Here is a 144,179-nt window from a genome sequence, read left to right as displayed (position 1 = left end):
TGAATATTCAGCAGCATTACTGCAGTCTTCCATGTCACATCCTTCAGAAATCATTCTGAAATGTTCATTTGGAGCTCAAAAATTTATTTCATATTACTTTTCAATATTAAAAAACAGCTTTGAAAAACTTTTTTTTTTCAGAATTCTTGGATGAATAGAAGTTGAAAAGAGCAGCATTTATTTGAAATATATATATATACTTTTAACATTATAAATGTCTTTACTGTCACTTTTTTATCAATTTTATGCTTCATTGCTGAAAGTAAAAAAGAAAATGTACAAAATATATTCATTTTAAAACTTTAAAATTATATATTATATTTGTATTACTTTAAATGAAAGGGATACTCCACCCCAAAATGAAAATTTTGTCAATATTCACTTACCCCCATGTCGTTACTGATGACAAAGAACAGCATACGCTCTTTGTGTCCTTCGGATGCTCTTCAAAATGGCGCTACGCTGACAAACAGAGACAGAGAGGAGACGAATTGAAGAATAAAATCGTTATTTTTATTTTCTTTGCGTACAAAAAGTGTTCTCATCGCTTCATAAATTCAGATTGAACCACTGATGGACTATTCTGATGATGCTTTTCATACTTTTATGGACCTTGACAGTGTAATTTACTATGCAGTCAATGGGACAGTCACAAGTCTCCCAGTTTTCACACTGTAAAAATATCGGAAGGGCAAAAATATTTAAGTTGAGCTAATTTTATTGCTTGGTCTTAGTTGAGAGGATATATTATATTAAGTCTACACAAATACATTTGAAAAACACTGAATGAATGGTTATTTTCAAATCCAATCAACAATTAGCAATGCTAATGTTGACTAAACTAATAATAAGTAAATATTGACAAAATTTCATTTTGGGGTGGAGTATCCCTTTAAGAGCTTGATATTAATTCTTAAAATATAATCATTTACCACATTTATGTATCAAGGGTGGACATGGCTTCAAATGCTATCCAATGGAATAACACTAACTTATCAATTCTTTTGTCAGTTCATTTGTTTAAATATGGTGAGACTGCCAACATAATTGACATCAAGGTAGAGACACACATCAGTGAACAAACTAATATAAATTAAAATTCCATTTCAAATTATACTTTTGTATTCCTATAGCTGCAGTTTCTTGCCACATTTAAAAAGAAAACATGTCTAGGGATTATAACACTGAAAGGTGTGTATGGCCAGCTTGATTATGAACGTCTGTGTTTGTTGATAGCTAAAAGCATCCGTATTCTTAATAAGCCTGTAAGGTACAAGCCTATACCCTGAACTATCTAGCTAAATGAACAATCTTTAACCAACAGAATTGCTTTTGTCCTTCAGGATATGACTGAATTCCTGCAGGTAATCTGTCGTCTAATATGTGTTTCAAAGAGAGAGACTCATCCTGTTACCTGACTGGCTAAGTTAAGCCCTATGTGTTGTCTTCCATCAAGCCAATCATCTCAATAACCAGCTCTGGCACAAGTACAAATGCACACACACACCTGTCTTCACATTATGTGCTTTATTGTCTGTCAGTTACAATCAGTTCCCAAGACATGCTGCACATTTAAAGGGCCTGCTACTCTTGATCAACGTGACATATGGAACATGGCAGCCCAATGCTTTTTTGTTTTACACATGATGTGGCTTTCGAAAACCTTTGTACCATGCGTTATCCATGCATCTCACCTGCCTATGACGCACACTTTCTAAGTGCCCTTGACCGCGCTAGCCACTTTTCACATTTCACAGTAAATTAGAGCATGTTGCACTTTTAAATGTGTGAACAACAAGTCCTGCACAGAACATCTCTGGAAGACTGAAGTGGAAAAGCATAGATTGTTTATGTCATCCTCTGACTGCCTCATGCATACAAAAGCAATGCAAGCGGGAAAATCACCTCTGCTCAATTTTCATTCTCGTTCATTTTGTTTACTGATACGAAGCGAAAAAATAAAAGACATAAATCTCACGCCTCTGAGGTAATTTTCATCACTGAAGTCAGTGGTCCACATTATCTGATGTTACTGTCAACAACAGCCTGGAGCGTGACACTTGCATTCTGCATATGATTTACAATGTAATATGACCAAGATAAAACCTAAAGAATAAAAAGGGGCCATCAGCATCCACGAAAATTATTATGGAATACATTACCCCCCCCCTAAAAAACACGAGGGCTTATAGTAACAACCAAGCCACATGCTATGTGTGAAATGAAAATAAGACAAGCTGACCGCAGCTGTGTCTGTTTTTAATCCGTTCCTAATGAGCCAAATGCTGTCCAGCATTAGCCTTTTGCTGATATATCGTCCCTCTTTTACCTCTTAGAAGCCTTATTAGCTAATCAGGACCCTCTTTATTTAATAAAAGTGCTATAGTTTTGTCCAGGCCACACTAATCAGCATTATTGTCAAAAGCCCCTCGACCTCAATAAGAATGAGTTTGGACAGAATAAACAGGCCTATATGATAAACTATATGAAGTATTGAGACAAAAAGGCTCATTTAAAGAACAATGTGTGACCGATTGAATCTCCAGAGGGTTGTTGGGATTGCCAGAGCCCAGGTGTAAAGGGAAAATGGGCTCTTTCTGCTCTCATCATTTTTCAAAGTAAGGCAGCCGTCACAGCTGCACCGTGAATCAGAAGTGATATTTCCATTGGAAATGGGGAGCTTAGCACTCTGGCGTGACGGAGGAGTGTGTGGCAGTGCAAAATATTTTGGGCCACAATAATCTTTCCAGTTTATTTTCGTTTTCACTTTGTATGTTAGGGGTGGAGTGTTTCAATTAACGGCGGATGGAAGGAGGATATAAGGAAGTTAGTCTTACCCAGGGATGGGGTGTTGCGTCAGCAGTAAGGTTTGCTGTGTGCGAGGGACTTCTAAGTGGAAAGACGGCCGCTTCTGGAACTGTTGCTTTCGCCGAATGATATCTGGTGCGTCGCGGAGGTCAACGTGACTTTTTAGGCTTTGCACTTCAAGATTATCTGGTTTTAAGGCTGTTCTGAAGACGGGTTCCGGCTGCTTATGTAGTACTCCTGAAAAGAAGTTTATAAAAGTGAATAAAGAAAGAAATGAAGAGCGCTGCAGTAATGACTTCTTTCGTTGCGTATTTACTCTGAATCAATAAGAGCATATGCATATAACAAAAGCTCAACACATTACAGCACCAACACATTACAGTATCACTTTTTTCCAGTAATGACTGAATGTAAACATGAGTGACTTCAAACACTTTCCTTAAGAATAGAGGAAATAAGAAAATACGATCAACAGGCTATTTAACAAACTCTCTATACAGTTTACATGCTCTAGTCTCAACTGACACAGTGACATTCAAAAGACGTTTTTTTTATAGAAACAGGATAAGATATTCAAAATGTGTTTTTTTTTAAATTACCTAATGTGCCAGTTTACGATACCTCACAAGTATGAAACAACATCCTTAACTTTTATACACACAAATGGAATCGACATACTGACCATTGATAACATACAACGGCCATCGTGCTAATCGCGAGACATCCATGCTAACATGTGCTCAGGCCTGCTAAACTCGTGACACACTATCAGTAACGTACAGTAAAACGAACTGCTTTCAACACACATGTAAATCATCAATATCATATTACACAGCGTTTATATTTAAACGGAAAGGTGTTTTGTGCATCTTGTTTTATGTTTACCTGAAAAGAAGTTTATAAAAGTGAATAAAGAAAGAAATGAAGAGCGCTGCAGTAATGACTTCTTTCGTTGCGTATTTACTCTGAATGAAGCTCATCACGGCCGCGTCACCTACTGAAAGCGTGCAATGACGTCATGACGCAGGTATGCCAAGTGAAAATAATTAATTCAATAAATGCACATAACACCTTTTAAAAACAGCCAATGTAACACTATTTAGCAATATTAGAAAAATATCAATTTTATAAAACGGATTCAAAGAAAATGAACCACATAAACATAACTGGTGTTCACATTTTCAATACATCACACTCTCCCCTATAGGAAAAGATGTCGTCCCGACATCTACCAATGGTATAAGACATTCTGAATGTTTTCTGTTACACAACTTTTTGTCCTTTTACACACACTCATGCCACAGTGACATATCACATCTTTTTTTCACATTTGTATACTCAGTCACCTTTCCCTATATATACTGCAAGTTCACATTTACCAACAGTCCTTGTCTATTGATTATAGTCCTTCTCGACTATACACATTCAAGTTCAGGGGGGGGGTTTCATGCAGTGTCCAAGAGGAAAAAAAACCACGAAAGTCCATTTCAACTCACAAAAATGCTTAAATCCCAGGCCGATGCCATATAAAAATAAAAAATAAAAAAACTACACAAGATGTAACTCAAAGTCTCTGCAGAAATGTTTCAAAACCATTTTTCCAAAGTGTTCACTCAGGTTATTTATATATATATATATATATATATATATATATATATATATATATATATATATTTAGGCCTTACAAAAGTCTATGTCCCGTAGGCCTGGAAACAGTCCAGTTTGTGTAAGTGTATGCAAAAGTTAATTGTTTTGCCCTTTCACAGTCCGTCAGAATAGTTAGAGCATATGTGTGTGCAACAGTTCATTGTCTTCCACCAGTTCTTTCCCAATAGGATAATTAAATTGTTTTATTGTAATTTTCGTTTCAGTTCAAACTTAATAGACAAAAGATGGTCTCGGGTAAGGAAACACCATTGGCATCCAAGGCATAAATGTAGGTGTCCACATGTTAGGAAGGTGTGGGTCATACCCAGGACCATTTATTTGCACTTTGTAACAGGTGGGAGTCCCTAGGCTGTCATACGTAAACTGTTTTGGTGGTCGTCGTTGCCTCCCTGAGTACTGGTATTCTCTTCGTACCTCGACAGGTTCGCCACTTGACTCCATTTCCTCTGCTTCTTTCACAGGTAAGTTTTCACATGCACCGAGCTCATTTTCTATTTGATTTCCAAGCAGGTCAGATCTGTGCTCCTTCACAGGTACATGAGCAGGTGTGGAAACAACTTGTTCTGCCTCAGCGAAAGGTAATGGTTCTAATTCAAGCTGTAATAATGGAGAATTATCCGATATATTCTGATGAGCAGACAACTCAGGGGAAGTAGGTGGTATTGTTGCTCCCTCTTGTCTCTGATCATCACTACTTCGCTGTTTTCCAAACTGGCAAGGCTCGAATGGTACATAATACTCAGAGTCACTTTCACTTTCCAACTCACTTTCTTCCATTCTGTTTGCAGGTACACTGGAGTTCTCTTGTGGCTGTCTCCGTTTTGCTTTGGACTTCGGCATTGGATCGACTTCGAGAGGTAAGTGATCACACGGCATCAACAGGTTTCGATGCAATACTCGTGACCTCCCCTTTCCTTGTTCAGGCTTTATCTCATAAATCGGCACATCCTCTGCAACTCTGCGTACAACAACATGAATTTGCTCTTCCCAAAAGTTTCGAAGTTTGCCTGGTCCTCCCCTCGGGGTCAGGTTTCTTACCAGGACTCGACTTCCTGAATCAAGGTCGGTATATCTCACTTTCTGATCATAATTTCTTTTATTACGCTCACTTGCCTTTTTCACATGCTCTCTAGCAATCTCCTGTGCTTCTTGCATCCCTCGTTTCCATGTCTCCAGGTACTCGCTCTTGTTCATAGGCAGGCTGCCTGTGCCAAGCCCGAAGAGCACATCAATGGGAAGCCTTGGAGAACGACCAAACAAGAGGTGAAATGGAGAGAAACCAGTCACTTCACTTTTTGTACAATTGTAAGCATAGATCAACTTGTTCAACGAGTCTTTCCAATTTGATTTCTGCTTTTCAGTGAGAGTTTTCAACATTTGTAACAATGTGCGATTAAATCTCTCCACCTGCCCATTCCCTTGGGGGTGGTAGGGAGTAGTCCTCGATCCAGTGATCCCACTGTACTTCTGCAGTTGTCCAAACAGCTGATTTTCGAACTCTCCCCCTTGATCATGGTGTACTCTCAACGGGAATCCAAACTTAAGGGCAAAGTCATTAAAGAGTTTGTCGGCAACAGTTTTGCCGGATTTTGACGTTGTCGCATATGCCTGTGCGAATCTCGTGAAATGATCTACTATTACAAGGATATATTCGTATCCTCCTGTACATCTTTCCAGGTGAAGGAAGTCTACAGACACAAGCTCGAATGGGTAAGTTGTTGTGATTGGCTTAAGGGGTGCTCTTGTCTCTCGGCACGGTTTCTTCTGCTTCACACAGGAGCAGGTCCGCAACACATAATGCTCAATGTCTCGCTGCATGTGGGGCCAAAAGAAGCGGTCTCTAACCAAACTTGTGGTCCGATCAACACCTTGGTGCCCCATCTTGTCATGCAATTCCTCAAGTGCAATTTTTCTGAATTCTGCTGGCAATACGAGCTGAGTTCTCTGTGCTGTTTTCCTTCGCAGAATACCATCCTCATCCAGCATCAACTTATTCCACCCTCTCATCATCCCTTTGGCTGCTGAACCCACAGATTTCAACTGCTTTGAAGAAGGTTTTACTCCAGACTGTAAGTGATGAATAATGAACTGTATGTCCCTGTCTCCTCTTTGAGCTCTTATGATCTCTTCCTTCGGCAGGGGCCTTGCTGATGTTATACTGGTCTCTGCACATGTTGGTGAATTCTGACAAGCTATAGCGAGGGACCACGGTATACCTGACTCAAGCTGGACCTCTACCATCTGTATCATAGCCCCTATAGAATCCGATGAAAGCTCCACTGTGTACTCTGGTATGTTTTTTTCTGAGAGTATTGTCAGTCTGGATAATGCATCGGCATCAATGTTTTCCTTTCCAGGCCGATATCGAATAGTAAAGTGGAAATCAGCGAGCTCCGCGACCCAACGGCATCCTGTTGCATTCAGCTTGGCAGATGTCAAAACATAGGTAAGGGGATTATTGTCGCTGTACACTGTAAAGGTTGGTGCATAGTACAGATAATCCCTGAACTTCTCCGTGATAGCCCATTTGAGAGCCAGGAACTCCAATTTTCCACTGTGCAAGTGGTAATTCTGTTCTGCTGTTGTCAATGTCCTTGATCCATAAGCGATCACTCTCAATTTTCCCTCTTGATGTTGATACAGGACAGCCCCCAGTCCCAGGTTTGACGCGTCAGTGTGCAGCACAAAGGCCTTTGTAAAATCTGGGAACCCGAGCACAGGTGGCTTGACAAGACAATCAATCAGTTCTTCGAGCGTTTCCTGATGTTGCACCGTCCACTCAATCAGCTGACTTGATGAAGCCACATGACTCTTGAGGTAAGTCCCTCTTCTCCCTTTAGCTTTTGTTTGTACGTTTTTATTGTCATTTTTCAACAGGCCATACAAGGGGCATGCAATCCTTGAGAAGTCTTTAATGTAAGGGCGGTAGTAACTTAACAAGCCTAAGATCTTTCTCAGCTCCCCTACTGTGGTGGGTCTCTTGTCCTTCAGCGCGGTCACTGCTACAGTGTCTGCTGGATCCATCCTGCTCCCTTCTTTTGACACAATTCTTCCCAAGTAACGGACCTCCTCCCTGAACAGCTCACATTTCTTGGGTTTCAATTTCACCCCGTGTGACCGCAACCGCTGTAAGACTTTTCTTACTGCCTCAACATGCTCGTCAAATGATTTTGTGAAGACCAGGATGTCATCCAGGTAAGGGACACAAATGTCATCTCGTAGTCCTTCCAAACATCCTTCCATGAATTGCTGGAATGCAGCCGGAGCATTCATGAGCCCAAAGGGAATACGGATCCATTCATATAACCCCCATGGGGTACTAAAAGCTGTTAACGGCCGGCTTTCTGGTGTCACAAAACCCTGATGGTACGCCTTCCCTTGGTCTAACATAGAGAACAATCGATTTCCTCCCAAGCCATCCAGTATATCCTGCACCCTTGGAATCGGTTGGCGATCAGGCACTGTCTTCCGATTGAGGTCCCTGTAATCAATACACAATCTCAGACTGCCATCTTTTTTTCTGACACAAACAATTGGGGATGAGTAAGGCGAATGAGATTTTCTGATCCACCCCTGGGCGATCAAGTCATGAAGATAGTCTTTCATTTCTTGATACAATGGCTTTGGAACAGATGTATACATCCGCACAACAGGTGTCTGATCTGTTAAACTGATGCTCAACTGTAGGTCTTTGACACACCCAATGTCCTCATCTGATTTTGAGAAGGAATGACGTTCGTCTCGCAGCATTTGTCTAACTTTCTGCTGTTGTTCCACAGACAAATGACTCACATCCACAGGTGGGTCCCACACACCTTCACTGTTAGCCTCACACTCACTTGCTGGCTTCACACTTTCCTTAACACAGGCCGTCGTTACGCAAAATGGTTCTGTTGCTGGTAGCACTGATTTTATTGTTTGTACTGTCCCAAGCTCAGTCTTTCCCACCAGGAGGATGTCATGGTCGGTCACATTCTGGACACTGATTTGGATCACCGGTCGGCTGCCCTTTTTCAAAGTCAAGAGTGTTTCAAGGGGTTCCAGTCCGTCAGGGTACTGTGAATTGGGAGATGGTTCAAACAACATGACACTATCCTGCTTCGTACATGGTGCTTTTACTTGACACTTGACTTGCACGATAGCATGTTTTGGCACATTGACATGGTTTTTCGTCACCTTAACACAATACTCGCTTGCACCCTCAGCGGTCACCAAGTTAATGAATGTTCGGATTTTACTTCTCCTCAAACTGGGAAAGGCGCTCCTAACAGTCTTGTTCAAGAGGCCTTTACTCCTGTCACACTGCCCACTTGCTCCACTCTGTTTCATTACCTGCTCAATTACGTTGTATCCAATGATCGGCTTGGACAACTGCTGTCCTTTTAGGACAAGCACAGGAATGACTAACTCTTTCATTTTGTTTGCAGGAGGAGCCAAATTGAACGTGATTTCAACCCATCCTTCATAGGGCATGCTGGAACCGTTAGCTGCAACAAGATTTAAGTTGTCTGTGGCCTCGGTCACTTCGGAAACATCTCGTACCCTTACTCCAGGTATGTACTGATCTTTCCATCTTCGATCTACAATGCACACTTGGGATCCTGTGTCCCACAATGCCTCTGTTTTGTGTCCATTCAGATAACATGTTACTAAGCACTGTTTACCGACCAGAGAAGTCACAGGCGAATGTTTGTTGACTTGACACTCAGAAATTAAATTACACTCAAAGGGGATGATCCCTTGCTGTGATTCAACACTTTCACTTTCTGGATGTGGAGGGGACAATTTCATTTGCTGGGTTACTCCCTGTCCCGCGGTGGCAACCCGTTCCCGTTTAACTGAACTCTACCCTGTGACCGGGCTCCTCTCTCTTTGCAACCTGCCAGAAAATGTTCATTGCTGCCACAGCGGTAACAATGGGTGCACAGTTCAGTCGATCTCGCCTGCTGACAATGAAAGCACTGTCTTGGCCTTGAGGGGCGGGGCTGTCGGTACAGCTGGAAGTATTGTGGCTGTGGAGTTGTTGGGTATGGCTGTGACTCCGTGTGAAACTGTTGTGGATAGAACCCTTGAGCTACGTAATGAGAGGATGGGGTTGGTTGGACATACTGCGCTGGCACTGAACTCACTCTTCGTTGATATAGTTGGGGTGTGAAATGAGGCGCTTGAAATGGATACTGCTGCTGTTCACTTCCATTTTGACTTGTCCCCCAGACCTGGTTTTGTGGCACCTGATTCCCTTCCGAGAAGGACTGATGGGCTGCTCTTAGAGGTGAGACATCACTGTTGACAACAGCGCATTGTTGCTGCAGAGGTGAGGGTTGCTGCATTGATTCCTTTATCTGCATGACTTCTTCACTTAAACTTTTCAACTGTGATATCAAATCAAGTTTTGGCTGCTTTTGCTTGTTTTTTTGACTGCGGGGTCGGTTCACTCAGCTGAGTGACATTCACACTGGCACTTCGTTCACCCTTTCTTTTGCTCTGTCTTTCAGCCTCGTGGGAGCATGCTACATTCACCTTTTCCAACAGTGTTTCGTCTGTGACTGTGGGGTCTGTCAGGTACGGTTGGAGATCACCCTGGATACGGTCATTTTGTAGACCTGTTAACACAGTGTGAAGAAACATATTCTGTACAAGTGCTGGGTCATACTTCAAACCTGACTCGTCCTCTTGTGATGCAAAGAGAATCTTCTGCCTCAAGTCCAGCACACGTATGAGGAAACTTTGGGGTGTTTCTTTTGAACGTTGTGATTCTGCAGTCAGTTGTTTATATAACTCCGTTGCATTCTTTTCTTGGTAATGGGAACGAAGGATTCGTCTTAACATCGGTAGAGTCAAATCTGTCTTTCCTTCCAAGTAGCTACGTAACTGAAGGCCTGGTGTAATGGCTCGAATAACTGCATCGACGATTTCTTGTTCTTGGTAACTCTTATTCAGTCCGCTTTCAATTTGACGGGCCAGACTCGAAAAGGTTAATCTATCTCTTTGGCCAGGCTCCCCGATAAAACCTGAAATCTTAAACTCCCGGTGCCAAACAGCTGGTATCATTTGTCCCTGTGGGTGCAGTGATGAGTTAACTGCTACACCCTCTGCTGATGCAGGTGCTGAACTGGTGCTCTGTGGAACAGGCAAATTTGCTTGCGCAGAGGGGAGTGAATCGGTTGAGTGTTTAATTTCCCCGATTTGTGTCTGGGCTGGATTTTGCTCATTCACATCCACATTAGTTAACATCATTTCGCTCAATTTCTCATTTATGTTTAGTAGTTCTGCCATGCCTCCATCCTCAAGCTCCTCCAGATCCTTTCGTAGCAGATAACTACTTAAAAGACTGACTAGGGAAAGGCGTGTGACATTTGCTTCTATATGAATTTTAAGGAATTGGCCCAGTTCAATTAATTTTCCTCTGGGCAATGTACACAGTCTCTCACCGATCTCTTCCTGAAGGCTGTGTAACGCATCCATCTTTACTGCAGTGTTTCACAATTTCGCATGGGACCTTTGACTTATCTGACTTGAATCAGTTGCTTCTGGCGGGTGCTGTATCCCACGTGCACGCTCCGTTCAATCAGCTTTGCCTGGTCACTTTACTCAACTGCTCCACATCTGGGTAGATAAGAGATGGATGTCAATGGGCATTCCTGGCGATAACGAGGGATGACCCGTCTGACATCAATCCCAGCGGTGCCTCCAAAATTGTAGTACTCCTGAAAAGAAGTTTATAAAAGTGAATAAAGAAAGAAATGAAGAGCGCTGCAGTAATGACTTCTTTCGTTGCGTATTTACTCTGAATCAATAAGAGCATATGCATATAACAAAAGCTCAACACATTACAGCACCAACACATTACAGTATCACTTTTTTCCAGTAATGACTGAATGTAAACATGAGTGACTTCAAACACTTTCCTTAAGAATAGAGGAAATAAGAAAATACGATCAACAGGCTATTTAACAAACTCTCTATACAGTTTACATGCTCTAGTCTCAACTGACACAGTGACATTCAAAAGACGTTTTTTTTATAGAAACAGGATAAGATATTCAAAATGTGTTTTTTTTTAAATTACCTAATGTGCCAGTTTACGATACCTCACAAGTATGAAACAACATCCTTAACTTTTATACACACAAATGGAATCGACATACTGACCATTGATAACATACAACGGCCATCGTGCTAATCGCGAGACATCCATGCTAACATGTGCTCAGGCCTGCTAAACTCGTGACACACTATCAGTAACGTACAGTAAAACGAACTGCTTTCAACACACATGTAAATCATCAATATCATATTACACAGCGTTTATATTTAAACGGAAAGGTGTTTTGTGCATCTTGTTTTATGTTTACCTGAAAAGAAGTTTATAAAAGTGAATAAAGAAAGAAATGAAGAGCGCTGCAGTAATGACTTCTTTCGTTGCGTATTTACTCTGAATGAAGCTCATCACGGCCGCGTCACCTACTGAAAGCGTGCAATGACGTCATGACGCAGGTATGCCAAGTGAAAATAATTAATTCAATAAATGCACATAACACCTTTTAAAAACAGCCAATGTAACACTATTTAGCAATATTAGAAAAATATCAATTTTATAAAACGGATTCAAAGAAAATGAACCACATAAACATAACTGGTGTTCACATTTTCAATACATCACACTTATTCACCTGTCCTGGTGTCTGATGAAACCGAAATACACTCTCCAGCTTACCTCATGACCCAACAAACTATTACAACAAGACGTCTACCCGACGTGCAGATGAAGTCTAAATTGCGTCGGTCGGTCCAGGACCATATCTGGACGTCTACACGACGTGCAAATCCAGTACGGTTCTGGACGTCTAACTACGACGTCCCTTGGACGTAGATATATGAGGTTCAAAATTCGAACGTCTCGTGAAGGGTATTCTTGGACGTCTGTAGAACGAGCCAAACAGGTTTAGGAAATCGACATAACTTTTTATACAAAAACACAACAAAGCGATCCTATAATTTCAGATTGAAATATCACATGTAGCCTACATTTATGAAACATTTATGTGTTAAAATAATGTCATATTTAAATGTTTCAAAACATAGGCCTAATTAATGTGACCATATAAAATCTTAGATGGATTTACTTATTTGAGTGGTATTTTTCATTAGGGCATTGACAGAAACAGCAGCTTACATCTTTGTGTGATTTAATTAGATCCATAAATTAAATTAAATAGATTTAAAATAAAATAGATTAAAGTTCAATAGATTTAAAGAGGTCAATAGATTTAAGTGTGAATAGATTTAACAAATATTTAATAGTAGCCTATATACTTATTAAATTATCATCATTTATATTGTAATAATATTATATAATATTTAATAATAGATATTAAATAAATAGTTAATTTTAATTAAATATAGATCTATTTAAACGTGCGTGATGAGGGGCGTTAACGTCGTGACGTAAACGTGACGGCGCAAGCAACTGCGAAGACGGAAAATATTAATTCTATTACAAAAGACTGAAGATATAACCACCGCGATAGGCCCTTTATGTAATTTACTTAATTCTACATTGAGGACATTTTATAAAACCTACTGAGATACCTGACCAACGAACAACCTTCACAACGCGACGGAGCTACTTGGAAATTCAAACCGTAAACGGTCATCTGACAAACCGACTGGTGCTGAGCCAAAGGCAAGCATTATAAATGTACTTTTATTCGTCGTTTTATCAATCTTATGTTAAATTTAACTTCAAATTTATATTTCCAATTATATATTTGGATTAGAAAGATTATATATTTTCAAATTTACCTTTTTGTAATTGTACATATCTGGTTAATTCTTAGGTAAATGTTGATTTTAGTAGTTTAAATTCGTCACTAAAACACTTCACTGTAACGTTTCTTGATCCAATAAACAAACAGCTTTGTAACAAACAAAAATAAAATGGTTTTATTCTACTTTTCTAGTTTTATTCGTAATCTACACACTCTACTGGTAAGTGTGACACTACTGGCACGTGTGACACTACTGGCACCTACAGGTTAGTTCTAGTATTGACAAATACATTCTATCACTACATTAACAATAATGTAAGATTTAAAAACTTTAAAATATTTTTTAAAAACATGCTTTGAAACGATTCACTAAAGACTACAAATTAGTCTGGCAATATTTTCTGATTATATGTTCACCCCAGAGGCCAAAATAAGAATTGTGAAGTTATTTTTGTATTTATAATAATTGTTTATATTTTAATTGTGTTTCAGGGCAGTTCGGGAAGACGGAGAGATGTTGTGATGACCAGACAGTTCCACCTGCCACACCAGAATCTCTGCTGTATATGGAGGCCTGTCCACTAGCACAGGGGTTTTCCTACATTTTGGAGCCAGGGACCCCTTGCAGACAAGATTTGTCAAGGACACCCTCATAATTACAACATATTTTAAGGTTAAAGTTATTGTGGGTGGGAGTATAATAAACATAATAGGATTGTTTTATTAATTGATTGTTTTAAATGGTCCTCATTTTATATGATTTAATAATACAGCACAATATAGGCCTAATTTACCATATTTTCCGGAAAGTTGCACCAGGTCAGGAAAAAACACACACAGGTTGCATCGTTGTATAAGACACATTTTACTAATACTTTCAGAAATAATGTAAATGCTGATAAATAAAACAAACGTTAAGAAACTTAAACATTATAAACACTGTAAACATGTATTTTATTTTCCCTCACTTCCAATCGTTTAAATTCAATACTATTCAAAACAGAACAAAAATTATATAGGCATATGTATTCTAGTGCCATTAGTTACAAGCAGTATTTATTTTGTAAAATAAAGAAAACCAACAAAATGCACTTGCCATCTCGGTTTCTGTGAACCTCATCCTGAAAAGAAGAAAACTCAGTGGTACTGTCTACTTGTCACATAGACATGAGAACTATATTTATAGAAACCTTTTAAGTGCCCGCTTTTAAGTGTTTACATTTTGGCTTATGCTTTTTGACATTAAATGCATTATATACGTTTCTTTGGAATAATACAGCACATCTCAGAAGATTAAAAAACACCACTTGTAGTCTGGAAAATATGGTATAAATTATTTTGCGGACCCTTTGGCTTTGGTCTTGAACCCCAGTTTGAAAACCCTTGAACTATAGCATAATGTGTTCTTCTCATTATTGTGCATGCAGATATTGTTTTGGGCACATGAACAGTTGACTATTGCATGAATAAAGAATACCATCTTTAAGAATGTTATGTTAATTGCAGTTGAAATAACAAAAAGGAGACAGGTGAACATAATGTATGGACCCAACTTAACTAAATTGTTTGTTATGTGTTAATTGTTATCCACTGTATACCCACATGAAAAGATACTATAGTAATTTATAGTAAATAATATTGTGTTTTAAACCATACTATAGTAAAGTAATTTAATTAATTTGTTGTCGCAATTCTATAGTTTTTGTGGTAATATAACAACAATAGTAATATAAACAAATTACTTTACCCAAAACTGTACTAAGTTTTCTACAACTATAATATATATAGTATATTATACTACAATACACTGAAGTTTACTGTAGTAAAAACTAAAGTATACTACAGCATTTTTTACAGTTTATCAGTTCACTATAGTTAATAATACAGTATGCTGTAGCATTCATTACCAAAGTGTTGTAAATACTATAATATACAGTATAATACACTTTAGTATAGTATTTACTATAAATTACTATAGTATTTTTTCATGTCGGTTAAGTTTCTTATGTTTTCATGGTTTTTGTACAAACACAGTGTCTTTAAGTTAATTTACAAGAACAAATAGAAATTACATTGAAATAAATATCAGATTTAATTGAATGCAGCCTAAGAGTGATTATTTTGTTCAGAAACAGTATAAACGACGTCTAAATGAGACTGCAGTTAACCTTATAAGACGTCGAAAATACGTCCACAATGACCACATTTGAACTAAATCTTAACCTTCTATAGACGTCCTGAAGACGTCATAAAAAGACATCATAAAAACTTTCATTCTGGCTCTTCAGGGGACGTCATTTCAACGTCCGACAAAGACGTTGAAAAGACGTAGTTTGGACGTACTTTTGCTCAGTGGGGACCGTGAACTTGGTCAGTATCTCGAAGCCGCCATTATACATACTCATTTACTCACTATAACATACACGCACTCGCATAAGTCATTCCCGCACATTCAGTGTGTGTGTTTTTTTTTTTTCCATGATTGTCAATTGTGGTTTTAAGATTGTGGTTTGATGTTATTCCTTAATTGTGAAATGAACAAAATGCTTATTTAATATTTAATTGTTTTTTTTTTCTCTTTCCTTTCCCAATGGACAATTTATGAATGATTGTCGACGTGAATCTGCCGTGGAGGAAACATGAATAGTGTGACGCAATTACTACACGGATTCCGCACTTGAATTCACCCAAAGTGATATATATACATATACATAGGCCTACACACTTTGTTTTTGTGTATTTTTGATTGTTTTCTCTTGTTCCTTATTTTTCAAACACGTTTTTCCCAAGGACATTGTGGAATAAATTTTCCCTTTGTGAAACAGTTTTTCTTCGACTATTTTTGTGATTTAATTTTGTAACAGGTGGTTTATTTCGGCTATCTTGGGTTAACTTAATTTTGTCAGGATAAATGTTGGCTGGTGCCCGAAAAAAACTTTCTTTATCAGACTTTATATTAGTGTGGCCACCACCATTACAAGTGTTGCAGGTGGACAAGTGAGATGGCATGAAGTAGCCTGTAACCATCCTGAAGAGAGACACTGCATTCTGGGCAGGGCAAACCGCATCAATCTGGCTGAGCTGGGTGCCATCATACCATGAGAATAGGTGCTTTTGAGGATCCCAATGAAAGTCAAGCAGTTTTTTTTTCAACTGGAAAAACTTGGCTATGTTGACATTTCTACAAAATTATATAATGTTGTTTTTTGCACATTTCGCAACACCTTCAAAGTTAAAGGGATAGTTCGTCCTAAAATGAAAATACTGTTAACTTACCAACCCTCAATTTGACGGTAACTATTGACTTCCATAGTGTCTTTCCATACTATGGAAGTCAATGGCTACCATCAACTGTTTGCTTACCAACATTCTTTAAAATATCATCTTTTGTGTTTAGCAGAAGGAAAAACTCATGCAGGTTTCGGAACAAGTGGATGGTGAGTAAACAATGACAGAATTTTAATTTCTAGGTGAACTGTCCCTTTAAATGTCCAGTGAATGATGTTAAAATCACATTACATTTTATCTGAAAAAGATGAAAGTGAATGACTATTTTATTATGTCTTTGCACATTTGGGGACACTTTCAGAGTGAAATGACCAGTGATTGGTGTTTAAAAGCATTCAGTTTCATTAAAAAAACATGACTGGCAACATTTTACTACGTTGGTTGTAGTATGCATTGCAGCACCTTCAAAGTTAAGTCTAATGAGTGTATTGTGGTTGAAATAACGCATCACATATTGTGCAATAAAGCCTACCCTTAATCGATAGTGTTAACAAGAGCAAACATGAGATAAAAAAAATATATTTGTTGAGGCAGCCATGCTGTTTTAGTTTGCTTCAAATTTGAGCTCTTTTGTCAATACTGACTGATGTTTCACAGGACTCATACCCACGCGTTCTGCATTGTAAGTTAGCAAGCAAGTGTGCTATGTCTGAAAAGCAATAATTATGGAATTTATGTGATGCAAATATGAAAATGTGTTAGGTGCTCTAGATAAGTGTTTTAAGATCCTATAGTAGTATTGTGCAAGGATTTATGAGAAAATAAATCTATAATAATGAATATTAGGGCATTGTAATCATTTATGTGAAAAGAATTAAATGTTGGTGTTTTACTGCCACTCATGATCATTTCAGCTGGAAACTGAAGTGAATTGTGTCTATATAGATTTTGCAAAAATTTAGGTAGAGGCATTTTTTTTTTTATTGAGCCTGTGTATATTTTTATTTTAAGAAAATGGTTCTGAATGACAAAATAACTGCAATTTAATGGCACAGTGTGCTTATGCATAGCAATGTACCTATGCTATACACACAAGCCCTCTAGTATCTTTTGTTCATTGTAGTGTGCGGCGTAGAATTCCAGTTTTATGCCATTTGGCAGAGGGTCTTTGGGGAAATGAAAGATTTTTTTCCAATGTAATCACGCTAATGGTTTCCAAGTCTGGAGTCTGTGCAAACTCTGGCATGGCTTCATGCTTTTAAACACGGCAGGCGGACGAGCACTGCCTAGATTAACATTTCATTTTTCACGGTGCCAATCAACTCCGGTAAACAGAGCCACTCGCTTTTCAAACCTCGGGCAGATATATCTCACCAGACTGTGATCCATGAAAAGGATACTAATAGTAGCAAACAGTCAAGATGAAGTCCTCCTCTGATGGCCTCCCACTGCTAGGTACAGACCCCATCATTCCCTTTTCAGAACCCAATGCATTCTTGACAGCTGAATGGATGCTTCCCAGAAGGAAAATTGGATTGATTCCAAAAATGAAATGCAAGGAGTGTAAGGCAGCAGCAAGAGATTCTGTAAAAAAAATAAAATAAATTGATTAAAAACAATTTTTAGAAAAAAAAAATAAAAAGGTCCTCCAGTGAAGATGTCACTAAAGGTCAAAGTTCATTTAAAAAATGTTCCGCCATCCCAAGCTGACATTTCACTAAATGCATGTATTTTAGATGCTTTTGGCAAAGCCCCGTGTAACCTTTACTCTTGTTGATCATCCAAACGTCAACTGTATACACCGAAGAACGAGAGTAAACATGATGGGGCAGACATTTTCCCTGATGACTCCCAACTGCAAAAAAAAGCTGATTGTTTGTTTGATTCTTAGCTACACTCCTCAGAGAGACCCAATGATTTAAATCCCCTTTTTTCACTCTCAGGAACATCTATTTGAAATTGAATTGAAGTGTTTAAAGTTGTGATTTGAGAAGGATCAGACGTTGAGCACACTCTTGTCTATTCGAGTTATTTGGAAACATTTGATGAAAATCCCATCCTCATCCTGTGGATTGTGCTCAGTGAAGCTGTGGAAAGACAGGATTGTCAGAGACATGACAGTAGTGCGAGTACATTTGGCAAGTGAAATATTCACAAAGCTCTGTGTGTGTGCTGAAAATTAACTTATAATCGGAAGATTATATAGCATAGAGTTATAATACATAAATGCAGCATAGTCTCGCATATTTGTCTGATATGTATCTGCTCATTCATCTGCAAGCATTTTTGTGCTGATCTTAGGAAAAACATGAAAAATGCTAATGCAATCAACTCGATCTAGCAGCATTACACAATATCTGGAGGGTATCAGCTGTGCTTTTTCATGTGAAACCTCAGGGCAACTGTGTCCAACCTATGAATAAAATAATTGTCTTATAATTGCATAAATACATTAATAATAAAGGAAAACAAGCATGGTGCAACATTATTTTGCATGCTACTAAATAAACAATGGAAAAGTTGTTTTGCAACCATGCTTGAAGTAATTTGCATAAATGAAAATAAAACCCACTGCTCCAAATCAATTCTTAAGGGCGTTTATACCAACTTTCCATTATATCCTCGCCGCCTCCGGTCTTCGAGATCTCCACCCGGAACCGCTTCGCTCCCCTCCGCTGTGATCGTTAGCTGAAGGTAAAGTGCACACTCACGGTTTCCCCGGTGCTCGTGTTCTCGATGTCTCTGTGCAGATACCCGCGATCCTGAAGGGCGACGAGAGCATCGGTGCTGCACGCGGGGGTTAATGACACCAAGCTGCAGCAGACGGAGACACTGAAAAGGGACTTCAGGAGCCTGATCGAGACGGTACGCAGCACATCGCCCGCGACGACGATCATCGTGTCAGGACCGCTTCCCACGTATCGACAAGGACACGAAAGGTTCAGTAGACTGTTTGCTTTAAACGAATGGTTATTGTCATGGTGTAAAGAACAGAAACTGCTCTTTGTTAATAATTGGAATCTTTTCTGGGAGCGTCCTAGGCTTTTTCGTGCTGATGGCCTGCACCCCAGCAGAGACGGAGCGGAACTCCTGTCGGACAACATCTCCAGGACGCTACGCTCCATCTGACTAGTAAGTAGGGTTGCCACCTGTCCCGGTTTTACCGGGATTGTCCTTCTTTTTAATAACCTGTCCCGGGAAATGTATCCACTTTACGCCCCATAGCATAATCCCACCCTTGACACTGATTGACAGGTTTCCATGTAAGGTATCGGAAATGGAAATACAAAGGGAATTGCGATTCCATTTGAGTTTTGGCTGGCTACATACACGACACTGAGAAAGTGAAAAAGCAGATAATTGAAATTGCTATTTAAATATGACTGGGTCAATACTCGTATGATATGGGAAACACAGATGCAAACGGACTTTGCATTTCCATTTTAAATTTGGCAGTCACTGTGCGTTCGCTTAAACGAAAATGCAAACGGTAATGCGCGATTTGCATTTGCGTTTGGATTGTCACATTTTATTGAGTCCACAAATTGAAAACGCAATTGCAAATACAATTTGCAATTCCGTTTGAATAATGTCTGGAATATCATTCCATAGTTATGTCCTCTAAAGTAAAAAATCTGGTTGTTATATTAGACAGCTACGGAAGCGTATTGCATTCACTTGAGGAAAAAAAATCTACTCTGTTTTTCTGAATTAATGACTTAATTATCTCTAATTCTGAGATAATTAAGTCATTAATTCAGAAAAACAGAGCAAAAACTTGTTTTTTCATTAAAAATTATCTCGTAATTCTGAGATAATTAACTCGTTAATTCAGAAAAATAGAGCAAAAACTTTTTTTTCATGAAAAATTATCTCGTAATTCTGAGATAATTAACTCGTTAATTCAGAAAAATAGAGCAAAAACTTTTTTTTTCATGAAAAATTATCTCGTAATTCTGAGATAATTAACTCGTTAATTCAGAAAAACAGAGTAGATTTTTTTTCCTCAAGTGAATGCAATACGCTTCCGTAGACAGCAACTTGTCCTTTGAAAATCATATTTCTCATGTTACAAAAACAGCATTCGTCCATCTTAGAAACATTGCCAAGCTTCGAAACATGCTACCTGTTTCTGATGCAGAAAAGCTAGTTCATGCATTCATGACCTCTAGACTGGACTATTGTAATGCACTGCTAGGTGGTTGTCCTTCATCTTCAATAAACAAGCTACAGATAGTCCAAAATGCAGCGGCTAGAGTTCTTACCAGGTCAAGAAAATATGGTCATAATACCCCAATTTTACAGTCTCTGCACTGGCTACCTATTAAGTTCCGTATCATTTACAAAATATTATTACTTGCCTATAAGGCCCTAAATGGTTTAGCTCCTGCGTACCTAACTTGTCTTCTACGACGCTACAATCCAACCCGCTCCCTAAGGTCGCAAAACTCTGGACTTTTGGTAGTACCTAGGATGGCAAAGTCCACTAAAGGAGGTAGAGCTTTTTCACATTTGGCTCCCAAACTCTGGAATAGCCTTCCTGATAACGTTCAGTGTTCAGATACACTTTCTCTGTTTAAATCTCGATTAAAGACACATCTCTTTAGCCAAGCATTCACATAATGCATCTTATAATCTTGTACTGCAGTTATATCTGATCAAATGTACATTATTATTATTCTTTAGCTTGGGTTGAACAAATCATTTTTGCTTAGATGGAACAGCAGCTACGCTAATTATGTCTCTATTTGTTTCTCTGTTTCTGTCACAGGATTAATATCCCATGGTAACTAGGAATAACAGAAGCTTCAGTCTGGATCAACCCTTAAATGATCGGAGATGACCGACCACCTGAGAAAAGATGATGCCAACCCCTCAGAGGACCTCAGAGGATGCCAAAGCTCAGACAACATACAGAATTACCTAATTTTTCCATAAATTAAATATATTAAGGTTCAGCAATATATAAATATATTGTGGAAACTTAATTTCCTGTAGAGCTGCGTTGCAACGATTCGTATTGGAAAAAGTGCTATATAGATAAACTTGAACTTGATAGATCAAAGAAACGAGCAGAGTGAGCATTCTGCAAAGCATCTTCTTTTTCATTCAAGTGGAGAAAGTCACACATGTTTGGAATGGCGTGTGAGTGAATAAATGAGAACATTTTCATTCTGAGTGAACTATCCGCTTAATAGTGACATTTGTAAAGGAACCATCCTCTTATGGTCTATCAGCTCATGCACTTTTGTCTCATTCTCATCAGTGAGAGGTTCAACACATCTTCAGTGGAATTACACTGGGATTTGAGAGTCCATAGTGGCATCATCAGGATAATGCCTGCCTCTCTTGTGTCTCTTCCTTTTTATCACGCTCTCACTCTCTCTCTTAAAATTCATGCTTTGTATGCTCAGCTGCACTCACGAGTCACGACAACAATCCATCAATCACTGGCAGTTGTAATTAAAAACATAATCATAATCTTCTGGATGGGTTCCTGAGTAGCAGTCGCATTTCGATGTTCAAATCAAACCCAAACATTCCGATATTAGGGGTAAAATATGTATAGAGAAACTATATACATTTCTAAATTAAATCTGTTTTATTGATAATTAACAAGTACATTTAATTCTAAATAGAAAATTATACTCAACATGAGTTCTCATGGCAGGTTTGAAATGCATTCGGATATCTACTTGCACTCAAGCACACAAACTGTAGCACAGAAAATCGATTACCGGGAATAGGCAGTGAAAAGGATAGCAGTTCACAGCTGTCTAAAATGCTAAAGAGTTGAGCTGAGAAGTGAACGGCGTAGTAGGCCAAAACACTGACAAAAATGGAACTAGAAAAGAAAGGAACAGAGGAAAGAAGAGTAAAGACTTTTGGCAGGTTTCCTGGTCCATCTTCAGAGTGTCAGCAAGATCAGACTTTGGAAATATACACAGATGATATCATAAGGGGCACAAGATATTGATTTTTCTCTTCATGGACATTTATGAGATTTGATGTTTGCACCTACACTAAGGCTGTAATCCCATCTGGCTTTCACAGAAAAGCAACTGACATTTCAGAAAAAGCATGAAACGCCTTGCACGCATAATTCTAGCTTTAATGACTCCCACGTGCAAGGCAAAAAGCAATGTGGCATTGTTATAATTGAACTTTGAATATAAGTAACTCTACCCTGGTGTTCAATTAGTGAACGATCATGAGGGACAGTCATGTTGATGAAGAGAATGGAACTGACCACTAATTAGTGTCACAAGATTAAAACGCAGGTTATTTCAAACTATTGTACCAAAGGTGTAATTATTGTACCATGTTCAAGGTGTTTTTTCCAGGCAGTTCCATAAATAATACAATTGGACTGATTCAAAAGAGCATGAATAGTATGATACAGAAAGAAAATGACGCAAGAATTCCACGGGTTTTATATATACACACACACATATACACGGGAAAAAAAAAAAAAAAAAAAAAGTATTTGATACACTGCCGATTTTTCAAGTTTTCCTACTTACAAAGAATGGAGAGATCTGGAATTTTCATTGTAGGTACACCTCAACTGTGAGACAGAATCTTTAAATAAAAATCCCGAAAATCACATTGTATGATTTTTAAATAACTTCCATTTTATTGCATGAAATAAGTATTTGATACAACAGAAAAATAGAACTTAATATTTGGTACAGAAACCCGTGTTTACAATTACAGAGCTCAGATGTTTCCTGTAGTTCTTAACCAGGTTTGCACACACTGCAGCAGGGATTTTGGCCCACTCCTCCATACAGGTCTTCTCCAGATCTTTCAGGTTTTGGGGCTGTCGCTGGGCAACACAGAGTTTCAGCTCCCTCCATAGATTTTCTATTGGGTTCAGGTCTGGAGACTGGCTAGGCCACTCCAGGACCTTGAAATGCTTCTTACGGAGCCACTCCTTAGTTGCCCTTGCTGTGTGTTTGGAGTCATTGTCATGCTGGAAGACCCAGCCACGACCCATCTTCAATGCTCTTACTGAGGGAAGGAGGTTGTTGCCCAAAATCTTGAGATACGTGGCCCCGTCCATCCTCTCCTCAATAAGGTGCAGTCATCCTGTCCCCTTTGCAGAAAAGCACCCCCAAAGCATGATGTTTCCACCCCCATGCGTCACGGTTGGGATGGTGTTCTTGGGATCGTACTCATCCTTCTTCCTCCAAACATGGCGAGTGGAGTTTATACCAAAAAGTTATATTTTGGTCTCATCTGACCACATGACCTTCTCCCATGCCTCCTCTGGATCATCCAGATGGTCTTTGGCAAACTTCAGATGGGCCTGGACATGTGCTGGCTTGAGCAGGGGGACCTTGCGCGCGCTGCAAGATTTTTATCCATGATGGCGTAGTGTTACTAATGGTAACTGTTAAGACTGTGGTCCCAGCTCTCTTCAGGTCATTGACCAGGTCCTCACGTGTAGTTCTAGACTGATCCCTCACCTTTCTCAGGATCATTGATACTCCACGAGCCGAGATCTTGCATGGAACCCCAGTCCAAGGGAGATTGACAGCCATCTTGAATTTCTTCCATTTTAGAATAATTGTGCCAACAGTTGGTGCCTTCTCACCAAGCTGTTTGCGTATTGTCCTGTAGAACATCCCAGCCTTGCGCAGGTCTACAATTTTGTCCCTAGTGTCCTTAGACAGCTCTTTGGTCTTGCCCATAGTGGAGAGGTTGGAGTCTGATTGATTGAGTGTGTGAACAGGTGTCTTTTATACAGGTAATAAGTTCAAACAGGTGCAATTAATACAGGTAATGAGTGGAGGATAGGAGGGCTTCTTAAAGACAAACTAACAGGTTTGCGAGAGCCAGAATTCTTGCTTGTTGGTAGGTGATCAAATACTTATTTCATGCAATAAAATAGAAGTTCATTATTTAAAAATCATACAATGTGATTTTCTGGATTTTTTTTTTTTTTTTTTAGATTCTGTCTCACAGTTGAGGTGTACCTACGATGAAAATTACAGATCTCTCCATTCTTTGTAAGTGGGAAAACTTGAAAATCGGTAGTGTATCAAATACTTATTTGCCCCACTGTATATATGAGATTGATTTCCCCACGCAGTTTTCACAATGGTTTAAATTTGGTCACCAACAGAAAGCTGCTTGGTTTGAACTGAAAGTGATTGAAAGTAGGCCGTGCGTAATATATTGCTACACTATTAAGACTATTGACAATTGTTTGCCTGTAAAGTTTCACCTAACACTCTCAAAAATAAAGGTTCTTAACTGGTAAAAATGGTTCCACAAAGAATCTTTACCATCCATGGAACCTTTCCATTCCCCAAAAGGTTCTTTATAGTGGACAGTGCAAAAAAAACATTGGTTCTTTTAAGAATTTTCTTTTACTTTTCTCAATACTCAAGCTATGAACTCCACAAGTTTGTATAAAAACTGGATGATAATGTTCTCCACAATGATTTGAGATGATCCAAAGAGTATATTGTGCTTAAATGATGAGTCTGTATGAGTTCACGTGCAATGTCACAAATGTGCTTATTTGATAACCTCAAAATAGAGCAGAATCTGAAATATCTCGTCTTTAATTTTTTTTAAATCCTTAAACTGTTTGTTGTCCCTCAGGTTTATGAGATTTTGTTCTTATACGTGTAGTTCCCACTATATATAGAAGATTCCTTGTCCTGCTGTCTTTTTTTTCCAACTTGAAAATGCTTGCCAGCACTCTAATGCATCTCTCTAATAAAGAATAAAAGCTTTCTGTAGGGTCAGAAACAATCATTCCAGTGTGCATGGAGCCTTGTCCAAGTACTGCATGTCCATATGTGTACTAAATTATTATATCAGGAATCCATCATAATAATTCCGTTCAGGAAGACAGGTTTTTATGTCTGCAGTATTGAATGAATTGGAAGTCCTGTGGGCAGTGTTAAGTTTATGGCCGGCACGAGTGATGGATTATGACAGACATATAGGCCTACTGAAAAAAAAAAAAAACCTTTCTGATGAATTGCATTTACAAACCATATTCAGGAAAGATGCATTTTTAAAAATGCCACAAAACACACACAGTATCACAACAGTGACAACAGAAGGTCACCTGTATGTGGGGAAACATGTAATGTGCCAGCATTTTATTTCATTGCTTATTTTGCAGTTCTCTGTTGGCCTTGTGTGCTTTGGCAGGCATTTGAGACACATTTTTGTACTGAATTATTCTCAAACATAAAATCGTTCAAACTGAGCAGACATACAGACTTAAAAAGGGCTGGCGGACCAGTGAAAATGATTAACTTACAGACTCCAGCACAGTCACATTGAAAACCATCTCGGAACATTAATACAAGATTGCCATCTAATGTTCATAGCAGGAAAAAGACAGCAGCATCTAAACCGGACAAGACGTACTTAAGAATAGAGATGCTAATGAAGCTTATCAATAAGTCTCATTTGCATTTTCGCGGTTAGTGTTTAACTCCCCTAAATATAGAAAAGCAAAGATGTATCATTCATAAGCTATGGCTAAGCCACTGCGGATAAAGGTACCTGCTATTCAAACAGCCAATGAAGTGTAAAAACTGCTTTAGATCTGTAGGATTATCCCATCATTTCATTAGGATTACAGACCAGTATGAGAGCAAATTGCTTGCAGTTCCAAAGACCGGCTGAGTAAAGAAACGCATATAATGAGATTGAGGTTTCTTGTTCCTCTGAGGCTCAGTTCTGTCTTTTCTATTATCTTCCACTGTTTGAATCTCTAAAGTGATTCTATGAGGAACACTCTTGTAAAGTTATGATTTCCTTTATTAATTGACTTTAGAGATTGGCTATGTAATGGGGTCACATAACACTCTGAGCTTGTATCAATTATAGCAGCATAGTGTCCCTTATGTAACAAGATCCAACTCAGTATTCAACGTTCTTACTTTATTTACCACAGTTAGACTGTAGATTCTATAAAAATTTTCAATTATATTTTATGTTTTCAATTTAATTTTAATACAAGTTTTAGCAAACGTGTTGCATGTTTTTTAGTGTTGTTTTGTTTATTATATATTTTTTATTCATTTTTACTTCAGTTTTAGTTTGTTATTTTAATACATCATCTTAAACCCAGTTAAAATGAGAAATGTATCTTAAATAAAAATTTTTTTAACATTTATTTATTTATTTTGACGTTATCAAAGATTTTTTATGGTTTTACTGAGGTTTTTCTTCAGTGAGGAAAAAATGCATTCAGTTCTTTGCAATATTTTTATGCTACCACAAAATCCAATTTTGATTATACCATTCGACTGCAGAAATACTTCAAATGTACTAACAAGATTATATATTTAACCTATCGAAAAGCATAAACAATGAAGCACAGGCAAACTTTCCGAGAATAAAAAGTTCATCTCTGAATAAGTCTAAAGCAGTGGTCTGATGCACAGATCCCTACACAAGAAAATTCAAAAACCCAAAAAATAAATAATAAATAGCTGTGCTATGATGTTAGTAAATCAGTTTCAATAATTTGGCGATACATTTATTTTTGGGTGAATTATTTAAGTATTTTAGCCAAAAATTTAATTATTCCTAGTTTATCACATGCATAATATCTATTAGTTCAGTTGCATATTTATTTCCTCCCCTGAAGGACACCAAAGAATGCGATTAAACTGCTTCAGAAGGAGTATTTCACTGTGAATCTTATTGGTAATGACTGATTATTAATGTTCCAAGCCAAAGTATAATGTGAAGTTTAATGCAGCATGTTTAATGAAAAGATGTGTTTGCATTGATGAAGGGAGTTCAGGCTGTGCCCTGTGTTAATGGTTTAGATTAGGGAGTATGCCAGCGTCTATCTATCAGGGGCATGTTTCTGGTGCATTTAAAGTGCTGCAGATGTAAGAGTTTCACCACCTTTTTAGGAAATAACACCTCAGGAATGTAGAATGACCAATTTTTTTCTTTCTAATGGAGATGTCACACCTGATTACCATTTTAAAAGGCCTGTTTTTATGTCTGTTCCCTTTAATCGCAAGCACATTTCTCCAAAACTTTTCAATCTGATTACCATAGTCACATAATTGCAAATAAATTTAAATAATTTGGCTTTAGTTCACATGACTCAGGGATCTCATGCAAGATGTTCTTTAGTGAAACCCTGGTGGGATTAATGGCTAATGCTGGTTTAATTGTAGTTAATATTTTTAGCAGCATAATACTTATTGGTCTTCCAGTTTTGGCTCATGCTGAAATATAGTTTTTATTGTCTTAAGAAACTTCTCCCATCTTGGATCAATTTGTTATGTCCGTATTAAGTTTATTAACATTGAACTGAATTGGCCAATTCAATATTTTTTTAAATAAACTGTCACACAACTTGAGGCCATGACTGGATAAATGTCATATTTGAAGACACACAGATGAAATACTTTTTTAAAGTAGTTTCTTTTATAAAAAAAAAAAAAATTAAATAAAAAAAATTAACATTGACTTTCATTATTTCATTTGTTTAGCCTACTGGTAAGGCTATGGCGCTAATGGTAAACAAATGATGACTATAAAATGTACATTGTATATAAAATATACAGCAGATATACTAGCCCAGTTAGGCCTATTCTAAAGTTATAACAACTGCTTTTTAATAGGATTCCTAGAGTATATTGTAATATCTAGTGAGGTGCCCTCCAACGGAAGGCATTACTGCACGCCTGCAGCGTGGAGCCCCAGTAAAGGAGCGTCTCCCACTTCCTTCATGCGCATGCGTGCGGTCGCTCATTGTGTTCGCAAAGATGGCGTTGAGTAAAACATTTGGACAAAAACCAATGAAATTTCAACTCGAGCAAGATGGGGATTTTTATATGATAGGTTCAGAGGTATGTTTTCTGTCTCACAGAGAATTACGCGTATGTTTACATCTGATATGCGTTTATGCATTAATTATATTAACACTATAATATCATCTTCGACTTCTCTTTGTTGGTTGTTGTTGCAGCCTGTGAGAGATGCTCTTATCTCCATATCGACGTAATAAATGAATGATTAAATGATCGATGGAGCTTGCGAGCATCACCGTTCGTCTGTAAAGTGAAGCACTGATCTATAAAAGTCAGATTTAAAGTGCTATTTTCTAATCGGGACAAACAAGTTGGCAGATAATGTTATATTATTGCACTTTGTCATTTAAATGTACCATAAACATGTTAAATGGATAGTTCACACAGAAAATAAAATTTCTGTCATCATTTACCCATTCTCGTGTTGTTCCTATGGTATTGTTTCTTTCATTGTAACACAAAAGGAGATGACAGCCTCAGTCTCCATCCACTTTCATTGCATCTGGTTTCACAGTGAAAGTGAATGGTGACCGAGATCAGTATGCTTAACATCTCCATTTATATACCACAGGGAAAAAAAAGATTCATAATAGGTTTGAACAACATGATAGTATATAAATGACTGAAAAATGATTTTGACTTAAACATGAGGCACCACTACCAAGTAGATATCACCATCATTTCCTGGTTGATTATTCACAGTACATTTAAGACATTTGTTGTTTTTGTTTTTTTGTTTAGCTAGGTTCAAAGTTCTTGTTTCATTAGCATTAACAGTTTTCACAATGCTTTTTTCATTACATAAATCAGAAAATGCTGTCAACAGCAAGAAAAAAATCTTACCAGTTAAATAATATATGAACAAACCTCTCTGTAAAAACCTTCAGAATAAATAAAAAAATCTAAAGAAAACTACCTTTATGGATATGTGTTGAAATTGATACGTGCAAATACATGAAGTGTAATAAAATAAACACTTAAATATGTATTTTGAATGTTTTCTTTCCCCTAGTCCAGGGGTGTCAAACTCAGTTCCTGGAGAGCCTTGTATAGTTTAGTTCCAACCCTGCTCCACCACACAAACCATGTCTTTTTCAAATAAGCCTTAATGGCTTGATTAGCCAGATCAGGTTTGTTTAATTAGATTTGCATCTAAACTGTGCAGGGATGTGGCCCTCCAGGAACTGAGTTCAACACCCCTGCACTAGCCTGACAAAAAAAACGCTTTTTAAGCTAAACTAAAAAAAAAAATCTCCCAAGTGTCCAGGGCATAGAAAAAAGAAAAAAAAAAAACATGGTTTTAAGATTTTATTTTTAATTTTGCTTAATCTTGCTCTTTAGGTTGGAAACTACCTGCGTATGTTCAGAGGCTCTCTGTATAAGCGGTACCCGTCACTATGGAGACGTCTCGCATCTGTGGAGGAGAGGAAAAAGATAGTAGCATCATCACATGGTAAGTGATTCCTTTCCTTTTAAATGGTCTTAGGTCCAGAAATCACCCGTAACCTACCTCATAGTCCCCTAGTCCTGCTTCTGGACAGCAGTTTGTGCAGAGTTCTTTTTGTGTTAGATCACGGTTACACACATTTAGCCACCAGTGTGACCCTGCTGAAGGCGTCTGAATGTGAGGAGATCTTCGAGGGGAATGATGAGAAGTACAAGGCAGTGTCCATCAGCACAGAGCCTCCGGCATACCTCAGGTAAGGAGACCGGTGATTTGCATTGATGTTATATATAAGTCTAAATGTAAAAAAAGAAAATTATAAAAATATAATAAGTACAGCACAATGTACTGGGGTTGTTCTTATTACATATATGGACACTTCCAAGCAGTTTTGTGAATGGAAAATGGCCTTTGTTTTTCATATAATTTTTTGAGCAGTTTATTCTATATAATCGCCTGATCTAAATTATTTAAATTAGATATGTTTTCCATTTAATTCAAGGACTATTTGAGGTTTATTTATTTTTTTTTTAATTTATTTTTTTGCCAATGTGAAGCTATTTGCGTACTATGTATGTAGCCTAAAAAGATTCTTTTGGAGTTTTTGTAACTCTGTATGTGAATTTAGGGAGCAAAAGGCGAAGAGAAACAGTCAATGGGTGCCCACCCTGCCCAACAGCTCCCACCACCTGGACGCAGTGCCTTGTTCCACCACCATCAACAGAAACCGAATGGGACGTGACAAAAAAAGGACCTTTCCATTATGGTGAGATGAGTAATGAGAGTTTGATAAGTTCTCCCTCTTTTCATCCATGTTTATTAGCTTTAAAAATACACACTACCATTCAAAAGTGTGAGGTGCGTAGGTTTTTTTAAGAAATTAATAAAGACATTAAATTTATAAAAATTTGTATTTCACATTGATAATGTATATTTGTATTAAGCTGCACAACTGTTTTCAACATAATAAGAAATAATAATAAGAAATGAACCAAATCAGCATATTAAAAATGAATGATCATGTGACACTGAAGACTAAAATATTGGCTGCTGAAAATGAAGCTTTGGCATGCCAAAAATAAATTACATTTTAAATTTTATTAAAATATATAACTATTATTTAAAAAAAGGTAAATTATTTTTATTTTAAATTATTATTACTCTATCAAATAAATGCAGCCTTCTGTTGATCATAAGAGACTTCTTTTAAAAAGTATTACCGACCTCAAACTTTTCTTTGGTAATTTTTGATCTAAATGTTGATAAAAATTAAGTTTTAACAGTCTTTACAATCTTTCTCTTTCTCAGTGTTTTACCCCCTGTCTAAATGCAATTAAGAAATGTACACATTTAGGCCACGGTTGATTACAACGGTTGATTGTTATCAGGGCAATATCAAACCAGAGGATGTTTATTACGGAACAAAATCACTTTTCCGCTACATACTTCCCATGACTGGGTTGTTTTGGTTCAGAGGATGACGCAATAGTCCAAAACACTGGCTTGTTTTCGGGTTATGTTCAGGTTATGTTGTTTATTGCTGACAGAATCTTTTCTGATTATGTTATGAAAAGCAAATACTCTTGATAGGCTCACTTTTCTCTAGACATGATGAAGTTCCTTCTTCCTGACCTCCTACACAAGTAGATAACCTGGTGCTCAGAAAGTCCCCATTTTAAGACAAACAAAAATCAGCCAGATGCATTTGTGGTTTTAGGTCCTCAATTGACCCTACATCATCTTATGCCAAGTGGACGTCCACCTTGGATATTTAGCTAAATGTAATGATACTTGCAATATTGTCAACATTTCCTTCTGAAGGCTTTGGTAAATGTCAGTGATTGGCTTTAATGAGACACTTCAGACTGGAATGCCGCCAACCAGGTGTTGGTTTCAAGCACTGCTCCAGTGTGTTCAAAACAACTTCATTCTGCTGTCATTACTTACAAAACAAGCATTTTAAATCCCTCACATAATCGCATATTATGTAGGTTGTTAAATATCGGGCATTTGTTGTGTCAGAAAAGGGCAGGGCATGAAGGAAAAATGTAGGCCGTTGTTCAGAATGTGCAGTTTAACACCACATGGTGCAAATGAACGATTGTGTGTTTATGGGTCTCTGCTTTTCTTCAATGCGTAGTTTTGATGACCACGACCCTGCAGTGATCCACGAAAATGCTTCCCAGGCAGAGGTCCTGGTACCTATCCGCCTTGACATGGAGATTGATGGGCAGAAGCTCAGAGATGCCTTCACCTGGAACATGAATGGTAAGGTGGAAAAAATAGAGAAAATTTGTTGTTCACTTGAGGTATTTCAGAAAACTCCATAATGCATAAGAAAAGTAAAGACATATAAGACTTGTTTGTGCTAAACACATTTAAGCACAGAAGTGTTACTCTGCTTATGAATCTCCAGAGAAACTTATGACGCCAGAGATGTTTGCTGAGATCCTGTGTGATGACCTGGACTTGAATCCTCTTACCTTCGTCCCTGCCATCGCCTCAGCCATTAGACAGCAGATCGAGTCTTACCCTACCGACAGCATTCTGGATGAGCAGACGGACCAGAGAGTCATCATTAAGGTGTGTTTAACAATGGTATCCAAAAGCAAAGAAGGGTTCTTTTTGATCATTTTGGATTTAGATTTCTTTAGCTTGACATTTAATGTCAAGGCCTGATTAATGTGTCTGGAAAATGGTCTTTTTATCTTGAAAACTGTTGTAATGCTTGTGATTAATTCTGTTGCTGGCCTGCATTGTGCTTTCAGCTAAACATTCACGTGGGGAACATCTCTCTGGTGGACCAGTTCGAATGGGACATGTCAGAGAAAGAGAACTCGCCAGAAACGTTCGCTTTGAAGCTGTGCTCTGAGCTGGGACTCGGAGGAGAGTTTGTCACCACCATCGCCTACAGCATCCGCGGACAGCTCAGCTGGCATCAGAGGACGTACGCCTTCAGGTGGGCAACACGCATGCACTTCCAATTATGGCCAGTGGGTTAATGCTCAAACATCAGTGTGAGTTTCGGGTAGAAAATCAATAAAAAATCCATGTGCCTTGGGATTTTAGTTAATAGGATTCTCTAACAGTCCATTCTAATGCGGTAGTCTGCAATGATTGCTGACATGCTTGCAATGATTTAAACGTGCTGACATGATCTCCAAACTCATTTATAAACAGTTCGGTGGGCGTAAAGGAAGACTTGCTGTGGTTTTGTCTCTCTGTGGTTTACTGTTGAGACATGATTTGTTCTTTGGTATTTATAGATACCGCCACCTCACTGTCATAAGGCATAGAATGAATTATTTCCCTAGCCTGTAATATTGACTTGGAATTTACCCAATAATCAGTAGGTATTTTGTAAACAGACTAAAAACCTCTTCACACCAGAGGAATTGAAAAAATATGAAGCTATACATTCCTTAACAATGATCCAGCTTCTTTGAGTGTAGGCTGAATTTTTTCCACTTGCCACAAAAACTGTCTGACCAGTGAGAAAGACGCTTATGGGTTTTGTGTTGAGGATAGATTTCTAATCACTGTCAAGCTAGAAACTACTATGATAAAACCCATAGCAGCAACAAACAAGTGGAGTGAAAAGAAGTGATATGGCGTTTTCAGTTGCTGAAAAAAAATTGCTTATGGAAGGGAACAGAGGTTCATATTTATTAAAACATTTTTGAAAGTAGTAGTAATAATAATTATAATATCTGAGATGTCTTTCAAAAAAATCTTATTGACCCGACCCCACATTTTTGAACAGTAGTGTATATCTCATATGTATATATGTTGGTGTTCTTGCATTTGATGTTTATGTTGATATCTGTGTTTGTGCTGTACTTGTTTTGTTTGTCCTATATCTTTATCCTGTGTCTGTAGAGATGTCAGCAGCCTGATTCCATGATTAACTGTGTTCTAAACTTGTATCAAGTGGAGTTTCCATTTATTGTGTGGTCATATATACACTCATAAATACACACGCCATGTCTTGTTTACGCCACTAAATTGAGACCATCTTTAATGAGGTCTGGCCAATACACTGGTTCTTTACAATCTCATTTATATGTCCGACAATAAGCAGACAACTGTTCAAGCATTGTGACTTCTCTTATTGTTCCTTGAAGTGGTTTTATGTGCATTTTTCATCAGTTGGTTATAAAATAACTTTAACTCTATACAGTTATTTTTTCTCCCTGCAGTACAGTCCACATTGATTTCCTTTTCCTCCATAATTCAGTTGCTTTTTTCGTGCATGGCTTGCAACCCTACTTTTGCCTTTCAAGGGTCGGGATTTGTGGGGCATAACAAATGATCATGCTGCCATTGTCAGTAGATCATAGGTGAAAGTGGTGCTTTGTGGTTCATTTAGAACTATTAAAATGTTACAACTTCTTTGCTGCTTGTTTTTGCTTTGCTATAACCTTCTAATGGTTTGCTTCTCCCACTGTCTGTTCCAATAGGTCTGATTTCAGGTCAATATGCTTCAAAATTTCTTGATCTTCTCTCCCTCTTACCCCCCACGTTTCATTCCCTGGGAAGCTGAGTACTTTCATCTTTTCTTATTTTTTATATCTTTGCAGGACTTCTGTTTGACCCTTGCATGTGCTGCCACAGCATGGCTTTTATTTTTATATGATTGTTAGAAGTAAATCATGTTAATATAGAAATAGTTTTTAACAAAAGTTTAAAAGATATCTTAGATTTCATTCATCACCTTTGTGCCTCAGTGGTCATCAGTGAAGCATCATTGGGATTCCATGATGTTTATGCAATGCGGTCCACTTCTGACTCCATATGGCTCATTTCTTGTAGTGAGAACCCATTACCAACAGTGGAGATTGCCATTCGGAACACAGGTGATGCCGATCAGTGGTGCCCTCTGCTGGAGACCCTGACAGATGCGGAGATGGAGAAGAAAATCAGAGATCAGGACAGAAACACAAGGTGAGAAAGATGCTCAAATTAGACTTCACCTGTTAGACAGCATTTTATTTATTTAATTCATATTTAATAAAAAAAAAAAAATGTTTTTTGGTACGTTTATAATTTATTCCCTGTTTCTTGGCATGAATAATATTTATAATTAATTCATTTGTAGTACTATTAGTATTACACATAAATAATATTGCTTTCCTTTATTTCACAGGCGTATGCGAAGACTTGCCAACACCGCCCCTGCCTGGTAAAGACAGGACGTTATTGATTCTGTCACTCAATAAGCTCACAGTCTCTCAAAGGGCCTCAGGGTTGCTGGAGGCCTTTGCACAGATCCACACAGCTCTAGATAACATTCCTCCAGCCTTCTGACCTCCTCAACCCACACAGCATTACACACTTTCTTAATACCAGGCCTTTAAACTCTGATCTGGCATCAGCCAGGCTTTACAGTGTTCACGGGGGCTGTTCGGACGTCTTAGTAGAATGCCTGTCATTGCCGTTTCTCTGGTCTCCAGTTATAGAGACCTCTGTATAGTCTGGTTGTAAGAACAGGATGTTGAGAACGTTTGATTGAGTATTGTGTTTTACGTTAAAGTTGCTAATGCGAACTATGAACTTGACTTGCTTTTTTAAAATAAAGACAATGGTAAATTTTATGCCTGTGGTTCTGGTTTTTTATATAACTGTTGTTGTTTTTTTCTTTTATTGCACTTTGAGTCATGTCAATTCCATGCTTAAAAGCTGTGGGAAGTTGGAACTACAAATTGAAATTGGTTTATTCTTGTATGCTTAAAAATAACAATGTTTTTAATATCTGTCTCAGAAGTCATTTATGCTTGAATGTTCATTTGCGGTCTCGTTCTGTGCATTAGCTCATCAGCTGGGTCTAAAATCTGTTCTCCTAACCACATACGTCATGCACAATGAACCGCTTGCTTCAGTTTACAAAGCGTTCTTTTGAAATGTGAGATGATGTGTCTTTAATGTGTATGGAAACTGGAAGCAGTTCAATCAAAACCCAGAAAGCCTTCATTAGCCGATGCCTGTGATAGATTATGCATTCCCACATGCAATTGGTGGTTCTATAAACCGTAATGGAAATACAGTAGAGTTCCAATCCCGTTGACATTTGTTGTACTGAAATTCTTTTGTTCTCTAAAAGGACATCCGGGTATTCCTATTGCAGTGCATGATGAAAGAACATCGATAAACTTTTCAAACATATATTGAATAGGATACTTTATTCAATTTATTCTTTGTTCACTGCATATTTGTTAGCTATAGAATAGATGTAAATGGATCATACAGGTGTATCATGTGTGGCTCCATCCATAGAACTTTGGAAAGCTATATTATATAAGCTATATAAGTTTTCTTTCCCTTATAATAATGTGTTTTATTCTTGCACTTGACCACTAAAACCAAAGTACAAAATTCCATGTGACAGAATTGTAAAAAATATTTAAAAAAATGACTAATGACGGAAATGACTAACTTATTATTATAGGCCACTGAAGTAACTTACTCGTGCTTGGAAACCACAATGAAAAGGACAGCTTCTTATCATTAGCCACACTTAATAACAGTTCACTGAATGTTCTGTAAGTAAACAAACTAATAAAATGTGCCGCGCTAAGTAAATGCAATTAATTGAAAGAAATGTTATTTTTCTCTTATGTACAAAGTTTAAAGCCAAGATAACAGAAGGTGAAACTACATTTCTTCTCGAAAGTTCCAAACACAGGCAAGTAAACAAACTCCCTCAGGACAGTGTTGCCAGCTTAGCAATTTTGTTGCTAAATTTAGCAATTCTTCAGTCTACCCTAGCAACTTCTTCTTCCAAAAGCACCTTGCAACAAATTTAGCTATTTTTTTTATTTATTTGGCGACTTTTAGCAACTTTTGATAAGTGACTCAAACGATAAAAACAGGGCCGGCGCTCCGCACACGCACATCACGCACTGCGCGTAGGGCACCAAGTGCTTGGGGGGGGCACCAAAAAATCTGGGTCGTGAAAATATCATCACAATATAGGCTACTAGTATAAATAACAAATAAAATATTTCTAGCATGTTAATATACAAAAGCAATACAAAAGTAATATAGGCCTAGACCAAATTAGTCGAGAAAAAGGTGAATCTCTGTGCCAGTCTCCCTCTGGTGCCCCCCCTTCCCCACCTCCCAGTGGTCTGTTCAATTATGCTTCAATCAATTTCAAATTTGGCCGACACCGACCTCAGACATGGCCTCGAAAAGGCACCAAGAGTCGGGGGCGGAAAAAAGAAGAGACAGCGGGATGATGCTCCCGCGTCGCTTGCAGGTAAGACAATGTTTTAAATAAAAATGTTAGTTTTGTGCGTGTAGTATGCATGTCCAGGGGCGTCGGCGCGTCCGCGTCGCTAGTAGTGCAAAAGATCCGGGGCTTTAGCCCTGCATGTTGAGTCTTTTATTTTAACGGGGTCCGGGGGTTTCTCCCCCGGGAAATTTTGAAACTTGGGCTGTTAAAGATGCAGTTTGTTTGAGAAGGAAAGGAAGGCCAATCGTTGGGGTCCTCATCGTCATATTTGAATGACAAATAAAGCTAATTTTCCCCCTAGGTAGGCTATACGTTACAGATGTGTGTGCATATAGCTATTAGTGCAGAACGTTCCCTATTGTAATTTCTTCGCTTCAATATAATGCCTATCTGCCTCTTGGTAAGGTGAACTTTAGAAAAACCCTGCAACTGAACGTGATGTGATTTTGCCAAATTAGACCGCTTAGATAAAGTTTTTTCGTTGTTGTTCTATGCGGTCATTTTCAAGAGGTTCGGCCAAGGGCGACATCTGTTGGTGAAACTGAAATTAGAAAAAAAAAACCCACAATCTCAGTGTTTGTATATTTTCATATTCACAGAGTTGTCAAATTATTAGGGCTGGGAAAAGATTAATCTCGATTAATCGCATCCAAAATAAAAGTTTGTGTCTACATGATATATGTGCGTGTACTGTGTATAATTATTTTGTATATAGAAATTATATATACAAAATAATTATACAAAATTATATATACAAAATAATTATACAAATTTTTTTTTTCAAAGCTCAAACTCATCAAAACGTACCTGCGTTCATCAATGGGGCAGGAACGTTTAAGTGGTCTGGCTGTCATCAGCATCAATGGGGACGTGGCTCAGAAACTGTCATATGATGACCTGATAGCTGATTTTGCAGCTAGGAAATGTAGGCGTGTGCCTCTGTAGGGCCTCTGACAACTGATGGTAGTGAAAATGTTTAATATAGTTCTATAGAATAGCAGAATGGTCTCTTTATAGAGATGTGGTCCCTCTGTTGAGTAAATTCTACTGTGCAGTTATGTATGGTTATTTGCAGTTTAAAATGTGCACTTTAAAATTCATACTTCATAAAATTCATACACTTATACTGTTATTTGCACTTTAAACTTTTTTTGCACTTTTAACTTTCTGTGTTTACATTGTTCTGTTCCAATTATTTATTTGCAGCAGTTATTTTGGAAGTAAAGAGAACCTAACTAAGAAATTCTGAATGGTAGTTATTTCTTTGGTGGTGGTGGGGGGGGCACCGCCAAGCGTTTGTGCTTAGGGCACCCAAATGGCTAGCGCCGGCCCTGGATAAAAAGGCACACATTTTCCATCTAAATTAGACAAAAAGAGGAAACCAAAGATGCCTAGCAGTACACATCATGTGCAGTCACCTGCTATTTGCAATTGTTCAATTTAATAATACTAATTGAATAATTGTTTATTTATGATAGGCTACGCATTGTTAGTATCTTGTAGCCTACCTGCGATTGTTGATTAGTTAGTACACTGTAAGAAAAATATCTAGAAAAATGGAAAAGGTAGGCCTTCTAGTAATTTTCCAGGAACATTTCCGTTATCCATTATCCGTTGTAACCCGAAAACACAAAATACAATGCGTAATTTAAAATGCAAGGTAAAAAACCTTTGAAGAATCAATACCGATTTTTTTTTTCATGTTAACAGTAGATTGAGCCCTACTTTTACATATTTTTCTTAGAGCGTAGCATACTAACCACTAATACACTGCTTAAAACAATAATGGTTCAGAATGTGTAGTTTTAACTAGTTTACTAGCTAATAAAAAAAGCTTAAATTTTTTAAAAATGTAAAAAAGTGTTCAATAATTTAATGTATTTAAAAAGAGTTATTTATAATGTAATATTATATTATGCATCTATTATTTTACGAACAAATCTAAATGAACAAGTAACATTTGATGCAGTGACAATTTTGCACTGTGATTACGTTATGACGGCATTGCGCAATGACATCACAATGTCATTTAGCAACTTTTAGCAAAAAATCAACCTTCCTTTAGCAACTTCCCCTGAAAATTAGTTGGCAACACTGCCTCAGGAATGCACCTTACATGCGAAGGTAAAGCTTTTAGTGGCGCAAAAAATTGTGAATCGTTAAGTTCAAAATGTTCAAATGTGAATTAATGACGAGATGATAGCCTATAATTTGCTTGATTGTTATATTTCGTTATATATTATTTGTTAGTTTTTTTATGTTATGTTTTTTGTCGCTGTTACAGTATTACTGAAGAAATTACACTTTGCTACAATGTAAAGTAGTGACTCAACACAGCCATTAATGTCTAAACGGCTGGCCACAAAAGTGAGTACACCCCTAAATGAAAATGGCCCAATTAGCCATTTTCTCTCCCCGGTGTTATATGACTCGTTAGTGTTACAAGGTCTCAGGTGTAAATGGGGAGCAGGTGTGTTAAATTTGGTGTTATCGCTCTCACTCTCTCATACTTGTCACTGGAAGTTCAACATGGCACCTCATGGCAAAGAATTCTGAGGATCTGAAAAAAAGAATTGTTGCTCTACATAAAGATGGTGTAGACTGTAAGAAGATTGCCAAGACTCTGAAACTGAGCTGCAGCACGGTGGCCAAGACCATACTGCGGGGTCAGCCTGTCAGTGCTCAGACCATACCCACATACTGCATCAAATTGGTCTGCATGGCTGTCGTCCCAGAAGAAAGCCTAATCTAAAGATGATGCACAAGAAAGCCTGCAAACAGTTTGCTGAAGACAAGCAGACTAAGGACATGGATTACTGGAACCATGTCTTGTGGTCTGATGAGACCAAGATAAACTAATTTGGCTCAGATGGTATTAAGCGTGTGTGGTGGTAACCAGGTGAGAAGTACAAAGACAAGTGTGCCTTGCCTACAGTCAAGCATGGTAGTGGGAGTGTCATGGTCTAGGGCTGCATGAGTGCTTCCGGCACTGGGGAGCTACAGTTCATTGAGGGAACTATGAATGCCAACATGTACTGTGACATACTGAAGCAGAGACCGGGCCGCAGGGCAGTTTTCCAACATGATAACGACCACTGCCTTGCTAAAGAAGCTGAGGGTAAAAGTGATGGACTGGCCAAGCATCTCTCCAGACCTAAACCCTATTGAGCATCCGTGGGGCATCCTCAAACGGAAGGTGGAGGAGCGCAAGGTCTCTAACATCCACCAGCTCCATGATGTCGTCATGGAGGAGTGGAAGAGGACTCCAGTGGCAACCTGTGAAGCTCTGGTGAACTCCATGCCCAAGAGGGTTAAGGCAATGTTGGAAAATAATGGTGGCCACACAAAATATTGACACTTTGGGCCCAATTGGACATTTTCACTTAGGGGTGTACTCACTTTTGTGGCCAGCGGTTTAGACATTAATGGCTGTGTGTTGAGTTATTTTGAGGGGACAGCAAATTTACACAGTTATACAAGCTGTACACTCACTACTTTACATTGTAGCAAAGTGTCATTTCTTCAGTAATACTGTAACAGCGACATAAAAAACATAACATAAAAAAACTAACAAATAATATATAACGAAATAACAATCAAGCAAATTATAGGCTATCATCGTCTCATCATTAATTCACATTTGAACATTTTGAACTTAACGATTCACAAGTTATACAAGCTGTACACTCACTACTTTACATTGTATCAAAGTGTCATTTCTTCAGTGTTGTCACATGAAAAGATATAATAAAATATTTACAAAAATGTGAGGGGTGTACTCACTTCTGTGAGATACTGTATATCAAGATCAACATATGAGACGGTATTCCCTGCACCCTTCACTTCAAGTGCACTTCAGAGTGAGTAGGGCACAGTGGTGTTCACTTTAAATGAAATTAGTCCAGAGAGAGTCGAAATTTTAACTTTTTAATTACACCTGTGATCTATTGTTCAATCTACAACTGTGGGTGTATTTATGGCTCTGTACAGGGGAAAAACAAACTCTTCTACAGTTCAAGCACTTCTGTAAGAGCAAATGATGTTTGACAGATAAATATGAAATCTGATTTACATCTTAATAGTCTTTCAAAGAAACATAAAATTACTGTCCCATCTTTCACCATCTGTTTGTCATCCCTCGGAAAACAATTTGAACATTACAGTCTTATGAAGATCAGCTATCAGCCTAAGGGACATTATTGTCAGTGCTTGAATAACAAACTGGAAATCTGACTCTCTGCTTACTTTTAATCAGATCATGTTTCAGACTAATCAAGACCAGTCATGATTTTGAAAAATGACAGAGGTTTTATTCTGCACCAACCGTTAAAAGCCACATGTTTTTAGTCGTACAGTTCTCTGTGATATATAGAAAATAGGTCAAGATACAAACAATCTGCTTTTTGGTTTAATGAGAGAACTATTGCAGAGGTCGATCGGGTCAGGTGTGTGCGCATGCTTGTGGTTAAACCAGTGCAGACTTGCTTTACCCCGAAGGCGAACGTCTTTCTTCAAGTTCAAAATGTAGACGTGTTTTACAGCGTACTCTTAGAAGTGGTACACGTGTATTCGTAACAACAGCACTTTAAGACGTCTGGTACAGCGTCTGCCATCGGTGGCTACCCAACGAGAAAACAGTGGCACTTCATTAATCATGCAAGAGCTAATCTTCACTCAAGAAAAAAAACAAAAACAACACAAAGCAACTCTTATGACCCTGGTGAACCCATTCAGTAAGCACGATTATGAATCAATTCTGTTTCAAATCCTCTTGATAACCAATGATGAGGGTTTGTGTTTCACAACTCGACATCTGTAGTTACTAAAGCGAAGCCCTACAAAATGTTAACTTGGCAAAGGGTGGCGCTGACAGATGCTTCACATAAAATGGAACTGAAATGATGTCATCATGTTACAATGTCATTGTGTTACAAATTTGTTCCGTGTGATGGAAGAGGAGGAGCAGAGGGGAATTACAGTCTGTAAACAAGCCAAGACAGCAGGACTCTGGAATAGTCTCGGCAGGAGGGCCTGCGGAACAGCCGTCTTACATTTCCACCCCGAAACCTCTGATAGAACATATTAGAACCAGACAGGCTGTGCACACGTCTTTAATATGAGTGTTTCTTCAACTATCAGCATTTTTGGCCCTTTTGACTTCATCCAAATGTCATTTCCATCACATCTCATATGATGTATTGCATCTGATAATGTGGTGGAAATTACTTATCTTAAATATTTCTGAATAAAATGACCAGTTCCATTGTCTTACTAAGGGTAAATTCCTACAAATAAATAATATTAACACACATTTTTACAGTACATCCACAACCTCACATCTCACAACCGCAGACCATGTGTAACCACACCAGCCCAGGACCTCCACATCCAGCATCTTCACCTCCAAGATCGTCTGTGACCAGCCACCCAGACAGCTGCTGCAACAATGGGTTTGCATGACCAAAGAATTTCTGCACAAACTGTCAGAAACCGTCTAAGAGAAGCTCATCTGCATGCTTTTCGTCCTCATCGGGGTCTCGACCTGACTGCAGTTCGTCGTCATAACCGACTTGAGTGGGCAAATGCTCACATTCGATGGCGTCTGCCACTTTGGAGAGGTGTTCTCTTCACGGATGAATCCCGGTTTTCACTGTACAGGGCAAATGGCAGACAGCGTGTATGGCGTCGTGTGGGTCAGCGGTTTGCTGATGTCAACGTTGTGGATCGAGTGGCCCATGGTGGCGGTGGGGTTATGGTATGGGTGGGGGCGTATATCCGTTATGGACAACGAACACAGGTGCATTTCATTGATGGCATTTTGATTGCACAGAGATACCGTGACGAAATCATGAGGCCCATTGTTGTGCCATTCATCCACGACCATCACCTCATGTTGCAGCATGATAATGCACGGCCCCATGTCGCAAGGATCTGTACACAATTCCTAGAAGCTGAAAACATCCCAATTCTTGCATGGCCAGCATACTCACCGGACATGTCACCCATTGAGCATGTTTGGGATGCTCTGGATCATCATATACGACAGCGTGTACCAGTTCCTGCCAATATCCAGCAACTTTGCACAGCCATTGAAGAGGAGTGGACCACCTGATCAACTCTATGTGAAGGAGGTGTGTTGCACTGCGTGAGGAAAATGGTGGTCACACGAGATACTAACTGGTTGTTAATATCACTAATTGAAAATTACTAATATCACCTAGAATTTAGGATGGATGGTGTGCATATTGGGACAGATTTAGACAGATTCGTGAACAATATTTGAGAGAAATAGGCCATTTCTGTACCAGCTCATGAAAAACTTCTTTGAGTTCAGCTCATGAAAAATGGGGGCAAAAACAAAACTGTTGCGTATATAATTTTGTTCAGTGCAGTTTCATTAGTTCTCAACCCAACCTCTTCACTGGTGGTGTTGTCTCCTTAGTAAACAAGAATACTAACTTCTGAAAAACTTTATTCAGGGCAAATTTGTTGATCAATGTGGTACCACACTGTGGGAGGCATAATTTGTGTATAAACACAATTTCACCCAATTATTTTTCTTAGGTTTTTAAATAAATAAATACATAGATAGAAATTAAGTATATTTCAAATAAAAATATATATATTTTTAAATGCAAATAAATTGATGGATTGAGTTCAATAAGGTTGAAAGTCTGAGGGGAAAAAGTAGAAAAATATATGATGGTAAATAAATTCCAAGATCTCATATAAAAATGAAGTCTGTTAATTTCCATAAAAAAATCCTTTTCAGTTATAAAAGTGACTGAATTTAAAGAAACACACAAACACTGATAATATTACCAACCACCTGTGAGGGAAAGTAATGTAGAAACTAAATCTGTATGCTGAAACTTCATAATATGATGATTATGAATATATGAGCAAAACCTCTTGTCAGTATTTTCTGAATTGAATCCAGACAACAGATAATTCAGAGTACAATAAACAAAGAGAGATTTTTATTGGAGCTGAAAATATAATACAATTCTTTTTACAAATTATTTACACAGAAAATTGGTCATTAAAAACAATAACAATAGAAAGAATCGATTACATGACAAACATTATAATAACAGTGAATGAGAAGGGTACAGTTTCCCTAAATCAAAAGCCATCATTATCATGCTATAAGGATTATAATCCTCAGTAGCCACACTATGCAAAACCTTTAATTAGATACACGTGAAGAGCATCAGTGACCTGCACTGTAAAATAGACATTATCACTATTGAAAAACAGGTCTTCAGAAGTCCCTTATGAACTTAAGTTAAGCCTAAATGGACGTTGACATTGACAGCTATTCCCAAAGGTCACTTGTGTCTCGTCAAATTGCCATTTCTCATTAAAAATTAAAGAAAGTCCCTAAATGCTGAAAGTACAGCATTATGGTTCTACACTTTAAAGTTTAGGCCCTTTAAAGCGTCAAACAAAATACAAAATCTCTATAAAGTTCAGTAAAAAATAGCTACATTATTGTTGCTCTGAGAACTAAATTATTCGTTTTTAGGATGCTTTGATATTTGATGTACATGTTTACCTCATGTTTTTGTCACTTACATCTGTACTAAAAGTTATTAGTATGCGCTTCAATAAGGTTTCTGCTTTAAATTACTTGCCTTATAGATTTCCACTGTAAGTGCATTAGGTTTAATGCAATCTTTGCTTGTTTTTAAGGACAAAATTGTCTTTTGTGGTAATCAACAGCACGTCACTAATGGCACAATATGGTATTTCTCAAAAAGAATGGCCATTATGTTTTCCTAACACTATCAATACTGCCAAAAATATACAAATAATAAATAACCAAGTACACAAAATATATACGAAAAATATTTTAAGGCCAGAATTTCCTGCTTTTCCTGAGAAATGAGTCGTTGTTTTGCAGATGAGAAGATCCAGCAATATGGTTAATTGACGCAGATGTAGCATCTTGAGTCACGGACTGAGTAGATAAACAGTATCTGCTTGAATCCACAAAAAAAAAAAAAAGTTTGATCCAGCGGTCAGATTTAGAGACTGTACATCTGACACTTTGCGTGATATAAATAAAAAATACTAGACCTAGATTGGTTCAAAGTTAAACATGTGGAAACTGCCCGTTGCACTAGGTGCGTGACAAAGATCATTTGGGATAAATTATGTCTAGTTGTACCAGTGATTCATCGATACAGGGCAGCAGAACAATCAAAGAAATCCATGCCAATATATCGTGGGTATCCCTCCAGCACCCTCACTTCTACTGGGTCGAACTTCCAGTACTGCTTCCCTCTCAAGAAGTGGGCGAAGCCTGTGGAGTAATAACGAACAAAGAAATATTCAATGCCTTTTTAAACTCCCTCCATCCATTGTAGATTCAAAAACATGCAAGAAATATTGTCTCAGTGACAACCGTACCGAATCGGTCCTGGAAAGCAGCGTCAATGTCATCCGGTACGCCCCTCCAGTCCCTCATGCTGCGAGGGTGGACTGAGTCTACGCGGTTTTCCTTCAGGTTGAATCGCCAGTAGCTTCCTTTTTTGAAGAAGTAGATCTTCTGAGCCTTATCTTCTCCCCACATGAGGGCGGCCTGAATGTCAGTCACTGTTAGACCTAGTCGTCGTACAGAGTCCGGCCCTGTGATCTGCCGCTCTGCATCAAAAACCCAGTAACTCTGGCCTACAGAGAGAATGTTGGGTGAAAGTGGTCATATTAAATCATGGTTTATGAATTTTCCATTCATCATTAACCCCTGATTTAGTTTACTAGTCTAAGGCTGCTCAGTGTACAATATAGTGGACAGTATACAATATATATATATATAGTATACTGTCCACTATTTTGTACACTGAGCAGCCTTAGACTAGTAAACTAAATCAGGGGTATATATATATATATATATATATATATATATATATATATACACACAAAATGGTGTGAAAAAATGTTGGCCCCCTTCCTTTTTTTTTTGCATGTTTGTCACACTTTAATGTTTCAGATCATCAAACAAATTTAAATATTAATCAAAGATAACACAAGTAAACACAGCATTCAGTTTTTAAATGAAGGTTTTTTTTATGAAGGGAAAACAAAATCCAAACCCACATGGCCCTGTGTGAAAAAGTGTGTTTAACTGTTCGTGACCTCAAGCTAAAGTGAACTTGGGTTCTGCAGCAGGACAATGATCCAAAACACACCAGCAAATCCACCTCTGAATGGCTGAAGAAAAACAAAATGAAGACTTTGGAGTGGCCTAGTCAAAGTCCTGACCTGAATCCTATTGAGATGCTGTGGCATGACCTTAAAAAGGCGGTTCATGCTCGAAAACCCTCCAATGTGGCTGAATTACAACAATTCTACCGAGATGAGTGGGCCAAAATTCCTCCACAGCGCTGTAACAGACTCATTGCAAGTTATCGCAAACGCTTGATTGCAGTTGTTGTTGCTAAGGGTGGCCCAACCAGTTATTAGGTTTAGGGGGCAAGCACTTTTTCACACAGGGCCATGTGGGTTTGGATTTTGTTTTCCCTTAATAATAAAAAACTTCATTCAAAAACTGCATGTTGTGTTTACTTGTGTTATCTTTGATTAATATTTAAATTAGTTTGATCTGAAACATTAAAGTGTGAAAAACATGCAAAAAAATTTAAAATCAGGAAGGGGGCCAACACTTTTTCACACCACTGTATATTTATATATATTCCCATATACATTTGATCAAAAGTGACAATGACATTTATAATGTTACATAAGATTTCTACTTCGAAAAAACATGAAACAGCAAAACTGTTTTTGTCACCATTTATAATTATAAATGTTTCTTGAGCACCAAATCAAGATTTCTGACTGTTCATGTGACACAAAATTTAGCTCTGCCATCATAGGATTAAATTACATTTTAAAATAGAAAAACAATAAAACAAAATTATTAATATTTAAGAATATTATTGTTTTACTGTATTGTTTGATCAAATAAATGCAGCTTAGGTGAGCATAAGAGAGTTATTTCAAATACATCCTATATATTTTGAGACCGTTTACCTTGGAAGAACCAAATATTTCCAGATTTGTCTTCAAAAGCAGCATCAATGTCACCAGGGATTCCTCTCCAGTGCCTGGATGCCAATGCAGGATATCCAGTCTGCAGTTTACCATCACGGATCCGCCATACATAACCCGACTTAAAGAAAAACAGCTCGCCTCGGATCATAGATACAGCATCAAAGTCAGTTTGGCAAGCATCAGGCTGAAAAATAGGAAATAAGGAGAAAAAAAAGAGAATGAGAAGGAAAAGAAGAATTCCCAATATTCCCAAGATCAGATGCAATCAGCCATATAACTCACCACTGTGCTTTCAATCTCATTGGTTTCTGTGACTTTGGGAGTTCTCTCCTCCATCTTTTCTTTATCATCCGTGTGTCTGGATCCATACAAAGACTGTATACCACGCTTATCATCTTCACTCAGTTCGAGCGGGTAGGAGAAAGTGTAGAAAGGCGACATCACTGCGCCTGGTGCCATGGAGTGCTGCAATCCTAATACATGACCGATCTCATGAGCAGCCACCTGGAGGAGGTCAGTGCCTAGTAGAAAGCAAGAGGATTAAAAAAGTGGGTTCAAAATTACATATAAAACGTAATAGTATGGTATACAGTCCATTCATCATATATTTATGTGGAAATCCATTTGTATGTAATAAAACAAACAATTTTTTTTTTGCAGGTTGCAAAGTTATAACAGTAGCAAGCAACAAGCTACAGACTTTATGAGTGAATCATTGAGTGATACAACCGATTCTTTCAAGCACTGATTCCTTCAGGAAAGAAGCAAGTGACTGGCTTTATGAGTGAGTCCTTGAAGCATTCTCTCAACCGATTCATTAAAAAAACTGATTCATTCAGGTGCAAAACAAGTGCCTGTGCCCCAATGTGCATACTATCCATCCTAAATTCTATGTGATATTAGTCATTTTCAATACTATTTAGGGCAGATAGGGTGAATAGTATGCACATTGGGACGCAAGGGCAGGCTGGCTTTATGACCGAGTTTTGAATCATTCAAACAAACGATTCATTCAAAAAAACTGATTCATTCAGGGACAATACACCACTACAGTATGTTGCTTGGAGATGAACAAACAATGATTTTGCTTTAACGTCATTTGTATGTATTATAGTCCGCACAGCAATAATGGACCAATAAACTTGCAAAATTGCTTATATCGCATTATATCGCTTCTTTCTTGCAATTGCGAGACTTAGAATCGTGAGATTTTTTGAGATGCAAGTCAGAACTGAGAGATACAGCGTCACGTTACCTTTTTTTTATTCTGTGTCAAAATTGTAATGTAATCTAAACTCAGAATTAAAAAAAAAAATCTTAAAAATTGTGAGATGTAAACTCACAATTACTTGCAATATATGAACTGGCAATTCTGAAAAAAACTGTGAGATATAAACTTCCAATGGTGAGTTAAAAAAAACCCAATTGTAGCTAAAAAAAAGTCCAGTATATCACTCACCCATACTGTTGCCCACTGTCCAAGTCTCATCGTAGTCAAAGTGAATGTCTCCCTCTCGGTAAGTTCGGGGAAAGAAGGCATGAGCCAGAATTCCTCCTGGGCCATCAAAAGGAAGATTGTCTCCATGCCAGTACCTGAATGTGAAACACAGTCTCTCAGACCACAGCACAAACCCAAATATTTCCGTTCTGTTATTTCATCAGCATGCCTGATGAACTGATCGCTGAAAAGAATTTTCTAAGTACACTTCATGATTAAACGAGGGTGAGAATAATGACCTGAACAGAGACATTGCCGTTTCTACCATGCAACCGTACAGCATTATAGCCTACTGTAACTGTCACACCTCAGTAACTTTCCTGATTCCCTTGCCTTCAATGGAATGCCAAATACCACCCTGACTGAATGGCACTGAATAAACTGAACCCCAGATTTTCCATTGTGAAATGCTGAGAGGTTAAATTATGCACAAAGCCCTGCAGGATCTTAGATCTTTAAATCTGGCAGACCTGAAAGGTCAACAAAGGCCACTATTTTAGTTAAACCAAACTCATAAATGTCCGGTGCACTGCTGTCCCATTGATGGAATCTCAGATTGAGTCAGAACAAATGAAACTGACATGCCTAGAGTCCCACACTTCACTCAACCGACCTCCAGATGTTTCACTTTATGCCAGATGGATCTAGATATTTCCCCCTGCTTTGAAGAAAAGTGGTATCGCTCATTAGAGCTCCATACGTGCGTATCTCAGAAACATAACAACTGTACATTAGCGCTTTAACAGGAAGCCAAATTTTCAAAGGAACTTTCATTTTCAAGCAGAAATTTTAAAGAAAAAGCCACTGGTTTGAGCAAAATTTCCTGTTGAAAGATATATGACATTGTTGCCTTAAGGTTAGTTTTTTCAAAAAGAAAGGGATTTTGAGCCGCAGTGTTGCATGTCCTGTAGAACTAAACCGCACAGGTTATGACTTTTCTTTCTATGGGAATTTAAGAAGTAACACACGTGCATGAATGGACGTGCAGTGTAAATTTTCGACCTATAATCCTAAACCCTCTCTAATCTCCAGCTTCTAGAGGAGATGAAAAGCCTCTGTGTTTGACTAGTCAAGTGGAAACTTTTCCTCTTTGAGTCAATGAATACACATCTCTGAACTGACAATATGGTGTTACAAGCTCTGTCAAATGAGAGGCCAGAGAAACAGTATTTCAACGATGATATACAGAATAAAAGACCAGTCAAAGTGTGCTGAATATGTACATTGTTTCATTGCAGTGTTGTTTTCGATAAATCTTGGGATGTAACTTTAAATGGGTCATAGGAGTACAAATCTGATTTTTATTAATCTTTTCAAATAAACTGACAGTAACCTGACAAAAAACATATCTTGGTCAAATAAATGCTGTTCTTTTGAACCTGAAAAAAAAAATCCTATCCTGAAAAAAATATATCACAGTTTCCATTAAAATATTAAGCAGCACAACTGTTTTCAACATTTATGGTAAGAAAAGTATCTTAAGCACCAAATGAGAATAATGATTTCTGAAGGATCACGTGACACTGAAGACTGGAGTAATGGCAGCTGAAATGTAAATTATTACCAACAGAGGAAGTAGTGTCATTTACTATTAAACATACTGTAATCTTCAAAACATTTTCTTCCTAATCCAAAAATATCCTAAAACTTATTATTGAAATTACTGTAAGCTGCAATTTCAACTCATTCATACATTTTTGTGGTTATGATCTCACAACAAAATACATTTACATGTTCCTAAAGGTTCAATAGAAAAAAAGCATCAAACAGGGTGAAAAATGGTCATATATTACTTCTTGATCAAAGAAACGTTAACTAACATTATAATTGAACCTCAATAATAATCATTAAATGTACGTTAGGACCCCTTTAAAAACATAACAGACACAGCAAACAGTGAAAATATCCTTTTTTTTTTTACCTGTTAAAGTCAATCATGATATCCGCCTGGCCACTGGTGACCTCAGTAAAGGTGAGAGGGGTGACGTCACTCCAGACCTGCAGTGCCTCTCTCAACACATGTCTGACTTTCTCTAAACTCATCTGCCAAGGCGTCCGCATGATCCTGTAACACAAGCACATGCGATTTTCATTTGGTCTCTGGTGCATTACCCCAATAATTCCCTTTATTTAAACATGTTTGCTACCCTTTTTGGAGGTGAACCAAGAGACTGGATCAGAATCTGGCTGTTGTGAAAGAAAAGCTCAGTCTGAATGGATTAGACACGGTACCTAGTACTACAACGCTCTCTGACCATAATAACAGAACACATGTGATACTTGATATTGTGGCAGTGATGGTACCCCTATTTGGGTTCCTTTAAGTGCATATAAGTCATATAAGTCTTACAGGCATACATAACATATTTCAAGACTCTTTTGTCTCTTGTCATTTAGCAGGATCTTAATCCAAAACAATTCACAATACACTGCATTACTGACCATTTTAGAGGCATTAAAGGGATAGTCCACCCAAAATTGAAAGTTCTGTCATCATTTCCTCACCCTCAAGTTGTTCCAAAACTGTATGACTTTCATTCTTATAGAAAATATTTTGAAAGATTTTGGTAACTATACAGTTTACGTTTCCATTCTACTGACTTCTATTGTATGAATAAAAATACAATGGAAGTCAATAGGTAGGTTACACTTTATTTTGATAGTCCACTTTAGACAACTTTGCGACTACATGTCAACCAATTCTCATTAATTTGTATCTACATGTCTACGAATTTAGAGTTGACTGTTATGTTACTGTTAGGGTTAGTAGAATAAGTTGACATATAGTTGCAAAGTTTCTCACAGTCAGTATGTTGTATGTTGTGGACCCATCAAAATAAAGTGTTAGAAGATATTAAGCAGACGGTCTACTAATACCAAAGAGTATATATTCTTTGCTAATACTCTAATGAATGCTAGTTGACATGTTGTTGTAAAGTTATAGTAGAATGTCTAAAGTGGACTATCAAAATAAAGTGCTACCAATAGTTATTAAAAATACCTTCTTTTGTGTAAGCTATAGCTGAAATGAGTCTAAGATTTTGGGTGGACTATCCGTTTTATAGCATTCTTCTTAGGTAGCAATTATATTGAATTAGATATTTCCTGGTCCAGAGTTTACTATCACACCACCACTGATTCCTCCCAAAAACTAACCATAAAAAGCTTCAACTGCTCTTTCTATTCTAAACCAGCAGTTTACCCATTTTGAATGCTGTTTATAAATTAAAATGCTACTTTCATCTCTCATAGAATGAGCCCACAGCTTTTAACTTTTAGATGAAAGACGAGCTACATTATAAAGCTTGCTGAGTGATGAAGTCATGCATGCTTATTTTCACAAGCAGAATCCCCACTGAGCACATTTAAGCTGGTGGACCACAAATCTGTATCATGTTCCACAAAGCTTCCCTTTAGTGCATTTCATTAAAAAAGAATATTAAAATGTCTTAAAGCACCACATCTGAAGTATTGTTTAGCTCCCAACCTGCAGCTATATTGACTGGTAGTGACTACCTACCTCTGCTCTGTGTTGTTTTCATGCTTGGACACGTTCATGCTTTGGTCATTATTACCTCTGTGGGACAGGGATCGCTCTGGGGCTGCATGTTGGAGCCACAAACTGTCTCAGATTGTGGGGCCTCTGCAGTCTGCAAGCCCAGACAGCAGCTATGACAGCAGGAGAGAGCCCAGTGTGGTAGTCTGTGGCTTTAAACATTGTCCTTATTCGCTGCTACAATTAGAGATTTCCTCCCTGTTTTCTGATCTAGACTATAGGCTACTACCACAAAAGAATTGATAAAGCGTAAATCAGATTAGTGACTTTTGGTTTAGATTAGTGACTTTAAAGTGCTAATATAGTGGCCCCAAAGAGGTTTTAGATACTTATATGTCAGGGGTTTTCAACCTGGGGTCTAGGGACTCTCAGGGTACCAGAAGAGGCATCTTTGGGTTTGTGGTGTAGTAAAGTAAAATAAAATGCTTTAAAAAAAAAAATCATATAACAATTTGGTATTTATTTAATTTAGCAAACAACACTTTATCTTTAAAGTATCACTTTCAAATAGTGGTATTCTGAACTTTCTGTTTATTAAGCATCTTGAAAAAATGGATCACGGTTTCCACAAAAGTATTAAGCAGCACAACTGATTTCAACATTCCTAGCAAGTGGCGTCTTTTCTCTAAAGGTTTTTTTTTTTTTACTACTTTTCAGCAGTAACTTCTAACCATCTGGTCCAAAGGTGACTTTAATGGACAAACTTAGTGCACAGGTGTCATTCATCAGGTTTCACTAAAGGTGTGCTCACATTTGACTTTAAGCATGCAAAATGACTTTAGACCTCAATCCACTGCACACATTACATGAAAAACACAGATTTACTTATAGGTTACAGACTTTAGGTTAAAGTAACTGAATTGACAGTATGGTGGGGGCAGAATTGGGGTTTGGTGTGTTTGAGTTCATTTTGCACATGTACAGTCCATCATTAAGTGAGGGGACAAATTACAGGGGACAGCGAGGTGCTATAGCCCATAAACAACCTTCAGAGACGTGAGTCACGACAGCTCATAGTGGCACAGCATTAGAATGCTGCTGACTGGGTTTTGCTGGGGATAAAATATGTGCATGTGTTGCTGCCTTGACATCAGATTCTGATGAGGCAGCACTTACTGTAGTATACAAATTGTACAATGATTTCAGAGGGTTTTTTAAAGGAATCATTAATGGTCATTTTCAGGGTGAAACCTAATGAGGTTTGTCCCAGCTGTGTAACCCCTAAAAAAAAATATATGTAAATTTACAGTACAGTGATAGATGAATTACAAGAGATGGATCAATATTCCATTTCAACATTGTTCAATTCTTCATTTTCCAGTGGATGATGTAGAACGTTGGCAAAGCGTAAGCTCGGGTGACAATAGTCTAGTCTCATGAGAACCAATTTTTGTTTACAGCAAAGGAAAGCCAGGCTCCTCTTGGTTTGTATTAAAACCTTCCAACATTTTTCATTGCAAATCCTCATTTTGTACTTGTAATCCATGACTTAAGTCATATTTTCTTACACAAACGCATCGCTTCGCTTCAGAAGGTTTTTATTGACCCCCCCCCCCGATTGTATTTGTATTTCAACAGGCAAATACACTGATGCTACGGGAATATATGAGAAGGAAATCGAGTCACCTGCTATATGTAGCTGATTCTGAACGAACTCGTCTCTGAGATGAACGTGTTCTAACGCATTTTTAATCAATAAAATGTTAACACAATAGTACATGTCTGACCATTAATTTTTTGACATTATAGGTATATGATATATGATATGATAACTCTGATTGTATTTGTCTGAAATAATAAAGTCACCTAGGATGGCTTGAGGGTGAGTAAATCATGGGGTAATTTTCATTTTTGGGTGAACTATCCCTTTAAGTGAGCATTAGATTGCACTAATTTAAATGGAAAATTTGGCAAATAAGAATGCACAAATAAATATTTATTTATAAATATATACATATATCATTTATATGTAAATATGAAATTTTTTTGATTTTCTGATTTTCTAAAGAAAAGACAATTTTTCTGTTTTGACTTCTATCTTAACAGTATGCAGACACAAACATTAGTCTGCCCTACAGCAATGTGGCTTGATTCAGATGGAGAGCCATGGGAGCTTTATAGGCTGTGATATTTTATGGGAAGGGCCATAAATCAAGGTCAGTTTTAATCAGTGGTTGTACGACTGGTTTTGTCTGCCTGGATCCTCATCTCACCCCCCGCTGAGGACCGAAGAGAAAACTAGAACCATTTGGGCTCTGTTCCCATAACAAACATGAGTGCTCTGAAATGTAACATCTTCTCCTGGTTGGGTCGTGACCTCACTGTCTTCAGATTACAGAGAGTGCTATGTCCGGTGGGAACCGTCTTTGACAAAGATATATGAGGCAAATCAGTCAAAACATGAAGTGGTGACCAGACAACAGACAAATACAATAGTAAGGCCATCATGTCAATCAAAGGCTTCTTAAAGGGATAGTTCACTCAAAATGAAAATTCTGTCATCATGTACCCACCCTCATGTCATTCCAAACTGTGTAACAAAAAAAGAGGATATTTTGAAAAAAGTCAGCGAGGTCAAGTAATGAAAGTTTAATGGTTTTAATTGTGAACAAACCCTGAGACATTTTCAAAATATGCTCTTTTCTGTAGAGGAAAGACAGTTGTACAGGTTTGGCATGATAAGGGTAGGTATAATATTAACTATCCCTTTAAAAGGCAATGAAATTCAGGTCGACTTGAAGTAGCGATTGTGTGTGTGTGTTTAAGAAAATGATTTACTGTTTTAAATCAAAGGGGGCTTGATACATATTTCTAGCTGTGTTCTGGAGCCATGCAGTCCCGGGTCTGAGACAGTTTACTGCTTCTAATTAAGTGGGTGTAATAGTGGAAAGAGTGTGTGGTCTTTTTTAGAACCGATAACAGCTATAAGAAATGTGAGAAGATAAAGAAAGATTTCCTGTGTGGGCTGGGAAATAGTGTATTTCTGAGATAAAATGAGGAAGAAGAACTGCAAATGTTTCATTTAAACACACTCTGTAATAAGAAAAAAACCTTTAATGTATAGATTCAGTCAAATGTGTGTTGACTGGGAGCTAGGATACCAAAAAAAGCTATATTATTAGCTCACTGTGGCCTTTGTAAGGCTCAAAATAGAACCTTGGCAATGCATCAAAGTCATTTTCTCCCATTTACGCTTTAATGTTTAATTCATTTTATGTCTATCATCTCATTAAGTGTAGACAGAGCAATCATATACAACCGCAACCGCTATCTGTGCAAGTCTTACTTGTATGTGAGGTCTGTTTTGTCCCAGCGTCCTCCAAACAAATCAAAGCGTTTTTGGCGATGACGGCCCCCAAGCAAACCTCCTTTGAGGGTTGAGTAATTAAGGACGCTCCCTTCCTTCTGTGAGGGGTAGTCTGGGACTCCACAGCGAGGTCTGTTCCAGAACTCAGTGCCATTCTTGGGAAGAGTCGAGTGTGGATGTACTCTTTTATTGCTAGAGTATTCACTCAGGGTGTCCTGAAGGTGATGAAGTCGGCCCCTCTTCTTCAGGCCATGATGATGGGTCTTTTGAGGCCAGTCCTGTCAACACACACATAAACTGTCAATCAAATGTACACTTGACCTTCATTTATAGATGCTACACTATTAAATTGGGTTTGTTTGGTGGCTAAGGTGTTGTTATGTTTTAGTGTATTGTTGTTTGGTTGCTAGGGTATTCTGGCTGGTTCACAGGGCATTGCTAGTCCAAAACTATTACAAATAAAATGCAATAAAATATCAACATGAAAATATGAAATATATAATAAAATCTAAATAGATGAAAAACCTTTGATGTAAACAAATGTTGCCTTTGAAACTAACTACAACTAACTGAAATAAATTAAGTTTAAGTGGAAGCAATAAAATTACTAAAATTTGAACGGATATAAATAAAATTAATTAAAGCTAAACAGAAATGTAAAAAAAAAATAATAAAAATGTCAAAATCACAAAACACAATTACTAAAACTTAAACTAAAATTTAACCTAAAAATAAAAAACTACAATAAAATAAAAAATAAAAGCTCATTCAAAAATATGAATATAAATAATATTAAAGTAACACTGGATGCTAGGGTTTCTAATAGGCTCACATTGAAAATGAATGACTTGAAAATGAGAGACCCGGGTTCGAATCCACTGTGAGACACCAATGTGTCTCTGAGCAAGACACTTAACCCCTAGTTGCTCCAGAGGCGTGTGACCTCTGACATATGTAGCAATTGTAAGTCGCTTTGGATAAAAGCGTCAGCTAAATGAGTAAATGTAGATGAAAAAGATAAATGTAAACAAAAATTTGAAATTTTGCCTGGCAACTAATGGAAATAAAATAAGTTTAGGTTGAAGTACTAAAAAAAAAAAAAACTTAATAAATAAATAAATAAAGTTAAATTTATTTATAAAATGAAAATCATAAAACAAAACAAAAAATTGTAAACTAATATGTAAACTAAATATAAATGTAAAAATATAAAACAAAGTAAAATATAAAAATACACACTTAAATATTAATAAATAATACAATAGTACATAAATAGTACTAAAATAACACTGGATTGGTGGTTGCTAGGGTGTTCTGGTTGGACAAACAGTAAGGTGAAGGTGCAAATAAAGCCTTGCTGTCTAAATTGGGAGCAAAAGTTATGCTTGTGCAACAGTTGGTTTTACGTCACTGATAATTTGCAAGAAGCATTATCACAGTCAATTTCCTCACTCAAATTTCAAGGAAATGGTTCTGTTAATGGGCTGGGAGGTTAGCTGCCTGGAGGGGAAGTCAGATTGCCCCAATTTCTCTCCTTGCCCAAACCTCATCGCAATTCTCTACACTAGCTGTGTGGGTTTAGAAGCCTCTATCTCACTCTTTTTCCTTCTCTATACCTCCTTCTTTCTCTCTAATTTGTGCTTGGTTAAGAGGCCAGGGGTGGTATAGGGTGAACTATTTCTTTTAAATGCTTTTAAAAATCCTTCCGCCTCTCGTAGCCATAGGGAGTCTCTTAAAAGCTGTAATTTAAGCACAAACTATATTTAGACAACCATAAAACATTTAGAAATATAAAGCAGGAAGTCTGAAAAGAAAAAAGTCACTTGTTTAAATGTCACTTTATCATTGAAAGCAGGTCCAACTATCATGATGATATAACAGACCAAAGCGAGTGGCTTTAAAAACGAGTAGCGAGAATTGGACCTTAAAATAAAATGTGACTGATAACAGTTTCGTATTCAATGCGAACAAACAAATTTCTTATTGCTGGAAACTTGTTGCGTAGCATCTGGTTAAAAGACAGTGTAACTCAAGACAAATTCTAAAAAATAAAAGGAAAAACAACCAAATTTTTGCAGGCAAGTCGAGACGTAGTACCTTAGTAACAATCCACTGACATGTGAACTTAATAGCGTTGCTAAAACATGACCCCGCACCCCCGGCAATGAGGAACCGCACAAATTCCTCAGATAGAAGTGAAGAATTCACTGCACTTTATCTACTCTCAGTTTGTTTCTCTCAAATCTGCTGAGTGCGCATGGACTTTCCATGGGCTGAACCATCATTAAATGGTCATACATGTTGAAAGCATGTAATTTAAGCAGTCTCTAAACAACCTGGAGACAGGAAAGTTTTTTGTACAACAGTCAAGATTGTTTATTGTAGAGCAATGGAACCTCTCAGCGATGACAAACTAGCCTCGAGTCTACTTAGGGAGCGATAGAGGTGGAAGAAAAACACCCGGGTGTCTCAGGTTCAGCGGGAGTCATGGGTTAAAGGTTAAAGCCTAAATCAACAAAACAGACCCCTTGGGCCAAAGTAAACACACATACTCCCTTTTCAAACCAAAACTCAGTAGACAGTCAGTGTTTTCCCCTTTTAATAGATCAATTCTGTATAACCCGCACATAATTCCTATACAAATCGTTCTAAAGTTTTGGCTTTGTTTAATTTTAATTTTAGGTTTCTAAGTCTCGTATGTGTACCAAGGCTGCATTTATTTGATCAAAAATACAATAAAAGCAGGAATATTCTGAAATATTATTACATTTTAAAATATATGTTTTTATATGCGTATTTTAATATCCATCGGAAAAGCTGAATTTACTCCAGTCCTTTAGAAATCAAGCTAATATGCTGATTTGCTGCTTAAGAAACATTTCTTTCTTATTATCAAAGTTGAAAACAGTTGTACTGCTTAATATTTTTGTGGAAAATGTGATAATTTTTTAAAAGATTAAAAAGTTCATTATCATTATAGGCTATCACTTTTAATGCATTTAATGTGTCTTTTAAAAAAAAAAAATCTTACTGACCCCAAACTCTTTACATAGAGTGTACATTAAAAAAAAAATGTACATAAAAAGTCTACATTAAAAAAAATCATAGAAATACTATGAACTCATATGACCCACTTTTGTAACCACATTTCATAATATGCTGTCAGTATTTTATAAGATTTGGAGGTGCTAAGTGCCAACAAGATGGCTCAGGTTGCTGATGTAATAATACATAAGTATATTAGCAGCTGAAACTGGTATAAACATATAGAGTCAAAGCCAAATCTCGAAAGAAACTGCCAAAACATTGTTTTCTCAACAAACTATCATTAGATCTTGCTCCATAATTGTGGCAGCTTTAGGAGTTAAATTAAACTGAAACTGAAAAAAATATGTCATTATTTACTCATCAACATTTGGAACTGGAAATATGAGGGTATTTTCATAGGATACAAAAGGAGAGTTTTAATTGGGGGAATAATATTGGGTGAACTGTTCCTTTAAGACTAATTAAAAAAAGATCAATGTGACTGCACTATTGAGGGACTACGCTAAGTAATCTTTGCTTCACGTTCAACATTCACGTTCATGCACACATCTCATTTTAACAAAAGCCCAAATCAAAGAACCTTTTTTTAATCAGACATTTCTCAAGCCTGGGCGTATTTTACAGCATCCACCTGCATGTAGTGAAACATGTGAAAATAGGAGTCCATTCAGAAACCCACTGAAATGTCTTAAGAATTACCACTGTAGCCACACATGTTCCATATAAAACAAAGGTCTCTCTTTCCAAGCCTCATCATGTTGTGCAAATATTTGACGTTTTCATGATACCTTCCTGACAGATATATGCATCTCATCAGTTGACAAACAAAATCAACTGGGAATTATTTTACCTTAAGCTGCAGTCACACCTTTGCACATTCAAACATCAGGCATTTGTGCCTGCGGGAAGATCTGCTATGTTCTAAACAATACAGAAGAACTATTATTTTTAACAACTACATTTCTAATATCAAATATCCATATAAAAGGAACAATCGGGAATGGAAAAAACACCATAAACAGACTTCTATTTTCACAGCATGTGCATCTGTAGGTCAATAGGTCAGTGGGTAAAAACTCTAACATGATACAGTATGTTATGCTGTAACAAAACACAGAGACCCAGATACAGCGAGAAACCTTTGGGGGAAATCCAGAAGAAAAGAACTGACATGTCAGTGCAAGAAGAAGGTTTGGAGAGAATTGGAGTGCCTGGCATCATGCCATGTCCATAGGATTTCTGAGGATAACCTCTTTTTTGGCAGCCAAATCTTTCTCTTTAGGGCATCCGGATGATGTCAGCAACTCCTGAAAGATCCCTAACACTCATCAGCACAGCCGGCATCCAGGGCAAAGCATCATGAGTTTCCAAAATACACCCAAAATGACTTTCTACATTTGGATGACTGTTAACTACTGACTCAGCAAGCCATAGAAATACAGCCAAGAGCACTTCCTACCATCCTGCTTTTTTGGCTTGCCGTTTTATTTTCAGTGCAACCCTGATCCAAACATCCTGGTTGCGTGGGTCTCATTGTCTCTCTGAAGCATGCCTTTGTCGAGAGAAAAGTTACAAACAAGAATTTTCTGGCACATTAAAGTAGGCCACAACTTGAGATATTGAATGAGCATGCCAGATGAAATCGGATTAGGGTAAATATTTACCTGCAAAAACCTCCAAAGATCTGCATGCTTTGGGGTTGTATACACAAGTGATTATACTGAAAAGTGAGACTGTTTAGTGGGTAAATTATGTTGATGGAAGATATTCATGCAGAAAGAGTATAGTGCATCTAAGGTAGACCATTAGTGTCTCTAAGCCTAGGGAGGCAAAATAATACTCTTTAAATAGTTCCCACTTGTTCCACCTGAAAGCGAAAGAGGTGACAACTAGGCAATATTATTTTGGAAGACAACTGCACTGAAATGTTTGATGCATTGCCAGGAACAACAATGAACTTGAAATAAAGGTATGTCAAGAGCAAGTTCTTTTGTCTCCTAATTTCCGTAGAGTTAGGAAACAGCTGTCGAGAGGTTCTAGATCTAAAGGTCAGGTGACAGGAAAAATGGTGGTTAGAATCAGAACCAGGTACATCAGGGTTTCTGGTGTCAGTCATGCTCTCGTTTGTGCCTACAGGCAAGAAATCTGAACCAAACGGCTCCACAGGTGGTGCGTTGCAACTGACCCTGACCTTACTCTATCCACTCTAAGCTTGTGTGTCCTTTTCTTTCATATGTTGAGACTGGGTCATAAGGATAACCCAAACTGAATAATCGGTGCTGATTAACAAGGGTGCCTAGAAGGGGTAAGAAAATCTGTTACTTTCCTCTTCCTACAAAAGCTACATGCTAGCTTATTTGTGCACAATTCAGAATTGAGTATGACTTGTAAATTCCAATTCTATTCCTGAATATGAATTGAGTTAACAAACAGGATGCAATTAAAAATCTACTGAAATTCAAAGACAGACAGATGGACAGACAGATTAGAACAGTAGACAGATGGATAGGTAGATGCACTAATAAATGCACAGAATTATGGACAGACGTATAGAACAGTGGATGGATGGATGCAATGCATAAAATGGTAAATAGACGGAGAGATAGATGCATATATAGAATGATGGATGGATGGATGGATGGATGGATGGATGGATGAAAAGATCCATAATGCATAAAAAGATTCATAAAAGGGTAAATATATAGAATGATGGCTGGATGGATGGATGGATGGATGGAAAGATAGATGCATAAAACAGTAGATGAATGGATAGATGCATAGAACAGATGACAGATGGATGGAAAGAAAGATAGATTCATAAAACTGGAGCTAGATGGATAGGTAGATGCATAGAATGATGGATGGATGGATGGATGGATGCATAGAACAGTCGATAGACAGATGGATGTATGGAAAGAAAGACATTCATGGATGGATGGATGGATGGATGGATGGATGGATGGATGGATGGATGGATGGATGGATGGATGGATGGATGGATGGATGGATGGATGGATGGATGGATGGATGGATGGATAGATAGATAGATAGATAGATAGATAGATAGATAGATAGATAGATAGATAGATAGATAATTTTAAAGTCATTTTAAAATTGTACATTAGTCATGTTAGTGTGTTGACTGAGTTGTTTTGGCAAGTCTTCATGGATCTTGTGATGCGTGAACAATGCTTTAAAGAAAGACATCAGCTTTTCTTTTCTCAGGAGGGTCAACAAATGCAGTGGTAGCTATCTGGATCCTTCCATTTTCCCCTCTGTAAGCAAACACAGAGGGGAAAATGGTTTGTTATCCTGCTCAGCGTGCCAGATGACTTGCCCCTGCCTGCATAATCTCCTGGTCCGGCTTTGTCAACATTCAAGAACAAATTGACAGCACATGCTCCCCATCAACGCTGCCTCTCTACATTCAAACATGTACACAGTTAGTCTTTAAAAACATCTTGAGCTGGTTTGATTGCAGGTGCCATTCCTGTTTGATTGGCAAAGTGGGTCAAGGCAAACATACAATAAAATTAAACTGCTCTTTATAGCCATATGCTTTGACAGCATGCAATGTTTCATTGTCATTTTGTGGTAATGCTTTGTGTATCTGTGGCTATTCAGCATTCTAAAAGAAAGACAAAGACACTGTTCAGTTGTTCTCTACTCTGTTACAACTACTCATTTCAGTTCTTTTATTCACAGATACGTGTTTTTAGCCTGATATTTTCACTGGCAAAATCTCTGTATGGATCTTTGCCAACTGGGTTACAACAGCCATCTGTATAGTTCTTCTTTGTCCACTTCCTCTAAGCCTCACAAGCCCTCTCTTTCTTTGTGCAGAACAAAGTTCTTACAGCCAGATTTCAGTTCTTCGAATATCAGCAGGATGTTTAAACCATAAGGACTACATCACATATTTTTTTGGTTTGTTTGTTTGTTTTTTTCTGAAACCAATTCAAAATAAAGACCTTGGTGCATTCAACAGAATAACATTGAACTATGTGGATTAAAATACATGATTATAATTAATTCATTTGTGTCTGCTTTTGCATGCAATGTAAAAGTGCAATGTGTAGATGTCTTATTTCGGTTGATTCTGAAGGCAACATTAATTTATGCTTAATATTCCAGTAAAAACATTGTGTGGGCGGTTCAATTAGGAGACAATTTATTTATAAATTTCAATTTTAATGTTCTATATTTTTTCTCAACCTCTTATTCCATTTGTAGTTCACTAAGTATTTGCTTGCTCATCACTAAAGTTGACTAGGATTTGTTTTAAACCAGTCAGTATGTCACTGTGTTTTTTGGAAGCCTTTTTGAAACAGTTTCAGCACCATCATACATAAAATGCTGCCATTCACTTACTAGGCAGCAATGCAGTTGCCTTTCAGACACCTTCATTGACTCACTGACCCAAACACATACCTGAAAAAAATCAAACATTCTATGGTAGGTCCCACCCCTTAAACAACTGCAAACATGCTTAACAGAACTACACTGAGCAGTTTTGCTCTTTCAAAACAAAACTCTTATCATATGTATGATAATAAGATAATATGATGGCTGTGTTATAAATCTACAGTTGCCACACATTTCACTGATGCAAAAATAAATGCGCTTTCTGCTGTTCGTTTTTTTATTATTCGATAGCATATCTATAGACTATATGCATATCTATAGAATATATGCATGTGTAACAGGTGAATAGCAATGAATTGGTAACAATAAATCAAGTTGCATGCAAATTTGAAATTCATCACCTGTTAATGTTTTTATATTTTATATTCCTCCTATATCGGACAGTGAAAAATATGCTTATTTGTTAGTATTTGCATGGAGTGAAGATTAAACGTTGTTTACATTATTTGTGTATGCATTTGCTTAACGCGTCTAAAATAGGTTGACTGTTATTTTGTAGTTGCTTACAATATTTTTAAATTCACTTACCGCTGCAGGTTTGTACCTGTTGCTGTTTCTGTCTGGTACCGGTAGAGAATGAATGCACACTAAGCAGTATAAGACTGCAGCGAGAAGCTGCGCAGATCGCATCATCCTGATCGGATTCAGAGCCGCACGCACCACCTGCGCGCGAGGCACTTTACTAAGAGCGCGAGGGAAGGCGCGGAGAGAGCGCGCGCCTGTCTGTCGAGCTTTACTCTGACCAAGTGCAGACAAGCCGAGGGATTTTATACTCTCTGATTTCTTTGTTCTCTTTTCTTCAAATTACACTTTTCTTTCAGGGGCTGGAGTGGCAAGTTCAACGGCAATCACGTGGTCCAGCCCTCCATTCCTCTGGCGCGCTCCGTCGCGTGAGGGGAGAGACGGTGGGTAGACAGCTCTCAGAGCAGGATCGGTTTTCAGTGATGTGGGTTAGTAGGAGAGGTTTAGATAGTGACTGTCCTGTCAGTTGTATACGGCAATGATATGATTTGTCAGTTGCTGTATTGACGACGTGTCTGCCTGCTAGTGTGTAATTTGTTTGTGATTTTGTGCCAGTTTTTGAAGTGCACCTGTAAATTAGTTTATTTCTTTATTCAAACAGATTTAGAGAAATTTAGCATCACTTGCTCACCAATGGATCCACTGCAGTGAATGGGTGCCGTCAGAATGAGAGTTCAAACAGCTGATTAAAACATCACAATAATCCACAACATGACTTAATCCACCAGTAAACATCTTGTGAAGTGAGAAGCTGTGTGTTTTAAATAAACAAATGCATAATTAAAGTGTTTTAACTTAAAACTGACCGTTCTGACCAAAATATATAAGTCCATATATATAATACATAGGCCTAATATGCTCCAGTGAAAAAGTCCATCCCCTTTCACATCAAATTCTACCAAAATATTTGTTTATATTTAATATTTTTGCATGTAAACAGAACTTATTCTGTGCTTATTTCTCTCCTGATTCAGAAGAGACAACTTTTTCATGGGACAAAGCAATACTATGTCACCTTTATTTATATAGCGCTTTTAACAATACAGATTGTGTCAAAGCACATAACAGTATCAAATTGGAGGACAGAGTGTCAGTAATGCATAATAATAAGATTAAACACTCAATTTTCAGTTAAAGGCATTTCATTATTGAATTCAGAGATGTCATTGTCTAGCTCAGTTTAGTTTAAATAGTATCTGTGAAATCAAATTGACGATAATTGCTAGAAATTAAGTGTCCCCAACTGAGCAAGCCAGAGTCGTGCGACAGCGGCAAGGAACCAAAACTCCCTCTGTGACAGAATGGAGAAAAAAAACCTTGGGAGAAACCAGGCTCAGTCGGGGGGCCAGTTCTCCTCTGGCCATATTATTGTTTATTTATTGTTTACTTGCTGTTTTAATTAAAATTTTAAATGTATAAATGTATTATATTTCAATTTTTTTTATTGTTGCAATTTCTAACAATAATAGTATTATGTAGTTAGGTATTTTATTATATTTTTAGTTATTTTGTTTTATTTTTAGTTTTAATGTATTTTTAGTCGAGGTCTTCACTGGGGATATGTCCCCGGGGCTCATCCGACGATCAGGGCCACATACATCATTTCCCGGCACCGATCCACCATCTGATCCGGACATGGACTGAGAAACAGAATAAGAAAAAAACAGACAAATATTAGCATAGATGCCATTCTTCTTACGATGTAACGAGTACATTGTGTGTTATGGGGCGTGTTTCTGGTTCCGGTTGATCTAATTAATGCAGCCTAACAATCCTTTAACGGATTTTAATAATAGAAGCGTATTAGTGTGTTATGTGTAAGCAATGTGAAGAAATGTCTTTAATCTAGATTTAAACTGACAGAGTCTGTCTGCCTCCCGAACAGTGTTAGATAGATTGTTCCAGAGTTTGGGTGCTAAATAGGAAAAGGATCTGCAGCCCGCAGTCGATTTTGATATTCTAGGTAGTCCAATTATCAAACGGCCAGAGTTTTGAGAACGCAGCGAACGTGGAGGACTATAATGTGATAAAAGCTCGCTAAATCTATACGATGTTTGATAGGGAGCTAGTGCAGTGTTGACAGAACCGGGCTAATATGGTCATACTTCCTGGTTCTAGTATGGATGAAGAACTTGTATAGCCACAAAGCAACAGTTTAAAGTCTTAATTATGAATTTGTTTATTACAAACACACAGTTTTTTGCTTAATTTAAGACATTAATTGATGGACTGATTTGTAAATTAATTGTGATGTTTTTATCAGCTGTTTGAACTCTCATTCTGATGGCACCCATTCACTGCAGAGGATCCACTGGTGAGTAAGTAATGAATTGCTAAATTTATCCAAATGTGTTCCAATGAAGAAACAAACTCATCTGGATGGCCTGAGGAAGAGTACATTTTCACTTTCAAATTTTCATTTTTGGGTGAACTATAAGAGGTTCATTTTTAAGGTACTATTAACACATAAAGCATTAAAGTCTGTCTCGATGGTTGAATGCATCAGATGAGAAACACAATTTGAGATGCAAGGTTTACCTGAGTAAAATACAGACTGACTTTTTTGAGGTTGAAACAAAGGCTGTGCTCTGGATTTGGCACTGGTCAAAAACAGGCATGCTTGATTTATCCACCTGACCTAAAAGAACCTGACAATGAGAAGACACATTTCTCAGATGCCTCTGGTTAAAGCACATGAACGGTGTCATTAGTGTTGAGTCCATTGTTGAGGAAATTGCCTGCTCGGGAAGCATCTGTAAATTAAAGGGCCTTTGCTGATCTCTTTTGAACAGTCAATCTGGGGTGTCAGCTAAAGAAGTTGTAGTTTTGAGGAGAGGTCTTTACAGTACATCCAATATCTACACACTGTGATGTACTGTACTGCATTATTAATATGATGACATTTTTCATATTGATTTAAAAAAAATTAAAATAGTTTTACTTGTATTTTGAATTTTACACTGCATTTCATTGTGTTTTAGCGTTAACAGAAATGTCCATAAAACGAATGGATAATAATAAGTTGTTTTTTTAAAAACAGTGCACCTAATGTGCCAGTGCCAAGTATTTACCTCATTTACCATAACGACTTTGCATTATCCTTCCAAAGTAAAGTTGATCATTTCCACACCATTACTTTGTAGAACCTTAGATATAGGGAATGTGTTTTGTTTGGATTTTGATTTGTTTAACATTTCAATCACTACATATATCTCATACATTCATTTGTGTTTTTTTTCATAGTTTTAATGAATTTAATTAAGCATATAGCACTAATTCTGGCAGGTCACTTGAGTCAAGCTTGCATCAGCTGACTCTCAGCTGATCACATCTACTTATAGGAATATCACACCTATCACGGCATTCATATACAATCTCTATTCAGTATTATTCAGCAGCTTTTTGCTTGCTCTGGAGCAAATTGTCCTCCCCCATCCCCAACTCCTCCTTTCGCCACAGTCAGGACTTGGCTTTCTGACATTCCTTTTTCAATCAGACTCCTTTATCTTGAGTAATGTGATACACTTAAATATCATTAAGTATATTAATGATATCTGATTTGTTCTGTTCTATTAACTCTAGGGGGTTTTTATAGCTGCTCTCCCTGCTCATTCATGACAGACTGCATGGATGAGTAGGGAATTTTTGACAGAACCATACCGTCAAACCAAACTGTATGCTAAGTGTCTATCGTTTTGACGATGTTGGTCCTAACAGAACTATTATTTAAAAAAATAATAATAATAAAAAAAGGAGTTTGTGTGTGCATACACATACAGTAGTGCAGTTCTGATTTATTGCATCTTTAATGCCTAGACAGCACTCGACTGACTCATTTTGACTGACTCAAGCAGCATTCTTCATCTCTGCTTGTTTGCTGTGTACCAACATAGGACCACTGAAAACTACTGAGCTTGATGTTTCTTCTCAAACTTTTGGCAGTTTTTCATTTTGTTTTGATATAATCACTATATATCAAGGCTGAGTGGGATGGGGAAAATGCTGAAACTATATCTATATCCCATTTTAGAACTCCTGCCAAATGAGTCAGATGCTTCTTTGTCTCTGTCACTGCAACAAAGAGCCTTGTTTAATTATACTCCTCGCATTTGGATGGAAACCAAGACAAAAAATGCTATACGCAGCAGTTTTTCTAAAAGTAGGCTGATGATGGTTTTCAATAGCTGCCCTTAAAGGGATATGCATGCTTCTTTGATAAAAAAACAAACAAACAAAAAACCAACAACAATATTAGAGATTTAAAGGCCGATTTTCGATTCTAAACATCACTGGAACTAATCAAAAAAGGTTTCATTTAAATTTCAGTTTTTCCATTGAGTATTTCAACTTAGATTTTAGATGTTACTTTTGTTCTCAAAATATTTCTTCCCTATGATCTCCTACTGCAGCTGTATTTTCCCTCAGCAATCTCCTCATCTATTTTTTAAGATATAGCTTCTGCACTGTCAAATTCAATCTTACATAAAACATGAACCTTCTAAAACATTTTAGCACCATCCTGTGGATAAACATCCAAACATCCATCCCTTCATCCAGAACTCAGTCCCCTGAACCAAACAACCTTTGTGAGTGGATTTCACCTACACCCTCAAATATAAAGGTTCTTTATTGGCATCTGTGGTTTCATGTAGAACATCCATGGAACCTTAAAAGGCTCTTAATAGTTGACAAAGTTATGTTCTTCAAATTAAGAAAAAATGGTTCTTTAAAAACATTGCACTGAAAGGTAAACTCAAATGGTTCTTCTATGGCATCACTGCCCTTTAATTCCTCTTTTTTGAGTGTAGCCATTTTTCTCAAACTAAATGCCAGGGTTTGTTAACCCTTTGACACCACCAGAGAGACCAACCACAACAAAGCCAATGAGGCACATGTATAATCAATTATGTCATCGGATAGCTGTTGGAAAACAAAAGAAAACTGTCCAGACTTCCTTTAAAAACCATCAATCCTCCTCACTTTAGTGGAGAGAACCACAATGAGGCAGACTCATCTCAAATAACAGAGTTATTGGAAACCCCCAGTAGATGGGGGCAGGGGGTAAAGACATTTTATTTATCTCAATTTTAAGCAAGGCAACACACACTTTTAAAAATAACGTTTTCAAAAGGGGGTTTTCACAGTAATGCCATAGAAGAGCATTTTGGATTCCCCAAGGAACCTTTCAGTGAAAAGTTATCAAAAGCGCCATTTTTTTCTGAAGAACACACACTAAAAATAAAGGTTTTTCCTGGCATTGATGGTTCCATTAACATCCATTGCACAAATGGTTCTTTATAGTGGAGTTGAAATGTTCTTCACACTAAGAAAAAAATGGTTCTTTTAAGAAGTGTTCAGTGAAAGGTTCTTTGGGGAACCATGGTTCTTCTATGGCAACCCCCTTTTTGGTGGAGCCTTTATTTTTAAGAGTGGATTAATAATCTTGAGATTTGTTTACTATAAAGAGCAAATTATGCATTGGAACCATAGATGCCAATAAAAACCTTTATTTTTTAGAGTGCAGGTGTGCAGAACTGGAGAGATCAGAAAAAAAGCAGAAGGACAGATAGTGAATTCACTTCTGTTTGCACTGTCAGCTCAGTGTGAACGCAATATACCATGTCAATAGACTCTACCACATCTACTAAAGGTACGTCCAGCTTAACAGCACCTAATATTTACCTCAGACTTACTCACACTTTGCTGCGACGGCCGTTTTGTGAGCTTAACTATAATACAGAGAGCTGTAAAGTCAAGGGTTTCCTTGCTGTAAAATCTTTGCTACTGAACATTCAAAGCACATTTACTGCAGGGTGTATCAAAGTAAGCAAACAGGAAAATCTCTAGAGATGCTTTTCAGATTTGCCTTTTTACGCCATTACTTGATGTTTTGGCCGTAAACATAGGCATTTCTACTCTCTCTCTCTCATCTACACACCTGCTAAAATCAAAGTCAGCATCTGCAAGGGGTCATTAGGGAGGAGATCATTAGACTTCCCATCACTGCAATAAGCTGTGGCAGAATCACATTATCACTGACACCCAGCCACATTGATCCATTTAAGAGAGTGACTGTCTAAAAATACAGATTGTGCCATTGTACACACTCGCACAGCTTTCCCAAAGTCATAAATATTTAAACGAATCAAGGACATTTCCAACATCAACCACTAGCTCATAATGTAACCCGAGCCATAATGTTTAGAAGTAAATGGAATACAAATGTGCCTTTTGTCATACAACAATTGAACTCCATTTTACAAGGTGTCTGGTAACACTTTGTTTTGCCCTGCCATGAATTATAGTCCTTTTTTTATCCCAAAAATAAGTCAGGTTGAGTCAAAATAAATGTATTGTGAGAGACAGCTTTGGGTTCTTACCAGGAGGGAAATCTATGTTTTTGTGGTAAAAGACAGATTTGAAGAGGTCTGATTGGAGATCTGCTGTGTCCTGCAAATGATTCATGTATCATAAAACACATGATCTGAATTCATACCTTTTCCAGCTGGTTCTCCTCCACAAGACCTTAAATGACACTAAAGCACATATTAGAAATTACTGACCACAAACTTTTACACATTATGTTTTGTATTGTATGTTTGAAGGTTTAAATTTGGGTGAAAAATATATCGTTTGACAGGTTCTACTGTGACAATTACCCCATATAATATGCCAACATGTCCCACTATTAGGGCATGCTGTCATAAAATATCAATTAACAGTATCTTTATTTTTTCACGCCAGTAATAATTAAAGAAGTGCTTAAAATAAAATACAAAAAAACCCCAGGAATAATAAGAATTTAAAAAGTGTGGACCTGGTCTTCTCGATACAGCGCATCTGAGATAAAGTGCATAAATTCCCTCTGTTTCTATATGCATTAAATTTAGATTTCCTCGGGTGAAATTCTTCCCTAGAGAGTTTGAGCTTATTTAAGTAATTATCCCTTAGACAAGGTTCAAAGCAGAAATATAGTCTGGCTCAGTGACTCGTTGTAGTTTTCCTACTAAATTAGTATTTTATCACCAAAAACACCCACAGCATTGTGAAATTTGATTACAGAGTAGAATGAACTTGTGTCTGCGGTTATAGGTGGGTTAAATGGGTGTTACTGATTGAGACAAGTTCTTTGTTTCAGTGCCAAATGTTTAAAGTATTTATATTTTGGGAGTGCAGCTATTTAAGATTCAGTGGATTGTAACAGGTGGGTATCACTAATGACGCTTACGGAGAGAAAGTTAACAGTGGAAAAAGATCATACAACCAAAACTACCTGAAGCCTCCCTTTTCTTCCTCTGTGCCCCATGGGACTTTTCAATAATAGGAATCCTGTGAAGAAATTACAATGCTGGAACCCTCACATCCCACCAGGATCATGAACCTTTGGGGTAAGAATGGCATTCAGAAGCCTCTAATGAACAACAAAAGGCTCTCCTAGTGAATGCATAAGTGTGTGTATAGTTCATTTTTGTTGTGCAGAAAATAATAATCTAGCACTATTTATATTTATTTTGCCTTACATTTATGCATTCAACTTAAAAAGCCTTTGAGGTACAGTTTATATAGTTGATCAGAATGTGTGTGCCATTCTTTACCAGTCGAACAACAGGGGTCCATAGGTTCCATACCAGCATGCAGCTGTTAATTATGTTTATTTGTGAAAACTACGTTGATTACAATGTTGAGAACAATAAAGCTAAGATTTCAATCACAAGGACAAGGAGGTTCAAAACAAGCTTCTTTTGTGCTGTTGTCAGCCTCTTTCTCGGGTGCGGGGCCCCCTCAGTCTGATAAAATGCAAGCCAGACTCCTCAAACACTCCACCATGGAAGCAGCTTCAACCAGACCCCTGAGGCTCTATTAAACGTCACTCAGTGGAAACATGAAAGAAAGCCCCGTGGAAATGAATCATAGCCTCTACCCCTCCTCACCCTGATCCCTCCATCCCATGTGCCAGTGACCACAAGAAAGAGCATGGTGGAGGTTATAAAACACATGCTGGCTTTGTGCCGCTTGTTGTTTAGCAGTGATGCAAGATGCAAATATTGGCATGCACAATGATATTTCTGTGTGGTAATACATCAGTCTTTGTATTTTGATCAACATTTTGTTTCAAATACATAAAATAAACCTCTTTAGCAAAAGCTTTATAAAGACATAATGCAAGTATAACCTAACTGCTAACAGTAGTCGTTATATTGCGATAAAATATGCGACTAATAAAACTCCACTACACCATACTAAAACTTTGTACTAGCAACAATTCAGCATTACAGTAATATTAATACTGAACTCATATGAGGTCATTGTAATTGATAACTGTGATGCAATATCCACCAGATGTGTTTGTATAAAATGAGAGAGCGGTGTAATATTTTTCGATTTTAAAGCGATTCAGATAGGCCTATGCACTAGAAGATGACAGCGAATTCGACTAATCAGAATCAAGTATTCCAGAGTGTGTGTATCAAACAGATTTATCTAAAGGTTGCTCTACACTACATGACTTCTGCACTGACTTTATGTGCTTTGGCCATTCATTTACATTACAACAGCGTTTTAGGGGCCTGAAAACACAAACATTTGAATATGATTTTCAAAGTGCAGGTTTTTTGAAAATATACAATTATCGTGTCCATGTAAACTACAAAAACATGAACGCATGAAAATGGTTATGTCATGCATATGGATATATTACATGTTCACATTTCTTTTCAACTCAATCTACTGGCCTGGCATGCATAATTAAGCTATTTTAGCCTTTTTTTCATGGATCCGTGTAAACAGGGATCGTTTTGATGACATTGTTGTCTGTATGCAAAAAAAAAAAGGAAAAATGTGATTTTAGAAGACGTTATTTTCACTTGCCATGCATCTCGTAGAAACAAGGAATGTGTTTCTGAGTGAGTTTGTTGTTTTCGGAACAACTTGAAAGCTTGGTAGTGTTTGATCCTCAGTCATTTAGCATATGATGGGCCTACCAGTTTTTCCTCTGTAACCATCCAAAAAGTTGGCAAGTGTATGATGCCTATAGTATTTTAAACTCTGTTCAGATTTCATTACACAGTGTAAGTTGTGTAGTATATTCCAGCCATAAATGTCTATCAGAATATTTCAAAGTATTTAAAACTTCTGTCCACTTGCAAACAATGCTGACACAACCGTAAGTCACTGTGGCCAGGTAATTCCCAGTTTCCTTTGGTTTCTCAGGTCTGGGATCTTTTATTTCTAACTGCTTTTTAGACCTTGTGAATCATTCCGGAATTCACCAGGGACGCCTGTGGAGATCAGATGCACGGACCGCCTCATCTCAGACCATATGGACACAGTATTCCTGTTGAGTCCTAATGAGTCCTTTATATAAGCTCAATCTCATATAAAGTCACTAATATAGAGGTGCAACAGGCTACCTATCATGGTGAAATAAGGTAGAACCTACAAAAGCTAATGCATTTTGAATCACTGCTTGACATCTGAGATTGGGACGTGAATCATGCCAATTGAAGTAAATTTGAGCTCCCCCACACCACACACTCAGCAGAAATGATCAGGCCTGTAGTAACCACAGCACAATTTTGGGAATTATTTGTGCTGTTTTTAATCAACATGTTTATGTCCCTGCAAAGCATTTTAGCCAAATTACACTTTTCCATTTCAGAGTACAATTTCTTCTCGGACAAAAACAAGATTATAGAAAATGCCATGTGTGATTTAATAATTTAAAGGGATAGTTCACCTAAAAATGAGCATTTCTCATCCTTACGTTATTCCAAAACCTGATAAGAAATAAAGGTTATCTATTAGAACGTTTATACTTTGAAAGCAAATCGTGAAGATAGCGCCTCCATTCGGGGGGGGGGGGGGGGGGGGGGGGTGTTAAAATCAGAGCTTGGGGCTTTTGCTGCACAAGAAAGAATGTCATACAGGTTTGAAATATCAATCAATATATATAATATATCAATATAATCAAAATAACATGAGGTAAATGTTGACAGAATGGTTAATTCTTCATGACATGAAAAATCTAGCTATTAAAAGGTTAACTCCTATTTCCCCAAAAACAATCCAAATAGCTAGTATTCTTAAAAAAAAAACAATAACATTTAGAAACAATAAACAATAAAATAATATCATATAAAATCTCTATAAAAGCAGATGTTGCAATAAAACATAATAGATTTAAAACAGCCACAGATTTTTATTTATTATTTATTTAAAAAATCCCCCTATTTTGTGCAGAACTGAAATTGCCCAATTTTGAAAGTTCAAAAGGCACCGAGTTCACAAAGAGGCTTCCAATAGTCCAATACCGATATTATAGTGCCACCTAGTGGGAATGCTTGTAAAATAAGATGATCTAGCCTAGCGCCTTCAAATATGTTTCTGTTTTGCAAAAAAAAGTTTTTTTATTAAAATCTAAGGAATGTTTTCGGATTTTCAAACAGATGAACTTATATAGAAAACGAAACGAAATAAAATACATCATTCTAATCTAGCATATTGAACGTCACACACAGACAAACAAAATATTTTAAGAGAGACAATATTTTAAGAGAGAATGTTCTAGAAATCTCATAAGGGTACATGGAACAGTTACATATAATACATTTGCATAAAAAGAACTAATCGCATACGTAAAAAGAAAAAAGAAAAAAATCGCAGAGCTTTTCTAGAACACTGACGCGCGCATGCGCCAAGAATGTATAAGCAGTAAGCACACAAGGTCAAAGCCACGTGCGTCTACCGGCTGTCATTCAGTAGTCTGTGTCTGGATAGAGTGGATTTAACCACCTTCGCGCTCGTTTGCGACTTTATAATAATAACCGGGGATTGATTGCGGTTACTATATACTTTTGGAATGGCAAGAGGAAGTCGCAGTCGTCCTTCTCCAGCACCAGCGAGGTAACTTACTGTATCTCAGACACTTTGCCTGGTAGTTTTGTAACGCACTGTAAACCTGCGGCAGCGAGCTGCAAGCTATCTTTTTGATTAAATGTAGGGGTAAAGTTCTTTATGTCAGCAGTATTCAAGAAAAAATCTAGACTGCTCATAAAAATGTTAGACTGAATAATTAATTGTTTGTTTTCTTATTCCTTTAGCTTATTCCAAATACACCCAGAGCAGTAGGTGAAAGGTCAAACCGAAAACATGATATTCTAAGTGGAAAACCTTTAATAGCTGCTGTGCTTAGCATTTATTTATCCATAATGTATGTCATTTGCTAGCCTATGACGCAAACCAGGTTTAAGACTGTATCTTCTTTCCATCTGAAGTTGCCAAAAGCAGTTCAAAGACATGTCTTCATCATGTGATACTGATTCAGGTTAATGTAAAATACATTCTTTATATCCTATTTTCTATGTGTATTCTTTACAAAGCATATGCCAAGATGAGCTACTTTATGGGATTTTTTAGTGGTTTTATACTTGGTTATTTTATTACACATTTCACCTTGTTTTCTTCTCAGTGCTCCTGCCCCATCCTACGCTCCAGCCCCAGCACCACCTCCTCCGATGGCAATGGCCCCTGCCACGGCCCAGCCCAAGCAGCCAGGTCTCATGGCCCAGATGGCCACCACAGCTGCCGGAATGGCAGTCGGCTCGGCCGTAGGGCACGTGGTAGGCAGTGCCATCACAGGTGCTTTCAGTGGAGGCAGCAGCTCAGAGGCACCCAAACCAGCACCCACAAATCAGGTGATACCTATAAAAGTCCATATTTCTCTGTGGAAAAATATTTTGATGAATTATCACACTACTCTTTTGAACTTTTTCAGTGGCCTTGGTAATTTTGTCATTAATAGGGATTTTCAAAAGTCTTTATTAAAAAATGTATAAGCCATGAACCAAACTAACCAGCTACGAGGTGAAGCAAAACATTACAAACTTTGATTTGAAGCAACAAAAAAAAAATCGGGTCATCAGGTAAAAGACTGTGTACTTTTAATGAGGGAAAGAACTACAATACCATGAATTATTGCAAATTAAATTTTGTGTAGACTAAAAAAGTATATATTACATTTATTGCCAAATATTCACATGCAATATGATATACTTATTTAAGTTATTTGACAGTGTAGGGAGGCTGATTATGTCATTTGCAGTGATTCTTGGGAATGGGCGGGCGCTAAAGTTCTTTTGGTGTGATTTGCTTGTTTTGATTTTTTAATTGGAGGAGATTTCTTTGCAGAATCCTGGGAATTTCTTTTTTTTTTTTTTTAAACAGGATTGTTTTAAAAAATAATGAGGATTAACAGCTTCAGCAAAAGTATGCATCATTTATTAACAGCCCCGTAGCTCACAATAGATCTTCATTTAGCAATTTCAAAGTTACAGTTAAAAATTAGTTCCTCTATATAAAAAAATGAATGAGTTTTTTTTTATTATTATTCTGGAGTAAGACTGTTGCAGTCTATAGTAGCAACAGTTCATACTGACCACATCATTAAAAAAAATGGGTTCAGTTTTCCATAAAATACAACCCTGGCATGCATTTATATGGTGGTAAAAAGGTGTGTGTGTGTGTGTGTGTGTCAGTAAGCATGACAGTAGTTACATCTCCTCATCTTGTATTTATGCTTGCAGGAGACCTCGCGACTTCCACCCTCTCAGTCTGGCCCATGTCTCTTTGAGGTGAGGCAGTTTCTGGACTGTGCCACGACTCAGGCTGATCTGAGCTTGTGCGAAGGCTTCAATGAAGCTCTTAAGCAGTGCAAACTCTCACATGGTAAGCTTGAAATTACCACAAAAAATATTTTGTAAGAAATACTCAAGAATGTGAGATACACATGCATTAATGTACTATTACTAATAAAAACCTGTTGTCCGTGGAATGACCTTCTGATGACCTTTTGTCCCTTTAGGTGTAGCATCTCTGGTGTGATGGAGAACATGGAAGATTTAAACACTAAATGTAGTCAAATATTGGTCCTGAATATCAATATTTCCAGCAGTTAATGTGAATTACTTATGTTTATGCTTATGCAATGTTACTTTTGAATGTCTGATCATGTAAATGAGGTTGTACAATTAAAGAGCTGCTATTTATCTTTTTTCTTTGATTATTTACGCATGGCACATGTCATTTATGTCATCACCCTTCTCTGTTGTGTATCTTTTAGTCACATTACACTTTGCATGTGCATGTAGAACAGGTCCATTTTGATATAGTCGTGTTTATGATTTACAAGTATCGAATACATAAGCCTGATAACTTGTTATATCACACTCTGCTGTGTGCACAGCAGGCCTTTCTCGATTACACAATCTCACTCCTTTTGTCACAAACATCGATTGTATTTTTTACTTCACACAAACAAGAAAGAACAGAGGAATTGATTTAATATGCAGCATAAAAAAACTCAATTTTATGAAATTTAAATCATAGTAAGATTAATTTTAATAAACAATCCTTAATTCATCCTGTTCAAATCTCATTCATACTATTGTCGAAAGCTCAAGAGGCGTGAAAGGAATTCGTCACGCTGACCAATCACAGAGCTTGGCGAACAGGCGTCTCTGTCTTTCAACCAATCAGAGCAAGCGATTTATCACAAGGAAGCAGAGCCACAACGGGTCATTCTTCTCACACCACTAGTCAGCAACAGTAACTGTGAAATAACATGCCGTTCATAAATGTAGAAACCAATTTACCTGCAAGCAAGTTTCCAGAAGACTTGTTGAAAAGATTATGTAGTACATTGGCTGCAGCTTTGGGGAAACCGGAAGACGTGAGTATTGTAATGGTTCTCTCTTCACGTTAAATGTCTTGACCTTGATCATAGATCTTTAAAGTTCGCAGTGGTTGATTTCTTCAGAGGATGAATCTGGTGGTGAAGACTGACCTGCCGATGATGATCGCGGGGTCCAGCTCCCCGTGTTTGTTGATGTCCTTGTCGGCCATAGGAGTGACTGATACTGCGGAGAAAAATAAGGAGCATAGCGCCAAAATCTTCCAGTTTCTGAAAGGAGAGCTTGGGCTTAGCGATGACCGGTAATGTTAAATGAATAAAAAATGACGGGTTGAACACACTTTGAATGTATTGGTTACTTGTCTGCCTTAATATTTGGTAACATGTTTGAAAGTTACAGTGTAGTGCTTAAGTCTAGTAAAAAGTAAACTTAACATAAACATTTGAAAGTTGCAGTCCCTTCCAAAATATTGTTGATTGACATTGCATTAACGTGTCCAATAAAATGCTTCCTGAAATGATAATGTCCCTCCCCCTTATTTATAAATCCCACCTGCCACTGTAGCAAATCAGCGTTCATTTTTCATAGTGGCATTGCTTCAAAATGGTCTAATTTGGTTTAAATAGGACCTTTGATCAAGCCATTGTTTGTGTTATAAAATATAGGCCTAATGTCCTGATTTTCTTTCTCTTCTGAATTCTCTTGCAGTATTTTGATATTGTTCTACCCTCTGGAGCCGTGGCAGATTGGAAAGAAAGGAACAGTGATGAGCTTCTTATAAGACTTCACATTCTTTTAAATGCTATTCCTGTTTGGGATTCAACTAGCTGGACATGCATTGCTCCTGGTTGATAGGACCGTATTCTTATAGGAATAAGAATATTTCCTGATTTTCTTGAATAGTAGCCTGTGCTTTAAAAATAATCACTTTACTAAAATATAAAATGCATTTATCATTTTCTTAGGAAATCAATATATTGGGTTGGATGCGTCTATTTTTAGACAATAAGGAAAACAAGTTGATAAAGTTATATTGTATAGTTAATTGTATGAATTGCTCAGTGTTAGTGCCATATTCAGTCAATCAGTTCATCTGTCAACCACATCTACGGATCAAATGACCAGCTTACAAAAGCCATAGAAATATCCATAACCGTGTAGTCAGCTGAGGACAAAGAGTGAGTTTTGATTCACACAGATGTTAGTTGCATTAGCAGAGTATAAGTGCACACAAAATGTCTTTTCCCACTAATTCTTTATCATCAGCTGTGTTTGTCAAGTACATGGATTCAGAAATTTGCTAAAAACTAAATAGAAAAACAATAAAAGCATTCTTGAATAAAGCATCCGTGTAATTCTTTCAGGGGTTTTGGGGTGATGCATTTGTTTCCAGGGTAGACAAGCAGTTTGGATCTACAGTGTGTGTTTCATGGTTCAAGAAGAACACTCACTTTTCTTGAACACAAATAAACATGAAATACATTGTAACTGTGAAATCATACTATTTATTAGTGATACTGTAAAAACTCGTTCTTCAAGTAATGCTGGATTATGTTCTACAAGAACTACTTAGAAATTGTGTTTAATTTAATGTGTCAATAATATTAAGTCATTCTGTGTCCTTTGTGATCAAATTCCACACACTCACGATGAGATCGACCTATTTTCCTCCAGTAGTTGGCAGAGGGTTTTAGGAACAGAGTTCAGCGGGGCGTGGTGTGGTGTGGTGTGTCAGTAGAAGGCGATACTTGTTCAACGGGGCAGTCATTTCATAGTTTTGAAGGTAGATACTTGTCAGAAAATGTCTTTGGAAATTTACTTGGATCTGTTTTCGCAGCCATGTCGCTCTGTTTACATCTTTGCCAAGAAAAACAACATCCAGTTCGACTACAAGAAGATTTCGCTTTTTGAAGGTAGCCTACAATATCGTGTTTTCTAAAACCGTGTAAAGTGCATTTTACATTGATTTTGCAGCATTCACCAAAACTTCTTCATTGGAAGGAAAAGCTTACAAACTTTGGAAGTTCTTCATTTTATAATGAAATACAACAGGCTATGTTCCTCTTTTTGTTATATTCCTGTTACATGTGATGAAGTTGTGGTTAGAGTACAGAATGTAATATTTTATTGCTATAGGCAGATGTGGCTAAAGATACTACGGGATTTAATGCTGCGAGTCACTAATCTGGCAGACTGTACTTCTTTTACATTGTGCCAGTTGTGCACAATTATCACCCTAATATTATTATATGAGTATTTTTGCCAAAACGTAAATATGAAATCTGTTCCTCAGGTAATCAGTATAGTGAAGAATATGGGAAAATCAACCATCTACGAAAAGCACCAGCAATCAAAGATGGAGAGTTTTGCTTGGCTGAAAGGTATGTGGTCTATGGATACCAAAATGTTTGGTTTTTTGTTTGTTTCTTTGGCGTTAAACCATTTTAAGGCACTTTGGAAATTTTGCTGAAGCCCTCTGGTTGAAAACCACTGTTCTAGAATGTATGAATCAGAGACACCTGTTTGTTTTGTGCCTCTTGTGAAACTGTTCATTGAGTAAATAAACTGTTACTTCCTGTAGTGTTGCGATTATGCTGTATCTGGCTGAGAAGTTCCACACTCCAGACCACTGGTACCCAGCTGACTTGCAGAAGCGTGCTAGAGTAAATGAATATCTATCATGGCAGCACTCTGCCATACGGATACATGGATCCAAGATGCTTTGGTTCAAGGTGAGTGAAGTATTTATTCTCATTCAAAGGTACTGTGGTAAACAGAACAGCATTTAGATTTCAGCAGCTCCCAAGCAGATGGTGTACTCCTGTTGTTCTGTGACCTTGGGACTGAAGCCTACCTAGTTTTAGAATTGCTACACGGTTTACTGCTAACGTTTTTAGTGTAATTATTCCTTAATGGAACTGAGTAGTTTTCTTGTTTTGTTGTAGCTCTTGATTCCAAAAGCTTTAGGAGTGGAGATCCCTAAGGAAAAGATGGACAATGCACTAGAGGATCTCAATGCATCACTAAACCTTTTTGAAGAGAAGTTTCTGCAAGACAGACCGTTCATTGTTGGTGATCAGATCTCATTGGCTGACCTGGTTGCTATTGTGGAAATCATGCAGGTATGTCTTTCGGATCATTCATTCATCAATCATTCGGATTAAACAATAAAATGGTTATGTGACAATTGTTTTTTTTTATACTTGATAACGCCTTTTTGTTTCAGCCTGTAGGTGCTGGTATGGATGTGTTTGAGAACAGACCCAAACTCAAGGCATGGAAGGACAGAGTCAGAGCAGAAATTGGGGCTGAGCTGTTTGATGAGGCCCACCAGGCAATTCTTTATGCCCAGGAGGCAGTGAAAACCATGGACCCCAAAATGATGGAGCACTTCAAACCTAAAATTTTGAGATATTTCCTCTCATAAACAAACTGGTAGACATTATTGGTTAAAACAGTCAGTTAGTAAGGAAAAATACTTTATTTTCTAACTACACTTTCCATTTTGTGTAATCACTAACAATTAAATTTTTCAGTGTTTCACTTTGTCGCTTTGAAATTTTTAACTTGGTCATTTTCAGTGAATGTATCCAATAATCATCAATGTTTCTGTGTGACCTCAAAAAAAGCAAAATAGCACGTTTCCAGCTGTGTTCGCTCTCAAATTCTGAATTGCTACACTCACTGTGACCTTATCGTTTAAAAAACTAGGCAATAGCACACAGACACTCAATACAGCATTGTTTCAGAAAATCACTTAACACCCATGGGAAGGAGCTGGGAGGAATGTTTCCTCCCTCTGTGTTTATGGAATGTAATCAGATATTAGGCCTATATGGTTTCCTGCAGAATCCTCTGCACGATAAGGAATAACACATTTTGCTAATTTCTTGTAGTTAAGACAGGGTACATTCAATCAGCATTTCCATTAAATCTCTCCAGTACTGTCAATAAATGTATCTTTTGTGATCAGTCTCTGTGGTGTATTTACTTTACCCTCTTCTCTACAAGAGTTATGTTTTTTTATTTATTTCTCTAATTCATTTTTCCATATTTATATAGTACTACATTCGACTGAACTTGTTGGGCTTTGTGGTTTTCTGTTAAGAGGAACAGATAGTAAAAACTGGAACAATAACTAAAATTCGTAAATTTTTCATTAAAAAAAAGCTATCATATGGCTTCAGAAAAGCTGAAATAATGGGCATGAGTTGCAATAGCTGGATATATTTTTGTTAAATTATTACTTGGTTTGATAGGCTCATTGTAAACATTCACTTGTTATCTTCAGGAATAACATAATTTATACAAAATGAGCTTAATTCATTTGTGGGCAGTTGTATTCTGCAGTAAAGTGAGAGCTCAGAGTACTTCATAACCTTGTTTAGATAGACCAAAACATCAATGTTTCCTCTGGATGATGTCTGTCCGTCGATTTGACAAAGAGGAGGTACCGGCTAGATTATTTAAATGCCCTCTAACCTCACTGGTTCCACCACCTTCATGGGTTATGAAGAGGATATGGCTGCACCTGCATGCTCATACGTTGTATGTATACAACATTAGACATTGTATACACTTGTTTTTTTTTTTTTTACTTGTTTTATTTTATCAAAACTGCACATTAAAGATTTGACCATACTGTTTACTGATGGCAGTGAATGTAATTTAACAGTTGACACTGTCTTTAAGGAACTGAAAAGTGTTCATGCCTCTGGCATTATTCAAATATGAGGAAGTATATTTTTAGGTATTACTTGAAACCACATGTTTTTGAATGTTTCAGGAGGATGGATCATTCTTTGTGCTTACCAATATGATCATCACCCCAAATCAAACACAGTCGAAATGTGCTGAGGTGAGTCATTATGGGAGGCATAGTGCTCTTTTTTTCACTAACCGATTAAAACAAACGTTACTGGCTGAAATCAAATACCAAATAGTAATTGTACAATTAAATTATTTGAAATAATAGAGAAAGAGTAAGCTCAAATTTTTCTTTCATTGTCTTGTATCATGCATTTTGATCTCATTTTAACTTGTGTAACTTAGAATCCGACCCCAGAATCCATATGCACTTCTCACAGGGACTGCAAAAGAGGCTTCAGTGATGTCCGTGGAGATGGTATGGCTCATTCATTAAATGACACTAACTGTGAATTATGATCTTTGCAATCCCATCTGTTTAGACAGCAAACAGTATTTTATATAAATAAACGAATGCATTTTATTTTTTCAGGTGTTCGGACTGGCAGATGTGTCCATTACAATGACAGTGAAGACTTGTGAAGTATTGTCCTGGTGTCCTCTAGAGAAGATTGTTGAACCCCCAAAGTAAAATCATATGCGTGTGTGTGTGTGTGATTTCTTTTCTTTAGATTTTAAACTATGTAATGTTGCTAAAGTTGTGTTTTTTTTTCTTCTTGATGTCTCAGTCCACCACTTCTGGCAGATGCTGAAAACTTCACTGTGATCATAAAAAATAACATTGGTTATCCCAAATTTAATTTAAACAAGTAAGCTTTTTAAATGCATTATTGTTTTTACTTAGATGGCTGAAAAAAGTGGATGCCAATGTTTTTATTGAATGAAACATGCTCCTTATGTCCTTACAGAAGGAATATCCTACCAAATATAAATAGCTCCTACTTGACACGGTGCATGTTCAGCCGTAAGACAGACCCTGCCTGCCCTATCTTCAGACTCAAAGACATCGTTGAAGAGGCTGGAGAGGATTTTCAGACCATGGCTGTCCGTGTTAGAGACTTTATTTATGTTTATCTGCCATTGATGAATTAAAGTGGCTAATATTAGAATTTTTAATAGCATTTTGTGCACTTTTTTTTCTTCTTGTTAGGGGGGTGTGATGGGAGTGCAGATCCGGTGGGATTGTAACCTTGACATGCCACAGAGCTGGTGTAAACCTCTCTACACTTTCCGCAGACTGGACAACAAAGACCCTGAAAATAACATGGCCCCCGGATACAACTTCAGGTAGGAGGTGTTTGCAATTAGTAAAAGTGGTTTCTGAGAGGAAGTGAGGTTGCATTTTAAATGAGTGTCGTTTTATTACATTTCTACAGATTTGCTAAATATTACAAGGACAGTGATGGCACAGAGACTAGGACGCTTATCAAAGGTTATGGTATTCGCTTTGATGTCTTGGTATTTGGCCAGGTGAGACACGTAATTCTTTCTAATGTTATAAGTTATGCAGGTTAGTATTAACTTAGCCGTTTAACACATATGATACTATGTACTTTTGTTTTCTAATACAGGCAGGAAAATTTAATATCATTCCAACACTTCTGAATATAGGTGCAGGCTTGGCACTTTTAGGCCTGGTAAGCATGTCTGTTACTCATTTGAATACAATAATTTAAAACATGAGCTAGTGAAAATACAGTCAAACCTTTTTGGTGTATATTTCAGTGACATCTCAAACTATGCATATATAGAGTCATGACACTGAAGACAGGAATAATGACTGTTGAAAATAAAGCAGCAATCAGAAATACATTTCATTTTAAAATATTTAAATTAGTTCTGTCAAACGATTAATCGCATCCAAAATAAGTGTTTGTTTACATAATATATGTTTGTGTACTGTGTATATATAAATACACACACATACAGTATATATTTTGAAAATATTTACATGTATAAATTTGTATTCATATAATTTATATTATATATAAATATATAAACATAACATATTTTTCTTAAATATATACATGCATGTGTGTGTATTTATATATACATAATAAATATACACAGTACACACACATATATTATGTAAACAAAAACGTTTATTTTGGATGCGATTAATCGTTTGTCAGCACTAATTCAAATATAAAACTTTCTTTTAAATTGCAATAATTTTTCACAATATTACTGTTTTTACTGTATTTTTTTTTTATCAAATATATGGAGCTCTGGTGAGTATAACAGACTTGTGTCCCATTTCAGGTGAATGTTATTTGTGATTGGATTGTCCTGACATTAATGACAAGAAAGTAACATTACAAAGAGCAGAAATATACATATGTTGATGACTTTGGACTTGTATTTATTTACACTTAACTTTTTTAAAAATATATATTTTGTATTTTAACATAAACCTGGGTAACTTTCGGTAAAGGGTTATTTAAAGTAGTTCTTGTGGCATATAGTAGTCATTTTGTTATCAAGAAACTAACATGAGATATTTCCTTCAATTAGTTATCCAATGAAGAAACATAGAAGATCTTCAGGCTACCGCCTTCAACACTAATTATATGCCAATTTCATCACAACCTTAATGTATTTCTCAGGTTTACAAATACAGTTCCAAATGAACAATCAGAGTAATACGGTAAATAAAAAAATACATTTGGAGAAAATTATCAGTGTGGTTTATTTATTTGCTGGCTTTGGGTCATGTGGATTCTGTTAGCTTCCAAAAGGGGGGCAAAAAAGGTAAATACTAATATTTTAGAATAGATCATTGACTGTCAAGTTTTCGTTTGTTCCCCCTTGGAAGTTTACCGAGGACCCCTAGTGTTGGTCGAGAAGCACTACGAGTAAAGCTTGCATCCAGTAGAGGTCAGTAGAGAAACATGTTTCCTAGTTCAGGAGGAAGATCACAGCGACGTTTTTCCTCCCGTTAATGCATGATGGCTGCCGCGTTGAGAGGGAGTCTTGTAACATTGGCCAAGGTGAGTCTTGAAAAACGATTCTGTCATTTGCTCATAGTTTACAGTGACATAAACCTAATTTGTTTGTCTGAGCCACACGGTCAAATACACAGATTATTGAGATGCGTCAGGCAAGTCTGGGTGTCAACACACTGGGTGTAACATTGTAACATAGACATCTCACAGAAGAGGTTCATTAGAAATTGTCTGGATATAGAGATTTAAACAATTTACCTAGACTTTTACCATTATATCCCTTATACGGTATAATATTGGCTGATTAATTGACCTGACTATCATATTTTGACCTGTCACCACCTGTAATGCACTTTTTCAAACCATACAGGTGGTTCAACTTATGTATCAAAAGTATCTGTGACACTCCAGAAATAAGAGCCATCTTCATGATATCATTTTTGACCCCTCAGGGTCTGAGTGGTGCCCGGTTGCAGCCATTGTGTGCCCGCTCTCTGTGTTTGACCTCCAGTCAGAATGTTTCAGAGAGTCCCCCGGCGCGGGCTGACAGCACCTTCAAGGTCACCATGGTCCCTGGAGATGGAGTTGGACCTGAGCTGATGACTGCTGTCAAAGAGGTTTTCAAGGTACTGATGCTCTTTCTCAGTTTTTTTCAGACACGAGTAAACTTTAAGCCTGAATATGATATAATAGGCTTTAGTTTATACTAGGGTTAAACTTTAAACCTTTAGTAGCCTTCTCCTCCTTCATCCTGTGTTCCAGCTCCTCCCTCTCTCATTCGATATATTTGCATCTCTCTTGTTCCTAATGCGCTTTTCACCTCACTCTTTAGGCAGCTGATGTTCCTGTGGAGTTTGAGGAGTTTCACTTGAGCGAGGTGCAGAACATGGCCAGTGAGGAGAAACTGGAAGAGGTGTTGTCCTCCATGAAAAACAACAGAGTCGCCATCAAGGGTAACATTTCTAACTGCTGATCTTGTTGTAATATTTTGGCTGTCAATTTAACATGATCAATTTATGCAAGCTTATTTATATATTGATGTATTCACAAATTATAATTTGGCAATTAAATTAAATGTTTTAATTCTTTATGTGCTTAGGAAAGATTCACACTCCTATGGAGTACAAGGGTGAACTGGCATCATATGAGATGAGACTGAGGTACTTCTTTGATATTATTATTATAATTGCTCATGGTTCTCCTGCTAGTTTTTGATTGATTATTTTTGTTGGATGTTGTACAGGAGAAAGCTGGACCTGTTTGCCAATGTGGTTCATGTGAACAGTCTGCCTGGATACAGCACCCGCCACAATAACCTGGATCTGGTCATCATACGGGAGCAGACAGAGGGAGAATACAGCTCTCTGGAGCATGAGGTACTTTTTGTGCTCGCATTTTTTATTTCTGATTGAGGTACAGACGTTTTACAGTATTTAAGGTATTGATAATCTTCTCTTGTGGGTTGTTGACCAGATATTTGAGACTGAGTTGAACTCTAGAAACAGTGTTAATTTCTTGAATGAAACTTTATTTCACTCCAATTATTTGATTCCAATTGCTTTGGAATATAACACACATCATAGACGTTTTTATGATGCTTTGTGTCATCTTGTTTTTATATTGAGAGATGTGGTTATCTACTATCATGATATGAAAAATGATATAAAAAATCGTTTTCGTACAGGGATTTCGAACAACACAAGGGTGACTAAATGAGATATTTCACCCAAAAAGTTCAAATTATTCCTTTAACACAAACTTCTTATTTAGCATAATCAAAGTTGCCATAGACAATGTAAACTCCTTTCTTGTGCTTTTAACACAAATATTATAAAACAGAATCTGCAAAAGTAACTTTTGAAGCATAGTAGTTTTTTTTTTTAATACACAATCAGTTAAAAATTTGTTTTTAAAGACGTCGCTAATGTTCACCAAGGCTGCATTTTTTTAATATTGTGAAATGTTTTTAAAATTCAACATAACTGTTTTAATATATTTGAAAATGTAATTTATTCCTGTGAATCCAAAGCTGAATTTTCAGCAGCCATTACTCCAGTCTTCAGTGTCACATGATCCTTCAGAAATCATTCTATGCTGATTTGTTGCTCAAGAAATAGTTCCTATTATTATCAGTCAAAAACAGTCGAGCTGCTTAATATTTCAGTGAAAACTGTGATGTATTTTTTTTTCAGCATGCTTTGATACTAAAAGAACAGTGTTTATTTGAAATAGAACTATTTTGTAACATGACGGTCTTTTTTTAAATGTCAACTATTGATCAATTTAATGCATTTTTAAAATTGCAGTAATGCATTAGAAAAAGCATTAATTTTTCAAAACTGTAGTGTACCTCTGCATTATGAGCACCTCTGTGTTTGTAGAGTGTATCAGGAGTGGTTGAGTGCCTGAAGATCATCACTAGGGAGAAATCTCGCCGTATCGCTAAATTTGCATTTGACTACGCCACCAAGAAAGGCCGCAGCAAAGTGACCGCTGTCCACAAAGCAAACATTATGTAAGTATGAAGAGATTATTTCACCATACAGTTTTAATCTCAACACGCAGACTCGCTCATCTCGGATTATCTTCACAGGAAACTCGGGGATGGTCTCTTCCTGCAGAGCTGTGCGGAACTGGCTGAACTTTACCCCAAGATTAAATATGAAACCATCATCATTGATAACTGCTGCATGCAGGTATAGTTTCCAGGCTTTTTTTATTAATGACCAGCAATTAGAATGGCCTATATATATTTAATTAACATATTGTTCTGTGGCCCACAGCTGGTGCAGAATCCTTATCAGTTTGATGTGCTAGTGATGCCAAATCTCTATGGCAACATCATTGATAACCTGGCAGCAGGGCTGGTGGGCGGAGCCGGCGTAGTTCCAGGCGAGAGTTACAGTGCAGAATATGCTGTGTTTGAAACGGTTGGTGTCTTGTTTTTCATTCCTTTATTCATTATACATTAACTGCAACAGTTTTAGATTTCGAATAAACTGCTTTGCAGTGTGTATGAAGTCTTAACAGTTATTCCCATCGTCTTGTATTTTCAATCAGGGTGCCAGACATCCCTTCGCTCAGGCTGTCGGCAGGAATATCGCAAACCCTACTGCTATGCTCCTCAGTGCATCCAACATGCTGAGACACCTCAAGTGAGTCTCCCATTGTTATCCAGCATTCCATATTTACTTCATATCTTGTGTTTAACCTTTAAATTGTACCATTAATTGCTGTTTTGACTCTTTGTTCCCATTAAACATGGTTTTCAGATTTAATTCAATCAATTTGTTATCTGGATACACCATTTTACATTTTAATGTTTACACAGGATTACTTTTTAAAATGTATTCTAATAGAAAACAGTTGCTTAAATTGTAATATTTCACCATTTTACTGCATTTTTGATCAAATAAATGCAACCTCGGTGAGCATAAGAGACTTCTTTTTTGTTTAAAATGGTGTTAATTATTATTCTAAACTTTTGACCAGTCTTGGTGATTGTTGATGCGAGTGGTTTTTTTCTTTCAGTCTTGAGTATCACTCAAACATGGTGTCTGAGGCTGTCAAGAAAGTCATCAAGCAGGGCAAGGTAAGAGATGGTTGTGTGTGTTTGTGTGTTCAAGTCTGAATGGGAGAGAAAGGTGTATTGTGTGGCTGATAGAACTCTATGCAGCTTACATACGATGTAGAGAACATGAGTGTGAGTTTAGGTGTGTTTCAGTGTTTTTTTATGAGCTCAGGATGCACAGTTTGTTGTTGATGGATGTTTTATGCATGGAAGTCCGTATAGTCCATAAAACAGGTTTATCAAGTAAGCCAGGTTTACGTCAGTTAGTCTGACTTATTGTCAGTTGATTTGGTTCAAAATAAGTCAGACTAGCTGAAATACGCTTGGCTTGTTTGCTAAACTTGTTTTATGAAACAGGCCCCTGGTGGTATTGGTTTTGATCCTAATTGGTTGGTTTTCCTTTGCATCTGGCTTGGGATGAATGACCCTAACCACAACACAGCACTATAGCTTTAATCCTGAAACACTTTTTTTTTAATAAATAAAGAGCCCATCCAGTTTTGTTTCTGCATTACACTTTTGTTGAAACCCTCTGTGTTTTACATGGACGGTTGGGTCTTTTGGTCATGACAAGTTTTTTTTAATCGAAAGAGTGTGTTTGGGTGGAATATATCGAAGGGATGAAAATCCATTAGCCTTTGGTTTATGCAAATAAAAAAAAAAAAACATTTTACAGTAGGTCTGATTTGTTACAATTTAAAACTACATAAGTTAACATTAAGAATATTTCTGCAGCATTCATTAAGCTTAATGTTAAATTCAACGTGCTAATGCATGTTTAAAATGTGTCTGTCTATATTAGGTGATGCATGAACAGCAGGAACAGTCAATGAACTACAGTATTAACTAACAGCAAAGATTAATAATATTAATGTTACTATTAATATTACCTTTTTGTAAAGTGTTACCAAAAAAAAAAAAAAATGTTCAAGCATTCGCACAGCTGAAGACATTTATGATTGGCTTTTGCTAGTTATAATGAAGGAATTGCGGTGCTGACACAGACATTCCTCAGTATATACATTCAGCTTCAGCTTTGGCATTTCTTAAAATTTTTCTCCTAATACAAACTCTGTCATGCAGTCAAACTCTAGGCTTCAGGTTTGTGCTTGTCCGGTAATTCTGATGTGGTCTTCACCTTCCCTTTCTCCGCCTTTCCTCCTCTGCCGTCACATCCCATTCTGGGTGTATGTGACTGTATTGGTGTGTGTCCCAGGTGAGGACGCGAGACCTAGGGGGTTACAGCACCACTGGTGACCTTGTCCGTGCGGTTGTGGACAACCTGCGCCATCGGACTGTTTGAAGATGCTTGCCATTGTCAATCCCGGATCACACTATACATGCCACTTCTGATCTGAATATGTTCAAAGACGATTTTAATATCATATCCTACATTTTCTTTCCCCTTTTCCCATTTCATTTTTCTAATTTTTCTTGCTGGTTACTGATTTCTGTTTGTTTTTTCTTTTAATGCATCCATATACATTTATTTTCATTTCTGTTTGTCACAGTTTGAATTTAACCTGAATTACAGTTCTATTTAAAAGTTTGGGGTTGGTATGATTTTAAAGTTTTTTTTATATTATTATTATTATTATTTGATCAAAATACAGTAAAATTGTGAAATACTATTACAGTGAAAAATAACTTTTCTATAAAAGAAAAATGTTTCTGTATTGGCAAAGCTGAATGTCACATGATCCTTCAGAAATCATTCTAATATGCTGATTTGGTGCTTATGAAACATTTTTTTAATCAAGGATAAAAACTCTTGTGCTGCTTGATATTTTTGTGTAAACTGTACTTTTTTCCCGGGATTCTTTGATGAATAGAAAGTTCAAAATAGCAGCAATTATTTGAAATATTCACCCCAAACTTTTGAATGGTAGTGTTTGTCTGACATTGCTTTATTTTGCTTCTTTGTTCACTCCAGTTGTAAGTTTAAATTCAAACTTTAGTTTCTTATTCCTGCATTTATAGAATCTCTGTTTGGGGCTGGTCCTCGTCGAATTGCCTTTGTGATTCCAGGACCTCAGTGAATTTGATTATCAGCAAGTTTGCAAAAGCCATTTGGCATATTGAGACTGAAGTGCCAGTGGTGTTTTTCCGCTTCGTAATGTTACTAATGTAAACATCACTAATCAAATCTGCTGCTGTCATAAGTCAGATGGGCAATTATTGGTTTCATTTCATGATGCAAATGTTCTTAGCAGGAAGTCTGCTCCGTGCCATTGCTGACTAACTGTGGAAATGATGACTGACTGATATCAAAGTCAAATGATATCTCTCTGCCTCTCAGGCATTTTTAAACTTACCTCATTGCGGTACTGATCTACTTGTCTTCATATTTTTATAAGCTCAGCACCTACAGTATTAGTATTTTCACTCATACCTCTTGCCTTGTTTGGGAAGGTGGATTCCACACATTTCAATTTACACCGATTTCTCAAGGTTTATTCATGCTTTAAATGAACTGACCAATGTTTTGTCAAATGTGAATTATTATTCTTTTCAATGCCAAAAATAAAAATATGTAAAACCAAAAGGATTGAAAGAAGTGAAGTGTCACTTTGTAGTCACTGGTATTAATGTGGATTGCTTGCATTGTTTGAAGACCTTCATCCTCATTTAACATTCACAAACTGGAGATCAAAATAACAGTCATCATATTCTAAATGTGCTGAATGTTGAGAAGCGTGTTGTGTGTGAGGAAAAACTGTTTAAAAAAAAAAGGTGCACAGCATATCCATGTGATCAGACAGCAGAATATATTATATAATTTATGAAAATTATGTATAATATTTTATTGCTCTTTTTGGTGTAGGTTCGCACCTCAGACCTGGGAGGCTACGCGACAAGCGACGAGTTCACCAGGGCTGTCATCTCTAATCTGGCCGTCTAAACCAATCCCGGCGCTCCACAAATATCATCTTAAGCACAATCTGCAGCACTGATTGTTCGGTGTCAAACTCTGTTGGTCCAGCATTTCACATTCCCTTGCCTCAAGTCTTGTTAGTGGCCTAACTTTTAAACTATCACATGTTGACTCTATTCAGAACCACTGATGTTCCGGAGTGTATTGCTTTATGGTGCTGCTTAAAAACTGGAGTTATATTTATTCAGCTATTTATTACTTAATTGTAAATGCAACCTGTTCAAACATTACCAATAATAAAATGTTTTGGAATGTTCTGACAAGCATGTTATATTTTTCAGTAATATTATTACACTAAATAAAAACTGTGCTGTACATACAGTATCTCACAGAAGTGAGTGCACCCCTCATTTTTGTAAATATTTTATATCTTTTCATGTGGCAACACTGAAAAAATGACACTTTGCTACAATGAAAAGTAGTGAGTGTACAGCTTGTATAACAGTGTAAATTTGCTGTCCCCTCAAAATAACTCAACACAGCCATTAATGTCTAAACCGCTGGCCACAAAAGTGATTACACCCTTTAGTGAAAATGTCCAAATTGGGCCCAATTAGCCATTTTCTCTCCCCGGTGTCATGTGACTCATTAGTGTTATAAGGTCTCAGGTGTAAATGGGGAGCAGGTGTGTTAAATTTGGTGTTATCGCTCTCACTCTCTCATACTGGTCACTGGAAGTTCAACATGGCACCTCATGGCAGATCTGAAAAAAAGAATTGTTGCTCTACATATAGATGGTGTAGGTTATAAGAAGATTGCCAAGACCCTGAAACTGAGCTGCAGCACGGTGGCCAATACCATACAGCAGTTTAACAGGACCGGTTCCACTCAGAACAGGCCTCGCCATGGTCGACCAAAGAAGTTGAGTGCACGTGCTCAGCGTCATATCCAGAGGTTGTGTTTGGGAAATAGATGTATGAGTGCTGCCAGCATTGCTGCAGAGGTTGAAGGGGTGGGGGGGTCAGCCTGTCAGTGCTTAGACCATTTGCCGCTCACTGCACCAAATTGGTCTTCATGGCTGTCGTCCCAGAATGAAGCCTCTTCTAAAGATGATGCACAAGAAAGCCCGCAAATAGTTTGCTGAAGACAAGCAGACTAAGGGCATAGATTACTGGAACCATGTCCTGTGGTCTGATGAGACCAAGATAAACTTATTTGGTTCAGATGGTGTGTGGCGGCAACCAGGTGAAGAGTACAAAGATAAGTATGTCTTGCCTACAGTCAAGCATGGTGGTGGGAGTGTTATGGTCTGGGGCTGCACGAGTGCTGCCGGCACTGGGGAGCTACAATTCATTGAGGGAACCATGAATACCCTTCGGGAACACACCTCCAAGACGACCACTGCCTTGCTAAAGAAGCTGAGGGTAAAGGTGATGAACTGGCCAAGCAAGTCTCCAGACCTAAACCCTATTGAGCATCTGTGGGGCATACTCAAACAGAAGGTGGAGGAGCGCAAGGTCTCTAACATCCACCAGCTCCGTGATGTCATCATGGAGGAGTGGAAGAGGACTCCAGTGGCAACCTGTGAAGCTCTGGTGAACTCCATGCCCAAGAGGGTTAAGGCAGAGCTGGATAATAATGGTGGCCACACAAAATATTGACACTTTGGGCCCAATTTAGACATTTTCACTTAGGGGTGTACTCAATTTTGTGGCCAGCGGTTTAGACATTAATGGCTGTGTGTTGAGTTATTTTGAGGGGACAGCAAATTTATACAAGCTGTACACGCACTAATTTACATTGTAGGAAAGTGTCATTTCTTCAGTGTTGTCACATGAAAAGATATAATAAAGTATTTACAAAAATGTGAGGGGTGTACTCACTTCTGTGATATACTGTAAATGATGCCACTCCCACAAGAGAAATGTTTCATTATTAAGCTACAATGACTATGTTTACATGGTTGAACAATTCTAAATATTATGTAGAATAAAACAAGGAATATGCCAGAATATAGTAAAACAATAAAAATTAGAGTTTTTTTGTTTTTATCGTTCATAAAATCATTATGCAGTGAAAAGTAATAGTTTAGAGAGAATATTTCCTTTTAAAAATGTTGAACATTCTCATTGTTATTAATAACTATGTAAAGTTTCCCACCCAGAAAATATTTAGTGTCTCAATGTTAACACGACAATAAGATGCTATTAAAGTTAGTCAACAATAAGCAAGTATTTTTGCACAGCATTATGTTACTTAATAAAAAATATGATTGTTTATGGTTAGTTCATGTTAGCTCAGTTTCATTAATGTTAACAGATACAACTTTAGATTTTAACAATGTATTAAATGTTGAACTCAATATCCATGTTAAACTAATACAGTTAACTAGTTAACAAATGAAATTGTTATTTTTTTCTAGAATATTTTAAAAAATAATATATATATATATATATATATATATATATATATATATTATCAATATACAAATGGCTTTTAACAGCCTGGTGCCCCATCCTGGCCTGGTTTGCTGATTTTGGAGCAATTTACCAAATTTCCAGATAAACCAGTAAAACACCCTAGACTTGAGGGAGTTTTTTTTTTTTTTTTTTTAAGGGATAAATTACATGAATTTTAAATTAAACAGACCTTGACATATTAACTGTATCAGCGGTTGTTTTTGAACACCTGTATCAGATTGCTCTCTAACGCTCGATACCACAACCAGCCGCAGGGTGGCTTGCACTTAAGCGCCTCCCGTACATTCCCCCTTTCCTGGAAGCAAGTAGTCCGCCAGATGTCGCAGCGTCTCTGCGTGAGAAGAGGAGAGGAGGGGCCTGGCCTGGGAATCCGCTGCTTCCCATTCCAAGCGCAGGGGCACAACATGGCGGATTAGGAGACGAGCGACGCGCCCGGATACAACGAACAAATCGTGGGATACTGATTCCCGTGTCGCGGAGAAGTCAGGAATATAGGCTTTTCGGAAAGCTAACGCACACCTTTAAGACTTCCCGAGACATGCGTTTTGGATACCAGTAAGCGCCTTCGTTGCTTTTCCCCACTCCGAATTGGCTGTCTGTCCGAGATAATTCCTATCACCCAGGCCCCCCACCCCGAACATACTCACGGTTCCTGGGGTGTGGAGACAGGGGCCGGGGAAGTGGAAAACTATCGCATTTTTTCTGGAACATCAGGCTCCGTAGTGCGGGACAGGGCTGTCAAGGTGAGTTCCATCGCTGCTTCTCTGAGTATATTAACAGTGCAAACTTCTGTTCATCGCCTCAGTTTGTCTGAAATCTATCCCCTGTGTCACTCAAGTTTTGTCACGTTAGTGGGTCGTCTAGCCAAAGAAAGCAAAGCCCTTTGTGGCACATCCGAGACCCATGCGCAGGTTTATGTAACGTTTATGCACCGCGCAAGGATGTCTTGGGAGCGCATCCAATAATGTTTAAAGCAACGCGAACATTTACCGAACTAGCTGGGAGGCAAGGAGGGAAAAATGAGGGGGAGGGGGGTTTGCCGAGAAAAGGGAGGGGGAGAGGAAGAGAGACACGCATAGCTTTTAGTGGAATTCAGGCAGATTGTGCGCCAGAACGCAGGCGTGATTTCTGACTGGATACAATGAGACATTATCAAAGAAGATACTTCACGTGATGCATCGTGTCAGTGTTAGTGAGCTCAGACTGGGAACGATGTGAAAATATAAGTCTGACTGGATGAATCCCAAACTGGGTAGCTACTTTGTAGCAGTCTGATTTCTGACTTGATTAATTGCGACGTGAATGGTTCTGGATTTGTGAATGGTTCTAGGCTGGATGCATAGTAAAGATATTAATGCTTCTAGACTGGATATTGTGCTAACATTAATGATTTATAACGGGATACAGTGTAACAGGATAAATGAAAACGGACTCTGTAAATAGTAACAATATTGGATGGTTCTAGACTGGATATTGTACCAATATTTATTTCTGACTGGTTGTGGTTATCAATAATTTCTGGACACCTAGCAATATCAGTGTTCACAGACTGGCTGTATTGTAACAATATAAATGATTTCTGGCTAGATAGGTTGTTTCAATATCAATAGGCTATTTTTTTATTGAATATGTGTATATATAATATTTATTATCTCAATCTGGTTAAAATATGACTATATATTGTAGCACTATGAATTATTTCTGGCTGGATAAATTGTTACTATTAATGGTTCCAGACCAGATAAATTGTGGCTATGTGAATATGTATATCCTAATAATAAGAATCGGATTGGATACATTGCAGCAATTTCTCAGTGGATATATTGTAGCATTTACATTGTTCATGTACATAGTTGTAGTATTAATCTTTTTCACTGGATATATTCTAAAAAATAATGGTCTCTGACTAGATGTATTGTAGCAAGCTCAATAACTTCTTATTAGTAAAAAAATTAATGTTTTCTGACTGGATAAATTGCAACTATTAATGGTTCCAGGCTGGTAGATTGCAGCTATGTCAGTGCTAGCTAACTGGATGTATTGTAATGTTAGGAGTGAGCAACTGACTGTTTACATTGTAACAAATGTGAATGGTTCCAGACTAGATGCACTATAGATATGCATATTCTTTCTGTCTGGATACATTGTAGCAATATTAATCATCAGACTGGACTGGATACATTCTAAACATTGGAACAATAACGGATGGGAAGACAATGGGAGTCCAGTGCGTTTGCTGAAAGTGAACATATTGATCAGCGCTTTGTCGCTACATGTTTTTAAAGGGTGGGCTGTGTGTGCGGAGAGGAGGGGGAACGTGAGGGAGCTGGTAGATCGAGAGCTTTTGTGGACACAAACACAGGAATTGTGTCACTCAGACGTCCAGTCAAGTGCGCTATTCATTGTCTGCAATTGCTAATAAGTTGACAATCTTAAAAGATGAATATTGATGCATTAATATTGAGACTCAGTTGAGTAAGCCAAATGCGACCGTGGCATGGAATCAAAACTCTATTAGTATTATTTTCTATATAGGCTACCTACTGTGACCTATGCATTGCTTGGACATGCAAATATGAAAAAGCTTGTATGAAATCCTGCAATGCTCTTAGTTTTCTCCAAACCAGAAAAATTTTTTTTGTACATGCTGTTCTCTGCATTCTTAACAATTCAGCTGGTGTCATAGTTTATTTGATGTCATTGGTCTAGTCTCACCCTGCTTGGGTTTCTCTACAGATTTGTCCTGTTTGGACCTGTTATTACATTATCTCCCTGCAAGCAATGTGGTTATGAAATAGACCTGCACCTTTGGCAACTAGAGCAGCTAGAAATGACGCCCTGTAGTTCTCCTGCAGCTTAACATTTGCAATGATCCAACTGTCTAAGTGAGTAGTTAGATGGCATTACAGCAATACCTGCAATGTAATTATCACAGGCGTTAGGTCATATTTTGCATACATTCTGACACAATTCCAACAAAGTGCATTCTGAATGGTTTTTTAAATTAATAGTTAGAAAAATAGACATTTTATGTTAATTCCTGAGATTTTGTAGTAGTATGAACATGTCCATTTTTGGTATATACTCTCTGTGTAGTGACATCATATCTATTCCAATCATAATGCGTCCATAACATGCACTGTCAAGTAAAGCATAATAGACATGAATACACGTGCGCTCTAATGGCGCTGATTGCAGAGATTTGTTTTGTAATAATCCAGTCACAGAGTCTTAAAGGTATAGTTCACCCAAAAATGAACATTTCCTGAAAATTGACTCACCATCAGGCCATCCAAGAGATGAGTTTGTTTCTTCATCAGAACAGATGTGAAGTGAAAAGCTAAATTTCTCCACATGTTAATTGGTTAAGTCCTGTACTTGTGCATTATTGTGATGTTTTTATCAGCTGTTTGGGCTCTCACTCTCACGGCACCCGTTCACTGCAGAGGATCCACTGGTGAATAGGTGATTTAGCATTACATTTCTCCAAATCTGTTTTAATGAAGAAACAAACTCGTCTATCTTGGATGACCTGAGGGTGAGTAAATTTTCAGCAGGTTTTAATTTTTGGGTGAACTATTCCTTTCTAAGCATTGCAAGTGATGTTAAATTAGTTTGTAGAATAATAATGTATTCTAACAGACCTCAAGGCTCTTTCTGGCATGATGAACTTCTGATCCAGTTTCTATGATTAGTAATTTTTCATCTGCTTTTTGAAGTGAGACTTCTGAAGTCCTGTTCTCAGAAGCAGCCAACTACAGATGCCGGAGTGGATAAGCCATTGGATCAGTGGAGAGGGTTGCGTGTTGGGCGTTGTTTTCCTCCTAACTTTCAGTAAGCATAAGGGCCCAGGCAGAATGCATGCCAGCTTATATTAGCAAGGGATCCTGGGAGATTTTGCAAGACATTTCACTGAGGCTGATCGAGTTTGATGACGTGAATTCTGTTGCTTTGAGTAATGGAGTAAATGAAGATTGTCTTCTTAAAGGGACAGTTCACCCGAAAATAAAAAGTACTCATCCTCATGACATTTAAAACCTGTATGACTGCCTATTATGTAAAGTAAAAGGTTGTGAATATTTGAAGAATGAAAATGAATAAGTTTAAATAAATCATGACACATTTTAGCCTCTCTGGAAAAATCATTCACAAATGAAAAGAAAATTAACAGATCACTGGAATTGAAAAATAGCAATGAATGACAAAAAACTGTTGTAAGGCTTCAGAGGAGTCAAGACAAGTCAAGTCAATATTATTTGTATAGAGCTTTTAACAATGCAAAATGTGTTAAAGCAGCTTTACATCGGCTTGATAAAAGCTGGGTGGCTTTACAGTATTTAGACGGGGAAATAGTTTGTCGAAATAGTGTCATTCTCCTCTGGCCAGACAAAATCAGCAGTTTAAATCTAGGCTGCAGCAGAGTCCGATTGTGCAAAGGACTCATCTGGTTCCTGTGGTCTTGTCCCGATGGCCATCTTGGAGACAGGGTCTTCACTGGGGATCAGTCTCTGGAGCTCATCTCATATTTCAAGAAGACTTGAAATATTACTCCTGGTAACCACATTTATGATACTTAAATGTTGATTTTGCATCCTTTTTGAAACTTGACAGCCCTAGTTCTCATTCACTTTAATTATGTTGAAAACTGAGCCAGGATATTGTACCTTTTGTTTAAGAAAGAATGTCATACAGGTTTGAAATGACATGTGGGGAAGTAAATCATGACCCATTGTTTGTTTTTCCCCTCAGTTTCTGTGTCAAATCTGAGTGAGAGAGTTGTGAGAGCACTCTTTCGGACATCCACTGTATGCGTGGACTCACTGTGTGGCTCAGTCTGACTATGTGCAAAATACTGACCTCATCTTTGCCACTTCCTGCCCTCTGTGTGTGATGTGGCTAGCCCAGAGCATTCTCTGGGAAACCCTGACACAAGACTGCTGGCAATACACCGCACCACCCCCTACCCCTAGGTGGGTTCAACTTATGCATTTACCCCGATATCAGTACTTTGCACAGAATTTCTCAAGTCAGATTGTGTGAGTGATGAAGGATTTTTATCTCTAGCTAACGTATGTGACTCTCAGGTTAACCAGCATACCAGTTTTTTTTATTTTGCTGATTTTCCTTAAACCTGCCTTTTCTATTTTGAGTGTCTGAATTAAAGTCACTGCTAATGGATTTGTTGTTAAACGGACATATAAGATAATATAATCTCAAGTGATACATAAACCATACACTTCATTTCAAAAGTTTGGGGTCAGAAAGATTTTTCAATGGTTTTGAAAGCAGTCTATTATGCTAACCAGGGCTGCATTTATTTGATCAAAGTAAGGTAGGATTGTGAAATATTATTCCTATTTAAAATAACTCTTCTATTTAAATGTATTTTATAATGAAAGTTATTCCTTTGACAAAGCTGAATTTTCATAAGTCATTATTTAGTCTTCATTGTCATAAAATGACAATTCATTCTTAAAGCTGCAGTCTGTAACTTTTTTTAGGTTAAAAATTAACTGAAATCAATATTTGAGTAAGTATATAACCAGCCAGTGTTCAAAACTATCGTCTTCATAACGGTTAGCTTATAATAATGTTTTCTAACTTGAGTGGTACGGGTAGGTTTTCGTCATTACGTCACGTCTGTAAACATAAAGAAGTTGTCCCAGCTACTAGGGTTGGGCCGATAGACGATGCCATCGTCGATGGCTGATTGACATCATGATGTTGAGCCCCTACCCCCATCTCCCCCACCCGAAGTCATTGTCCATCGCGATTTTTCACTGTAGACATCATCCAACCCTACCGGCCACTAGGCAATCGCATGTGAGGATCCTGCAGGTGGTGGATCGTTTAGCTTTTTCTCACAGCAGCTAGAATAATTAAATGTATCATTTTGATGGCAGATTGTAATCCAGAAAGGATTATGTTTTTATGAAACGCATGTGAATGAAATTAAATTATATTCCAGTTTTAAATGTGCTTCTGATTACAGTAACCTGGGATTACAAAAGATTTGTATTTTAAAGAAAACCAGTTCGAATGGAGCATAATTAGCTTGTTGGGTTAAAATAATTTCTTAATATGAAATTCGAATGCCATGGCAACTAGATTAGACTGGATAGAAATTGAAATCTACACACTAATACACACTATACTATAGTCACGCAATGCTGATGTTGTTATCATTAATAATTTGAGAAAAAAGTGTAACAATAATAATAATTTGCATGGTTTAATGTGATATGAGCTAAACGATCTTTAGATTAAATCACCATTGGTAGCGTGGTGTATTGTAATGCGCTTTTCCTCAGTTGGTCAGAACAAACGTGGCAGATTTGTTACTTGTTCAGATGTCAATATCTGGTGAAAATAATTTTTTGTGACCCTGGACTACAAAACCAGTCTTAAAGGTGCCATAGAATGCATTGATACAGTATTTTAAATTGTTCTCTGATATCTACACAGAAGGTATGTGGCTTAGGTAAGGGCAAAAAATCTCCAGAAACGATTTTACATGTCCATTTACAACCCTAGGATTTCTCCCTAGAATGAAACGGTCTGTTATTGGCTTATTTGGCAGGGTCATGAATAATAATGAGCTCTGCTCTGATTGGCTGTTTCACAGTGCTGCTCAATGTTGAGCTCTGCTCTGATTGGCTGTTTCACAGTACGGCTCATCAGCAAGAAGGAAGCACAGGGAGGAAAATATATATTTAAATACTTTCTCTCGCAGTTATATCGTCGGGTAATTATACTGTATATAAAACGCGGGCATCAGGGAGCCGTTATTAATATGCGAGGCATTGAAACTGCTTTTGAAGGATCCATCGATCGCGTTATAGTTTCACTTTCAAGAGACACGATCACACAAACTATGTTTGCATTATGGAGCAACAGTACTTACCACACATTTCACAAGATCAGATGCTTGTCAGTGGTGCTCAGGATCTGTAAGTCATTCGCCATCATCCTCATCTCTCCTTACTGAGAGTGAAATCTTATGTACTGTAACAGGCTACCGCTAGCAAGGAGCTAACCATGTCCCTTTAGTGGCTCGCGTTATTTGCTTTCTGTGCCTTTCTGAATACAGACACCAACCCATCCCTGCACTTCACACCCCCTGCACGGCCTGGAACATAACATTTATTGTGTTATTTTCGCTGTTGTCCGCGCTTGTTTATTTACAATACCTGCAGAGCTTCTGATGGTTCGGCCGGCTTAGAACAAGGGCGGGTTTATGCAAATGTTGGGGGCGTAGTGATCCCGACTGTTGCATCACAGTCGGTGTTATGTTCTGATTCACCTGTTTTTCAGTGGTCTTTTTTAATCACGAGATTTACATATGAAGGAGAAAACTATGGTGTTTGAGGCTCACTGTATGTCATTTCCATGTACAGAACTGTTATTATTTAAATATGCCAGGGTAAAGACAGTTTTTCATTCTATGGCACCTTTAAGTGTCAGTTTTTCAAAATTGAGATTTATACATCATCTGAAAGCTGAATAAATAAGCTTTCCATTGATGTATGGTTTGTTAGGATAGGACAATATTGGAATCTCATGGAGGCAAAACTTACGGACTGCAGCTTTAAGAAACTATTGTTATATGCTGATTTGGTGCTTAAACAATGCTTAACATCATCTTTGTAAAATGTTACTGTGTAAAATTTTTGTAACATTATTAAAGTCTTTACTGTTATATTTGATCAGTTGAGTGCATCCTAGCTAAAAAGCATTAATTAAAAAATATATATTAACCACAAACCATTTTTGAAAACATTTTTTATAAACTTATTTTCTTTCTTAATTTCCAATATCGTTGTCTTATTTTACCATACAAAAAATAAATCACATTATGGAAGTAAGTGTTATCACAACAATGGAATATCATTTACTTTCAAGTCTAAAAAGGAACTATTTCAAACAGGATTAACTATTCATGATATATAATTTGTTTTTATGAAAGATAATGATATTTAAAACAATATCATAGAGCTCAAATTAGGCCCAGGAACTGCCATACCTGCCAAACCAAGATAGAATCTCACAAAGGTCCAATTTTGGTGAACTCGTCAAAAAAAGTAGGTATTGCCAGGCCAAGACAGAACCTCTGTTGCTGATTTTGGTGGGAAATATGTGAATTAGAAGTAAACATGGTAAACTGTGTTCATCGGAGTCTGTTTTCTGTTTCATGAGATCAGCATTTTTGGTCTGAATTTACTAGAGAATGAAAATTCACCTTAAGCTATTTTGTAATCCAGTAATTGGATCCCTCTTCTGAATGATTCGCTGGAAGCAGTGCTCGGGAAGTTTTGCAGGAATGGTGGGTTGTGTGTGTTGTGAAACACTATCAGGGTTCTTCTTGTGACGGCGGCGGATGCAGTGTCATCTTGCCTGTCCGCTGGGCTGTCCCAGTTTAAGGGAGATGAAGAGGGGCATTGAGATTATTCCTGTCACACTGCACACTCCTCCAGGGTGCAGAGCAGTGTATTAATAAACTGTGAATGGGGACAGACAGATAACCATTATCTCTCCTTAGGAAATGCTCTCCGGCTATAGAAAGGACCTCCATTGCATTGATCCTTGACCCGATCTCAGCTGCAGTGTACACTGAAAAACAAATTGGTGTTGAAGTTTTCATTCAGAAATTGCTAGGAAATTTCACAAAGAATTGGCCAGTAACACATTGAATTAAACGTGGAATAGAAGCAGAAACACTGAGATTTTTTTGTAAAACATACTCCGTTGCACTGCACTTCAGAAAATCATTATAGTGTATAAAGAGTGTGTTTGCAACTCTTTATTTTCTGAAAATTCTGGTTTCTAAAGACATACAGAATGTACGCTACACCTGTTCACTGCCTGACAGGTTGGTAGTTCATAAAATAGCTGTATTGTTTATTGTGATGGTTTTGCCATACTGTGTAAAGAATGTAGAAAGAGGGAAATGGCAGTCTTCTGACTGGTTTATTTTCTATTGATATGCCCACAGGCTTGAGACAGGCTGAGCAGAAGTGTGTGTTAGTGTAGCATGACCGCTCTGGTATGTTTAGGACTGAACAATTAATCATAGTCATCAGTTTTGCCAATTTCAAGATAGGGAAGTGTTCAGTACTTCATTCAGTCAACTTTGTGGCATGTTTTTATAATCCTGATTGGTTAGAAAAGCAATATCACACCTGTATTGAGGTTTGGCGGATGTATGCATCACAAATGAAATGGGGAAAACTAGCACACCAGAGGGATTTTAACAGAATTATCCATCAAGATTCAAATTGAATTCAGCTAATATGACTTTGCAATGTATTTTGCAGTATTCTTTTCCTTCTTCATTTCAACCATAGGATGCATTCTTGTTGCTCAAACAGTCAACCTTTGCACTGGCAGTGCCAAGGTCATGGGTTCGATTCCCAGGGAACACATAACTGTTTAAATGTTTTCCTTGAATGCAATGCATAGCTATATGCTTCTTGAGCCCAAAATCAGCATATCAGAAGAATTTCCACAGGATCCTGTGACCCTGAAGACTGGAGTAATGATTCTGAAGATTCAACTTTGCATCACAGGAGTAGATTACACTTTAAAATATATAAAAATAAAAAGTTATTTTAAATTATAATTATATTTCACAATATTACTATTTTACTTTTGATCAAATAAACACAGCCTTGCTGTGCATAAAATACTTTTTTTTTTTTTAAATGACACAATTTTTTCAACGGTAATGTATGTTGCTTCTTATGAAGACTAATATGTATGTATTAGTGCTGTCAAATGATTAATCGCATCCGAAATGAAAGTTTTTATTTACATATGTGTGTAGTGTGTATATTTATTATGTATATTAAAATAAACACACATACAGTATAGATTTAGAAAATATTTACATGTCTAAATTTATATTCCTATCATTTATATTATATATAAATTTATTTAATCTATAATCAACTTTTTTTTCTTAAATGTATACATGCATATGTGTGTACGCACTTAAAAATAAATGATGTTTATTTGCATATGCATATTTGACCGATTCAACTCAAAGAAAAATTATGCAACGGCCTGGCACTTTTCCAAAATACTGTTTTGCTTTCCGTGATGTGTTAGTTAGGTGAGGGTGTGGCGGTTTTTGGGCTGAATGACGGATCTGGCAGGCAATCAGACAGGCGGTGAAGGAAGGAAGGAAGCAATGTGCTCTCTTGGGTTTACGGCTTTCCTGCCAACTACAGAAAGAGAGATGGGAACTGATAGAGTTCAACGGGGAATGTATAGAGCAGGGGAGGAGAGCCGAGACCATCTGTCTCTCCCATCTGTAGGATTTCTGCGGGCTCAGCCAAAAAAAGCTCAAATCGTTTCAGATTTGCCCTCCACCTGAAGAATGCTCAGCCATGTGCATGCTTGGCCTTTAAACAAATTATATTTGACAACGAGCTTCTAGAATTCGTGTGGTTGGCAGTAGAATAACAGGCCTGTGAACGGATGCTGTGGCGAGGCTGATTTGATTAAATTGTCAGAGATGGATGTGACTGTGAGTGTAACTTCTTTGTATGGAAATGGTCAGCTGTTTGCATTACCTAACTGCGGATTTCCATCCAAATTAACGCAGGAGGGACATAGATTTACATGTAGCCATTCATAGTTCAAAATTAGCTAAGGCAGCATGACAAACTGAAATGATAGCGAACAAAGAAAAGTCACTGTTTGGGAAAAATCCCTGACATGATGCTATCACGCTGTTTGTGGTTGCAGGGCATCGATGCACCGTTGCTAAGGTGTTCTGAGTGGTTTTTGTGTTCAGTGATTGCTAGGTTATTTCTTACGGCTTCAGGTTACTCCTTCAGTACACACTGTGGTTTGGGGGTTAGTAAATTTTTTTCCTAAATGAAATTAATACTTTTATTCAGAATGTGTGCATTAAATTCAACAAATCTGTTAATTTGTACATTCTATTGATGAGTCTTGAAAAGCAATTGCATCACGTTAAGCACCACAACTATTCAGCATTGATGATGATAATAATAAGAAATGTTTCATGAGCAGCAAATTAGCATATTAGAATGATTTCTGAAGGATCATGTGACACTGAAGATTGCAGTAATTATGCTGAAAATTCAGGTTTGCGGTCACAGAATAAATTACATTTTCAAATGTATTAAAATAGAAATCAGTTATTTTAAATTGTGTATTATTTCACAATTTTACTATACTGAGATTTTCTTCCAAACATAAAAATAGTCAGTTTATGGACTTTTTTTTTTTTCCTTTTTTGCCATTTTTTTCAAATCCCTAACCCCAACGATACTACGATACTGATAGTTCAGAAATGAGTAGGAAAAATAACATGGTTTGGAATTTGGCATCACACAATTAACCAAGACAACCAGTTAAGTTGTTTGGCTTACATGGCTTGTGCCCCAGAAAACAGGGTTGTAATTGTGGGCATCTTGACACCAGTGATTATATAGATGCAATGTAGATGTGGGAGAAAATGGAACTGAGAACCATATTTTGTATAAAGGCATTGCTTTTAAAGAGTGACACTACAGTTGCAAGCAAAAATGGCTAAAATCAATATTATTACTATAATTTTTCATGTATTTTTTTTGGAAAGGAAAGCTTTGTTGATTGAAAATATACATTTTAATTCTAAATATTTTGTATATATTTATAGTATAAATATATAATGCATCATTTTTAGTGCTAGCACCAGTGACAATATTGGCAGGGTCAGTATAAATCTGAACTACTGACCCCACTGGGCTGGCAGACAAAACTCTTATTGTTGAGCCCTGTAAGAGTTTCGAACAACATGAGGGTTAGCAAATAACAGTTTTCATATTTTGGATGAGCTATTCCCATATGAAAGGTTTCTTTTATACAAGTCTCCGCAATGCCATTATTCGAATTGTGGTGTAATTATTGAAATTCTCATGTAAGCAGCTCAGACCGACTGATCCACTGAAAGCTCTTGACAGATTATTGGGCATGCCTCCTGATGTTTGGATGATAGGGTACGTTCCTAAGAAGAAATTGGAAGCTGATTGGCCCCGTCTGAAGAGCAGCGGTGCCATGGATGCTCTTGCTTGATCAGTGGCAGACGGGCTGGATTATTTCAGGGTCTGACCCTTTAGATTGGCACGAGGATTATCGCGGTTTAGTCAGTGAGACACTGTTGAGATTACAGCATGGGTTAGCGGTCAACCTGCTACACTCTGGGTCTTGGCTTCAGATGCTGTAATTTATATTTTCACTCCTCACATCAAACCATCTCACAACTAAGAGCTTAATGCCTTCGGACCAAATCCTCTGGCAATCTTCTGGATGAATAAAGACACTTGGATGTTGCCTGTCTAGTATCTGTTGCTCTTATCAAGATACATGGCCATGTGTGCTGCTGTTTTTTGGCATGTGTAGAGCGGATATTCCCTTGTATATCTTTTCCTAATTGCAATGTCCAATCTTTGTCAGTTTTTTTCTATTTTGTTGTTTTAAAAAGAGGGTGTTTGTTTTCATGAATTTAAACCCCAGTCTAATCAGACTGTATCACTGAGTTTTAATAAGTTCTCCTTTTCTTTTTTTCATCTACAGGAGATCATTGTGCGAATGAGTGAGTGATGCAGGTTTCGTTTCTCCAGGTAAGTCTATTAATTTGATCCTTGACGATCACAGAGGTTCCCATGGGGACAATCCTTTCTAAAAAAAATAAATAATAATAATTGGATTTTGGTCGTGCTGTTCAATAGTTGAAGGGATAGTTAATCTAAAAAATAAAAAAATGCTTATAATTTACCTACCCTCAGGCCATCCAAGCTGAAACTGTTGTCCTTAGTGATTCATAAAATTCAAGTCAACAGCTACCGTCATTATTTACAACAGTATTACAGTCTGATTTGGTGAACTTTGTTCATTCAGTTCACTGAAAACAGCCAGTTCAGAAGAATGATTAATTCACGGACTGGACTTCACTCTGGACTGTTTGTCTGAGGCTATGGATTACAGATAATAATGTTGTAAATAATTGCACAGACTGATTGTTGCGCTTCATAAGACCTCAATGTATCATCATGAGCCATGGGTATTAATTTTGTATTGCCTGTATATTCTTTTTTTTTTACCCTCAAGTGATGGTAGCTGTTGACTTGCATTTTATGAATCACCAAGTTTGGCGTTCAACAGGTTCGACTAAAAACATTCCATCAAATTCCTCCATCTTGCAAAATTTTGGCTTGTGCTTCTGTAACCAAATCTGAATTTCTTTTCCCATGTAACGCAACAGCCATAGCACCCTCTGGCTCAGCCTGCTACAGTAGCTACGTCACAAACTTTCGCTATAGCTTGAGTTGGAAAGATATTGACGGATCTCTAAATGTTTGGTGGAGCACTAAATATTTTCATGGGGCCTGCATGGGAGGCTCAATTCACACTATAGGGGGAGACAAACCCATGAATGGCATACTTATAGTAGTCAATGGACAATAATCTTGGTTAAGAGAAAGTATTTTGATGCAAAATAGTGTTCATTTATAAGACTGAAACATGGCATAGATTGCTTTTGGCTCATGATTTGTTTACTCTGTTTCAGGGCAGTATGGGTGTGTATCCCCTGCTCCTGCTACTCCATGTGGCCTTCAGCACGGCCCAGACACTCTCTGGCCCTTCAGGTAAGGCATCTTTATGGAACACAAAAGCCTTGGTTAATATAATCGCCTTGACTCCATTAGAAAAAACAAACTAATTGCCCTTAGAAGGTCTAGTTATTCTTTGGTGGATGCATTTCCTGCAGTCACTTTTACCCCAGATTGGTCTTGGCTTGTGACTTTCAGTAACTTATTATTAAAATTACTAAGGAGTGGTCTGGAGGAGATGGCATTTCCTCACACACCTAATTTTGTTTTGTGAGATACTCAACTTTCACCTGTTAGAGTTTGGGGTTGGGAAGAATTTAAAATGTTGCTGAAAGAAGTCTCTTATGCTCACCTAGGCTGCATTTACTTGATCCTAAATACATTAAAAAAAACAGTAATATTTTGAAATATTTTTACAATTTAAAATAACCATTTTCTATTTAATATAATTAAAAATGTGATTTATTCCTGTGATGCCAAAGCTGAATTTTTAGCATCATTACTCCAGTCTTTAGTGTCACGTGATCCTTCAGAAATAAATATAAATATGCCGAGTTGCTGCTCAAAAAACATTTCTTATTATTATCCATGTTAAAATTTTGTGCTGCTTGATATTTTTGTGGAAACCATGATATATCTTTCTCTCTCAGGTGCAGTCCTGACCGCCAAATCTACACACCCTCCTCCCACATCACTCTCCATAGTCACCCAGGCACCCCCATCATCCACCCCATCTTCTGCACCATCCCCTGAACTTGTTGTAACAACAGGACTCAATGACTCTGCAGGTGTGGTGACACCAGAGGTTTCCACAGCCCCTCCAACTGTGCTCGTCCCTACCGAGGCACCAGCCGCCCCCCCAACCCCATCTGCTGCATCCCCGTCCCTCACCACCCTCAAAACTGGAGATGGCAAGACTACAGTTTTGGCTACAGCAGAGCCCCCTACACCTGATCCGACACCCACTCAGTCCACTTCAGATCCTGAGTCAGACACCCTGTCTGCCCCTACAGATGCCACTACAGCTGACATCAGCAAACCACCAGGTATCATTTGCGTTTTTGTTCATTTTGAAACAGATTGAGCCTTTTTTTTTTTTTATCCTAGTCTTTTCCAACTATTTGTAAAGAACTGTTTACATTTTCCAGTGTGTTTTTGTCGTTATAATCTATTGCTGTTGTGTCTTTCTGTTTTTCTCATGTAAAGAAGATGATGGTGGGCAAGGTAAGTTTCTGTTACTATTTTCACTCAAATTTTCATGCAGAATAAAGTTTTTTTTTTTTTTCTCAAGTGGCCATCTATTACACAACATGTTAAGAGTTGCTTATACATTACCAAAGGAATGAAGAATTAACTAGTGGTCAACCAAAATGAGGCTTTTTAAATGGCTGTTGGTAAAATATGTGACCCTGGACCATAAAACCAGTCATTAGTGTCAATCTCAATTTCAATTACTCTCTATTTCTTTGCTTAATATCCGAATGATTTTTGGCATAAAAGAAAAATGGATCATTTTGACCCATACAATATATTTTTGGCTATTGCTCTAAATATACCCCAGTATATCATGACTTTTTTTTAAGTATTATACTTTTTAATATTTAATTGATTTTAATTGTTAGTTTTTTTAATGTTTTTAAAACAGTTCTATAATTGTAACTGCAGTTTAACAACTCCTTTTGTCCTCAACTCAGATGACACAGCGATCATGGCAGTGATGGTTGCCCTGTCCTCTCTGCTGGTCATTGTCTTCATCATCATCGTCCTATATATGCTCCGGTGAGCCCCAGTATTCAGAAACGTTCAGCTGTTCATTCAGTACAGAAAGTGCTCACAACATAGATTCCATTTTTTTTTAAACTACATAAAGACAAAGATATAAGTTACAAGCAAAGCACAGAAGAACCAGCAAACACTTGTACTGTCATAATAGAACAGATGAGAGAAAGCGTTCAGAAAGCTCCATTCATCAGGAAACGTACAACGGCAGCAGGAGGCCACAGGACTGAATTATCCAGTTACCATGGTAATGATTGGCTTTTTGTTCCACTCCATTGTGGCAGGTTTAAGAAGTACAAGCAGGCAGGGAGCCACTCCAATTCCTTCCGCCTGACCAATGGCAGAGCTGACGACACAGGTAGGAATAAAAGACAGTGACTGTTCTTGGGAATTTTTGTCTTTAAAAGTAGCAAATATTTTGAAGTTAACATTAAAAGACTTTGTTGGATGCAATACTAGTGTCAGCTTTTTATTTTACATCTTGAGTGATTTGTGTATCACATGAGAGCTTTTTGCCTTGAATTGTACTGTGTTGCCCCCTACTGGTTGTCCCGAACACAACATGGATAAAGGACAAATTGCAAGTCATTCTTAAAATATTTACAAAAAAAAATCTTCCCCATTCCTTACACCTCTTTTCCTTGCACCATCTCTCAGAACTTCAGAGTGTGCCGCTATTGGCCCGCTCTCCTAGTACCAACAGGAAGTACCCGCCCCTTCCTGTCGACAAGCTGGAGGAGGAAATGAACCGCCGAATGGCCGATGACAATAAACTCTTCCGGGAAGAATTCAACGTATGTGCACAAACACACATAACCATAGTGCTCCAAATCATGAATGGACAGACTCGAAATTTCACCATCTTTAGAATGACACAAAAACATGGCATCTAAAATACATAATATGCATTTGTGGTGTTGGTGTGTATCTCCTCGTCATGCTTTCAGCCCATGGGAACTTGTAGGATTGACTGTTTCTTTGCTCTGCAGGCGTTGCCTGTATGTCCCATTCAGGCCTCATGTGACGCTGCCTCGAAGGAGGAGAATAAGGAGAAGAACAGATATGTCAACATCCTGCCCTGTAAGGCTTTCCCACAACTTATCTCCAAACCAGAGCTGATAAAGCATGCTTTTATCAGAGCTACAAAGGAGTTCATTATGTGAAAATGGCTGTAATAAATAACCCTATAATCTCTGTTTTATTTTTTACACCTTTTCTCAGATGATCATTCTAGAGTGCATTTGACTTCTCTGGAGGGAGTTCCTGACTCAGACTACATCAACGCTTCCTACATAAATGTAAGTCCACAAGCGCTAGTCATAAGGAGGAGGAGTGCACTGTTACTAAAATTTTGGCTGATAATTTTTATTTTAAAATTTTATACAATTTTGTTTAAATTAATAAAAAATGAATCCCTAAAACAGAAAATTAGATTTTTTTTTAAATGCCACAAGTCAATTTTTGAATGGTGTTACTTTCATATTATTATTTTATATATTATTATAGTATTTGTTGATATTTTTAATAGATTTTTGTGTTTATATATTCAGTTTTTATTTTAGTTTACATTTTTAATAATTTAGTAATGTGCTTATTACAGTGTCTTATTTTTTGTTTGCTAGTTTTCTATTTGGTTTTATTTTATTTATTTTTTAATCTGAGTTTTAGTAATTTTACTAATTCAGTTAGATGCCAAGGCAACCTTTTTCATTTTAATTTAAATTTAAGTTGAAAGTTTTAAATCTAATATTCATATTTTATTTTATTGCAGCTTTATTTCAATTCTAAAAAAAATATTTTGATCAATTTAATTTTAGTTTCGTTAATAATAAAACACTGAATGTGGACCAGAAACCAGATTTTTTTTCTTCTGATCTTTAGTGTTTTTAAAATTTTATTTTAGGTGTTATAAAAAATAGAAATATATAAAAAATAGGGGATATGAGCATGTATGCTTAAATTCTTAATAAGAATCCCTTATAAGAAGCGTTAAAAAAAAAACAGGACCTTGCCACTTTTTGCCACTTCGCATTTTTTACAATCTTTTTTTTTTTCAGGGATACCAGGAGAAAAACAAATTTATTGCCGCACAAGGTAAAAATGTCTTTAATTAATGACTTTCATAAATGTAGAGATACTTTTGCATTTATTAATCAACAAAAAAGCTAAACTCAAGATTGTTCATCGCAGGACCAAAAGAGGAAACGGTCAATGACTTCTGGAGGATGATCTGGGAACAGAACACTGCCACCATCGTCATGGTAACCAATCTGAAAGAGAGGAAAGAGGTAAATGCCACAAGAAATCTATTAGATGTAGTCTAGTGTCAAAGGAGTAAGTAAGCTGATCTTTGATTTTACAGCCTCAGCTCTTATAGCAGTCTCACGTAATGGATTTAGAGTGCAGCTTTGAGCTGGATGGCCATTAATAAAGATTCATGATCACTGCGGCGATTATTATGATAGATTGTGCTTCATATCCGCAGTGTAAATGTGCTCAGTACTGGCCCGACCAGGGATGCTGGACCTACGGAAATATCCGCGTGTCAGTGGAGGACATGATGGTTCTGGTTGACTATACCATCCGCAAGTTCTGCATTCAGCAGGTAGGAAGTTCCGATGTTTCTCTACAATCATTAGTGGTCGACCAATATATTGGACAGGCTGATTAATTGGTTGTTTTTTTGGCATTTTGAAATTTGAAACCGGATGATAAATGTACTTTGGCTAATTGAAAGAAGTGATAGCTCCCTCTTGTCACAATATACCAACAGTCTTAACCATTGATAATGTGAGGTTTTGGGTGATTCTTCAATTAGTGCCAGTTTTAAAAAAACAAAAATGAACCACCTTCAAACAGTGTTCACACATTATTCATAAATAAAGATCCTATCATGGCCTTGATAAACCTTCACTGGATTTTAAAAACGACACACTTAAATTTTGGAGAAAAACATGGTTAAGGCTTAGATTAACACAGTAACTTCACTAGCATTCAGTCAAGTGTGAATTAGTAAAAGCAACAAGAAGTTGACAATATTCTTGGCCTGATGGTATTGGACACTGATCTTTGTTATAAGAAAAGTTATAAAAGTGTAGACCAAAGTATTTACTAATTAGACTTAGTTTTAATTGCTCTAAGGCGTCTGCCTGAAGGAAGAGGCATAAAGAGGTGTCTGGATGGATGCAAGGGATATTTCAGGATTGTTAGACCTTTTTTCTACATAAATCTCATCAATAGTGGGAAGATCACAACCAGTAATTGTCTCAAGAAAAAAAGATTTTTCAAGAAGTATTATTGAATTTTTTTCAGTGAATGATGACAGACTCTGTTTTGTGTGTTTAGGTGGGTGACGTGTCTGGTAAGAAGCCTCAGAGGCTGGTCACACAGTTTCACTTCACCAGCTGGCCTGATTTCGGGGTTCCTTTCACTCCCATTGGCATGCTGAAGTTCCTTAAGAAGGTCAAGAACTGCAACCCACAGTATGCTGGAGCCATAGTGGTTCACTGCAGGTAAAGAGCTTTATTATCTTCTGTGTATGTGCACGACAGAGTACACTACCATTCAAAAGTTAGGGGGTTTTACTTTTCATTTACACAGGACATTTATAATGTTACACAATGTCCATTTCAAAAAAATGCTGTTCTTTTAAACTTTCTATTATAAGAAAATCAAGATTTCCATAAATTGCAAGCAACATTGATGATGATAAATGTTTCTTGAGCACCAAATCAGCATATTAAAATTATTTCTGAAGTATGTGACACTGAAGTCTGGAGTAAAGGCTGCTGAAAATTCCGCTTTTCCATCACTGAAATAAATTACATTTTCAAAATATGTTAAAATAGAAAGTTATTTTAAATTGTAATCATATTTAAAAATTGTACTGTAATTTTGATCAAATAAATGCAGCCTTGGTGAGCTTGAGAGACTTTCAAAAACGTTTTATTTTATTTTATTTAAAGACACCAAACTTTTGAACAGTAGAGTTTCTGAGCAGTTATTTTTTTAAGGTTTGTGATTTCCAGTCACTGATTTTCGTCTGTTCGTCTCAGTGCGGGTGTTGGCAGGACAGGGACCTTCATCGTGATAGATGCTATGCTGGACATGATGGGGGCAGAGAGAAAGGTCGACGTCTTCGGATTTGTCACACGGATCAGAGCCCAGCGCTGTCAGATGGTCCAGACTGATGTGAGCTCATACAAACCTCTCATTAAAGCCATAATACAGCTGTATTAAGTCTCAAAATACTCATCTCCCACCCTCCATCTCTCTCTACAGATGCAGTATGTGTTTATATTCCAAGCTTTGCTAGAGCACTACCTGTACGGGGACACAGAGTTAGAAGTGACGTCTCTGGAGTCTCACCTGAATAAGCTGTACGCTCCTTTACCTGGAGCCGGCTGTGGAGGCATGGAGGCAGAGTTTAAGGTAGCACAAACAGCTTTTTTTATTTCTTCTTTTTGCTTTTTGGATTTTTGGTAATTATATTAGTCTAGGACCATGTTGAAGTGTAGTACATGTTTTATGTATTATCTTTTTCTCTCTTTTAGAAACTTACCTCCATTAAAATCCAGAATGACAAGATGAGAACAGGGAACTTGCCTGCCAACATGAAGAAAAACCGTGTTTTGCAAATCATTCCATGTGAGTTGTGCATCAGTGTTTAATAATCAGACTGTGAATTGGGGGAATAACATTTGAATAATCAAAAACATTCTACCATTAATATGCCAGAGGTCAGTAACATTTTTTATTAAATTAATGCATGCTTAATGAATGAAAGTATTATTTAAATGACAGGAAAGACATTTATACAAAGGGTTCCTGTATCATATAAATGCTGTTATTTTGTATTTTTTACATTTATCTCTGTTTCCACAAAAATATTGATCAGCAAAACTGTTATTTTCAACATTGCTAATAATATATGTAATGTTTTGAGCATCAAATCAGCATATTACAATGATTTCTGAAGTATCATGTGACACTGAAGTCTGGAGTAATTCAGCTTTGGTATCACCAGAATAAATTACATTTTAAAAATATATTCAAATAAAACATTTATTTTAAATTGTAAAAATATTTACCATTATTACTGTATTTTGATCAAATGAATGCAGCCTTGATGAGCATAAGAATATTTTTTTAAAGCATTTTAAAAACCTTAACTGACCACAAACTTTTGAACACATTCTCTGCTGGAGAAAAACACACATTCATCTAGTTTATAATTTTTCTAGTATATAATTGTAATTTATCTTCATACTTGGCAGTTGCTTTTATCCAAAGTGATTGCAGTAAATTTAAGGTGTAAGTTTGTAAGCATGTACATTCCTTGGTGTCTTTCTGAACCTTCACTGTTTCTTCCAGATGAGTTTAATAGAGTGATCATCCCTGTAAAACGAGGGGAGGAGAACACAGACTACATCAACGCCTCTTTTATAGATGTGAGTAAAACCCGTCTAACCTCAGCCAACATTTACTGCCTACTCACCGAGATATCGCTCAGGGAAGCCTGGAGGGAATGCTACAATATTCCACGCTCTGTTGAGAGACCACACAGCATGCTTCTCTTTTCTTTTGGGAGTGGTTTAAATACACATTTTTGTGTCATGAAGTTACAGTTGTGGTCAGAATTATTGGAACCCTTGGTAAATATGATCAAAGAAGACTGTGAAAATTAACCTGCTTTGTTAATCCTTTTGATCTTTTATTTAAAAAATTCACAAAAAGCTAACCTTTCATTGGATAATAAGAATTTAAAATGGGGGGAAATATCATTATGAAATAAATGTTTTTCTCAAACACACGTTGGACACAATTATTGGCACCCCTAGAAATTCTTAAGAGTAAAATATCTCTGAAGTATACTCTCATTCATATTCACAATTTTGAGCACTCTAGGGTGATTATGAACATGAAATTATCCAGCCATGGCTTCCTGTTTCACAGAAAAATAAATAGGAGGGAAAACAAAGCCCAAATTCCCTTAATCATCCATCACAATGAGAAAAAACAAAGAATATATTTCTGATGTGCAGCAAAAGATAATTGAGCTTCACAAATTAGTGAAGTGGCTTTAAGAAAAGAGCTAGAGCAGTGAAAATCCCCATTTCCACCATCAGGGCAATAATTAAGAATTTCCAATCAACAGAAAATGTAATGAAACTGCCTGGAAGAGGACGTGTGTCTATATCGTCCTAATGCACGGTGAGAAGGAGAGCTTGAGTGGCTAAAGACTCTTCAAGGATCACAGCTGGAGAATTGCAGAAAATAGTTGAGTCTCGGGGTCAGAAAACCTAAAAAAAAATTTGTCAAACGGCCCCTACATTACCACATGTTGTTTGGGAGGATTTCAAGAAAAATTCTCCTAGCTCATCCAAAAACAAACTCCAGCATATTCAGTTATCAGACAGGACTGGCACTTCAAATGGGACTGGCTTCTATGGTCAGATGAAACTAAAAAATGAGCTTTTTAGCAGCAAACACTCAAGATGGGTTTGGTGAACACAGGGATAAAAAGTACCCCATGTGTACAATGAAATATACTGCTGTATTTGTGATGTTGTGGGCCTATATTTCTGCTGGAGGTCCTGGACATCTTGTTTAGACACATGGCATCATGGATTCTATCAAATACCAACAGATAAAAAATCAATAAGTGACTGATTCTATTAGAAATCTTATAATGGGCCATGTTTGGATCTTCCAACCATACAATAATCCAAACACAAACCTCAAAAACAACACAAAAATGGGTCACTGAGCACAAAACCAAGCTTCTGCTGGCCATTCCAGTCCTCTGACCTGAACCCTGTAGAAAATGAGTGAAGTGAACTGAAGAGAAGAAGCACCGTCATGGAGCTGTGAATCTAAAGGATCTGGAGTGATTCTGGATGAAGGAATGGTCTCTGATCTCTTGTAAGGTGTTCTCTAACCTCATCAGGCATTATAGGAGAAGATTTAGAGCGGTTAAACTGACAAATGGAGGTTTCAAAAAGTATTGAATAAAAAGGTGCCAATAATTGTGTCCAACGTGTTTGAGAAAAACATTTATTTCATAATGATATTTCCTCCCATTTTAAATTCTTATTATCCAATGAAAGGTTAGCTTTTTGTGATTTTATTTTATTTTTTTTTTAAATAAAAGATCAAAAGAATTAACAAAGCAGGTTAATTTTCACAGTCTTCTTTGATCATATTTACCAAGGGTTCCAATAATTCTGACCACAACTGTATATGGACGCCCATACTGAGATTAGGAGCCTGGGACGCTGACCACTGCTCTGTTTTAAAACCTAGTGACAAGATCACTGGAAAAATTCAAATGATTATAAATGTATTTATTTTCATTCTATGCTAAAAAGTATCATTATTACATACTCTTTAAAAATCGGTTGATGCTGAGTGTTGAAATTTCTGATTAGTCACTTATGAGGTTGCATAACAATTAGGATGGTGCCTTAGAAGGGAGCTGCCTAAGTAAGCAGTAGGCAGTGAGGCAGCTCACTAGGTTTTGAGACAGACCTCATGTGTTCAGATCAGTGAGAGTGGTGCAGCTTTGTTTTGGCTAAAAGCCCTTTCACTTCCTCTTCATTTGCGTTGCTAAAGCACTTAATCAGCGGGTAATCAAACAAAGGAAAACTTCTCCAGTGCTGCTATAATGGAAACCATAGTTGCTTTGCACAAATAAATCGACGTAGTATTGCTCAAAGAGTGCTAGAAGTCTAATATAGTTTTCATGTACATTACTTTTCAAAAGTTTGGGGTCAGTAGTTAGTTATTTATTTATTTTTGAAAGAGAAATTATTACTTTTATTCAGGAAGGATGCATTAAATTGTTAAAAAGGGATATCAAAGACATTTATAATGTTACAAAAGTTATCTATTTGTCATAAATGCTGTTCTTTTGAACTTTCATTTTTGAAATCATTCAAAATGTATCCAACAATGTTTCAGAATTGAAACTGTTTTCACCACTGATAATAAATAGTATCAAGGGAATGAATTACGTTTTAAAATATATAGAAAACCTTTAATTTGATTTGCAATAATATTCCACCGTATTACAGGTTTTACTGTATTTTTCATCAAATGAATGCAGCTTTGGTGAGAAGTAGAGACTTTAAAAACATTAAAATTGTAATGACACCAAACTTTTGAATGGTAGCATATATCCATGATTACTGCTGGAAAATGTCTAGTGTATACAAATGTAGTCATATTTGTGTGTGTGTGCAGGGTTATAGGCAAAAGGACTCGTACATGGCATGTCAGGGGCCGCTGCAGCACACCATTGAGGACTTCTGGAGAATGATCTGGGAATGGAGAAGCTGCTCTATCGTTATGCTGACCGAGCTGGAGGAGAGAGGACAGGTAAGTTCACCCGCCTCCTTTCTCTTTGAATGTAACATCTGTAAATATGCTAACTCTACTTACAAAGCTCTTTTTGTGGTGTAGCCTTGTAGTTAAAGATCTGGGATAGCAACAGAAACATTGTTGCAGTTTCAACCCTGACAGGTGGGGCAATAGAAAAATAAATCTGTCTCTTCCCCACTCTCTGCAGGAGAAGTGTGCTCAGTATTGGTCTAGTGACGGTGTGATGGTATGTGGGGACATGTCCATTGAGTTGAAGAGGGAGGAGGAAAGTGAAAGCTACACTGTTAGGGACCTTCTCGTCACCAATAACAGAGTGAGTCCTTTTCAGAGGATCTTCTGGAACATGATTTATGTGTATTTAGCACTGTGTTTTAATGTTTGCCATTGATGTAATTGGCATTCTCCTTTTGCTTTCTCTCTGCAGGAAAATAAGTCTCGCGCTGTGAGGCAGTTTCATTTCCACGGCTGGCCAGAGGTGGGCATCCCGTCTGATGGGAAGGGTATGATCAACATCATCGCTGCAGTTCAGAAACAGCAGCAGCAGTCTGGAAACCACCCAATCACTGTGCACTGCAGGTAAGCCACACCTACTCCTCTATCCAATCAGGAACATGAAACGTGAAACCTTATTTAGCATAATTTGTAATAATATATTTGTATATTAATATATTTTTTTTTATGACAACAGATTTATTTTTATTCTTTTGTTTTCACATTCAATTTCGGTGGCTTTTTTCAAGACACAATTTACATTCCTGTTTTTATGTAAATTTTCGATTGCTAAATTGTAAAATTACATTCAAAAGTTTGGGGTCGGTACAATTTTTAAATGCTTTTTGAAAGGCTGCATTTATTTGATCATAAATACAGTAAAAAATAGTAATATTATAAGTTACAGCATTTATTTGAAATAGAAACTTTTTCAAAAAAAATTAAATCAAAACATAAATGTCTTTACTGTCACTTCAATCAATTCAGTGTTCCCTTGTTGAATAGTGAAAAGTATTGATTTATTATTATCCTTTTTTAAATCTTACTGGCCCTTTTGAAAGGTGGTGTATTTTTAACTTGAAAAGGCTTTTGCTTGTCCTTTTTTGCTCCTAAATAAACTCATAAAACATAAACGGGAAATAACAAGTTATTTAATGCTTTTGTGGTTGTTATAGTAGTATGCTACTTAGCTTGCATAACGAGTTATTCAAACTTACCATAAATCATCTAGTGTGGATACAGGATATTTTGGTTTGCCAGGAATGCCTAATTAAACCGGTCTGACTGGTTTGGCAGCTTAAGCAAGGTTTAGTGGTTTTGTAATGCTGGAAGGCATCCATGGGTGCTTGGTATGACTTAACCAAAACCTGTCCATAGTTACATCTCTAAAGCACTCAGTAATGATGAAACAGATAGAGCTGCAGTGTCCAGTGGGAATTCAGGGTTAGCTAATTAAGAAAAGTAGAAACAGACTCATTAATATCCACAGAGTGGTGAGTAATTGATGTTTGTGTGTTAACAGTGCCGGCGCAGGGCGCACAGGGACATTCTGTGCTCTGAGCACGGTCCTGGAGCGAGTGAAGGCGGAGGGCATTCTGGACGTTTTTCAGACGGTGAAGAGTCTAAGACTACAGAGACCGCACATGGTGCAGACACTGGTGAGAAAACACATCACTCACCATGCAGTGTTGAGCTACTAAACTGAACAAAGCGCAATTTAATTGTTTTTGAACAATTGTTGTTTTTGCCAGAGGCATAAAACATGCTGTACTAAGGGAAAAAATTGGGATGATAAATTGCATTTTTTATTGGTGGAAAAAAATGTTTCAAGTTTGCTGTGTTTGTTTGTAGGGCTACACAAATTGGCCAAAATGTTGTTGTTATATATACCAATATGACTATAAAACTACTACTACTACTAATCATTACCATTTTGATTATTACTACTACTAATTAAACAAAATAAGAAATATTACTAATTGTAATTTATTATTCCAATTGTAATATTCTCTGTAACATAAAAACTAGTGCTGTCAAACGATTAATAGCGATTAATCACATCCAAAATAAAAAAATTGTTTACATAATGTGTATACTATGTATATTTATTATGTATATATAAATACACACATACAGTATGTATTTACATCCATTTCCATGTATATATTTATATTAATTTAATTGATATTAGATACAAATATTTTAAATGTATAAACATAACATATTTTTCTTAAATATATACATGCATGTGTGTATTTATATATACATAATACATATGCACAGTACACACACATATATTATGTAAACAAAAACTTTTATTTTGTATGTGATTAATCGTTTGACAGCACTAATAAAAACAATCAAATCTTTAAGATGATGATGATAATAATAATTACATTTTATAGTACAATTGTAAAATTACAGTACTAGTATTTGTCTGTCTTCATTTACATATTTTATTTTGGCAGAAACCACTTAAACCCTTAAATCTTCACAATAAGTGGTTTATAAACCAATCATTACGGTTACAACATGTTGTGTTCTGAAATGCACAAAAAATATTCAATTCAAACTCAGAATTTATCCAGAGATGAGTTTGTGTGAAGCGTCATTTACTGCAAGCCGCTCTAAGACACTGAAAACACTGGATTATGAGCTGCTCACGTGTAAATGAAGTCAGACACGCTTCACTCTAAAACACACAGCGCATATCGTGTGAAGCTATATAGCGATTTTGCTTTTATTTTGATTAATCGTGTAGTCCTAGTCAGTGTTGGTTACATTACAAGTAACGCGAGTTATGTAATCAGATTACTTTTTTTCAAGTAATTAGTAAAGTAACGCATTACTTTTTAATTTACAAGAAAATATCTGAGTTACTTTTTAAAAAAAAAAGTAATGGCAGTTACTTTGTTTTCCCATTTATTTACTGACATTTCTCCTGTCCCCCTGTTGGGAGAAATCGGAAGTACAGAGGCGCTGTGTGCGCTGTGTGAACATGATCTAGACTAAATGTGACTGTGCATTAATTCATCTCACTCAACAAAATGAATTAAAACAGTGAAATGCAAACTCAGAATATGACGCTAACCTGCAATAATTAAATATGTTAAACACAAATGTATCTAATCCCATTTTATTAACCAATGTCTTTGCTGCTGACCTTTGATGATCCAGTTCAACCAAACTAATGAGCAAAAATGACTTTCTACTGGCGTTCTACTGTACAGATGTCTTCTTCAGCCTGAGGTTTATTCATTACACTTTTTGGTGTGAAAGGGCATTTTTGATATAAATAGAATTTCTTATATTAAAAACAAACAATCAAGCCCTACTCATATTTAAAAAGTAACGTAATGCATTACTTTCCAGAAAAAGTAACTAACGTAATTGGTTACTTTTTTAGGGAGTAACGCAATATTGTAATGCATTGCTTTTAAAAGTAACTTTCCCCAACACTGGTCCTAGTAAGACATCATTAGAACAGGAGGAATGGGGGATATGTTATTTTCACTTTTAGATTTTAAGTTTGAACCTGTAGTTTTAGAAAATAATCACATAATTAATATTCACAAGCCAAGCTGATAATGTTTTTAGATGGTTCCTACACTCTTGTTTTGTTTCTAGTACTTTGATTCAAACATCTCAAGTCCATCTCAACTCATTACATCCTGCTTTCCTCCACAGGAGCAGTATGAGTTCTGCTACAAGGTGGTCCAGGAATACATTGATGCCTTCTCTGACTACGCCAACTTCAAGTAAAGCCACACCCACCTGCAGAAGATCGGACTGACTTTCCCAATCATGCACTCACGTCCACACTTTCTCAAAAACACATCTAAACGAGACAGACTACCCAGCGCAAAGCAAAAGGGAATGAAAATCATTTGGCCGGCAAGCACGAGAACACGTTGGTGCTGAAGATGGAAAGAAAACAAACAAAGAAAACACCATTAGAGATGCCTTCTTGAATATTTTGTAATATTGCTCTTGTTAATAAGGCCCTTACCCATTTCTTTAAGTGTAAATATGCTCTTGTATTTTTTGTTGTTTTGTTTCATTTGTTTGGTTTTAGAAGCCATTCTGTTGCGTTTTTTAGAGTGACCTTAATATAGTTTACTGGTATATAAATGCATACATGAATGACGCTATAGAGACAGAGCGGTAGCAAGATGAGGGTGCTTTTCAATGGGTGTTTTAACAAGAACTTCCTTCTTTCTCTGCAGTTGAGTTACTGAAATGTATTTGAATGGCAGCTCAATCCCACTATGCTGTTGCCTGTAGCTACATAACGCACAACGCAGCAAAATCAACCATCCGTGGTGCATTAGCGACTGTAAATGCGTGCTTTCGCAGAAAACACTTCACTGTGCTTTTTGATTGTGATTACTGGAGTGATATCATTTTTGAGTCCATTTTTTAAAACTGGGACCGTTTTTAGGGCTGTGACTAAGATTTGAAGATGTTAAGTGTCTTTGTGGTGTCCGTTTTGTTACAGTGTGCCGACTTGGTCCAAACTAGACAATGGTAGAGGAAGATAAGACTGAAAAAGACAAACAAGAGGAAACCCTGAGTGTGTTGAGACCAGAGAAATTCCACTTCATTTATCTTTTGTTGTTTTGTCCCCTTGAATCTCACAAGGGTTTGCTTCAAGTTTCATTCCATGCCCAAACATCTTTTCTTTTCAAGGTCACTCTAAAAGCACCTTCTGTATTTGCGATTATAATTAAGGAAGTGATTAATTTACTTGCCCGGATGTCTGGTAATTGGCCTTAACAACTGTGCTTGACAGTATGGTTTCATGATGTACTTTCCTTCATTCGAAGATAAATGATCCCACCGGTTTCTCTGCTTGCAAGGTACTGGTGCAAATTTGATCTAGAACGTTCTAATAGAAATGACACATGATCACCAGATCATCTGTTCCTGCCCGTGTAAAGGACTTCAGCCGTTGTGCCGAAGTCAACGAGCCCTTTCCAGCTCCACTGAGCCAGTTAGATTATTATATGACGCTTCAGCTCTTAGCGGTGAACACTCAATTTCTTCAAGCATATAGATGGTAAAAAATGAGGACATGTATTCTCGTTTTAACTAGTTATTATCAGCAAGTTATTTTCCAGCGAATGTTTTATGTTGGTTAAGCCCTCGTTCCACACTGCCTTGTGTTAGGAAATGGAACTTTTATGAAATGTATGTAAACCCAATAGTTGTGATTCAAAATCACTCACCCATCTGTCATTCCATGTTAACAGGGTTTTTGATGGAAACTGTTATTATCTCAGATCCAAGATATTCCCAATGATGAATTGCGGATCACTATTACAGCTTCCTGTGGGCTTCATCTTAAGATATTCCATGAAATGCTGACGGATTTGCTTGAGTATTGTGTGAGTCGACTGTTGTGATTTGCTTTGTAAGTCACACTAACCCTTTCCACATGAGACACTGTGCCAATAGCAGCCTCTCAGGGGTAGGATCCTTCCTCAGAGGTGGGAAAGTGCCTCATCACGTTCCTGTAGCTTCAAGCATATTCCCGCCTGCTCTTTTGTAGCCCATGTTCACCCAATCCATTGGGACGTTGTGGCCTGTATGGCGTATGATAATCTGTAATGGAACTCAAACGGTTGCTTTTCTGTGTTTTTGGTGTGTTTTCAAACTATTTTTTTCCTTCTTTGCTTACATACCTTATAAAACCATCCTGGAGGAAGCACCAGACTTCAGGACAAGCTCTTAATGTACGCAGAGCAATCTAGTTCTTCTGGTCAAGAAGGGAAGCCACGTGTCTGGAGGCTCGCTTCTTTCTTCTGTTGAATGTGACATTGAAACGTCCTGCTTGGATAAGCGAAATGACGAAGACTGAAAAGTAAAGCATTCTGCTCTCCAAAAAAACCCATGAAAATTGAGGATTTCATCTGAAACCTCTGTCTTTAATTGGATTGTTTCTAAATTTCAACATACAGCCTGTTTTATTTTCCAGAAATCCTAAAAATGTTACCCTTTCTGGTTTTTCTTTTGTTTATGCACCCTTCTTGTACATAATGTAAGGTTATTTATATTTCATTCCTATATGTTGCCTTGCTTTTATTTTATTTTCATCTTTCTCTCGCTTTTTTTTTTTTTTAAAGATATTTGTATATTAAACTGTACTGGGACCATTTTGAAATGTATTAGATTTTTTTTTTCCTGTTTTTAATTCGGTATTATTGTCTTTAGAATCTTATTTTTTTTAATTTACATCTTTTTTTTCCAGTGTTTTGTTATTCAAATTTGAATATATGATGCAAATTATATATAATTATATAATGCCAAATGGCCTTTCTAAAGATACTGTTCAACCCTAATAAAAGTGCTTGAGATTTTATCTGCAGTTATTTTACTTTGTGCATCTCTAAAGCATTAGAAATATAATTTTCATGTCTGAATATGTATACTATCATTCAAAAGATTTTTTTTGTATGTAGTAAATTGATCTATAGTGACAGTAAAACATACAGTACAAATTCATACAAACAGTCCTGAAACAAAATGTATCACAGTTTCCATAAAAATCGGCATATTAAAATTTCTGTAGAATCTTGTGACACTGAAGACTGGAGTAATGACGCTGGAAATTCAGCTGCCGTCACAGGAATAAATTACATATTAAAATAGAAAAGATGTTTTAAATACTGTTTTGACTTATTTGAAAGAAATGCAGCTTCGGTGAGACTTCTGTCTTGGTGAGACTTGATCCCTGAGGGGAAATTCAGGGAGAGTGTCACCTTGTCTCTCATCCTTCCTGGCCCTTCAGACCTGGTGTCAGACCTGAGATGTGGATGGATTATCACCACAGACCCCAGTGCGTGTTTAAACACCATTTGACAGAAACTCGATCAGAACTTGAAACTCTGAGATGAGTCAGTCGTACTCCATCCGTCACATTCTCTGCTCCTTCACCTCGAGGGAGGCCTTCTGTGTAATTAAGACCACAGTCAGGCTGGAGTGTTTGCACAGTGTTTTTCTCTCTAGGACAGCGTGGGTCAGGGGGTCACAAATGACGGATGTGAGGTCACGCTGGCCACTTTTTACAGCTTACGAGGAAATGAGTTCGACATTTGCTTTTTTAATAAAACATGCTCATCAAGAATGTGCGATATTGGGGTCACTGGAGTTGCCGTGGTTGAAAAAATATGAAAAATAATGGAATCTTCTATACATGTACAATAAATATCGACAGTGTAGATGGCTGGTGGCACAATAAATGCAGAAAGATTTACAATTTCTTAATAGCCTACACTACTGTTCATTATTATTTCAAATAAATGCTGCTCTTTTGAACTTTCTATTCATCAAAAACTCCTAAAAGAAATATATCATGAGTTTAATTTTTTTTTTTAAAGCAGGAATTCAGTATATTATGTTATAGTGTATATTCCCATTTCTTTTGTTGCCTGGTCTTTACAGATAGACAGATAGATAGATAGATAGATAGATAGATAGATAGATAGATAGATAGATAGATAGATAGATAGATAGATGGATGGATGGATGGATGGATGGATGGATGGATGGATGGATGGATGGATGGATGGATGGATGGATGGATGGATGGATGGATAGATAGATAGATAGATAGATAGATAGATAGATAGATAGATAGATAGATAGATAGATAGATAGATAGATAGATAGATAGATAGATTATTCAGTGCTTATTTTCTTCTCTTTCCTTAATTAGCACTTCAGCACATGCTTGTTTTTAAGCTAAAAATCTGGATAGCGTCAAATTTACGCACGTGTGACGTAGTTGCCAAAGGTGTCTGGGTGGAACTCATCATGTGTACATTTACATGAGTGTTTTGTTGGAGAAATAGGACACTGTCCCGTGGGGGTCAACATTGTTTGGAGATGATAATTGGAATTAAGCTCATCTTACACATGCTCTTCTCCCATTGGAACCGCAATGACCACGCAAAGTGTTTGAGGACTGAGGAGGTCAGTGTGTGTGTGTGTGTGTTTAGACAGGGAGGGGAGATCTGGTGTGAGACATAAATTGTGAGGAAGAGGAGGAGGAAGATTCCAGAGAATGAGTGGCAGACGTATCTCAGAAGCTCACTGAACCATTCACTTGGTAGAAACGAAACTATATCAGGATTACCAAGACCAGGACTTCACTGTAGAGGAACTATTACAGAAAATCCTTCCAGAGAAGACGTGCCAATAGATACAAGGTAATCACAATGTTTTGATTTGATTTTAGGCTGTAAAACTGATTTTGTTGGTATTGATGTATTGAGAGTAATTTGGTCTCCATTGTGCTTTATTGTCTCTTAAACAGCATTGTCATGATGCTTTTCAATCAAGCATTTGTACTGAAATTATTACTGGCCCCTATAGCTACTGGCCCCTCTTACTCTCTATTCATCTCATCAGTCTCTGTTCTCTTCCCTCAGTTATGGTGCACATCTGCAGGCTGTTGGTGGTGATGGGGATGTTGCTGTGTCTAAGTGCCCAGTTTGCCAGCTCTCAGCACTGGTCTCATGGCTGGTATCCTGGAGGAAAGCGAGAAATAGACGTTTACGATACCTCAGAGGTGTGTGAATAAATATTACTAAAGAAATTTAAGTGTGAAAGAAAGAACAACACTGCCAGAGAAGGACTGTCTTTTTAAAAAATCTTAAATATAAATGTTAACTGTAAACATGTGGTTGGTAAGTTGGTTTGGTTATTAGATTGTTGGACATTTTATTAGATTTAAAATGAAAATACATGTTATTTAATTTACAATTAAGCATAATTTCTTTATATGATCAATGTATTTTTCAAAACAACAATAGAAATTGTTTGTTTATAATCGTTTGTTTATGGAAAGGTTCATTTTGATGTGCTCATGTTGCTTTCTATTTTACTTTAAAATCAGGTTTCAGAGGAAATTAAACTCTGCGAGGCAGGAAAATGTAGCTTCCTGAGACCCCAGGGAAGAAACATTCTGAAGACAATACTGGTGGGTACAGGTGTTGTTTTGGCTTGATTTTTTTATTATTTTTTACATCAGCAAATAGCCTAGTGATTACATAAGCTAATCATGACAGGGTATTGTGAATCTACAACTTGACTAACTTATTGGCTTTAACAGCTGGATGCCCTCATACGGGATTTCCAAAAGAGAAAGTGACACCAAGATGATGCAACAGCCTGTGTCCAAAGAAAAACCCTTTCCAGCAAACACATTAGGCCTGCATTTCCATCCAAATTATATATATAATTGTTTTGTTATTCTGTGATTTTGTTTTGTATGTTCTGCATTTTGTTCTGTTCTCATACCCATCGTGAGTGAACCTATACTGCCAGCACTATGTAACCATTTGCAGCAGTTCCTACAATAAAGGCTTTATTTTGGTATTTTGTTTTAATTGTTCAGTGTCTTTTTATTAGTTATAGGTATGTTCACCAATTTTGCCCAAGACAAGAGAGAAATTGTTTTAAAACTACAATGTTTACACACAAAAAAATAAAAATCAGGCGTCAACTGCATGAATAAAAACAGATGTTTATATTATATACATATATATATATATATATATATGTGTGTGTGTGTGTGTGTGTGTATATATTACATTTTTGTTAAAATTAATTTTGTTTCAATTTCATTTATATTAATTTTAAACATAAATTTATTTGATTCGCCAGTATATTTGTTTAGCCACCAGATGGCGCAAATGTACCTACTTATTAAAATTCATTCGGCCCAGGAATGATCAAGTTAATATTGACAGTATTGTAAAACCCAAACTTAATGCAATGCAATACCTGTACGTTTTTAAGGCTGAAGAAAATATGGTTATTATGTAATAAAGCATGTGCTGTGAAATGAATATTCAAGTCCAGTTGGATTTTATGTTCACTATGGCTCTTACATTATGAACATACAATTCCCTGAGTTATTCTGAGCGTGAAAGCACACTGAAACCATTATGCCACCATCGTGTCCTCTCTCTCTCTCTTAAGAACACACACACGCAAACACACACAGTAAGTTGTGACAGCCTACAAGACTCACATTCACATAAGTCGTGACGTATTGTCAAGTATGGTGACCCATACTCGAAATTGGTGCTCTGCGTTTAACCCATCCAAGTGCACACACACAGCAGTGAGTAGTGAACAAATGCACACACACACACACCGTGAACACACACCCGGAGCAGTGGGCAGCCATGCTGCAGCGCCCGGGGAGCAGTTGGGGGTTCGGTGCCTTGCTCAAGGGCACCTCAGTCGTGGTATGGAATATAGTGTATGTTCTCTTAGCCCTGAACACAACTTGGACAAAGGCATTGAATTCACATGCGTAGTTTTCATAGGCCTATAAATGTTTTTGTCTGCTTCGAGCAACTGATGACATTCCCTAAAGGAATAAAGATCATACAAAAGAAAGACATGCACAAAATACAAAATGTGCACACTTATTCATCAAATAGCTGTGCAATCACAATCATTATTTTTGTAATACAAATGTAACTATGGGACAGAATGAAAAATGAAATAAGCAGAAATGAGTCATTTTAAACATGGCAAGCACCCAGGGACAGACCTTGAAATATGAAAGAGCATATTGTTCACTACTGGCAACTATAACTTTTCTATTTTCTCTTGGGTTCTGTATATGTAGAGATTTGGGGTTTCACTATTGCACAATTAAAGAAATAGTTCAGCCAAAAAAAAAGAAAAAAAAGAGAAGATCTTGTATTTTAGCTGGCAGCAATGGATTGAAGTTTAAAAACGTATTAGACTACTTGTGGATTATTTCTTGTGGATGTCAGCTGTTTGGACTCTTATTCTGACGGCAGTGGCACCCATTTATTTGTGAGCAAGTGGGCTAATGTGCCAAATTTCTCCAAATGAATTCTCATGAAGAAACTAACTCATCTACATCTTGGATGGCCTGAGGATCAGTAAATTTTCAACAAATTTTTATTTTTGGTTTAACTATTCCTTTAAAGATATTGGAAGGTGACCCATTTTTCTTTTTCATTTATTAACGTATCCATTCGGTTCCCTTGAGCCATGTTTTAATGCATTCTCCAGGTTTAACAAATCCAAGTTGCTACATTTGCCCACAGCTGTCAGATGTAAAATAATACACCAAGAACAATCAAAAATTCAACACTAAAACTGTTTAGCTCGATGAGATTCTTGTACTCCCACACAGTTCGTGTGCTTTATAATCAATTATAGTAGGCTAAAACCGGAACCTGAAAACAATGTCACTTGGCATGACTAACTGCTCTAATTCTTCAAGCATCACTTTAGTGTTGGACACGCCAGTGACGCCATCATAACCAAAACTAATGTTGAATAGATGCATCTGATAGCTTGCGTTCTTTACAGCCTAGGTTTTTCGAAAGCGGTGAGTTAAGGACAGTGATTTTCTTGGATGCACATTTGAATCTTAGTTTTATATATATATATATATATATATATATATATATATATATATATATCCGCAAACATATATAGGCTAGTAAATGCGTAATTTGGGGAAAACGTCAAACTAAAATAACTGCAGTTGCCTTACAGTTATAATGTTCTCATACAGCAAAGCTATTCTGAACTAAGTGTGTCATCGTTGGTTAATTTCTCTGTATTTAGCGCTGTTTTAAATAGATTGGGAAAGAGGAAGCAGTGTGTGAGATGTAAGCACAGCACACCGAGTAGATTCGGTCCACTTGGATACTTTTCCCTTCTTTGATTTATATCAGTCCTTTGTTAGGTTTGTCATCTTTCGATGGGGAATTGATATATATATATTTTTTTATCAGATACCATACAATCTCCAGATTTCTGTTTGCGGATGACGTCCATGTAATGATATAGCCTATAGGTAAGTTTCACTAAGTGGTGTAGTATTTATCCAGTATCCATTTGTTTACACGTTTGAAACTAGAAATGCATAACATTTAATTTAAAGAAATGTATGATTATGATATAGCCTAGGCTACATTAATGTCCAAAAAAAAAAGTATTCTCCATTTAACGTCAAGTAGCCTAGAAAAGTCTAATCGTTAAAAATATCCAAATTGACTTGTTTTCTTACTTTGTTTTCTTACATGTTGTCCAATCGCATTTTTAAACTTTTACTCGAGAGTCCGAATTCGATCAAATGTAGCCCATACAGAGTTTTCGGTTTCTTTATGAAGCGATTTGATTTTTCCCAGAGGGGCTTTGGGGTTGTCATTGGAGAACAGACCGATATTGCGTCAACGAGGTGATTAAACCCAGATGAACCAGCTGAAATTAGACGTTAGACTTTGGCTAAAGTCACTGAGTTTAGTGTGAACGTGAGAGATACAAATGTGCGTTATTACCAGCATGTTCACACCCTCACGATGTTCCACGCCCGTGCGACTATCTTTTTTCAACACAAAAGTCAGAATTTTAACGCATGACAGCGTGCCATTGATAGCCTAAGTGAATGATGACTCCTTTTGTTTCGACGGAATAATGAAAGACGGGGTTTGAAGACAGATGACAGAAGTTATGCAACGTTATCAGACCAACCCAACATGCTGTCAAGTTATAAAACCGGATTCGAACAAAATATATGGACTGCAGGCTCTGACTCCTTAACGAAAGAATGTGTGGTAACTTAAAAAGACTTACATTAACTACATTAACATTAAATCACAACATACTTGTTATAAATTAGTAACAGTTTGCGATTGTTAGTCTATTGTTTTTTGTTGTTGTTGTTGTTGCACAGACTAAAAGCCAGTCTAGAACAACAATGCATATATATTTGGATATTCAAAATATTCTTCAATCATTATGAAATATTTGAAAAGCTGAAGGTTTAGTTTAGACCAAAGTTTTAACATTTTGTCTGTTTTTATGTCAAGAGGTGGTGCTGCTCATGCTAATCAAACTCATGCTGGTGTTCATTCAGAGGATAGTGCCAATGCCGCTGGCCTCAAAGCATCGCAAAGGTATGGCTGGACTTCCTACTCACCATCAAATTCATACAGTACACATTACATTACTAACATGAACTTTCATTTTTCCCAACAGAATGAGAATATTGTGGCTCCGCCTCAAACTGAGAAATGTGATATATATCGCTGTAACCCTGGCACTTCTTATATGTTGCTTCACAATCACATTTTCAATAATAAAAGAAGGAGGACAGGAAACAGGACTGTCTGAGAGTCTGCGGCTGACAGAACAATATGGCATTAATTGCACAGCAATATATGAAATGGAACCGGTAGAACTGGGCAAAACCTTAGTCATTCGCAAGGAAAAAAGCTACGTAGGGCAAACCGACAGAACTATTGTGAATGCCACCTATGACTGTGAATGTTTTGTTGTGTCACGGGGCTATGATGGGATTCAAGGCTCTGAGTCTGAGCGTGGATTTCCCCTTGCATATTCTTTGGTTGTTCACCAGGATGTGGCTCTTGTGGAGAGGTTGCTAAGAGCCATTTATATGCCGCATAACATATACTGCATACATTACGATCTGAAGTCCTCAGATGACTTTATTTCAGCAATCAAAGGTCTTGCCCGCTGCATCCCCAATGTCTTCATTGCCTCAAAGCTGGAGAGGGTGCAGTACGCTGGCTTCTCACGACTCAAAGCGGATCTTAATTGTCTGTCTGACCTCCTAGATTCTGAGGTCCAGTGGAAGTATGTCATCAACCTGTGTGGTCAGGACTTTCCACTGAGGACAAACGCTGAGCTGGTGTCAGATCTAAAAGAGCTGAAAGGCAGGAACATGGTGGAGAGCAAGTGGCCTGAAGGAAAACAATGGCGTTGGACTTATCAACATTTACTGAAAGACAGTAATTCAGAGTACTACAGCTCACCTGTCATCACTTCTGAGATGAAATCTCCACCTCCTCACAACATAAAAATGTTTGTTGGCAGCGCATACTTCACACTCTCAAGGGAATTTGTGGTTTTTGTTAACCAGAGTCCTATAGCCAGTGATTTCTTGGCTTGGACTGAGGATACATACTCACCTGATGAACATTTCTGGGCAACTCTGGTTCGTGTGTCTGGAGTACCAGGTGAAGTGCCAAGTTCTGATCCTGAGATCTCAGAACTAGTAAGTAAAACCCGTCTGGTGAAGTGGTCATATCTAGAAAGGATTCTTTACCCACCATGCACTGGAGTCAGTATACGAGCTGTATGTATTTATGGTGCTGCTGAGCTCAGATGGCTCCTAAACTATGGCCACTGGTTTGCTAATAAAGTGGATCCAAAAGTGGATCCTGTCCTTATGGAATGTTTAGAGGAGATGCTTTCAGAAAAACGCCTGAGGCCAAAAATGCAGTAAAAAGGTCTTATTTTTATTTTACTGGTGAGACTATTGGATTGATTTTTTTTTTTTTTTAGGGAAATCGATATTAGGTTGAGTAATTTATTTGGAGTTTCTAGTAAAAAAATTTATACTTTGAAAATTAGATTTTTTTTATTTTTTTTATTTAAATGTATCTATATTTATGTGATTCGGCCAGCATGAGTGCAATCCTTTGGCAACCATTTTTAGGGTTTAACATGCCAGTAAATCTTTTAAGTGAACACTTGTTCTGTTGTGTATGAGACATGTAGTAATATAATATGAGACAAAATGTGAATTTTATTAGAGCAAAGTGAAGGAGCAAAAGTACATTTGCCCAGTTTACAAGAACAATGTAGTAAAAAGTAAAGCGGCTCATATTTGTTTCTGACGAATCATCTAGGCCTATTTTGTCTCTCTGAGCAAAAGTTACGAAGGAATAGTTGACAAAAAGAACAACAAAAAACAAATGAGCTGAAAATGTACTCACCCTCGGGCTATCCAAAATGTAAATGAGTTTGTTTCTTCATCAAAAAGATTTTTGCTTGTAAGAAACAAATCCATTTTAAGGCAATTTAACTTGGACAAAATAAGAGTTCGTAATCCATAATAATGCTTCCTCTAGTGAAAAGGTCTATCCACTGTTGTCTTTCCACATCAAAATCCACTGTCATATTTGTTTAGAACTGCTTTAGACTGTTTTCGCTTGCAAATGGTACTTGATCTGTACAGATTTCTCTCCTGATTCAGATGAGATGACTTTTTCACTGGAGAAAGCCATATTATGGATAGGAAACAAAGGTTTAAAGTTGATAACGTCTTAATGATGGATGTGTTTTTTTAAACATGCAGCTTTTCAATTCACAAGGTTTTTGTGATACTTTCATCAGCTGTTTCAACTCTCATTTTGACGGCACCTATTCACCGCAGGGGATCCATTGATCATGCTAAATTTCTTCAAATCTGTTCTGATGAAGAAGCAAACTCACTCTCAGGATGGGCTGAGGGTGAGTACATTTTCAGCAAATGTTCATTTTTGCATGAACTATTCTTTAAAAAGAAACAATTTTATAATGACGGGGAAAAACATATATTTTTCAAGCTTTTAAAATCACTGGATCTTCCACGTGTCCATCTCAAATGGAGAAGACTTTATGTTGGTTATTTGCATGTGCCCTCTGGGTTGCCATTGTGCCAGATTCACAGAAGGAATAATGCAAATCAAGTAAACACAATCCCTAAAACTAGACACAATTTGCATGTGGCAATTTCTCATCTTGCAGGCTTGTATGTAGAATGCAACAGACATCCCTGGATCTGGTATATTCTACTCGGCTATAAGCATTGCTCCAACTAGCAATCCAGGCACCTGAAATAAATGGCTTTTTAACATTTATAATGTGCTTAACTATAATTTGATGAATAACTGCTGCCATTATTAATAGAATTATTATTATTACTATTGTTATTATTTGCATTTGGTTAAACATGATTCCAGTTGGTCAGTGAGTAAGTCCCATGGTATGGCTGAAAAACCTGAAAAACCACATGCAAAGTTTTTTATTAGTTGATTATTAAGTTGATTATTAAAATTTACCCTTTGTTGATTTTATCGGAATGTAATACTGAACAATTTCCTCTTGCAGAGTAAACAATTATATTCTTTATTTACCCTTAGATTTTTGTATGCATATTTTTGGACATTTTATACCTATTTTCTACACACAAAATGAAGGGGTGGGTTTACAATTCCTAACGTTTGATTGTTTTTTTCATTCATCATCTGTGGTTTATTGATGTACTGATTAATAACAATGGTTTTAATTTCATATGGTGTTTGCTAATTTCATGGTTAATCACTTTCACAGTGCATTCATTTTGTGTCATATCATGCTTTTCATTGTTCATTGTTACATACAGTGTCTGTTTTTGAGTAGGGACTGAAATGCAGCAACTTTTTAGTTGTTTAGTCTGGCTTCAGAGAAAAGATATGCACTTTATTCCATTTCATTTATCAATACATTTACAATATATTTATATTTTATACATATATCAAAAATAACATTGTAGGAAGAAGTTTCATTTTTTTGGTAGTTTTATTCTGCTGATGTTGTGAATGTTGCCTAATGTCATGAAGGTCACTAACTCAACACATGTATCTCCAACGCACATGAAATTTTTAACATTTCTAATTCTTTTGTAGTTGACAGTTTCATTTGATGCTTTATGGTAAAGGATCCCAGTATATCTCAAATAAAATTTTCATCAGTTTAAGTTTGCTCTGTTGTGTGTGAATGAATTGTTCAACTGTTAAGGACTGAATTTTAGATCCTAATGACACTCAACATTGAAGAAGGAAGATACTACTTCAGTTTGGTCTGTCTTATGGTCTGATTGCACATATTATTTAGAGCAATAGGGTTGAATAGGGTTTAGAGCAAGAGTGTTTCCAGATTTATGACCAACGTATACAAATTAACAATCTTCTTTTACGCTGTGAGTCAACCTGTCCATGTAGGCATTTGCTTACATGATTGTGTGCCAAAATACAGTGTATTACAGATGCAAAATCTTTGGAACATCAACAAAAGGTATGCAATGCAATTTATCCCTTTTAAACGTTGGTAAATCTGTTTGTTTTGATAACTGGTTCGTTGCATTGCATTATTTGCAGTTAGGATTGTTTTATTTTTTGTGCAACCCAATTTTGGGGTTGCAAGCCACTCGTTAAACCATTCACATACCATTCACATTCAGATGAGTAGTCTATGTCTTTATAAAATGTATTTATTGTGTTTGAGTTTAGACTTGCCAAGACTTTAGCAGCATCAGAAGGAACAAAATTTGTTCAAGAAGAAAGTATATTGCAAAGATACTTGTGTCAATTTATGTTGTACTGGGTTAACCCTTCTGACAGTCCAGTATGGCTGTTGTTAGAAAAAGCTTCTTGTAAATCTGCATTATCTACTTTACTTTGTACAAAGATTCCTCTTCCTGACCCAGTGTCTAGACATTCTCTGAATCCAATTGTTAGAGCATCTTTTAAAATATGGAATCAGTTTAGACAAGCTTTTTGCTTATTGAGCTCTCAATGCAGGCTCCTATCATGTATCCTCCTTCGATTACAGATGCTACTTTTAATTGCTGAGTAGAGAAAGGACTTGTCACATTGAAAGATAGTGATTCTAGCTTTATGTCATTTTATCAAATGCCACAAACCCGTTTCTTTAGATATTTACAGATTCACAGCTTTATGATATCTAACACTCTGTATTTTCCAGTTCTACCTAGGGAATCACTACTTGAAACAATTTTAAAAATCAACTTACTCTCCAAAAATAATATAGGTTTGACATATTCTGTGATTTATTCACAAATATAACATCCTTAACAAAACCAAAGCAACAATGGGAAAGTGAGCTTGATTTGCTTTTCTCAGAGGAAACATGGCAAGATATTATAAATAGATAATAGGGTAAATAGTGCTACTTTATGACATAATAGTGTGGCAAAACACCGCCTCCGCAGAAGATGATCAACACCTGCTTCTACATCACTGCCTGTATAGCCACACCCACCAATTCACGCATATAGTAGGTAAATGACAAAGACCATGATGTGACGACTAAATTGGATCTGGCAGTAATGTCGCAACACACACTATTGCTTTGTCTGTTATTCCAGATCGACAGATCGATATGTACTAAGTATTTATGCGTTTTTAACCTAAATCTCTAAGTCTCTAAACGGCTCAAAAACAGAAGTTATGCTCCTTGAATCTCCACATCAACTGCGAAAGGTTGGGTCTCCTACTCTGTCTGTTGATGGTGTTGCACTGGAGTTTAAGACCAAATAAAAAAATCTGGGTGTCATATTTGACGCCACACTGTCATTTGAGCCTTTTGTCCAGAATACAGTTAAGACATCATTTTATCACCTCAGAAATATAGCCCGGCTTCGTCCTATGTTGTCCTTTTCGGTAGCTGAGAAGTTGATAAACTCTTTTGTCTTCTCGCGCATCGACTACTGCAATGGTCTTCTAGCCGGGAATCTAAATCGTCTTTGGATAAATTGCAGTATCTTCAAAATTCAGCTGCTAGAGTACTGTCTGGGGTCAGGGCCAGGGACCATATAACCCCGGTCTTGGAGTCCCTGCACTGGCTACCTGTTAGGTACCGTATTGATTTTAAAATCCTTATGCTGGCCTATAAATCTCTGCACAATCTAGCACCTCAGTATTTGACTGATTTATTAATCCCTTACACACCACGTCGCAATCTGCGCTCCTTTCAGAGTGGTCTTTTGGTCGTTCCGAAGACACGGCTTCATACGTGGGGTGACCGAGCATTTTCTGTCTATGCTCCTAAGCTCTGGAATTCTCTCCCGGTCGACATCAGGGAAGCAAATACATTAGTGTCTTTTAAATCTCTTCTTAAAACATTTTATTTTAGGATTGCTTTTACATGATCCTAATTTTATGTGTTTATTCTTTTTTGTATTTACATTGTGTTATTCCTTTGTTGTTATGCTTGTCTGTAAAGCGCTTTGAGAAAGCTACTTTTAAAGGCGCTATACAAAATAAATATATTATTATTATATATTATAAATTATAACTTCTGTGTACATGTCATCTAATATCTTCAATTGTTGTGTATACCGAGCTGCAGCAGACACATATTAAATGACTTCACTTGGACCAATAGTGCGATCTGTCTCTTTAATACCGCGTGGTTGCTGCTGATTGGGATGACATTTCTGACACACACCAAACAAGAGAAAACGTATCTCAAACCCCGTTTCACACCGTTTTCAGGATGTCGTTCAACCCGGAAACCAGAGCAAACCGGTGTGAGCCTGAACGTGCCCCAGGAAACAAAGGAGTAAACGAGATGATTAATACAAAACAGGTGAATGGAATAATCGATGATTAACAAATCACAGGAACCGGAACAAAACCAAATAAGGAAAAACAGGAAACTAGACGGGCACACACGTAACACATCCCAATGAATAGCCAAATCTGTCACCACTGCCTGCAAATACTGCAGACTTCCTATCATTCATTATATATGACAATGATATCTTTTACCCACCGATACCTTAATATTTGTTTTGATTTTGGGGATTGTGTTTTATGTATATTCTTTCTTTATTTCATTATTTAAGCTTATTGATCATTTACAGTGCAGAAAAAGTCTGTTTCAATTATTATTTTTCTTTGGGTATTCATATTCTTATGGAATGTCTAGAGAAGAAGCTTTTAGAAAAACAAAACAATTAGACGTAAATTTCACTTATTATTTTGACTAAAACGGAGAAGGTAAAAGATGGCTCTGGCAATCTTCTCTACTTTAATATATTGAATTTGAAACACTATTTTGCTGATAACAGAAAGTAAATCCTTCTGGATAACAAAATGTACTCTGTATTTTCATTTCCCTTTTCACACTATTCACTTTTGCGTTAACCTTTTTTTTTACTATAAAAAACCTTTTGTGTAACGTGAAGGTTAAGGTTCTTCATGGTACCAACAATGCCAGTAAAGCATGTAGGCTACATGCAAGTGAAGAGTGCACATGGCTCTGGTAGTATAGCTGAAAACATCAAATTTTACTTTTTTTAAAGTATGATTTGTTTTAAGTTATGATTGCTTAAGGTTAATAAATATTTATCACTAGTCAAATATTCAAATCAGCCATCATGGCAGCTATTATCCAAATCATTCCAAACAGCTTTGGTAACTTGAGAGACAACACCTCTGATTTCAATAACGGAAATTAGTTATATTATCATACTTGTACATATTAATCAAAGGGCTCATATTTGTTCTGTGAGATGAGTTTAATAGAAATGTCATATGACTTTTATGAGAAAATAAGTAGCCTAACTGTGTTTATGTTTCACTTCGTTCTTTGAAAGACAAAAATAAAATACAATTTCGGTTCTAGTACAGAGGACGCATGAAAGTTCCCGGATGTGTTCTTGATATCGAGGATGTATGGAGTGCACACTTCAGAGAATCGAGCTGTTAGAATTCCCAGAAGACGCCGCACGCGGGCGGCCGCTGTAGCCATAGACATAATAGAGAATCTTTATGTCTATGGCTGTAGCCTACCTTTAAACTCGCTCTCGTTTGCTTTAAACCTGCTTGCTTTGACTTCATATCTTTATTTATTGCGGCTCTTGAAGTTGAAAGTAAAGATTTATCATTTTGTTTTGATTGATTTTAAATTTAAGTTATGAGACCCGGAGAAAGCATGCATTTTTATTGCCATATTAAAATGAATCTTAACATATAACGCTATAAAATAAAACGATAAACAATTATATGAAAATAGTGTCTATAATAGTATGTAATGTTTTAATAAGTTATGACATTTGTTTGCAATGTTATATTTATTGCTACCTCTGTGACTGCGGTCAGTTAAGAAAGAACGCAGTACATCTCAATTCTCATAATTCTGTGTCCTCGCGTGCTTCAGAGTTCGCAGTGCGTTCTCTGCGTTCTTGGAATTGAGAAACAGCTGTGTGTTCATGCTGATCTGTCTGGTACACACCTGAAGTCTTTTATGCTCTCACAATGGGTTGTTTGTTATGCCTGTATCACATTTGATGTCCTGTGAATGAGTCTTTTAATTCTCTTAGACTGTAGGAATGCCCATTTAAAAAGTTGTACTGTCATGTAAGAACCTAGTAAGCATGAATCTAAGACACATGGTTTGGGGCTGTTAACAAGAAGGACATGGCACAATAGTGAATGAAAAGAAAATGGCACAAAAGAACACTAACCCCTTTTTTTGTAAAAACAAATGTTTTGTTTGTCCCCACAAGGATAGTAAAACCTGAAATTTTTGATTGTGTCTGCGGTCACAATCAAACAGGTTTTCTAAGGGGTAGGTTTAGGGCAGGAGTGTCAAACTCAGTTCCTGGAGGGCCACAGCCCAACCCGAGTTTTGCTCCAAGCCTAATTAAACCCACCTGTTCCAGTTAATCAGGTCTTTCAGGCTTGTTTGAAAACTACATGGTATGTGTGCTGGAGCAGGGTAAGTCTGCGGGGCTGCGGCCCTCCAGGAACTGAGTTTGACAACCCTGGTTTAGGGTTAGGGGATAGAAAATATTGTTTGGCCAGTATAAAAGTAATAGAAGTCTATGGAAAGTCCCCACAATTCACAGAAATAAACGTGGGTGTGTTTATTCTTTACAATTGATTATAAGCAGGGACAGAAATTAACTTTTTCACTCACCAGCCAATTTGGCTTCTACATTTTTGTTACCAGCCATTCATAACTTTTACTAGCCAAAAAAAACCAACAAAAAAATCCCCTGAAAAACACGGAAATAAACCAACAGCTTGAGGCTATCTACACTGGAAGTGACAGAGTGACCGTTGCAAATCATTTTGTGTCAGTACTAAGAGTTTGCGATATTGACAAAAAAAAAAATATATATTTCAATATTTTCCGGCATTTTATCCATAAAGATAATTGGAAGATATTTTGCTGAGCGTGTTATTGTGCTGAAATCTTAAGGGCTACTGTGAATAGCTGACTCCTAAAGTTTTTGATATTCTTCATATTCTGTGTGGTCTTTTCTGTTAATCTTTACCAAAAAGTTTAGATTGATCTTTACATTTATAAATCCATTTTTTCTAAAAGTGTGCATCATCTTTTGAGTCAGATATACATTTCATCACACAATTATAATAATAATACATTTAGGCTGTTACTAAACAAATGAAATCAATATCAATAAAATTCATCTTTGCAGAAGTTGCACAAAGGGCAGTTGTGGCCTAATGGATAGAGAGTTGGACTTGTAACCCAAAGGACGTTGGTTCGAGTCTCAGGTGCGGCAGGGATTGTAGGTGGGGGGAGTGAATAACCAATACTCTCAATACCATGACTTAGGTGCCCTTGAGCAAGGCACCGAACCCTCAACTGCTCCCCGGCACTGCAGCATAAATGGCTGCCCACTGCTGTGTGGGTGCACTTTGGATGGGTTAAATTCAGAGCGAAAGATGGGTTAAATTAAAGTGAAAGTCGCCATACTTGGCCGTATGTCACTTTCATATGAAGTGTACATACATGTTAGATGCATTACATGGAATGCTTTAACCTGCAGTTATAAATGCATAAATAATGTTTTGATATTTTAAACATGAAATGTTGAATACTGATATTTGAAAAAATTAAAAAAATTAAAAGATACTTTAAATGTGAAATTAAACCCACCAGCATGTGACAGCAAGTCACTGTTGAATGAGTCATTGCGATTGATCCAAATCATTTTGTAGCTGCCGTCAGAGGCAACTCTTATATATTTCAGTTCATAATATCCACTTTACAGTTAAAAGGTCAATAAATAGTTAAAATGTTCAGAGTAATCATTAGAATAAATAAGTAATATATATATTTTTGTTAATACATGTCAATTCATTTAATATTAATCAACTAAAACCATAGGAAAAGGGGGGGAACCTATTTATCTTTTGTTTAGCTTGGGAATTATTTAATTGTTGCTTTCTGGTGCACTACAAGTGGTATAGCCTCACGAGGCGCTGCACTAGTAACATGTCTGTAAGAAGTGCTATATTGTTTTTTTTGTTTAAGAAGAAGAAACTGTAACCCTCCAAGTTTATTCCTTTTGAGTTAGAGAGGCCAATGAGGTATGTGTTTTATCGTGTTAATTGCTTTGCTGTATGTGAACATGTGTAATTGAATGTGCACTTCATTTATTCGTTTTGCATGTATTTTTCGTTTATTATTATGTGTAAACACCACTTTAGAGGGTTAATTTAAGTTTTATGTATTTCCTTTCGTAGTTCTGACGGCATTGTTGGGACATACAAGGGATGCAAGAGTAGAATGTACAAAACATACTACAGACTCGTGTCCGAATAAATGTGTTAAAACCAAGAACGACCTGAGCCTTTGATTCAACTCGAGGGGAGTAACACATTTAAACAGTTGATTCATTCAGGAACGAAACACTGTCATGTTGTTCAGAGACGCAAAACAGCGCTGTGTTTGGAGTTTTTTTTATCTGCGAAATAGCGCAAAAACAGCCAGTATGGTGTCTAAAATGTAAGTCTCTTGATATTAACTTATTGTTTATTGAACTGTTGTATAAAATCAATATCACATTTGTAAACATGCTAATTTTTTAAGAAAAAAACTGTTCGTGTGATGTTAACTATATGAATTGCTATAAATATATACATTTTCTAAACCACTTGTCTTGAATTATTTGATCATTCTTAACGCATATTAATAGACTGAATCATGCTGTGAAACGCACTCTAAACTTTGGGGGAAGTCGTGGCCTAATGGTTAGAGAAAGGTCAGAAACCTTTGGATTACGAGTCTGAGTCTCAGGTCCGGCAGGATTTGTAGGTGGGGGGAGTGAATGTGCAGTACATTTGCTCTCTCCACCCCCAATACCATGACTTAGAATGAATCAGAATCAGAATGAGCTTTTATTGACCAAGTATGTTTACACATACGAGGAATTTGTTATAGTGACAGAAGTTCCACAGTGCAACAGAAAGACAACAACAGGACAGTAAACAGATATTAAAATAATAATATACAAATATCTAAATAGGCAATGTACAAAACAGCAAAAACACAATATATAATATAGACAATAATGTGTGTACAGGTCTGATATGTGCAAATTTGAAATGAAAAAATAAGTGTGGTGAATAAATAATTTATGATAGTGTTGTGTGTTCCACGTTTGTCAAATGTTCATGAGATGGATTGCCTGAGGGAAGAAACTGTTCCTGTGTCTGGTCGTTCTGGTTCTCAGAGCTCTGTAGCGCCGACCAGACAGTAACAGTTCAGAGAGGGAGTGTGCTGGATGTGAGGGGTCCAGAGTGATTTTACCAGCCCTTTTGCTCACTCTGGATAAGTACAGTTCTTGGAGACTGGGGAGGGTTGTACCAATGATTCGCTCAGCAGTCCGGACTACCCTCCGTAGTCTTTTGAGGTCAGATTTGGTAGCTGAGCTGAACCAGACAGTTATTGAAGTGCAGAGGATGGATTCAATGAAGGCAGAGTAGAACTGTTTCAGCAGCTCCTGTGGCAGATTGAACTTCCTCAGCTGGCGAAGGAAGTACAACCTCTGCTGGGCCTTTTTGACAATGGACTCAATGTGATTGTCCCACTTCAGGTCCTGAGAAATTGTGGTGCCCAGGAATCTGAATGACTCCACTGCAGTCACAGTGCTGTTCATGATGGTGAGTGGGGGGAGTGCAGGGGGGTTACTCCTGAAGTCCACAATCATCTCCACAGTTTTGAGCGTGTTAAGCTCCAGGTTGTTAAGACTGCACCATACAGCCAGCTCCTAAACCTCCTGTCTGTAAGCAGACTCGTCACCGTCCTGAATGAGGCCGATCAGTGTGGTGTCATCTGCAAACTTCAGGAGCTTGACAGAGGGGTCTTTAGCTGTGCAGTCATTTGTGTAGAGGGAGAAGAGCAGTGGGGAGAGAACGCAGCCCTGAGGAGCTCCAGTGCTGATGGTGCGGGTTTTGCATGTGAATTTACCAAGCTTTACTAACTGCTGCTTGTCTGTCAGGAAGCTTTTGATCCACTGACGGACAGAGGTGGGGACTTAGAGCTGTGTCAGTTTATTCTGAAGGGTGTCCATCATGATGGTTTTAAAAGCAGAGCTGAAGTCCACAAACAGGATCCTCACATACAGTGGTGTGAAAAAGTGTTGGCCCCCTTCCTGATTTTTTATTTTTTTGCATGTTTGTCACTCTTTAATGTTTCAGATCATCAAACAAATTTAAATATTAATCAAAGATAACACAAGTAAACACAACATGCAGTTTTTGAATGAAGTTTTTTATTATGAAGGGAAAACAAAATCCAAACCCACATGGCCCTGTGTGAAAAAGTGCTTGCCCCCTAAACCTAATAACTGGTTGGGCCACCCAGCAACAAATGCAATCAAGCATTTGCGATAACTTGTAATGAGTCTGTTACAGCGCTGTGGAGGAATTTTGGCCCTCTCATCTTGGCAGAATTGTTGTAATTCAGCCACATTGGAGGGTTTTCGAGCATTAACCGCCTTTTTAAGGTCATGCCACAGCATCTCAATAGGATTCAGGTCAGGACTTTGACTAGGCCACTCCAAAGTCTTCATTTTGTTTTTCTTCAGCCATTCAGAGGTGGATTTGCTGGTGTGTTTTGGATCATTGTCCTGCTGCAGAACCCAAGTTCACTTCAGCTTGAGGTCACGAACAGATGGCCGGATATTGTCCTTCAGGATTTTTTGGTAGGCAGCTGAATTCATGGTTCCATTTATCACAGCAAGTCTTCCAGGCCCTGAAGCAGCAAAACAGCCCCAGACCATCACACTACCACCACCATATTTTACTGTTGGTATGATGTTCTTTTTCTGAAATGCTGTGTTACTTTTACACCAGATGTAATGGCACACACACCTTCCACCTTCAACTTTTGTCTCGTCAGTCCACAGAGTAAAAGTCTTGGGGATCATCAAGATGTTTTCTGGCAAAACTGAGACGAGCCTTTATGTTCTTTTTGCTCAGCAGCGGTTTTTGTCTTGGAACTCTGCCATGCAGGCCATTTTTGCCCAGTCTCTTTCTTATGGTGGAGTCATGAACACTGACCTTAACTGAGGCAAGTGAGGCCTGCAGTTCTTTAGATGTTGTTGTGGGGTCTTTTGTGACCTCTTGGATGAGTCGTCGCTGCACTCTTGGGGTAATTTTGGTCGGCCGGCCACTCCTGGGAAGGTTCACCACTGTTCCATGTTTTCGCCATTTGTGGATAATGGCTCTCACTGTGGTTCACTGGAGACCCAAAGCTTTAGAAATGGGTTTATAACCTTTTCCAGACTGATAGATCTCAATTACTTTCTTTCTCATTTGTTCCTGAATTTCTTTGGATCTCAACATGATGTGTAGCTTTTGAGGATCTTTTGGTCTACTTCACGTTGTCAGGCAGGTCCTATTTAAGTGATTTCTTGATTGCGAACAGGTGTGGCAGTAATCAGGCCTGGGTGTGGCTGGGGACAAACACTTTTTCACACAGGCCCATGTGGGTTTGGATTTAGTTTTCCCTTCATAAAAAAACCCTTCATTTAAAAACTGCATGTTGTGTTTACTTGTGTTATCTTTGATTAATATTTGAATTTGTTTGATGATCTGAAACATTAAAGTGTGACAAACATGCAAAAAAATAAAAAATCAGGAAGGGGGCCAACACTTTTTCACACCACTGTAAGTCCCTGGTCTGTCCAGATGCTGCAGGATGAAGTGCAGTCCCATGTTGACTGTATCATCCACAGACCTGTTTGCTCTGTAGGCAAACTGCAGGGGGTCCAGCAAATGTCCAGTGATGTCCTTCAGATAAGCCAAAACCAGTCTTTCAAATGATTTCATGGCCACAGACGTTAGAGCCACAG

At 37.2% G+C, this 144,179-nt stretch overlaps 9 protein-coding genes and 1 pseudogene across 14 annotated transcripts; 9 read left to right on the top strand and 1 right to left on the bottom strand.

The window, feature by feature from the left end:
• Positions 1–28,234: 28,234 nt before the first annotated feature.
• On the top strand, positions 28,235–35,798 carry LOC306862140 (SWI/SNF-related matrix-associated actin-dependent regulator of chromatin subfamily B member 1-A-like). 3 transcript variants are annotated; one of them, XM_079404797.1, is made up of 9 exons: positions 28,235–28,330; positions 29,633–29,744; positions 29,883–29,991; positions 30,364–30,501; positions 31,876–32,003; positions 32,152–32,318; positions 32,504–32,694; positions 34,548–34,679; positions 34,882–35,798. In XM_079404797.1, the coding sequence occupies exons 1-9, from the start codon at positions 28,247–28,249 to the stop codon at positions 34,919–34,921; spliced, it is 1,101 nt and encodes a 366-aa protein (XP_079260923.1). In that variant the 5' UTR covers positions 28,235–28,246; the 3' UTR covers positions 34,922–35,798. The 3 variants fall into 3 exon arrangements, 2 of the variants coding, with proteins under 2 accessions (XP_079260923.1, XP_079260924.1); XR_013783546.1 differs by having other exon boundaries at positions 28,237–28,330; positions 34,196–34,679; positions 34,882–35,329; XM_079404798.1 differs by having other exon boundaries at positions 28,237–28,330; positions 29,633–29,748; positions 29,836–29,991.
• An 8,124-nt stretch (positions 35,799–43,922) lies between these two features.
• Positions 43,923–63,805, bottom strand: LOC306862541 (stromelysin-3-like). The gene is made up of 8 exons (XM_079405395.1): positions 63,391–63,805; positions 55,369–55,667; positions 50,448–50,591; positions 48,488–48,621; positions 47,311–47,549; positions 47,008–47,212; positions 45,385–45,645; positions 43,923–45,277 (listed from the first exon to the last, which is right to left on the bottom strand). Exons 1-8 carry the CDS (start codon positions 63,493–63,495, stop codon positions 45,150–45,152), a joined length of 1,515 nt encoding a protein of 504 aa, XP_079261521.1. The 5' UTR covers positions 63,496–63,805; the 3' UTR covers positions 43,923–45,149.
• A 10,267-nt stretch (positions 63,806–74,072) lies between these two features.
• Positions 74,073–76,432, top strand: LOC306862397 (coiled-coil-helix-coiled-coil-helix domain-containing protein 2-like). Its single transcript, XM_079405190.1, has 4 exons — positions 74,073–74,286; positions 74,852–75,077; positions 75,966–76,107; positions 76,244–76,432. Exons 1-4 carry the CDS (start codon positions 74,243–74,245, stop codon positions 76,261–76,263), a joined length of 432 nt encoding a protein of 143 aa, XP_079261316.1. The 5' UTR covers positions 74,073–74,242; the 3' UTR covers positions 76,264–76,432.
• Positions 76,433–76,915: 483 nt separating this feature from the next.
• On the top strand, positions 76,916–78,417 carry LOC306862396 (D-dopachrome decarboxylase-A-like). Its single transcript, XM_079405189.1, has 3 exons — positions 76,916–77,110; positions 77,198–77,373; positions 77,781–78,417. The coding sequence occupies exons 1-3, from the start codon at positions 77,003–77,005 to the stop codon at positions 77,851–77,853; spliced, it is 357 nt and encodes a 118-aa protein (XP_079261315.1). The 5' UTR covers positions 76,916–77,002; the 3' UTR covers positions 77,854–78,417.
• Positions 78,418–78,785: 368 nt separating this feature from the next.
• On the top strand, positions 78,786–81,041 carry LOC306861966 (glutathione S-transferase theta-3-like). The gene is made up of 5 exons (XM_079404521.1): positions 78,786–78,985; positions 79,366–79,453; positions 79,654–79,804; positions 80,018–80,194; positions 80,299–81,041. The coding sequence occupies exons 1-5, from the start codon at positions 78,874–78,876 to the stop codon at positions 80,497–80,499; spliced, it is 729 nt and encodes a 242-aa protein (XP_079260647.1). The 5' UTR covers positions 78,786–78,873; the 3' UTR covers positions 80,500–81,041.
• A 451-nt stretch (positions 81,042–81,492) lies between these two features.
• On the top strand, positions 81,493–84,314 carry LOC306862673 (P2X purinoceptor 4a-like; annotated as a pseudogene). Its single transcript has 11 exons — positions 81,493–81,522; positions 81,859–81,930; positions 82,125–82,197; positions 82,312–82,406; positions 82,508–82,588; positions 82,688–82,829; positions 82,930–83,066; positions 83,156–83,249; positions 83,351–83,416; positions 84,042–84,137; positions 84,294–84,314. The product of its transcript is annotated as a P2X purinoceptor 4a-like (transcript).
• Positions 84,315–84,679: 365 nt separating this feature from the next.
• On the top strand, positions 84,680–93,087 carry LOC306861993 (isocitrate dehydrogenase [NAD] subunit beta, mitochondrial-like). 2 transcript variants are annotated; one of them, XM_079404559.1, is made up of 11 exons: positions 84,680–84,769; positions 85,177–85,350; positions 85,557–85,677; positions 85,824–85,884; positions 85,968–86,100; positions 87,106–87,239; positions 87,318–87,420; positions 87,508–87,654; positions 87,785–87,879; positions 88,256–88,316; positions 91,120–93,087. In XM_079404559.1, exons 1-11 carry the CDS (start codon positions 84,725–84,727, stop codon positions 91,195–91,197), a joined length of 1,152 nt encoding a protein of 383 aa, XP_079260685.1. In that variant the 5' UTR covers positions 84,680–84,724; the 3' UTR covers positions 91,198–93,087. The 2 variants fall into 2 exon arrangements, with proteins under 2 accessions (XP_079260685.1, XP_079260684.1); XM_079404558.1 differs by lacking the exon at positions 91,120–93,087 and adding an exon at positions 89,512–90,814.
• An 896-nt stretch (positions 93,088–93,983) lies between these two features.
• LOC306862845 (receptor-type tyrosine-protein phosphatase alpha-like) lies at positions 93,984–123,787 on the top strand. Of its 2 annotated transcripts, none has more exons than XM_079405867.1 (23): positions 93,984–94,393; positions 106,239–106,285; positions 107,233–107,311; positions 107,926–108,321; positions 108,482–108,499; positions 108,970–109,054; positions 109,339–109,412; positions 109,712–109,848; positions 110,044–110,134; positions 110,276–110,352; positions 111,112–111,148; positions 111,245–111,342; positions 111,540–111,659; positions 112,400–112,566; positions 113,110–113,245; positions 113,336–113,485; positions 113,608–113,701; positions 114,428–114,504; positions 117,299–117,433; positions 117,624–117,749; positions 117,861–118,012; positions 118,950–119,085; positions 121,115–123,787. In XM_079405867.1, exons 2-23 carry the CDS (start codon positions 106,265–106,267, stop codon positions 121,187–121,189), a joined length of 2,481 nt encoding a protein of 826 aa, XP_079261993.1. In that variant the 5' UTR covers positions 93,984–94,393; positions 106,239–106,264; the 3' UTR covers positions 121,190–123,787. The 2 variants fall into 2 exon arrangements, with proteins under 2 accessions (XP_079261993.1, XP_079261994.1); XM_079405868.1 differs by having other exon boundaries at positions 94,046–94,393; positions 108,485–108,499.
• Positions 123,788–125,861: 2,074 nt separating this feature from the next.
• LOC306861977 (progonadoliberin-2) lies at positions 125,862–126,581 on the top strand (the record flags this gene model as incomplete). Its single annotated transcript, XM_079404532.1, has 3 exons — positions 125,862–125,999; positions 126,327–126,410; positions 126,543–126,581. The coding sequence occupies 3 exons, from the start codon at positions 125,862–125,864 to the stop codon at positions 126,579–126,581; spliced, it is 261 nt and encodes an 86-aa protein (XP_079260658.1).
• A 3,459-nt stretch (positions 126,582–130,040) lies between these two features.
• Positions 130,041–131,741, top strand: LOC306862672 (beta-1,3-galactosyl-O-glycosyl-glycoprotein beta-1,6-N-acetylglucosaminyltransferase 4-like; the record flags this gene model as incomplete). Its single annotated transcript, XM_079405598.1, has 3 exons — positions 130,041–130,047; positions 130,303–130,389; positions 130,579–131,741. The coding sequence occupies 3 exons, from the start codon at positions 130,041–130,043 to the stop codon at positions 131,739–131,741; spliced, it is 1,257 nt and encodes a 418-aa protein (XP_079261724.1).
• Between the last annotated feature and the right edge of the window lie 12,438 nt (positions 131,742–144,179).

The sequence above is a fragment of the Barbus barbus genome (genome assembly GCF_936440315.1).
Source record: "Barbus barbus genome assembly, chromosome: 43".
NCBI lineage: Eukaryota > Metazoa > Chordata > Actinopteri > Cypriniformes > Cyprinidae > Barbus > Barbus barbus.
The sequence above is the reverse complement of the archived record's forward strand: the minus strand, read 5'-3'. Positions and strand labels throughout refer to the sequence as shown.

Coding starts and splice junctions, on each gene's coding strand:
- LOC306862845 (XM_079405867.1), top strand. CDS start 106,265: ATGCAGGTTTCGTTTCTCCAG. Junction 113,486..113,607: donor GCATGGAGGCAGAGTTTAAG/GTAGCACAAACA, acceptor TCTCTCTTTTAG/AAACTTACCTCCATTAAAAT. Junction 114,505..117,298: donor TCAACGCCTCTTTTATAGAT/GTGAGTAAAACC, acceptor GTGTGTGTGCAG/GGTTATAGGCAAAAGGACTC.
- LOC306862396 (XM_079405189.1), top strand. CDS start 77,003: ATGCCGTTCATAAATGTAGAAACCAATTTACCTGCAAGCAAGTTTCCA. Junction 77,111..77,197: donor CTTTGGGGAAACCGGAAGAC/GTGAGTATTGTA, acceptor TGATTTCTTCAG/AGGATGAATCTGGTGGTGAA. Junction 77,374..77,780: donor CTTGGGCTTAGCGATGACCG/GTAATGTTAAAT, acceptor ATTCTCTTGCAG/TATTTTGATATTGTTCTACC.
- LOC306861966 (XM_079404521.1), top strand. CDS start 78,874: ATGTCTTTGGAAATTTACTTGGATCTGTTTTCGCAGCCATGTCGCTCT. Junction 79,454..79,653: donor GAGTTTTGCTTGGCTGAAAG/GTATGTGGTCTA, acceptor TACTTCCTGTAG/TGTTGCGATTATGCTGTATC. Junction 79,805..80,017: donor CCAAGATGCTTTGGTTCAAG/GTGAGTGAAGTA, acceptor GTTTTGTTGTAG/CTCTTGATTCCAAAAGCTTT.
- LOC306862140 (XM_079404798.1), top strand. CDS start 28,247: ATGGCGTTGAGTAAAACATTTGGACAAAAACCAATGAAATTTCAACTC. Junction 29,749..29,835: donor GTAGCATCATCACATGGTAA/GTGATTCCTTTC, acceptor TCTGGACAGCAG/TTTGTGCAGAGTTCTTTTTG. Junction 32,319..32,503: donor ACCAGAGAGTCATCATTAAG/GTGTGTTTAACA, acceptor TTGTGCTTTCAG/CTAAACATTCACGTGGGGAA.
- LOC306862541 (XM_079405395.1), bottom strand. CDS start 63,495: ATGATGCGATCTGCGCAGCTTCTCGCTGCAGTCTTATACTGCTTAGTG. Junction 47,213..47,310: donor ATGAGATTGAAAGCACAGTG/GTGAGTTATATG, acceptor CCTATTTTTCAG/CCTGATGCTTGCCAAACTGA. Junction 45,278..45,384: donor TGCTTTCCAGGACCGATTCG/GTACGGTTGTCA, acceptor ATTACTCCACAG/GCTTCGCCCACTTCTTGAGA.
- LOC306861993 (XM_079404558.1), top strand. CDS start 84,725: ATGATGGCTGCCGCGTTGAGAGGGAGTCTTGTAACATTGGCCAAG. Junction 86,101..87,105: donor ACAGCTCTCTGGAGCATGAG/GTACTTTTTGTG, acceptor CTGTGTTTGTAG/AGTGTATCAGGAGTGGTTGA. Junction 87,655..87,784: donor AATATGCTGTGTTTGAAACG/GTTGGTGTCTTG, acceptor ATTTTCAATCAG/GGTGCCAGACATCCCTTCGC.
- LOC306862397 (XM_079405190.1), top strand. CDS start 74,243: ATGGCAAGAGGAAGTCGCAGTCGTCCTTCTCCAGCACCAGCGAG. Junction 74,287..74,851: donor CCTTCTCCAGCACCAGCGAG/GTAACTTACTGT, acceptor TTTTCTTCTCAG/TGCTCCTGCCCCATCCTACG. Junction 75,078..75,965: donor AACCAGCACCCACAAATCAG/GTGATACCTATA, acceptor TTATGCTTGCAG/GAGACCTCGCGACTTCCACC.